The sequence below is a fragment of the Athene noctua genome, chromosome 8 (assembly GCF_965140245.1).
Source record: "Athene noctua chromosome 8, bAthNoc1.hap1.1, whole genome shotgun sequence".
Lineage (NCBI taxonomy): Eukaryota > Metazoa > Chordata > Aves > Strigiformes > Strigidae > Athene > Athene noctua.
In genome coordinates, this window is record NC_134044.1 from 28,552,490 (window position 1) to 28,685,764 (window position 133,275).

General features: G+C 46.6%; 2 protein-coding genes and 1 long non-coding RNA gene across 10 annotated transcripts; 1 reads left to right on the forward strand and 2 right to left on the reverse strand.

Annotated features, from left to right (window-relative positions):
• Positions 1-306: 306 nt before the first annotated feature.
• CCNL1 (cyclin L1) lies at positions 307-13,974 on the forward strand. Of its 3 annotated transcripts, none has more exons than XM_074911676.1 (11): positions 322-1,404; positions 1,624-1,698; positions 1,940-2,049; positions 8,233-8,353; positions 8,753-8,817; positions 10,149-10,248; positions 10,387-10,491; positions 10,771-10,912; positions 12,481-12,592; positions 12,749-12,835; positions 13,159-13,974. In XM_074911676.1, exons 1-11 carry the CDS (start codon positions 1,135-1,137, stop codon positions 13,505-13,507), a joined length of 1,536 nt encoding a protein of 511 aa, XP_074767777.1. In that variant the 5' UTR covers positions 322-1,134; the 3' UTR covers positions 13,508-13,974. The 3 variants fall into 3 exon arrangements, with proteins under 3 accessions (XP_074767778.1, XP_074767777.1, XP_074767776.1); XM_074911675.1 differs by having other exon boundaries at positions 336-1,404; positions 12,743-12,841; XM_074911677.1 differs by lacking the exons at positions 10,149-10,248; positions 10,387-10,491; positions 10,771-10,912; ... (1 more) ...; positions 12,749-12,835; positions 13,159-13,974 and adding an exon at positions 9,041-10,044 and having other exon boundaries at positions 307-1,404.
• A 4,957-nt stretch (positions 13,975-18,931) lies between these two features.
• Positions 18,932-23,004, reverse strand: LOC141963180 (uncharacterized). 3 transcript variants are annotated; one of them, XR_012634059.1, is made up of 5 exons: positions 22,709-23,004; positions 22,305-22,461; positions 20,427-20,585; positions 20,004-20,305; positions 18,932-19,592 (listed from the first exon to the last, which is right to left on the reverse strand). It is a non-coding gene; the product is annotated as an uncharacterized LOC141963180 (long non-coding RNA). The 3 variants fall into 3 exon arrangements; XR_012634058.1 differs by having other exon boundaries at positions 18,932-19,541; positions 22,709-23,002; XR_012634057.1 differs by having other exon boundaries at positions 18,932-20,305; positions 22,709-22,999.
• Positions 23,005-37,955: 14,951 nt separating this feature from the next.
• LEKR1 (leucine, glutamate and lysine rich 1) lies at positions 37,956-98,695 on the reverse strand. Of its 4 annotated transcripts, none has more exons than XM_074911989.1 (13): positions 98,514-98,695; positions 87,477-87,691; positions 75,214-75,333; positions 74,398-74,573; positions 70,587-70,772; positions 53,852-53,933; positions 51,993-52,070; positions 51,528-51,731; positions 49,635-49,698; positions 44,019-44,171; positions 42,712-43,011; positions 39,631-40,108; positions 37,956-39,534 (listed from the first exon to the last, which is right to left on the reverse strand). In XM_074911989.1, the coding sequence occupies exons 1-12, from the start codon at positions 98,559-98,561 to the stop codon at positions 39,701-39,703; spliced, it is 2,034 nt and encodes a 677-aa protein (XP_074768090.1). In that variant the 5' UTR covers positions 98,562-98,695; the 3' UTR covers positions 37,956-39,534; positions 39,631-39,700. The 4 variants fall into 4 exon arrangements, with proteins under 4 accessions (XP_074768090.1, XP_074768089.1, XP_074768093.1 ...); XM_074911988.1 differs by having other exon boundaries at positions 37,957-39,534; positions 49,635-49,728; positions 98,514-98,693; XM_074911992.1 differs by lacking the exons at positions 87,477-87,691; positions 98,514-98,695 and adding an exon at positions 83,255-83,321 and having other exon boundaries at positions 37,958-39,534; positions 49,635-49,728.
• Positions 98,696-133,275: the final 34,580 nt, after the last annotated feature.

Sequence of the window (133,275 nt, forward strand, 5' to 3'; positions counted from 1 at the left end):
AAAAAGAACAATTTTCTAGCAAGTAAAACTCCACAGTCAGTCAGTGTAGGTCATGGCCCAAGTAGCCCCTGACTGCGTGTCACGAGGGGTCACGCAGCAGCTAAATGAGGGAAAAGCCTCCAGAATTGGCTCCGCAAGGTTTTACCTTGTTCGGTGGGATGCGAATACCCTCGTGTGACACGGGACAAACGTGGGGGGCAGATGGGGAGGGTGGTGGGTGGCTGCTCAGTGCAGGGCTGTTCCGCAACACTCAGCATGAATTTAGGAACAGTGACTTAAACGGCAGTAGCTGCTTTAATTATTTTTTTAAAAAAATTTCTTAATAAATGAAGCGGAAGGTTAACTTTCTGCTGTGTTATGCTTCCGGTCTGGAACTACTCAACCCCACCTTCTGTCACTATTGCACCACAGCCATCCTGTTTGTTTTCTTACTCAATTTTATGGATTTTTTTTTTTTTCCTCAAAAAAAAGGCCAAAAGCCCTACGGCAGCTCCTGGCTGAGCTTGCACCCATGGCACGCACCAGTTAACCTACACAGTCTTTAAATCACAGTTTCAAGTAGTTTAAGCAGTTTCCTTTTCTTGTGAAGCGTACAGTGCAGTTCTTTGCCACTGTTTAAACCCTTATGCAGTGGAAAATTCTGTTAAAAAAAAAACCCAAAACACCAAAAAACACGAATAACGTCGGCTGCCCCCTCCGGCCGCAGCACAGGCAGAACCGGGGCGGTGCGGCGGCGCCGTTTCTTCCCCACCGGAGGAACGCGGGCCCACGCGTGTCCTCATTTCCCTCCTCCCCTCCCAAAGCGGCATCTGCGGGACTGGGGACGGTTCACCGGAGGCGGCTCCCGGGGGAGGGTCCCCACCCGGGGACAACGGGGCAGCGTCCCGCCGAGGCCCCCAGCGATGGCGACGCTTCGCGGGTTAACGGAGAAGGGCCGTGTGGCGCTCCCGGGCCGGGGCCGCCAGCACCGACCGGGGCCTCCCGGGGCCTCCCGGTGCCGCGGGCGGGGGGCGGCGCCGGCGGACTTTTTTTTCCCGGCGTGCCGCGCGCAGGCGCCGCTGTGTGCTGCGTCACAGCGCCGGGCCGCGCTAGTCTGTGCGTGGCCGGCTGCGGGTGCGGACGCGCTCCGCCATCATGGCCTCCGCCGCCGCGGCTCCCCCCGCCGCCACCGCCGCCGCCGTTACCGTTGCCGCCCCGCCGGCTCCCGCCGCTCCGGGCATCCTTATCGGTGACCGGCTGTACTCGGAGGTGTCGTTGACCATCGACCACTCGCTGATCCCCGAGGAGCGCCTCTCGCCCACTCCCTCCATGCAGGACGGCCTGGACCTGCAGTGCGAGACCGACTTGCGCATCCTGGGCTGCGAGCTCATCCAGGCGGCCGGTATTCTCCTCCGCTTGCCGCAGGTGGGTGCGAGCCCCGGCGCCTCACCGGGAGGGAGGGAGGGAGGGAAGGGCGGGCGCCGCCATTGTGGCGCGGCGGGAAGGGCGTGTGAGGCGGGGGGGGGGGGGGGAGGCGGCGGCGGCGCCAGCTGGTGCCTGACACAAAATGGCGGCGGCGGTTGGGCCCGGTGAGTGACTCCCGCTCCTTCTTTCCTCCTCCTTGTCCCCTCTTTGCGTTCCTAGGTGGCGATGGCGACGGGGCAGGTGCTGTTTCATCGGTTCTTCTATTCGAAGTCCTTCGTCAAGCACAGCTTCGAGGTGAGCGCGGCGCGGGCCGGCCGGGGGGAGGACGTTGACTGGGAGGAGGCGGCTGTAGCCGCTGTTGCGGCGACTGGTGAATTTGGCCAGCCACATGCCAAACAGTCGGTGCTCTTCGAGTTTTTAGACAACGGGGTTTTGTTTTCTGGGGGTTTTTTTGTTTTTTTTTTTTATCGGGTTTTTTTAATAAATTGTGTAATTCTAGTTTACGTTTTCTCATGGAATCGGGGCTTCCTTTCAGATTGTTGCTATGGCCTGCATCAATCTCGCATCCAAAATTGAAGAGGCGCCTCGTCGTATAAGGGACGTGATCAACGTGTTTCATCATTTGCGTCAGTTAAGAGCAAAAAGGTAAGAGTAGCTTCGTTACGAACATAAGCATCTGTTGTCACTAATGTGCACTGCAGTTTTCAATTCACAGTATTTTTCCAGGCTAAGTTCAACGACCTAAAATTGAGAAGGGAGTGCTCATTGGCTGCTGTGTAGGCAGTACAGTTCAATGCTGACTTCTTCTACTGGTACTTTTGTTTACTGGGTAGACCCGTTTTCGTTACTTAAATAGCTACGAGTCATGAGTATTGGTTCTAGTTTTAGGTCCACGGTTGTAGTTTTAGGTCTATTGCTGATAGTTTTTTGATGTTTTGTAGTTCTTGAAAGGTAGTTTTAGGCACGAGTAGCCAATTAGCGGGTTGCTGTATTTTCTCCAGTCTTTTAACCGTGTTTGGCAGTCTTAACGCTTTCTTCTCGTTAGTATGTAGCTGCCCAAATGTGGTTGTGGTGCCGGTAAAGTATCAGTTAACAAAAGATGGAAGCTGAACTTCTCCCAGTGATGATAGTATTACCTTTTAGAAAGTATCTGAAAAAAAGTACGGTTTGGCCTACAGCGTTTGCAGCTTTAATGACACTGCTTCAACAAGGAATGTGTAATTGAGTCTTGGAAGCTGAAGGCATCTTTAATTGGAAAAAGTGAGACTTGTGTTTTTCACGGTACCGTGTGCTTGTGTTGGTGAAGCTGGAGCGTAAGCTTACCTGATCTGTGTGCAGATCTGGATCGTTGTCCGCTGAGTTGTAGAGCTGCTCTCAGTTGTGAGTGCCTAATACTGCTTTTTTTGTGTGTAAAGCGATGTATGTTTTTGTGTAAAGCAAAGTAATTCGATGTATCGGAAGGAACGAGGAATGTTTGAAGGGAAGAAGTTTTCTCAGTTGCTGTTAAACGCAAAATTTCTTTGAATCTGTCATGCAGCAGCATTACAGTCTGTGAGACTGGAGACATCAGCTGTGATGAACTAGCTTTACTTGTAGTGGCTGACTGCTTAAAGTGTAAGGTGATCCATAGTTACAGAAGGATTTTGTTTTCAGCTAGATTCTTAAATTCACACTTTGATTTCTCTGTATCACCAGGTTACAACAGGAATTTAAACTTTAGTGTTGTATAACCCTCTCTGAGCAGTAAGAGTAGAAACCCCTTAGGGAAACTGGCTGTTTCTTGGTGTCTTTTATGCTTCTGATGAATCTGAAGCTTCTGCTTTTACTGCCCTGTGCTCGTGTTTTCCTAGGTAGCTTTAGATAAAAGAAGAACGATTTGGTGTTACACTTTGGAACTTAGCTTTGTTCTTCTTAAGTTGTTATCCCAGATGGCCTGAGACAGTTTTGTGAAGTTATGCCGAATGTGAATTTGGTGGTATTGTTTCTTACCACAGTTTTGATAAGGGAGTCTGGTTATTGGATTTATTGAAGCTGTTTCAGTGATTCGTAATGTTTTGGCCTTGATCCAGGCAGTGAAGGTTAATTAATCATATGCAATGCTTTTCTTTGCAACGAGAATATAAATTAGTTGTTTCTTTATGCTGTGCGAAGGATCAGAGAAACTGAACTTAACCTGTGAACTTAAATCTTTCCAGCTAGCCTGTTCCAAATCAGAATGTCACTTTGTGCATGTTACATGGTGTCTAAAATGCATCATGTCGAGAGAAATCGTGCACTTCTACCCATTATTTTCTGGAGAAATGGGTATTGTTGCTCTGAGATTCTGAGTGAATCTGCATGAAATTAATCTTTAAAAAATGCTGAAGTCTGACATTCAGACTTGCTTTTTTTTTTTTTTAAACAAGCAGGATGTAAACATTTTTCTGTACTTTTTACAAGATTACAATTAAATAATCTGTACACGTTATTAACTTCAACTCTTTTTTCCCTTGCAACCGACTATACAGCGACCAGCTACATTTACCAAAGCCTGGGTGATGTGGAGTGGTACATAAAGATGAAGCTGTCGTCATGGCAACAGTGAGTGAAGTATCGAAAATCCCCAAGGAGAAGCCAGTGCTCTGAGAATAGGTCACTGGAATCGGGGGACTAACAGGTTGGCCGCTGGTGAACCATTTGGAAGAACTCCTGTATCTTGTTATAAGCTTTTTTCTTTGCTGTCCAGGTTTTTAGAATACTAGCTTAATCTTTTTTTTTCCTTTTTTACCTGAAGCTAACACTTAGGTTGTAGTTAGTTTCTCACACACAACCCAGAACTGAAGCAATCAGTTAGGCTGCTGTACTTTTCTTTTCACCTCTAGCCTAGCATTTCTGTTAACTGAAGCTCTTAACCTGCACATGAAGTTTGAGTAGCTTGAGTAGGCTTGCTTGCTTTCTTAAAGAGTTTTGGGTTCTTAGTTCCACTTTCTGGCTCTGTATATTTGCAGTTTGAATTCATAGTACAACATGCCTTTACAAGGATACGGAAGTCTTGAATTTGTAAAGCTGTTTATATAAATTACTATGTAAGCAGTCCCTTCTATGTACCTGTTTGCAGAATTGGGAATTGCATTGGAATTTTCTTTTTGTAAGACCTGTAGTCAACTGCTAGGTGGTATTTCTAATACTGAGAAGTAAGAAAAAGCTTAAAAAGTGTTTTGGACAAGCGTATTTTCTTTTGGATCTTTCACGAGCATATGTCATGTGGTACTGCATGTAAAAATGTTTGTGTGCATGGAGAAAAGCTCGTATTATGAAAATACTGCTTTTTAAGAAACTGTGTGCCGAAACATCTGTGTTCTGAGCAAAGTGCAACTATTGTTTAACATGTAGAATGTAGTTTGAAGTTGATTTTATTTATCTTAAATGTGCTTGAAAGCTGCAAAAAGTCCTTATGAGCCTGGACCCAAATGTGACTCCTGTCCTGGTGTAATCTCGGCAACGTCGGTTTGCGCTGCGCAGTCAGCTGTCCCTCGCTTTGCTGCAGCAGCGGGCCCCTGCAGTTGTGTTGGAAGTGGCCTGTATTAACCACACACACTACTTAGTGTTCTTCAGACCGTTCTATAAATCCACAGTGCTTGTATTGACAATGTTGGAGACAAATAGAGAACTCACACTGGCACGAGAGATCTGAAACGAGAGGCTGATGTTACGCTCTACTTGTCAGAAGTACTTTTGCATTACGACCAAAACTACACGCAGAGCGCTTTTCCTCCAAAGTATTAGACATTCCAAAGACATGAGATTTTAATATTTCATCAAATGAAGCTGTAGCTGTGTCAAGAACTTAGGTTTCATTTGTCAGAGGGACTTTAAAAAAAGGATATCTGCAATTTATTTATCGTTACAAACACATTACAATGTGGCTGTGCAACCTAAATCCCAAAGAAGTTTTACAACTCGGTGTTGGATTGTTTTACCAGAATGGGCACTGTGCTCTCTGTTCTTTAAGTCTTGCCTGGAGCTCTAGTGCTGATTTGTAAGAACAGATTCAAAGTAAGAATTTGTAATTCTACTTGGCTATATAGGGCTTGAAGCTTATTTTTTTTATATATGAGCTTATAAATTATTTTTCTCTGGTTTGGCATTTGTGATCTAAAACAATTATTTCTTGGACTGAGAACTAAATGCAGCAAATGCAGTAGCAGAGTTCTTAGTAGGAAAGCTAAGAAGTTTTCCAGAGAGAAATGTCTGAAGTTTCCAACTTCTAAATAATTATGCATACCAACACTTGAGAGTTTATGGCAAAAGTACCAAACAGGTAAATTTTAATCCAGTGGGGAACCTGCCTTTTGCCAGTAATAAGGCGTAGTAAAGTCTGCTGTGGATTTTTATTTTGCATAAGTGGATAAAAGGCCGCATTTATCCTTCTGTTTCTGGAAACACTGTCTGGATAAACTGATATTTTTCATGGCTTCCTTTGATCTGTAGATTTCTAGAACTTGTGTGTCATAATTGACCAGAGTAACGTGGGACAACAGAGTAAAGCACGCTCTCGAGTGCCTTAATTTTGAGTTTCCTATCGCTTTGATGTTGAACATTGTACAACCAAAGTGTGAACTGTTTGTGCTGATCCTATGGCCCCTGTAGAAGGACAGTGAAAACTTAAAATCCAACAAGGCTCAGTCTTTCCTGTTGCACTTTGAGCTACCTTATTGTGTTTTCATAATACTGACTTTCTTACATAGCTTTCAGAGAGTTCAGAGACATGCAGAAGATGGTCATCCTGCGGCAGGTTGTTGGATGATCCCATGCAGTCATGCTGTTGATTGTGTTTTTTTAGACTGGAAGTCATAGCTGCCCCATTTCATCCAAGATTTGTCACCTCTGAAGTGTTCTGCTAACAAGATAAGCTGAGCCTGGACACCTAAGCTTGCTCTGAATGATGCCTTGCAGATCCTGTTAATGCCAGTGATCTCTAGATAAAATTGTGTAAAGCAGTATTGGGGGAAATGTTATTATAAACCCCAGTATAGTTAGTTGAAATTAATTGGGAGTGAGTCAGTTTCACTGATTTGGAGGATTTCAGCTTGATTCTTCCAGTTTCCCACTCCAAAGCATTGTGTTCAGGCAGCCTTTGCGGTGCTGGAGTGTTCAGATAAAATTGTAGCCTTTCTACTGAAGTAGTAGCCTTAAAGAAGCTCTTTAAGTTTTTATTTTCCAGTTTTATGGGAAGAAAAAAACCCCAACATATTCTGACTTTCTGACTGGTTATATTTAGAGTAGCTGAAATCACAAACTATAAGCTTTCTGTGACAAGAGTAACACTTAAATGGAGAAGTTACTGCTGAGTAACACGGAAAGCATTGTGGTTTTTTAAGAGACAGCTGTAGTAGGGCTTGTACGTAGGTCTGTCCTGGCACCAAGGAGGTGGAGTAGCTCATGCCAGACCTCCAGGGAGCTGCTTCTCAGCCCCTTGGGAGGAGCAGGGGGAGCTCAGGTGCATGGTACAACATGCTTTTATTTGGGAAGCGAGTTGCTTGTAGCCTCTGGCCAACCGTAGTAACCATCCTTCCGGTGACTGCAGGAGTCTTGGCATAAATTGTGGATTACTGGAGTTAGGAAGCTCTTAAACCGGCCTTGTACTTAAATGGCCCCATTCTTTCTGGGGGGAACCTAGGTTTTTTGAGTGTTTTTTCTACTCTGTGACCTATCAGGGAAGGAGAACTGTGATCCACTTGTGGAACATTCACAGAACCAAAAAAGACAAGTTAGCAGTGAAATACTTAATCTGCTAAAACAGAAGCTGTATTTTGAATCCACTTTGCATTACTTTTTCTTCTTCTGAATGTAACGTAAAATAAATTTGTCACTAGTGCTTGGGGCTACTAGGTTTATCATGCGAACACAGTGTGACTTATTGGAGTGTAACCAGTTGCAAAAACTTCCTTCTGTGTTGGAAAGCGTGGATTATGTCGAGCATATTACAAACAGGGAAAAAGCTGGTCTGTCTTTAGGAGGAAGTGGATTAAAATATAAACAGTGGAATGTTGAAAGGTCAAGTCTAAGCACGGAAAAAGAAAATAATACAAAATGGAGCATGACGCTTGTGCATAAAGCATATGGCAAGTTATTTTAGATAAAACGCTTTGGAGTTCAGGTGTTGGATTTGGAAGGAATTAGGACTTAGAGCTAGGCTTGGGACTTTGTGAAATGAGCTCTTGGTTTGCAAATAGAAGTGACATAATACCCACTGATTAGTGAGTGCAGCGTTCAGAATCATCGGCAGATCTTGTCATCATTTCGGAGGTGAAGTTCTTTGCTTTAGTGGACTTCTGATATATCACAATAGCAGGGCTGTCTTTTGTTCTCTGAGGATCTGAAAAATCTTGTCTTCCAGTGCATAGGACACTGCAGTTCATGAAGCACAAGCTTGCTTCTTTAATACCTATAAAAAACCCTGTTCTAGCTTACTTCTGCTTTGAAGTGCTACTTAGCAAAGGTAGTTGTATCGCACTCCTTCTCCCACCTCTGTCCTGAGATGTAAAGTTTCTTTGAAACTCTGAAGTTGACTTGCATTCCAGCAGCTGGGCCAGCGTAGTTTGCATACACAGTAGCAAAAGGGTGATTCTTTTTTTTTTTCTCCTTAGCCATCTAATCTGTAGCTGGTCGAAAGCAGAAACTAAACTAGTTTATCTAAACTTGGACAGCACAAGATTAATGCTTAAACTTGCTTGCAGGAGTTGAAAACCGGTTTCTGTTGCCATTAGTTGGTTGGAAGGGAAAACAGAGATGCAGCTATTTTTGGATATGCAAAACAGTTTTGATTTTATTTCTTGCAAACTATAGGACTCCAAGCCCCCTGATACTTGATCAGAACTACATAAACACCAAAAATCAAGTAATCAAAGCAGAAAGAAGGGTACTGAAGGAGTTGGGATTTTGTGTTCATGTCAAGCATCCACATAAGGTGAGTTATCAAAAATAATGTAGCTGTAAATATTAATCTACCTTGATATCGTCACTGTGAGCTGTGGAACGAGACACGCAGGTGTTAAATGACCTGATTGCTTTATTCCTGAGTAGTTATCGTGAATGCTTTTGCCAGAGTGCTTGGGCAAATAGTCACATTGACTTCAGTAGAAACTGCTTCCTTGGGAATTGTTAAAGGTGACTGGTTTTGAAAATCATAGAAAAGTAGTAAAATAAAGAATTGTCTGGATGTGACTGACGTGAGCTTGCAGTGTGTGCTTAGAAAAGGAGGAGAGCGTATTGTTTTGGAACTGTGTGGCTGCTGTACATAGTTACTTCCTTACTTTGCTTTATGTTAGAACTGAGTCTCCTTTTTTTTTTTTTTCTCCTTCCTCAGATCATTGTTATGTATTTACAAGTCTTAGAATGTGAACGTAATCAAACCCTGGTACAGACAGCCTGGTAAGTTGTTATTTTCCATTCTTTTCCTAGCCAGGAAAATAGTAGCAGAAATAACAAGCCTGATGATCCATATGCAAAGCAATGAGATGTAAGTTATTACACAAACATATACTTCTAAAATACTTTAGTGCTTGTTTCTGCTTACTATTTTCATGGCTTGATTCCAGTGTAGTAATGGAGAACTCAATTTAACTTTGTTCTTTTTTCTACTCTTTAATTAAAGGGTAGTCCATGATGGTAAGTCATAGAGCTCTGCCCTCTGCACCTCAGCCCATGACCTGGGGATGGCCTGTTTGGCTGCCCTTCTCTCCAGCCAACCCAGTGCAAGCTCTCATCCGAGATTCACTGAAGTGGTCCATATCCATCGGGCAGCATCTTCTAGTTCTGTCTGGGTGTCAAAAAGGATTTGTATATTTGCTTTTAGAAGTAACTGTTAAAATGTTTCTAAATGTGTTTGTTGCCTAGCTACTGTATACTGTAGTGTATTTAAAGGAGACTTGGGGTAGACTTTCTGCCAACATTTCTTTAGTTGATTTAGCATTTGGCTGAACTTAAAAAAAAGACAATTACCGTGCATGCAGCATGTTCACTTAGAAGCCATATTGGGCATGGTTTTCTGTAGAGTCCATACTTACTTGACTGCTGTTCATTTCTTTCCTCGCTGTAGCTCAGTAACTTAGAAATCGATGGAGGTCTCTGCTGATTAAATGTCTCTCTTGGCATGTGTTGCTTGGCAGTGCCACTCTGGTGGAAGAACAGTAGCTTAGTGGAGTGGGAGACCCATTACTAACTTGCAGGTCTTTTTCCAACGCTCTGTGAGCAAATGGGATGCTTTTCTCTCTGGATGAAGTTAATGTGACTCAAGGCACACGTAGGATTTAAATGCAATGTTTTATGAACGGTAGAGGTTGCGTCTAGCCTCTGGAAAATGGTAGGTTAAAAATATACCGTGCTTTCATGCTTGCATTTGAGTTTTAAGCGTATTGATTTTTAACTGCGAGAACGTTGGTGTTTAAAGCAAACAGCTGGACAGATGAAAAGTGCTTGTTAGATTAACTCAATGGACACTTCACAGGATAAACTTAACGTGCCTACCTGGGAGGTAGCCGCTACGTACTATTACTTGCATTGGGGTTTCAAAACGATGGCAACGGTGCAAACTTTGTTACAGAAGTAACAAATGTAAACATCAAATACGATAATTCGAAAGAAAACAAGTGTTTAATAACAGAAAAAATAATAAAGTCAATTGAGTCTCCAGTGTTGTTATCCTCTAAACAAAAAGATGTAAACGGAAGACCCAACCTTCCTAAATTCTTTTTTTTTTTTAGGAATTACATGAATGACAGCCTTCGAACAAACGTGTTTGTTCGCTTTCAGCCAGAGACTATAGCCTGTGCTTGCATTTATCTCGCTGCTAGAGCTCTGCAGGTGAGTACTCACCCATCTTCGGTTAGCGTTGCCTTTTACTGCTAGTAATCCAGTTTCAAGAAAACTTAACAAAAATATTTAAAACAAACACCTGGTGTGTAATCTCTCTCATTAAGCTTTTGGTGGTTTTATTTTCAGATTCCACTACCTACCCGTCCTCACTGGTTCTTGCTCTTTGGCACCACGGAAGAGGAGATTCAGGAGATCTGCTTAACGACTCTGAAGCTCTATACCAGGAAGAAGGTAACTTGGAGATGTTTGTTCTTCCTGGTCAATGCTCAGCACGGCTTGAGCTATCTCAGTGTTGTCTTTAAGTGTGTTTGGGAACCCCTGCATACAAATCTGCAAACTGGAGAGGCTCTGCTTGTGTGGCTGCTCCTCTGAGGGGAGTGTGGGAACCACTTATGGAACTTAGTTATGTTACAGGACAGAGGATTAAAAGATAATTGAGTATTTTTCAGAAATGAGATGAAAATACAAATTGCGTTAGTTTGACTTCTTACCGCATTGTTATTTTAACAGCCCAATTACGAATTCCTGGATAAAGAAGTAGAAAAGAGGAAAATGGCACTACAGGAAGCTAAACTGAAGGCAAAAGGTTTAAATCCAGATGGAACTCCAGCACTCTCAACACTGGGTGGCTTTTCTCCTGCATCCAAACCATGTAAGTCTTTTGTTTTCTGAACAGAAAGTTGCATAATACTATTTGGTAAGTCTTCTAAATCTGTGTCCCAGGGCGTTAAAAAAAAAAAAAGAGTAAGTTTTCTTTTCGAACTGTTAAGACAATTTAGGCTTTTTCACAGAACTAAGAAGCAAGATAATTTTTTTTAAAAAAACCCACAAATTTTAAAACCAGTTTCAATACCTTGAAATAGCAGATTAGAGGGAAAGGAGGTAGTTTACTCTATACTCCCACAGATGGAAGAGTATTTTAGTAATATTAATATATAATAATAAGGTAATTATGTTATGAAAATGTGTAGACCTGGGAGTTTGCTGTGCATTACTGGGTTGTGGAGAGACTCTGGGTTTAATCTGTTGGGGGATGTCCCAGCAGTCTTCATGGTTCCTTTTGTAGCAGCTGTCACTGACAGTTGCTTTCTCTGCTTTTTTTTTATTATTTTTTTTTTTTTTGTTCAAATGCACTTGTCCACTGTTGAAGTGCTGTGAAGGAAGACAGCTTGTGGCCAGGAAATGGAGACAGGAAGGTCGCAGTGCTGTCTTGGCGTTGGTGACTAAATTGTAATGTGCATCTCGAACCCGCCAAGAAATCTGTCTGAATTCTAACGATACAAAGAACAGTTTTGTCTCCGTGCTTTTACCTCTTAATGCTGCTATTGATCTGTGAACTACCAACAAAATGTAAAGGCTGTCGTGAGCGTTGCTCCAGGGATGGTGGGTCAAGAAGGTAGCACAGGCCCTTGTTTTACATGACCTCCTCAGCAACTTAAGAACGTACTCTGCAAAAGCAATATTTGGAGCAGTTACTTCTCGTTAGGAACACTACAGCTGAGTTCCCAGAGGCCTTTGAGTGTAAATTTCTCACTAAGCAATGACAGTTTTTTCTTTCTTCAGTGAAGTGGGAGCCTCAGATAGAAGAGTTTGAGTGAAAGCAGGGCCTCTGGTGAGATTTTGGAAGAATTCTTAAAAGCTGACAAACAGGGAAAGCTTCTGTGAGAATTCTGCCTGTCTGTAGTTTTACACAAAACCTCTGAACCCTGCGGAGCGAGGAAGGTGAGGGCCTAATGCAGCTCCTTCCTCTCAGCAGGGCAGCTGGAAGGGGAATCCATCGCCAGGCTGAATCAGCTGACAGGTTGACTTCTAAATTAAATAATTTTTCGTTACACTTGTACCACTGATATAAAAACGAAATCTATAATTTTGCTGTTCAGTCTTAATTCTTACAGTATTGAAAATGGACTGTCACGGTAACAGTCCATGCATTTGGGGGCCAGAAGGGCACCTTTTATTTTGTAAAATGAGAGCTCAGAGGAGCCTGGCTGCATGGCTTGAGGGGCACGGCATTGTCCCCCCATGATGGCATTTGCCTTTAAACTACAGTGTGTCTCCCCGGAGTGAACCCTAAAGGGAAAGGTGGCAGGAAATAGTAGCTGTTGAGTTCATACCTACATTTTGGGCAAATGCTGAGAGAGGTGTGTGAAGGGTTCAGTGTGTTTATTACAAAGTTCTAGGAATAAAATACCTAATTTTGAATTTGAATTTAATTCCTAGCTTCCCCCAGAGAAGTAAAAACTGAAGAGAAGAGTCCAGTGTCTCTGAATACCAAAACCATTAAAAAAGAGCCAGAAGAGAGGCAGCAAGCTTCAAAGAGCCCTTACAATGGGTGGGTAAAAACCTCTTCCTGGTAAGAGAAGACTTCTGTAAAAACAGTTTCTTCAGCTGAAGTAGTGAACTACTACTGCGCTACTTTGTGGAAGTAGCCAGTACCTTGGAAATATAACCCTAATTTTTTTTTTTTTTCTCCCCCACAAAGCATGAGAAAAGAAAGCAAGAGAAGTAGGAGCAGCAGAAGTGCGAGTCGATCGAGGTCACGGACAAAGTCGCGGTCTCGATCTCACACTCCCCGGCGGCAGTAAGTGGTGGATTTTTGTTGGGGGTGAGGAAGGGGGCAGGGCTTTTGGGGCAGGTTGATGCTTTTTTTTTTTTTTTGTCAAAACTGACCTTGTGGGATATTGCAGCAGGAACCATTCTGAACGGCACTGGGTTGTGGGTTGGGCTGCTTGTTTCCAGAGGAGCTGATCTCAGAGGTGTGTTCTGGGGCGCTCACTCTCATGCATCAGGCAAAAACAGTCTCTTGATTCCTTGCAGTAACTTGCAAGTTCCTAGGAATTGCTTTATTTTTTTAATTCTGTGTGGAAGATGGGTGTTAATTTACCATTTCTCTGTAAGCTACAACAACAGGCGGAGCCTGTCTGGGACGTACAGCTCCCGCTCGAGGAGCCGGTCCCGCAGCCACAGCGGCAGCCCCCGCCGGCACCACAACCACGGCTCGCCCCACCTCAAGGCCAAGCACAGCCGGGAGGAGCTGAAGGGCGCCAACAGACACGGCCACAAACGGAAAAAATCCCGTTCGCGTTCGCAGAGCAAATCCAGGGAGCACTCTGACGCCGCCAAGAAGCACAGGCACGAGCGGGGGCACCACAGGGACAGGAGGGAGCGGTCCCGCTCCTTCGAGAGATCCCACAAAGGCAAACACCACGGCAGCGGCCGCTCGGGGCACGGCAGGCACCGACGCTGAGCCTGCCCCCGCTCCCCGCTCCACTTCAGCCTGTACATAACCCAGTCAGTGGACTCTTGATTGGAGAACAAAGAAACCGGTTTAGGATTTGGATTAATTTAAACCCAATATCTAATTTTTCTAAAAGGTGTAGAGGACTTTTTTTTTTTTTTTCTTTTGGGGGAAGAAACTGTTACCAACTTTTGCACATAATACCTTAGCAGTATCACATGGGCGGAAAGCAGTGATCAGGTGAAATTGTATGTATTAGAGTTGTGTATTGTTTATGGATATGAGAACTGGAGAATGGATTTCTGTAAAAAGGCAAAATGTACCTTATTTTTATACAAGTCAATTGCAGACACTTATATTTAAGTATAGTTATTTGTTTAAACAATGGTGGATACTTTCTTACACTGGTTTTAGTCTGCATGTGTTGAAAGATTTTTACAAGAAATAAAATATAAAGCTTTTTTTTTTTTACTGCCTGTTGGACGTCATATATATTGAAACTAAACTGAATTTTCTTGATTGCCTCCCTTTGACTGTTGCATGTGGATTTGGGATATCAACGTGTGTCTGCAGAGGAAAGGCCTGGAAAGCTTTGGAAGTTTGTCCTGCCTCAGACCTGGGTAAAGGCATGGGGACACCTCTGGAGTTTGGGGGGAGGAGGAGGCGGCGGCTGTGAAAGAGCTTCGTCAGCCCTGGACTTGGCTGTTCCTGTCCCAGCTGTCCCAGTACGTTGGGGATTTCTCTCCTGTTTCCTGCAGGAGCTGGTGAGTCACTGTCAGCAGCTGTTGTGCCGCACAAAACAGTGGTTTGCTGGAAGCTCCCCCCTGTTTTGGGCTGATTCCTTGGTGGTTGAACTGCTAGAGCCTGGCCCAGCAGAATTGGGGGTAAAGGGGAGATGAAAGTGGCCAGGAGGAATCTGATTTAATTCTCCTGTTGCTGCACAGGTAGCAACAAAGCCATAAATCTCAAGGTGTGTGCTGTCTGCCCGAGCTTGAGAGGTTCACCCCAGTCCCTTGGGTACAAACGCCTTTTCTTGCCCAGAAAAGGCCTTTTCTCACCCAGAAAGCTGCTTGTGATTTGTAAGTGCCCTGTGCTACTGCAGTGCTGAGGGCTGGGCTCTGGCCAAACCTGCAGACCTCGAAAGGGAAAGAAAAGGGTTGTGGCTGAGTAAAAACTTCACTGGAACTGATAACTTTCTTGTAAGCAGCCACCCGGCGTCCTGCCAGGCCGGCCTGCCTCGGTTCTCTAGAAATAGGAAAAGCGAATATAGGGGGTTTTGAGGGAAAAGATAAATATCTTTCTCTGTTTCTTGGTTACCTCTGCGTGTATTTCTGATCTGCAGTAACTATTTCATGGGTTTGCCATTAGAAAAAACCTAGTTGCTATGGAATTTAAAGTAGCTTTTTTTTTCCCCTAGATACAAGTATTTAGATAGTCCAGGGCAGTAATTTAAAAACTGGAGAAGTGGCACAATCGCCTCCATCTCCCTCAAGCATCAGAGTCTGTGCAGGAGCCTCCGTGTTGCGGCGCAGGCGCCGCTTGCCTGGCGGGGCCGAGGAGCAGAAGTTCCCCCCCGCGGCGAGCTGGGCCATCTGCCGCCGCTGAGCGGCGAGAGCCACCATCTGCCGCAGCTCCCGCCAGCCAGCAACCTCGGGGTTTGGTCTTCAGGGGGCAAAAAAAGATGTCTTGAGCCAGCTTTAGGGCTGGTGGCCTTCGCGTGGTGACGGGCTGTGAAATAAAGGGGTTTGGCTACTGAAATAGAAGCGGCAGGTCTGTCTCGTTGCTGTAAAGGAAGAGATGTGCTGAGGAGGACATGGGGGGAGTTGGTGGTTTCGCTCCTCGGGGGGGCAGGTGGAGCTGCCTGGGCACAGGGTGATGGGCCTCAACGCTGGTAGCCCCCGCAGTGCCCCCTGACCCCCAGGATTTGTCGAGGAGAAAGCTGCTGCGCGAGCCACGGCTTCGATACTTCGGTGGGTGATGGCTGGGAGCAGCCCGGGGCCACGCGGGAGCTCCCCCTCCTTCGCCCACCCTGGGAATCCCTCGGGCTCCGTGAGACCGGGACGAAGTGGGAGATTTTGAAACCGGGAGCGGGTTTGGCGTCCGGGCCCGGCTCTGCTGCCTCACCCTCAGCCCGGTGACCACCAGCCACAGCTTAGTTTGGTGCTGCTTGTTTTTACAACTCGATCTCGTGTTTCTCCCAAGACTGTGAAGTGTCCTTAAGTGTTCGTTAAGCTCTAAATCACAAGAATCATTTGAGATTGCCATGTGACACTCTTCAAACATTCACCCTCCAGACTGGAAACACTTTTATAGTAAAAACAGGCTGGGATCCCCCCCAGCAGCGCTATTTCTAACCGAACCCCCCTTGCTGGGGGGCCTGCGGTGGCTTTCCCAGCTCGGGCTGGGCAGCGCCCATTTCCCTCTGCCCCCTCTCTTCACACCTGATCTACAGCGCTTGTTCCAGCACTGAGGGAAGTACCAGGATGCCAGAGAAACCCCTGGTGGAGCGTGCAGATGAAGCGCAAAGATATTTTGGTGTTTCCATCTTCCCAATGTTCTCAGCGAGGGCACGAAAAAAAAAAAAATCACTCTAACAGCAATTGGCTGTGGAAGCCTTGAGCCCCCCGATCTGATCTGCGACCCGAAGGGAAAGGAGAGCCTGTGCTGGTAAATAAATGGGGGTGTTCAGAGCTTGGCAGGTAGGGGCTGGGGAATGGTGACACCTGCCAGTGTCTGGGACCAAGCGTGGGCCCGGCAGTGCCTGCCCATGCTGTGACGGGGACAGTTTCTTGGGAATCTGGACACTTCCAGCGTTGCCTGGTGCTGCAGCCCCTGTCAGGAACACTGGGATGGCAGTAAGGTGCTGCCACTGCCCCTTGAGACCTGAGGCCTCTTGAGAGACCCACAGGAGCTGGTGGGAAATGTTCTAGCTGACTGGTTCTCGGGCACAGGGCTCTGGATGGGTTGGTCTCACCCTCAGAATTGCTTTTCCTTAGAAAAAGGAATTTGTTAACAATTTTTGACTTCGTTTTTCAACACAATCAAGTGAGTAAATTCAAACTGCTGGGACTGTCCTTCACTTTCAGCTTTGCTACAGATGTTGGAAGGATGCACGTGGACTGAAAGCCTTGGATGGTGTGGGAAGGAAAAAAGCAGTGAACAATCTAAGAATATTCTTGATGGAACTTGGCCCAAGAAGTACTCCTGAGGGTTTTAGCCGCCCCAAAAAGCACAGGTTAGCGGCAGCGGGTGCAGCAGAGCGTGCCTTGTGCCCTGCTGTGAATGACAGTTCCTTTTCCTGGGAAATCCTTCCCTGGTCACTGCTCCTGCCAGAAAACATTCATGGAATCCATCATTTCACATCAGCCCCATCTGCGAGCCGCTGAGTCCATGGCTCTCTGGTCTCCGTGTGCTCCTTGTTGCTCTCCTCCCTCCTCCAAAGCACAAGCTCGTTGCTTGTAAGTAGTTTGGGGTGGGAAAGGGGTCTGGTACGGCCACCCCCTGCCCTGTGCTCCCCTCTCTCGGGGCGGAGGGGCACCCCCGCAGCGCTCGGGTGTTGATGCAGTGCTGGGGATTACACCCCGCTTAGGAAAAAAACCACTTGTGTAAAGGAAACAGCTTTCCATTCCCATCTCCTGCCTGGCCACAGCCCAGCGGGGCATTTTAAAAAAAAAAAAAAAGTTAAAATTAGTACAGCTGGCCTGAAAAAAAAATGTCTTTATATTCCAGTGGAAGGAAAAAAAATGGCTAAAATTACTAGTTTTGTACCAGGACAGAGAATCCCTCTTCACAGGTTTGCTGGTGAGGCCCCGTGGCTGACGCACACACCCCGCATGGGTACTCTGGCTTGCCCCAGTTGCCCCCAGCTGGGCCCCCCCGGGACGCTGCGCACCCATCGGCTCCCAGGGCCGCTGCCGGCGGCTCCCGCTGCCGTTCTGGGTTTCCTTCTGTAGGTGGAAGTATTGCAAAGCAGACCCGAGCATCCCCCTGTGCACGCCCTGCACCCACGGACACGCGGGCCCCAGCGCTCCAGCACGGACCAGAAGCAAAGGGGGGGGACAACGGGGGGTGTGTGAGTTGTGATGACTTGTAACTCCCCAAAACAGGGTCTGAAACCGGCCTGCGAGAAAAAAAAACAGCCTGAGAGAGAGAAGGGATGGGGGGAGGAATGGCTCAAACACTCGTGAGTAACGGAATTATGGGGTGAATAATGGGGAGTCTGGAGCTGGTGAAGTCACCCGGACAGCACAGGATGGGCTGGAGCAGGGGGGGGCCCTGTGGAGACAGGACAGTTTAGTTTCCAGGGCCCTCTGTCTGGTGAACAACCTCTGCTTCTATTTCTCTGAGATGCATATTAAGGTTGACACCCCTGAATATGCAAATGAAAATTAACAAGATCATCCTAAGCGTGTCACCCCTCCCCAGCTGTGGGATATGGCTGGGTGCGGGTCGACCCAGGGGATGGACCCAAGGAAAGTGGGTGTAAGCTGAGGGGGCAGAGGGGTGAAATGCGAAAGAAAAAAGATGTGAAGGAATGAAGACGGATGAATCCCCGGTGAACTCAGACAGGACCAAGGCAGGAATCCAGACTGGTGATCTCTATTTTTCTATTCTCTCTCTTTTCCCCCTTTTCCCTCACCACCCTTAAGTTACACAAGACATTCTATAGCACTTGCCAATTATCCTGTATCCAGTTAATACATCGTGGGAAACCAGTAACAGTCTGTGCGTGGACTCTCAGACTTGTCTCACCCTTGTCCACCCCGTTGGGGATTTACAAATCTAAGCCACTCGTCTCCCTCGTCTGAGCGGGACGTGACCCCGGGGTGGCTGAGCCCGGCGGGCGCTGGGGGCAGAGCAGCCCCATCCGTGGGGGTCAAACGCCCAGAGGAGTACCAGCCCGCCCTCTGCAGTGCCCGGAGGAAGCAGGGGTTGCTCCAGGACGCTTCTAATCACCTCCAACCCTTCGCTTCAAAACCCACGTAGCCCAGAGCGCAGCAGGGCACGTGCTGCTCCCCACAAAACGCTGCCTGGGACACCCCAAACCCCAGCTCTGACCTCGTGCTGCTCAGAGGGTGGGAACCAGTGAAGGTTTGTGCTGGAAACGCCGACAGCCGAGTGGTAAAGGGGGGGGGAGCAAGGGGTGGGCAATGTGGGCTCCCCCCGGCGCTGATACCCGTGTGACCTCCCTGCCAGGGGAGCAGGCTGGATGCAGCCACAAGCCACGCTGCCCTCTGAGTGCCAGATGAGAGCAGAGTTTAATTTATGTTTGCCACTATGCGATGGCCGCCTGTGTGTATTCAGAGAGTACCTGGCCTTCACCTGCTGCACGTGCAGAGCACAGGTCACCTCGGCCACCACCGATGACGTCTGATGGGACTTAGAGGCGTGCCATGATCGGGGCAGGCATTCCCCGAGGGAAAGGATTTCAGGTTGACTTTACCAAATCCCACCTTTATTTTTCGTTCTTCTAGCAAGAAGGGGGCTGAGACTCATCACCCAGCTCCCACCGCTCGGAGCCCCCCCAGAACCCCTCGCCCCTGGACGGGGCTGCCCGAGGGGGCTGTGTGTGGCTGAGCGCACCACGCTCCTGTTTCACGCTAATCAATATGTCATCAAGTTTCAATTTGAAATCACACTGCAAACAGCGCTCAGGCATCCTCCAAAATCGCATCACGAGCGCAGGCACATACGCAGCGATCCCCGAGGCTGATGGAGTCGCTGCAGTCAGAATTAATTACTGTACAAACACAGAGCGAGCGATACAATGAGAGGCTGTGTGTGAGATCTCATTAATGTATTAGTACAGAATATCGGAGGAAAAACACTGACTCTTGAAGCCAAGACACGTCCCATCGCTGCGCTCGGCTGGCCCGTGCTGTGCCGTGGGGCTCAAGGGTTTGTGCACACAACTCCTGCTCACCCCAGCCAAAATTTTGCCCCCTGGGATGTCCAGGTGAGACCGAGGGTCTGGGGCGGGGGGACAAGGACGGTGCGCTGATGGCAGCGGAGCGTGGCGAGTGACGGCAGAGCCCAACATCGCCTTGATGTTAAAAAAAAAAAAAAAAGGATATGTATGGTGTTTGCTGAGTACCTGTGAAAGCAAAATACATCTGCAGGAGTGTGGCTAATTGGTGAGTGAGGCAAGTGGGGTGAACGTGTCAGTGTGCAACCTGCGAGGGCTCTGCCTGCGCTAAGGACCGTGGCACTTCAGCTGTGCCTGGCTTGAAGCCTACCTCCTTTTAATTTGGTAGGGAAAAAAAAATCATATACAACTGCAATCTGAGCCTTTTTCCCCCGAGGTCAGAACTGTTCATTTTGCCAACTAAGTGCTGTGGCTTGGAGGGAGCCAAATAACCCAAGTGCACGTGCCGAGAGGGAGGTGAGGGTACGGCACAGCAGCGTTGTGGGGGTGCTGACCTGCTCATCCTTCCTCAAACAGCAGCGTGAAACGGCTCCGAAGCGCCGTCAGCGAGCAGCGATCAAAGAAATTATATTTACTCACCAACTACTGCACAGCCGCTGTGTAAATATCATAAGGGATTGACCAAGGTGGAATTATTGGACTGATACCGCTGTTCCCTTCTGAGAGCAGTGATAGCCAAGTGAAGAACAGTCATGTAAAGAATAATGAAGTTCTCCTGTCTCCTGCGCGTTTCCGTGGTCTTACAGACCCTGTGGTTAAGGGGTTTCTGTGCTGCAGCAAACATCCGCGTGAGCGGAACGGAGGGTTTGTTTGCCAAACCAGAGAGTTGATCCCGTTGAGGTGGTGCAGATCCTGGGCAGCCCAGTGGCACGTGCCCTGTGCTGATAAGGGATCAGGAGAGGAAATCAGCAGCAAAACGATCTTAAGCCAAGGGAATTTACTGAAGGGCTTGCACAGAGCCAGTGCAGCCCTTCAGAGAGGGGGTGCAGCTTTCTGCAGTACCTGCGTGACTGAGGCTCCTCAGGCGTGCACTGACTTAACCAGGAGTCGGGTGCTCAAACGCCTTCTGCAGCCAGCCTTAGGTCCCACTTTAAGTGATTTAGAGGCTGGGAAGCTGAAGTTTTGTTCAAAGCCCATAGACTTTTGTATGCCACAATACCTCTGAGAAAAAAAAAAACCAACACCCCAAACCTTAAACCTCTTACACTAATTGGCGACGTTTCCAAATTTACCTCCTGCTTGGCCCGACAGCACACGTCAGGCTGGTGACAGATAACTAAAGGAGAACAAACTGGAGGGGAAATGACCAGCTTTATCACAAGTGTCCCCTTCAAGAGAAAAAAATACATGTTCTCTGGGTGAAGAGCATCTCCCTGCCTCCCTCCACTTCCCCGCCGGGGGCCCTGAGCCCTGGGTGAGCCCAGCCCCAAGCAAACACTCTCGGTATTTCAAGTTTTCATCCTCAATGATTTTATAAACGAGTCGGACACTAAAGGATTACAGCACAGTAGTTTGCCATCAAGGAAACCGCAAGCAACAAACAAAGATGTTATCTCTAACATATGGTTCTTATTTGCGGGGATATGTCTGGTGACATTAATTGACACAATGTGGCTCAGGGCTGTTTTTTGTTTTATAACTTCTCGTGGGTTCCCCTAGCAACAGCAAAGCCAACAACACGGATACCAGAGCTGGAAACACAAAGGCAGGACCCAGCACCCTTCCCCTCCGCCCCACACACGTCCTCAGTCACCAAGTGCAAGCGCTGGCCGCAGACACGGGCAGGCTTTGACCTTGCAACTGCGTTCTGTGGCACTCCTTAGGCCAGTGAGCCCTGTGAGGAAACGTCTCCCCATCCACCCCCTTCAACCCCCGCCCGGTATGTGAGAGCTTTTCAGGAGCTGCGCTGGGGGATTCCTGGGGTAACAGCCCCTGACATCCAGACAACTGCCTCTTTTAACCCCTGCCTACGGGATGCTGCGCATCCTGCAATCACAGACTGGTCTGGGTGGGAAGGGACCTCAAAGCCCACCCAGTGCCACCCCCTGCCCCGGGCAGGGCCACCTTCCACCAGCCCAGGTTGCCCAAAGCCCCGTCCAACCTGGCCTTGAACCCTTCCAGGGAGGGGGCAGCCACAGCTGCTCTGGGCAGCCTGTGCCAGGGCCTCACCCCCTCACAGGGGAGAATTTCTGCCTTAGATCTCATCTAAATCTCCCTCTGTCAGTTTAAAACTGTTCCCCCTTGTCCTATCCCTCCCCCTGATGACGAGTCCCTCTCCCCTTTCCCGCAGCCCCTTTCAGCCCTGGGGGGCCGCTCTAAGGTCTCCCCGGAGCCTTCTCTTCTCCAGCTGAACCCCCCAACTCTCCCAGCCTGTCCTCACAGGGGGGCTCCAGCCCCCCCAGCATCTCCGTGGCCTCCTCTGGCCCCGCTCCAGCAGGTCTGTGTCTAAGGAGTGATCAGCTGTAGCCTTAAAATGAGCACAAATACATCCCAGAGCAGAGGTTGGAGAACTAATTAAATCAGTCATATTTGGAGAAATGCCCGAAGCACTTCAGTATCTGAAGAGAAAGTGGAAGCCACGACGACCTGGGCAGACCTTTGGGCTTGGCTGGCTGCAGTCAGGGCTTCTTAATCCACATTTAGATACTGAAATAAAGCGGCCTGATTTTCAGAGAAGCGGAGCAGCTGTAACTTCTGGTCATTTCACCGAGCTCTGTAGAGAATCTATTTCTGAAAACCAGTTAACTTCCATGTAGACACCTAAACAGGAATCTGGGACCCTGGCTCGGGGAGTGAGACTCCAACAGTTTTGGTTCATGTGTTGCCAATGAAGGGAGGGTTACTAATAACTGCTCTGATACTAAGAGAATAATTTCTCACCTGAATCCCCACCCTGGCTCTGCTGCAAGCAGAGATGGGCACAAGGGGTTTGGGATGTCCTCGATAAGGAGATTGGCCCAGAAGAGGACAGGGTGACACAGCGACGGGGTGAGTAGGGCCAGAGTGCTTGTACACAAAATTCTCAGCGTAGAAAAATCTGAAAGAGAAACAACTGTTAATATGGTACAAGAAAAGCAAATGATATGAGCAACTCCACTGCAAGGAACGGAAAGCAAAGGTAAAGGGTGAGGAAGCATCTTCTGGGCTTCCTCACCCAAGGGCAGCCCAGGCTCAGCCAACAGCGAGACGCTCGTCTTGGTGGGACGGGAGAGGGGAGGCATCAAACCCAGCATGGACACAAGGTGGGTTTCCAGCTTTTTAACTGGAAAATTTTATTTTCTCACCCTCCAACTTGAGTTGTCTGAAATGAAACGGTGTGGAGCAAACCAATTTGGAGAGTCTTCTAAGGAGAGATGATGTCTCCAGGAGCATTCTCCTTTCGCGAGTCCCCAAGGGACCTACTCGACAAACACACTGCTTTCCTCAGATCAGATGCTTTCATGTTGCTTCTTGCCTCGTCCTCACCTTTGTTTCTGGGGAAATAATGTGGACTTCCAGCCTTTATATTGGAATGTTTTCATCTTGTAAGGGTAAAACCAGGTTGCAGACTCCGAGCAGCTCCTGAGCTCAAAGGTTTATGAGTTTGTCAGGCTAATGCGGGGAGGTGGAAAAGCACCAGCGCTGCGCCAGCCAGCGAGCCGTGTGACCTGCGAGGGCTGTCACAACAGCTTCACGGCACCTTCTCCAGCTTCATTACATTTTTCTCATACTTTCCTCACCACGTTGCACCAGGAGGCTGGCAAGCGCCGCCAAGATACTCAACTGACCTTCAGACTCTCCTTCCACATGTAGAGATTTGTTAGACAAAAAAGATAAAATCCGGTGGAAAGAGGAAAACAAACTCCCCCATTTTAACTGGGGGATGCTGCTTTCCTAGGCCTGACTTATCTTATTAAACTCACATTCGTCCAGCCCTGGGACTGAAAAACTCGTAGACAATTGATGAAAATTGCAGCAAATGAGCTCCCTTTGCACGATGTCCTGGAGGCGGCCGAGCCGAAGCGATGGCAGATGAATAAAGAGCAGGATGGCCTTTCGATGGCAGAGTCCCTCGCCTGGGAAAGCCTCGTCATTCCCGGGCTCAGCCCCTGGAAGTGACCGGAGATAAAGAGCACACGCAGAGGGAGACCAGGCGGGTAAGCCAGCCTCGGTTTTACTGAGTAAAAAAATACATGGCATAAAAGAGCATTCAGGCCACTGAACAAGGACTTGAGTGTACGTCTGGGGGCACGTTTGAACATTCTATTGCAGGAGAATGGGGTGAAAATGAAAATTACCTAAGGTCACACTAAATCCTAAAGGTTTGCAAAGTGACCTGATGTCAGACTCCCTTTTTATGCGGATTAATAGGCGATTTAGTCACACAGATTGGCCTAAGATGGGGTTTGGAAGGTGTAAGGTAGGGACTGTGCAACAGGAATGGTGTGACACTGTGTTAACAACGTGACTGAAGTCTTCTCTATGTCCAAGTTGTCTACTGGGGGGAAGGGAGAGGGTGTGAGCAAGGAGACGTGGTGGTTGTTCACTGCACCTTGTTGAATTATACTTTTTCTGACTACCACAAGGCCAGAAATGAGTTTTCACCCCTAGGAGCGTTACTTTAAGTGAAGGCCCCAAACCAGACGCTGAGGCTGTGCAGAGCTCAGGACAGGGCTGTGGGTGAGAAGCACCAGCCCACGCTCTGGGTGTCCTGCTCCCGCTCTCCGCGTTACGGTGGTGACGAGGTGTAAGGCCCAGGAACTGTTTTCCCTGGGTCAGGCTAAGAGGGATCACTGGGGACTTTTGCCTTTCGGGATCTGTGCTGTAGTCTGGTTTCTCCTGCACATCTCCTTACCTCAACCTCTTCTGGTTTTGCTCTCCCCCATTACTTACAGAGCTGTTTTTTCAGTCATAGAATCCCAGAATCATTCAGGTGGGAAAAGCCCCTCGGGGTCATCGAGTCCAACCCTCAGCCCGACTCTACAAAGTTCTCCCCTACCCCACATCCCCCACAGCTCATCCCAACGGCCCTGAAACCCCCCCAGGGATGGGGACTGCCCCTCCCTGGGCAGCCTGTTCCACTCTCGGACCACTCTTGCTGTGAAATTTTTTTTTTTTTCATACAGATTTGTGTCTTATTGGTGATCTCCCTATGGATCCTTCAATGTCTAGCAAAAGGTGACCCATTTTGGGTCACGTTCCTATTTACACCAAAGCCTCTTCACCTAATTCCTATTTACACCTAAGTAATTTCTGTAGATTTAATGTTTATGACACAAAACACGAATCGTGCTGTGCTCGTGGTGAGAGGATGTTCCGCAGACCTTCTGCAGGGCCCTACCCCCCCGCAGAGTCGCTACCTCCATCCCCACACCCGAGGCACCGCGGGTGCACCCACACATCATCCCCCCACACCAAGCCCTGCCAGCAAAGGGCTGGTTCCTCGTAAGGTGGATGCACAGCAGGTTTGTAACATCCTCGCCCAAAGATAGCCAGAGGAAAGTATTTCTCTGAATTTCTATGAATACTACGAATTCATAGAAAACCCTGGTCTTCAGAAGCAACTTTTTACCCTTTTGTTTTACAGCACAGGAATTAAAAATCAAACGCTTCCTGTGTGTGATTACAGCAGAAGAATTACCACCTCATTCTAGCTCCGGTAACTGCTTCCATTACCCTCAAAGGAGGTACTGTTGCTATTTTTAAAAGGAATCTACAAAAACCCCAAACCAAAAAAGACATCAGCAAATATAAGGAAGTTGGCAGCTGCTGGGCTCAGAGAGCACTGAGGCCATTCTGCTACTTGGTTACACCCACAGCACCCGTAAATCACTCTCCACATCTGACCTCTTTCTGGACACTTTTCAGCTGTTGCTGATGATTTTTTTTTTTTTTTTCTTTTTTTTGGGGGGTTCTTCTTCCAAAACACACATGTGGTTCTTTGTTCAGTACGTTACGATAATTCAAATGACCACTCGGTCCTGGTAAAACAAAAGTTGCAGCTAGCACAAAGCTTCCCCTGCCCAGGAAACAGCTGGGTAAATGGATGCTGAGACGGATTTCCATAAAAGCCGATGATTCATGAAAGCTGGTGCTCAGCAAGCGGGGTCAGCTGCGGGTTCCTGAGGAGCCGCTTCTGCCGCAGACAGACCCCACCGCCCCGTCTGTTGTTACCCTAATGCCCACCCTCAGCATCCTCTGTGATTTTAGCAGAATAGCAGGAATTTACAAAATACAGCGTTGGGGGATACGTTTCTTCTACATTTTCTGCTGCCAATTAAGTGCTTCTCAGCTGACTTGGACACGGGAGAAAAGTGACCTCGTAAGACAAGAGAGGGCAACCCTTGTGTTGCTGATGCTTTTGGCTGGTTTATTTCTCAAGGACCTTACACTGACAGGGACGTTTGGACAGGGCAAAGAGCATGACCCACAAACCAACCCCATCAGCCAAGCAAACCTGCCGCACTTCCAGGGGCTCCTAAGGCTCCTCTCTGAGCGCCTCCGCGACCACCAGATTTCCTCACCCCCAGGTTCAAAGCAGGTACTTGCCAGCTGGGCGTTACTTCTTGTAGTAAAGTGGTGGTAGGCTGAAATAAATCACTTCCCGTGTCACATAAATTGGGAGATGGAAAATACCATTTAGGTCATATGGTTTATCAGCTCCTGCCAGTGCAGGGCTGCTCCCAACAGTACATTTTCCATCGGGTTTTTTTTCTGTCCACTTTGAATGACTCAAGCACAGGGGCCTCACTCCCCCCGCCCCAGAGATCTTCCCTGGCTGACACAACTCCACATGAGGACATTTTCCTCTGTATTGCACTGAAACTTTCCTTTGCTAAATGTCATCCCATCGCTCCCATCGTGGACCACCCTGAATTGTTCCAACGTTTCGGTTCCACCCTTTCACTGAGGTTTACCACCCTCAGTTTTTATTCTGTGCCTCTCACCGCGGTGTCTGAGCGCTCTGATCTGCAGCTCCATCCCGCCGTAGGTAGAAGGAGGCACTGTGGTGCCTGGTGCTCGGAGAGGTGGCCACAAACCCTCTTCAGACTATGCCACGTGCAGACAAACCCAGACAGCCTCTAAATTAAGGAAAAAAAAAAAAAAAAAAAGCAACCAGCCTAATTTGGCTGTTCTAGAAGAGTTCAAACACTTGATACCCACCTATGTTTAGCAAAAAGAAAATCAGTAGCCCACACTGCTATACGTGACGAGGAAACCGGGGTTTCATCCCACATAGAGGTCTGGTGGCACTCGTGGGACATATTTTCTGGTTGTATGTAAATTAAGTGATGATGTCACCACATCGAACCTACTTCCAGCTACACACCCTGATTAACCTCAGATATGTGGGCTTCTGTTGAAAATCTTTGTAAAACAAAGGTGTGGGTCGGGATGCTGCAAAAAACCAGTGGATGCTCATGTAGCATCTGGATGCACGGCCCTGAATGAACAATCAGCTTTTAGACCAAAAAAAAAAAAAAAAAAACCCAACCCAAACCAGAACCTTGGCTTCAAATTATTTCTTCTGGCATGACATCATGCTCTTTTCACCGCAACGGAGCACTCAGAAATGTGCTCACGGGAAGGCTGATCCAAAGCGCGCTGCGGTTACGGGGTTGAGCAGGGTCCCAGTGAGGCTGCGAAAGTGCTGAGAGCAGAGCAGATAGTTTGTGCCTTGGAGAAACAACCCGCAGCTGTTCGTTAGCGTCTGCGTGATGGGCTGAGAGGCGTTACAGCTCTCGGCTGTGCAACTGCTGCAGCACAGACAGGCCAGCAGACGCTGCTACAAAAGCCCCATCACACCCTCTGAACACCTTCCTACCGCCTCCTAAAAATTAATCAGAATAATTCTTCTGCAGCCTGCTTTTAAAAAAAAAAAAAGGAAAAAAAAGGAAATAATTATCCGTGATTTTTTGGGGCAAGAAACACCATTGGTATTTTTCTGTAAAGCTGTGACTTCTTGGTGACAGTCAGGGAAAAGCTGCATTGGGGCAGGCGGTGTGGGGCTGAGCGCAGCCTGAAGAAGCCAGAAACACCCCCCAGCCTCCCACACCTGATAAATTCAGTTGTTTTCCACCATCCCTCATCAAACAACCCCACAGAATGCCGTGACTCCAGTGTGCACCCCCCGTCCCCTGGAGCTGCATGGGGAGGGCTACCAGATGCTCTGGCCACGAGTCACGTCGTCCTGAACGTAGGTTGAAACGGCAACTTTGGTTCAGTAACTCCGGGCCCGTCCCAGCGGGCAGCTGTGGGCTGCGGAGGGGTCTGAGCTGCATCCAACCCCCCAGAACCCTACAGGTGACCCTACATGTGTGTGTGTGTGAGCGTGTGTGTGAGCGTGTCCACGCAGGAGCTGACAAACCTGCAGGGAAGATGGGTCACGGGAGGGAGGGGGTGGTGACTCACGGCAGGGAGAGGAGGAGAAGGAAATAACTCTGTGGCGAAGGGTGGAGAGGTGACCTGTTTGCACTAATCCTCTACGAGCCTGCTGTCCGTCCCACGCTGGAAGGAAAAGTTTGAATGAAACAATTTGAGCAAAAGACACGGGTTTCCCAATGTCACTGTTCCACATCGCAGATCCTCTTATCTCAGTCCAGGTGAACCCGTGACCAACTGACCTGCCACGGCCATTTAACCTCTTAGGATTTGTGTTCCTCAGCTGACACCAGAGATGCCCACATACAAAATATTTACCCGTAGCCATGGCGGCGGTAAGCAACGCAGCTACAACAACTTCTCAGTGTCAGCTGGTGGAGCCTCCACCCTCCCTCACGCTGACCCCGGGGCTGGGACAAGGGAATTGCGGCTCATGGCGTGACAGGAGCGCTCAGACCTTCCCAATTCCCAGCAAAGCCTGACACGGGATGGCAAAGCGAGACGCGGTGCTCTGCAGCACGGCTGCTTCCCCGCCGGGGGCACGCAGTGCGTGATGGGCATCCAGAGCCCAGCAGTTCGTGGCACCAGCCAAGATGTTAGACAACTCAGGACAAGGCCCCTCTTTCTGTGACACTCACCTTTTCCAGAGCTTTGTTTCGGGGTCTCTTCAGTGCACAGCAGTTGTTGTTGCATTCAGTCCTTCATTCCCAATCTGCAAGTTTACTTTTCTTTAAAAAAATCCCCAAAACTAAAAACCAAAACAAGTTGGCGGCTGTGTTGCCGCAGGCTACCCAGGCACGAAACCGTGACTGTGATCACGCCAACCACAGACAGACTTGGCAAGGATTTCCCTCCTGACCCAGTGATGGCCAGGGGATGATGCTGACCCCCCAAAATCCGCATCAAGACTCCAGCTCGCACCCATGGAGGGAGGCAGATGCCGGGGTGTCGGGGGCTGGGCTGCCTTGGCCTGGACAAAGTCAGCCTGGAGCGGCCTGGGGCCACCACGGGTCTGCTCCTGGTACGGAGCCTCGCTGGGCTTTCACACCGGCAACGGCTGCTTAAAACCTGAATAAATACTGAACCCCCTGCCACGACTGCAGAGGGGCACAATGCGTGCAGCCAGGCTTTCCTTCCCCTGCACACCTGCCAAACCAAACTCAACCTAGCTGGGTTTTGTTTCACTATTTTTTTTTTTTTTTAAATTTGTGTATATAACACGGTGTTAGCATAAGACAAAAAAGAAAGGAGATTTCAGCCCCTTCTCTCCAAGAGCGTGTAGGCCTGGCCCCGCCCTTCACCGGCAGCAACCTGGGATGCCCAGGGCTGGGGCACTTGCACTGAACATGAACGTTGATGTGATGCTGTGGCACGTAGGGATCAGTAATTCCCCAGGAGGGGCCCCAGTCAAGCAGAGCCAAGCTGGGTATCACAGCGGGCCGGTCCAGCCACCCGGCTGGCGCTGCCAAATCATCAGAGTCTCCCCACTGACATCCGAGTCCAGGCAGGTCTGGCACTGGCATCTTCCATGTTACATACATTTCCCACTGAAACAAGCCGTTGCTGTATTTTGTAAAGAGCTGACAGCTTTTACAGTCAAGATATTTCTAGAGTGCCCGTGATGGAGAGAGGCAGTTCTTGGCGTGTTTCTGTTTAGTTATAAAAAGCCTATGCAAGGTCCTGCTTTCTGCAGTGGGAACCAAAAGTGGTAGAGGCAATTTCTTTGATTATATTCCCAGACCTTTTCCAGCAATTCTCTACCCTAATGGCTCCAACTCTTCTTATCTTTCCCATAAAGGACTTTATTATTTCCTAGATTTACCATGAACAAACAAGGCCAGGGCTGCTGGAAGAGGGAAAAGGGGCCACCGTGTTCCCATGGCTCTGTTTTCTCCTGTGCCCCCCAGGCACAGCTTTCAGAGAGGAGGTGGCCTGGGTCAGCTTATGAAGGAGAAGGACAAATTAAGCCATTTCTGGGTGCAAAAATGCAGAAGCGAGACTCTGCAGTTTCAGTGCACACTGCGTGACTGTGCACGCAACAGATATGGCAGGTACAGGACAGACACGCAGTTTTTAAAAAACAGGCTTAGAGAAATAATATTTTGCACATGAAATTCATTGCTAAAGACAATAATTAGATAATAATTAACTAATGCTACATGCATCAGCTGGAAATGGCTGCCAAGCAAGCTGCCTAAAGTCACCAGACTGCCAGGGACAAGGTCAAATACTACAGCAAACCACCACAGTAAACTGAAGAACACAACCATCAGGTTACCCTTCCGCTCTATTGTAGAAAAATCACTTTTTACAGACACTTGCATTTACACAGAGGCAGTGAAGGTCCGGGTAAGTGATGTGTTTTCCCTCTTCTGAGACTTACAGAGGATTAATTTCAGAGCAGTCTGCTGATGACTACTCGGGGATGCTCGGCTGCAGTGAGCAGGGCTGAGCCCCTTAGAGAAAAGCCTTCAAGGTACCAGCTGCTGAGCTGGTGGAGCGTGGTGGGCTCGTCCCTGTGTCGTGTGAGTCCCTGCAGTGGGCTGGTGCTAATTCTCAGCCAGGCAGCCCGTCAGCAACCAGCCCAGCCTCCCGCGGGCACAGGGTGTCAAAAATGAAACCTGGAATAAAGCAGCTTCCATGGGCATTCCTGCTGAGCAAGGTCACCCCGAGCTCTTGGCTGCTTCTGCTCTTCAGACTCCTAAAATCATTGGGCTGTGTTGAGAAAATACATTTATAATGGAGACGTCACTTCTTGTCAGGTCCCCCTGCAGGTGTGGCCTCTTGAGCTGTCATTCTGCAAGTCAAAGCTTCGTGTGGCTCGAGGAGACCTACCTCTGACTCCCAATGATATTTAAGACCCGTCCTGTCCAAGCTGGTGGCTAAATTCAAAGTTCCCTTTGAAACCCACAACTGCTCAGAGCACACTTGGGCTTTTCACCACGTCTAACTTTGAACTCACCAGGGATGCTGACGTGGCAGCCTGGCTGAGGCTGAGCAACAGCGAGTACAAATACCAGGACTAAGGGCTCATTTATCCCCATTTCTGGTTTGGTTTGGTTTTTATGGGTATGAAGAAGAGCTGGACCCCGAGTTGTCTCCATGTTTGTGTTTGTGCCTGGAGCAAACTGCTCCACAACAGACCATGAAGGCACCTCTTGCCAGGTAGGCCTGCCATGCTTTCTGACCTAGCCGCATAATTATCTTCTTTTGTACAACTTGTTTGCATCATTAAAGACCTTTTACACACCGCTGACTGCAGCTGGCTTGCTTTGGGTGCACGACAATCAACCTCTTATTTATACCAAATTGTTCTTTAGCTCAATGAATCCAGAAGCTTTGAAGCATTCCTGGCAGCAGCCAGCGTAAGCCACAGCATCAGCACCAGAGCCCGAAGCGGGCTCCATCCCCCCTGCCAAACGCGGGGGTTTAGCACCGAGTCACCCAAGATATCGTGTTCCTGCCCCAGGAGCGGTGAGAATTTCCACAGATAAGAAAACGAAAAGTGAAACTTCCCAGGGCTGCTGAAGCGAAATCCTGCATGTCAACTTTCGGTTTGAATTCCAACTCCTTTTGTATTTTTACTATAATTAAGTCACTAACTGAACTCTGTGTTTTTTCCAAATGGAATAAAATATAAATTTAAAATAAAAAAAAACCCCATTCGTAGCATCAGAACAGGATAATCTATCAACTTGAAAAACATTAAACGTCTTTTTGGAAATAGAAGGCTCCCCAAAACCATTTCCTGTAGATTTGTGGGTTTGAAGAACCAGCAAAACCAGGTTTTATAGTTAAAACAGCTCTGTGTCATCACTTGTGTGTTCCTGACATTTAGAAATCAATTGGTTTTTAGGAGATATAAAAATCTCAGTGGCTTTCAGAGCAGCCAGCATCGCTCCACACGCGCAGGTAACAGCAGAGTAAGACATAGGAGGCACCCGCAGTGTGATCCGGGACTGCTCTTTTATCCTCTGGCATGTTGGGTTATGACTCACACAAAAAGATTAACAGTTTGTTCTGATTTTTGAAGAGGCTGGTGCAGCGCTCAGACCCAAGACAGTGACATTTTCTGGTGCAATTAGAAAAGCTGCACGACCGAGAACAGTTCCTGCATTAGCACATCCATTCCGGTCCTAATTTCATTTAGCGTGTGACGGTGAATAGAGGATAGATAAAACCCCGAGTAGACTGACTACCTGTTTACTCAGGACCTCTGGGCATGGGGGTGCGCTGACATTTCACAAGCAGACAAACGGTTGCGTGGGGGTGACAAGGACCTGCTTTCGCCTCTCTCCATGTGCCGTATTTCAGAGCTGCCCTGCGCACAGACCAGCCCTGCATTTCCAAATGTCACTCGCTGTGGCCTGCAGCACAACGAGCAAGGTGAATCCACAGCCGTTCCCTGGTGCAACGGGCCAGCAGAGTAAAAAAAACCTACAATTCATGGCCCACACAGAAGCGGGGGGCATGTACAAACCCGCAGTAAAAGGGCAAAGCACAATGGCAATGTGCGCGGTGCAATCCACATCCTAATAACCCCCAAGCCTGACAATGACATAATTTTTCTAGCTGGCCACTTGTTTCTGTGCCACGCTGGGTTTACCACGTTTGTACGGCGTGATGCACCCACAGCCCGTGGCCGGGGCGTGGGGGTGGGCAGGGCTCGTCCCACCACAGCACGATGCTCCCTCCAAGCTCCTCTCTGCTTCTCACAGACACCTGAGCCTTTGCTCCAGCTCGGCCTCCACTCCCCGCTTTGATTCTTCAACCCCTCGTTGGCCAAGCCCCGAGGAGTTTGTTTCTCCAGAGCAAACCCTCACGTCCCTGCCAAGCACTGCGAGGTCTCAAAGGCAGGACAGGCTCCGCCGCCACGGAGCCCGGCAGCCCTGAGTCGCCTCTGGGGCACTGCAATTCACCTTGAGAAGCTCTTGAAAGCATTCTCCAGAGAGACATGGAACTGCTTTTCTAGCAAACAAACTGCTGAAGCCTACTTCAGCAGAGGGCCAGAGCACACAAGGAGGGCGCCCTGTCTCACGAAGGGTATGGGGATACGTGTTGTAGACACTTAATGCTTTTTTTAAAGGCAGAATTTTTTAAAAGTTCTAAATACTCTTCTGTGGAATGGCTGGAAATCAACGCTCTTCCACGGGAAACAATATTTAACTATCCACTTAAACGTTTAAATATCCATTTAAAATATTTAAATGTCCATTTAAACCAGCATAAAACAACTCGTAGGAGGCTGGGGTGCTCACCACCTCCCAGTTAAGACCAGGGTAACACTGGCTTTTGCCAGGGAAGTGCTGGTGGAACTGCACGTGCTCCCTCTGCGCGGTTGTAACGCCGCGGGATCCGCCCCGACGGAACAGGAGGTTTTGCTCTTACCTTGGTAGGCTGCTCAGTGCTCGTCCTTTGGCTTGCTGGGAAGGAATACAGTCACCTCCTGGCACTGACCTTAATTCACCAGCCCTTCAAGGCTCCAGATGGAAAACTGCAAGGAGGGAACGTTTGCTGGGCGGCTGTTTCAGAGGCAGAGGGTATCTCTGGAGAGACAAGCACAAATAATCTGCGGGAACTGGCCATGCTTGCTCGGAAGATTTTTTTTTTTTTTTCATTATCTGGGAACAGTTCACAGTGCAATGCCAGATGCTCATATTTTCCATCACACAAATTATATTTCCGGTGTTAAAATCTCTTCGACATTAATCTTTTGCAGTACCCTTTTTATTATCCTTTCAAAATTAATTTTGTACTATGCTTTGAGGACGAAAATAACCCCCACATAAGTGCTAAGCATATTGGGTCGTATTGTTTCACACCATTACATTTACATGTGGAGTTTATTCTTTCTTCAGTAGAATACACTTAACCACCTATAACAATTAAAGATGAAATCGAGCATCAAATTTTCATTATGTAAATACGTCCGTACTTTACATAACTAAAAATAAAGATGTGTGGGCTTTGTCTGAGAAAGGACATTTCCCCGATTTCATTCTTCTGCTCTTTCTTTTGTATTAAAAATGTACAGTGCTGCTGCAGCATACTGCAGGCCTTAAAGGGAACTAGTTATAAAACACCGGGAGCTCAATCAAGAATTTAAAGCAAAGAATATCTCGCAGCACAACTGGGTTTTTTTTAAATCAAAAGAAAGTCTATCTTTTTTTTTTTTTTTTTTTTTTTCTGATTAATACATTTTAATGATCTATGGCATTGGGTCTGGCTCCAGTTTCTATTTTCATATACTTTTAACGCTGCTAAAATATTAAGATGCTTTTTTTTTTCTGAAGTCTGATTTCTTCTTTTGTGGAAAAACTCCATATGCAAGCCACAGGCTGGGATCCCAGATCATACACACCAACTCAGTTAAAGATCTATTTATCATTTTTAATATATGAGGCACATCACTGCTTTATTTTGTAATATCCTATTAGGAATAGAAGTTTGATACATATGGCAAGCACTTATATCTATGATACATATGGCGAGCACTTTGACACATATGGCAAGCCATCATTTAATCTGCTGTCAAAGGAGCAGCAAGACAGCTCCACGTCACCAGACGTGGTTTCTGTACTATTATCTGTGGAGAACACAGAAATTTGGGGCAACTTTAAGTGGAAAAGTGCTGCCCCATAATGAGGCATAGACCAACTGCTTTAAATTTGATTGCTGGGACAGGGAGTGACCTGGGACAGGGAGTGTGTCTGGGGAGAGCCCGGGCTCCTCTGCCTGAGCTTAACCACGGGCTGGATCCAACCATCTCTTGTCCAACAGCCACCGATCTGCATTTGTGACACACCCTGAAATAACATGCCTGGCTCCTATACATACCGCGGGCTCTGGTGCTCATCGACACGTGGGTTAGGCTTGGCCTTCCCAAGCCAGCCCATGGCATTTAATGCTGAGTGCTACTCAAGAGCTCACCTCCCTGATCTGCCGCAGGTCCTGATCTCCCAAGAGTCCCGCAGACACGTAGGTACTGGATTGGTCTTTCCTGCTACTTTCTGCTCCTTTCTGAGTGAACCAGCATGTTCCTGCCGAGATGAAGCCAAGACACAGCTCTGAGCACGGCTTGTGCCCGGGACTGTCCCCAGAAGAGGTCCTGCCCTGCTGTCCTGCAGGATGTCCCTGGTCAAAGCCTTCCCCTTCTAGACAACCTCGATGTGTCCGTCTGGTTTCACCTCCTGGGGTGCAGGTCTGCAGCAGGGCGAGGACAGTCCCTGCAGTGCCGTTATCTGAAAGCTGCTCCCTCCAACTGCAAGGGCAGCCAAGCACCGCTGCGGGTACACGTGGCTTGTGTAGGGCCTTCAAGCCAGAAGCTCCATCTTCAGCTTATCCCATCTGGGGGTTCTGCAGGGCCACGGGCAGAGGAAAGGCCTGGCCTGAGGCTGCAGAGCCCTCCCCGGTGAACACGGAATGGCTGTCTGAGACAGCAGCTTAAAAGGAGCGTTCAGGAAGCACGTGCAGAAGTTCGAGGCATCTCCAAGGGATTCTGCTGTTGCTTTGTATGCCAGAAACGCTGTGATGGCTCCACCTGCCCCGTCCCACCTTGGCTTTGGGCAGAGCCCTGTACCTCCCCTCCCATCACACGCAGATACAGGTGCTGTCCCCATCGATAACGATGGTTTTGCACTCAAAAGAGACAGTTGCCCAAACCACAAATGATGTTTGATGCTTCCACAAAGCCTTCTCTGAAGCATCACACCAACATTATTGACTCTTATTTTCATGCCCAGAGGAACCAGGCTTGGCCTGGTGGGCTGGCTGGAGGGGGCCAGCACAGACCACGAGGCCCAGCTCAGCCTCACCAGGGCCTGGCAGGGACCGACCCGGCCACAGGCTCCTATCCCCATCCCCAAACCCACAAGTGTGAGATCAATCCCCTCGCAGCTTCTGCTTCCTCCGGATATTGCTGTGCTCAGCTATTGCGTGTAGACTCTCTCCGGTTAATAGTAAGACACTAAATAGTTGAAACTTCTCTGGAAGTGAAGGCTACTGGATAAAAATACAGGGGTAAATTTGGTAATAGCACAGTATGTCAGTGCATCGGATGCAAACTGGCAGCCTGCTAGGGGGATTAATACTTTATGGAAAGATTTAGGACTGTACAAGCTACTATTCTCGACCGGGCAACAATATCAGCTCTGTCAGGAAAGAAACAGAAGCCTTTGCATTAGGCAAGAACAAGACAACCCGTTGCCATGGGACGTTTTCTTGTAACCTTGAGCAGTGAAAGGATGGCTTCCTGCCTGCAGCCAGCGGGGCGGGAGCCCACAGAGGCAGATTTGTTTCAAGCTTGGAGATTTTTTTAGTATTCCCTTGTGCCATGAGTCCTAGAGTGCAAGGACCAGCATACGAAAAACCCATTCACAAACGGCGCTGCTTCTGCGGGACGGAGTGCCTCCAGGAAATTTTATTTCTTGAAAACGGGGTGATATGATTAGGTGTCTACATTCTCCACAGTAGTTTCTGCTGGTGCGTTTCATCCCATTACGAGCAATACTTTGTAAACATTCCTTGACTATGTGAAATTAATTGAATTGTTCTTTTAAAAGCTGGTAAAAAAGGTTTCCTGACATTTATATATTTTGCTTATTGCTTAGCAGCAGGAGTTCTGGGTTTCTGTGAGGGCGGGGAAATAAGGGAAATACTTGTTCTCGACTTGGTTTGGATCCATGATTTATACACTCCCTCATGCTAGAAACGTTATTTCCATGACTGCTCTCATTATTTTACGTGCTGTTCCTCTCTTTACAATTTATGACCACACAGTCATTCTTTACTACCGCTGCTGCTACAGGACATAAACACCGAAGCAGCAGACAAGAGCCCAGATTTTAAATCTGACCCGTTTGCACAGCCCCAGCAGCACAGAGCTGGGGCTACTCTATGACAGAAGGGATGAGTTAAAGCAGGGGAAGCTGCTTTGCAGAGCTCTGCTCCGGCTTTGCTGTAGGCACAGAGACGTTACTGCGCATGGGGATCTCCAGCCAGCAGAGCAGTCTGCAGGTGAACGTCCCACCTTTCCTTCCATACAAATATTCTGGTATTAAACTCCAGATTACATCAGCTGCCACAGGGCTCACCGTGACACCTGTTCCATTGCTATACAAGCACGTAAAAATAGGTAATAGCATTTACTGGATTTACATGATCTAAAAATTTCTCCCAAGGCTGTAAAATACAACCGGAGTTCATCTAAAAATTTTATGAAAAATCCACATAAAGCTAAGGAGCTCATAACTTTAAGAACTGCCTCAGTGAGAATCTTATAACTTTGGCACAGGAAGGCTGTGGGTGGACAGGGGAATAACAATCTTCAAGCTCAAAGAAGTCAGGATCTTTTCTAAACAAAAAAAATCGGCATTGGCATCACCACTGACCATCCGGCCGTCCTCCAACCAGGCTTCTGGGAGTGCTTCCCATCCCTCCTTTATGCATTTGTGAAACTGCTGAAAAATTAATTTCCCGAGGTTTGCGTTTCAGTGGAATTGCTATCACACCTTTGGCATTTCCAATTTTTAACATCCTTAATTAAAATACAAATATCCGAGCAGTCAGCAGGTCCCGTAGATGGTTCCCACCATTTCCCGGGTATCTTGGTTGTGCCACTTGCTGATTCATTAGTCAATTGATAAGTGAGCTTAATTGCTTTTTAGTAAACTGGACAAGCCTCCGCTGAGTGTAGGGAGGATGTGGCCCACCAGCACGTCCTTGGGTTGGAAGCTACAGCCGGGCTCTTCTGCTCCAGGGAGGACAAGCCGCCCTCACTCACAGCAGCCATCAGGCCTCCGGGTAAGCTAACGCTGAGGAAAGCTGAAAGGTGAATTGTCAGGCTCAGACCTCCACCAAGGTGAGTCTATACCCTCCTGGGGACAGAATTTGTGTTTGATTCTGCACCATCAGCCCGGTTTTGGTAAGAGTTTCTTTGAGGTCAGTGTATAAAGGGGTTGGTTCAGGCCCGTTCCAGGTGACTGCAGGGTACCTGCACCATCTCTCTGCAGCAGCAGCTACCCGAGTATCTTTTATAGTGCTGGGGTTTTGTTGCTTTTGGAATTTGTGAATAGAGGATTTTTGAGCTTTTGGATAAACTCTGCTACCACTGAAATCAGTTACTGATGGTTTCAGTGGGAACTGAAGCTAAGACAGTGTGTTTTCAAATCTAGCCTGAGGCTAAAATCTACAACAATCGATTCTTCCACTGATTTTATTGAATAAAATGCATTCCCTGGCATGCCCTTGGATTCAACAAAGCCTTTTGCCATTGGATTCAACAAAGCTTTTTGCTACTGGGTTCAACAAAGCTTTTCTAGTCGTCTCCAGCATTGAAGACACGGCCCACTGCTGTCATTTTGTCACATATAGGACTATCTCATCACTCAGAAATAACGAGAAGGTCCAGGTTCATGGTGGGATTATAAATGTATTTGGGTTTACAAGTGCCCTGTGAAGAAGCAACTCCATGACCCCCGAGTGAAGCGCAAGCCCAGTCCCAAAGAGAAGCTGGTATCTTGAGTCATGCAGCTGCCCGTGTGCATGCTCTGAGAGTCTCCAAGATGTTCCCCTCTAACTTACCTCCCATGAAGCTTCCGTCAGAGCTGGGGGTCTCAGAAGATCACAGAATCACAGAGTCATTCAGGATGGAAAAGCCCCTTGGGATCATCGAGTCCAACCATCAGCCCGAATCTACAAAGTTCTCCCTTACACCACATCCCCCACAGCTCATCTAAACGACCCTAAGATGAACAGCAGGCTGCCAGGAGAGGGGCACTGGGGGCACCAGCAGGTCTGGACCCAGGAGCTCAGGCCCAGCCCTATGTCCAAGCTGGGTCTACGCGGTAGGCCTACCTCTGCCCAAGGGACATGCTAGGCTGAGCTGGGCCTGCCTCACCACCTCTCCTTGTCTTGATGACAGAGCCTGTTACTGTCACCAAAGTGGCCCTATTTGGAGTTATCTGACCCAAAAACTTGAGTATCTGGTGACTCAGTCAGTAAAATGTGGGCATGTGCCCATGTTGCCCATCCTGTTCCACTTAGCCCACTCCATGCTCTGCCCTGAAACTGCCCCCACAGCAGAGTTGTGTTGGAAGAGCAGCTATTTCTGCATCATCTGCACACTAACAAAGACAACCGAGACTCATCTGGGCTTTTCATGCTCCAAAACAAACCTCAGCTCCACGTATCAAGCATTAATATAAAAATATTGACCCTCCCATGTGACAATTTTACAGAGAACTCCAGCACGACTACTTTGAAGCTAAAAATTATGCTTAACATAGTGACACTTTTCTGATGAAATTCAGGAGGCAACCAATCTTTTGGACAACTCCTTGTTCATTAGCACAGCTTGAAGTCTTGCACACAGAGGAAGCTACGTCCCTGCCAACGGCCACTCCACTGAGCGCATGGATTTGCCACATTTTCATGCTGAGTGATGTATACTCCAGAACTAGAGAGTCTCACTGACCTAAGCATAAGTATTTGCAAATATGACACTAATCATTTAAATACCGGCAAAAATCTGATTCTAACTGATCACATTTTTACACCAGAAATGAACAATTAAGTTACACGGGAGAACACACAAAAAGGGACAATTCCAACAAAGTGGTTAGGGAAAACAGCATTTGGATTGGCAATTATTTTAATTACAGGTATCGAAGATGTGTTCCTCTTGGAGACAATATTTTTTCTTTTTCCCTTTTCTCATCTTGAAATGTAGATAGTGTTTAATTACATTGATCTGTAATGGACAAAGAAACGTTACTGCACCAAAAATACATAAAACTTAATAACTTAAGTTGTAGAAACGCATGAAGCGCATTGGCTAAGATCTAACCTGAGGGGTCCACAAGTAAATGGTCACTGGATGCGCTGGAACGGCCTCCCCCGTGCTGCGTGTGCAGCTGTCAGAGCTGACTCAGCTGCCTCCGTATAACGGCAGCGATCCTGCTCCTGGGCTCGTTGAGCGAGGCCGCCCTCCCTCGGGAGGGGTGCGCTGGGCTCAGGGCGGGCAAGCCCCCGCCGCCGTTGCGCTTCCCGGAGGTGGGTGCCTTAGCAGCCCTCGAAACGCCAAACTGTCCAGAGAGATTGATTTCCTTCCCAGCGCCGGGGCTCGTGCGGCTTTTCTGCCCGTAATCAGCAAGCAGGGCAGCGGAGGAGGTTAGGCTGCCCTGAGTCAGGGAACACGGTGATAAGGGGAAGTTTCCGCTGAGCTTTTTTAGTTCCAGTACTTGTTCCCTGGCTTGAGTCAAAGCTGCAGTCAGCTCATAGCGTTCCTCACACTCTCTGCGCACCGTTTCCTGGAGAAGAGTGTTCTGCAAACAGAAAACAAACACTGGCTTTACAAAATGCCATTAGTCAAAATCTGCGCCTGCTCGGCTCCTCGGGCTTAAGGTGGCTGGAGGGTACTGAAGCACACAAACCCTACACATCAGCATTTACACACCCTCCATTCCCCCAGCAGCAGGGGAAAACACGAGGTCAGTGACCAGAAGTTACTTCTGATCACCTGCCTGTCCACCCTCCCACTAGGGGGAACTGGGAACGCTGCTCCCAGAAAGGAGAAAGCAAGGGGCAGAGGCTGGGCATTACTGCGCCGCTTCGTTACGACACGATGTTCAAAAAGTTCTCCTCCTCTGTCGTTTATAGAGGTGTGCACTGATTTCTTGTGATGGCATTCATTAGGGATTGTTCTTTCCCATATAATTGGGATAAATGGTTTTCAGTCTAGAGGTTTTCACAGACTTTGCACTGTCATTCCTGATACCTAAATGGTGACTGGTACTGGGCCTGGAGCAGACAGCTGAACTTGTTTGGAATTACAGAAGTCCCAAAGTTGGTATATTATGCAGAACTTGTGATGCTAATTTTCCCGATTTCCAGCTGAAACAAAAAGTAAATAAAACACAAGGGGGGGACGACACTAAATTGATTCACAGAAGTCAGAACTACTGGAAGTACTAACACAAGCAGAAAATATCCACTTCTGTTGTTCTTCTAAGCAAGCAATTGTTGCTGACACCGGGAGGTCTGTGGGAAGGGAAGGGAAGCAAACACCAAGGCTGTCTCCAACACAGAGAGCGATGACCAAGTCAAAGGGAGAACAGCCTCAGTCATGCACAGCCTCACTGCCCGGACATAAACTTTTCTCTGTAAACCTCCTCCGTGCTAAGAGCATGAGCTGTGTGCCGGGTCAGGTCACGCACTTGAAGCGAGGATGGACATTTGTACTTGAAATTCTCTGTGATTATGACAGTGGGTGTATACAGGGAGGAAAGCATGTAGGAAAGATGATCTCAATAGCATTTTTTTGACATTTTGAAGAGCAAATACTGGTGTCGGTAAAGTCAGAGCACAGAAGTGTATTCCCACTACAGCGGAAGGTGGTAAGCTCTGTTTAGCCAAGAGGTTACTCAAACCGTCACATTTTTGCAAGTGTGTTCCCGTCAAAACTGGAAAAATGATGGAGAAATTAAAAGTCCTTTGCTGACCAATTTTTTTTAGATTTTAAGCTTTTAGTCAAAGCATGTGTAGCGGACGTAGAGTGGAAACACAGAAGTTCTGCTCAGGCTGTCTAAGCTCTGTGCCAACTGCAAGCGAAGGGGCTGTTGGAGAAGAAACATAACCACGTGCAGAAGCAGAAGTGGGCGAGATGCAAACATCCAAACCAACTTATCCTCTGAATATCTAACTCCGCAGAGAGCTTAATGAAAGAAAGTTAGAGGTTACTTTTCCTGCCACTCAGATGGCCACTGAGAGTCCATGAAATGATTTTGGAAGCGTTACCTGCAAATCTGAGGAAGTTTACCTTAAAACCAGTTTCAATTTTCAACCGCTCTTATCTCCCCATTTCCTAATATAATTACATTAGAGGAGGAACTCTGCTTCAGAATGGGGAAAACTCAGACCATGAGCAGAGCGGGTGGAACCTCAGGCTTGAGGACAACAGTGAGTTCCTTCCCCTGCTGAAGAGCTGCACCGATACTCGAAGAGGGGGTGGTGTGTCCTTCCAAGAGCCTTTTCCAAAGGTACAGGACAGAAGGACTGCCAGCATCGTCTGAATTTCGCTAACACAGTGTTTCTGAACCTCCTTCAAGCAAGAAATAAATATCAACCCAAACTCTAATTAATTCTGAAGAGTTTTATTTTCACTGTTTACCATTTTTTTTTCTGCCACTTAATTGTTTTGGACACTCCAGTCTAATCTTATCTACAGTCCCTCACTTCACTGTTTTCACACCTAAAGCAGTACAGCTCTCTCCTCCCTTCCCATTTTATCCCAAACATTCAGCAAAATGCTTGTCGTAAGAATACGCATCAGTCAAATTTCTCTTCACATTTGATTAATTATTATGCATTCCTGCGTTACAGAGAGTGGATGTACTGGTGGGAGGTGGGATGTGTCCCCGTTAGGATGCACACACATACTCCCACGAGTAAAAGATGCAACCTCTGCCCCAGAAGCCATGCAGTCCAGGACTGCACCCACTCTCGTTCCTATCACAGTACAAAGGGGTTTCTTACAAATTATTTCCAAAATAAGTAAGACTACTGGGAGGATTGCTGCTATCTGGTTCTAAGAATGAGAAATGCTCATGTCTTCTACCCTAGAAACACGAAGAGTGCTTTATTCTTTACTCACATTTACATAGCCTTACACGAGACACAAATGTCTTGCAGGACTTGGAAAAAAATTTATTTTTTAAAAATAAAACACTAGTTTAAGTGCTCGTTCAATTAAAAATATCACATGTTTTGTGAGATACTGTAGTTATGAAATTATGATGGACTTGTTTTGTAAATCTTTTCAGTGAGTTTTAAACATATCAGGGTCTGAAATATAGATGCTTTGAATGAATTTAGAAATCACATGTCTCTAAGTAAAAACAGCAAGGCATTTCCTCTGTCATGTTCCTACCTCCTCTTGAACTTGACTCAAATTGTGAATCAGCTGTGTCCTCTCCTGGGTTAATTTTTCCAGTTCATCTGACTTGTGCTTAATTTCTTTCCTCATATTATCCAGAAATGATTCATTATTGCTCTTTTCCATCGTCAGCTGAAATTCAAGTTCAGTAATTAGTCTTTTAAGGCTTTGAATTTCTTTTTCCTTATCTTCATCTTTCTCTGCAAGTTTGATCTGGGCATCTTGTAGCTTCTTTTCAAGAATTTCTGTCTCCATCCTTAAGCTATTGGTGGCACTGGATATTAATCCTGGTATCTGCATTAGATTAGACAAAAATTGCATTAATCTAGATTCAGTGGATATCGTTAGATGCGTAGAATTAAGTATCAGACAAATGTTGACTTCAGGAAAGAAAAGTAAACATGCATGTCCTCAGAGACAAAAAAAAATTGCTTTGAATTTACATAATGCCCTCCAAGGATATCAGCGAGCTGTAAATTAATCAAAACTAATTCAGAACAGAGAGATTAATTAGTATGTCCAAGACCAAACAGAGAAACAGAGATAAAAAATACTTCAAACCAGTATTTCTTCAGGGTTTTAAAATCATAGTCAAATATTTGTAAAGTAAACTAAGCCAAATTGTTATTGTCAGCTCTTTAAAACACTGTGTAATGTAACGAATTTTAAATAACAAAATAATTTCATCAGATTTTTTTTATTTTTCCTGAATTCTCAAGAAATGCATCAAATCTTTTGAAAACTAAGGTTATAGGTACAATTTTCAATTTCTATGGAAAACGTCAAAAATGGTAGATCTGGGTAGCTGGGAGTAGCCAACTGCACGTGATGCAGACACCAGTACAGCCACGAACGCCGTTAACTGGCTACTGGCCCTTATCCCATTGGTACTGAATTAATTTGGGAAGGGAGAAAACAACAAGGATGGTTTTGTGACAAAAGAGACTGAAACAGTCTGTGACTGTCTCAGTCTGAAACGGTCCAAAGCTTTTAAAAATGATGATGTCAATTTAGAAATAATTAACAACTACAGTCTATGGACGTAGAAGAACACTTAGAAGAGAAAATGTGAGAGGAGAACTTCCACACCATTTAACTGGGACTAGAATAGTTACTTTTTAGCCTGTTCCATCAATTAAAAAAAAAAAAAAAAGAAATGTCGTATACTAAGACTGGGAAAAAAATATTGTATCATTTAGATACAGGACTACACATAAAGAAGGTTTTTTTCCTTCGTGCACCATTTTTCAACAGTTTACAGTACCTACTCCCACATAACCGTTCTCCGCAGTGTTACACACCTTCTTCTGGAGCTCTTCGTGATCTCGCTGATATTTTGTGATTAGTTCTTGCTGTTTTTGTCTCTCAATGTCTAGTTCCACTCTCGCTTCTTCCTTGACTTTAAGAATTGCTTCTTTGTGTCGTGCTTCCCCTTTCGCCAGATCAATCTCCATCTAGGGAACAAGTGTGTTTTAACGCTATGTAGCAACTCATCTGAAAATATTTTTCACATTCCACAGCGCCGTAAATGAAGTGATGTGAAATTTGGCAGGCTGAGATTCCGGGCGCTGAACAAACACACCCCAACAACTGCAACCGTTGGAGCCCGGCGAGCGAAAGCTCCCGCTGGCACGGACGGCTCCTGCTCCGCAGCCGCCAGCCCCGGGGAAGTGTCTCACAAGCCCTGTGGTGTCTCAAGCCACGCTAAGATGCCTGATTTAGGGAGTTGAACTTCACACTAAATCACTGAGAAAACACTAAATTACAAAATCCGTAGCTGGTTCTTAAAATAGATTGTTTTGCTGGAAGCATTTGCTCTGGAGGTAAAACTCGGCTCGTTATTATTTTCAAATGCAGCAAAATGATAGGCTTTGGCTGGAGAGGGTCCAGAGAAGGGCCACAAGGATGATCAAAGGCCTGGGCAGCCGCGTGAGGAACGGCTGAGAGAACGGGGTTTGCTCGGCCTCGAGAGGAGAAGGCTGAGGGGAGACCTTCTCGCCACGTGCCACTGTTTGAAGGGTGGCTGCAGAGGAGATGGACAGTCCCTTTGTGCAAGGGGTCACGGGGGAAGACGAGGGGTGACGGGTACAAGTCTCCTGGGGAGACTCCCATGGGACACAAGAGGAAAATTTTTGATGCTGAAAACAATCAACCACTGGAATAATCTCCCCAGGGCGGTGGTGGGCTCCCACGCACCGGACACTTTTAAGATTCAGCTGGACAGGGGCTGGGCCAGCTTGGCTAGACCCGGCTGTTGCTGGCCCCATCGCTGAGTCAAGGTTCCAGGGAGCAGCGAGGCTCCACGGCTCAGCAGCTCCAGCTCGTTTTAGGGTCCGGACAAGCCAGCACTGCTGGTGTGTGTGTGGGACAGGCTCTGGGCAAAAAGAGCCGAGAAACAAAAGGGAGAATTTCAAATGCTGGGTAAAATATCCCGGTCCTTCAGACATCTCACATAATTAACGTTATAAATTCAAAATGGAAAATTCAGCCATCATTTCCTGAAGATAAAAGCCTGGATTCTGGAGGAAACACTGAAGGCTGTATTTTGAAAAATAGTTTTCCTCAACCAGTATGCTAATATTACATTTCTGCAGGCTGAATTCTAATGGACTTAATTGTAGCATGCTGAAAGAATATGAAAGGCACATTAAACATGCACGACGCTAGCCTAATTACTTAAAATTATTAAAAGCAGAAAAGCCCAGAATGATCTTAAATACAATTATCTAATTTCACATACTAATTATGAGCAAAAGTACAACAAATCTCGCTAACTGTTTTGAGGGAAAAGATAAACTGGAAATATTTGCATTATTTTTTCAACCAAAATATACCCAATTCTAGGCATGGAATAGGCACAAATCCCCCACTAAGGTTTAAGCTTAAAACTGATCTGTTTGGAAGATCCTCAAAGCAGACTAATATTATTGTTATCATTATTATTATAGATGCATCTTCTACATTATTAGATACGGGAGTTAGGATTCAAAGCAGAGAAAAACAAATGTATTAACTCTACATATTATTATAAAAGCAGATCATATGGTGGAGGCTACTTGATTACAAAGACTAAAAAAAATAAAGGCGGTATAAAAAAAAAAAAAAAGAGCTCATTTTGAAGATTATACAAGCATTCTTCACATTTAACACTTGAAGCTAATAAAGCTGATAACCAGAACAGGAAATAAAATGGCAGTTGATCTTCAAAGCAAGCGTAATGGCTACTAATTGCTTTAAAACCACTTACATGCCCCTCATTAATTATTATTAAAAAAATCCATATAACAAATGCTTACATCAATCTTAACATCTTTTGTAGAAGAGATTTTTTTTTGTTGTTCCATTAAAACAATTTAGGGTTTATCTGTATTTTAAATAGAAAACTACAACACTTTATACTTATGCAATGGCACACTGACCCAAGAAAAAGATAACTTTGTCACTTTGTCACATTTCTGATTCTTTTGTCTGATGAGAACATTTTTAGAGCACTTGCTGTTCACTGCATTTTAATGGCTGTGATACCAAAGCTGTAATTGCTCTCTCTTCCTAGTAGCAGTCTTTATTTTGTTTTAATGTCAGGTTGAACAATATGTTGTGATTATGCAGACAGTGTGACCTCATTCTAAAATTATATCCTGCGACGGAAAGCTTAAGAAGTTTTAAAAGAAATGTAACTGATCTTAATTGCTAGTAGTCCAAAAGTTTTCCTGTGACTAAATAACGCTTTCAGACACTTATCAGGTAGTGAGCCAAAAAAGAAAAAGACAGTAATTTTAGTCACCAATTATGTAAGGCTTAAGTCAGAGAAGTCAAGACTTATTGTTCAACAGTATTTTCAATTTTTCCTTCACAGATTTTAAATTTTTTTTAGAATGTCTTATATTCCATTTGGGGGTTTTTTTGGTGCTCATGGGAAAAAGTTGCAGATTAAAACAAAGTTTACACACTTACAGCTGTTTATGGTAGACAGCTTTCCAAATCCCACTGGGAGACGCTGGTAGCTGGACTCTCCAATCCCAGTTAGAGTCTCCAGCTCAGAACTTCACAGTGGCTGGAAAGTCACTCCACTTTTCCGGGAGGAAAAGGACCTGGGGGGGTGATTTCCAGCCGGCTGGACAGGAGCCAGCAGTGTGCCCAGGGGGCCAAGGAGGGAAATGGCATCCTGGCTTGTGTCAGCACTGGCGTGGCCAGCAGGGACAGGGAAGGGATCTGAGCCCTGGGCTCGGCACTGGGGAGGCCACCCCTCGGGGAGTGGGTTCAGTTTTGGGCCCCTCACCCCAAAAAGGCCATTGAATGACTCGAGCGTGGCCAGAGAAGGGCAACGGAGCTGGGGCAGGGTCTGGAGCACAGGTCTGCTGGGGAGCGGCTGGGGGAACTGGGGGGGTTCAGTCTGGAGAAGAGGAGGCTGAGGGGAGACCTCCTGGCCCTCTGCAACTCCCTGCCAGGAGGGGGCAGAGAGGGGGGATGAGTCTCTGGAGCCAAGGCCCCAGCGCCAGGCCCCGAGGGAATGGCCTCGAGCTGCACCAGGAGAGGTTTAGATTGGATATTAAGAAACATTTTTTCACCAAAACGGTTGCCAAGCACTGGAACAGGCTGCCCAGGGGAGTGGCGGAGGCACCAACCCTGGAGGAGTTTAAAAGACGTGCAGACATGGCACATGGGGACGTGGGTTAGTGCTGGACTTGGCAGTGCTAGGTTAACAGTTGGACTCAATGATCTTAAAGCTCTTTCCCAACCGAAACGATTCTGTGACCCAAAACCCCAAGAAAAAGCAATCTGTCCTGCAGAGCAGAGCCAGAGCTCCTGACTCCCGAGATCACCGTTCCGCAGGGAAGCTCCTCAAAGGCCGGTAGACATGAGGAGTGACAGCATTGCCACATTCCAACCAGCTCTGCAATTAGCTAAGAAACCTATCCAATTAGCACACAGAGCGAGCATATACATATCTATTTTTTACATCAACTGAAAATATTTTTCCACAGAAGACCCCAAAACCAAGCACATACTAGAAGCCAACTAACAGATTACAGCCTGACTTTGTAGAGTGTAATAATGCCAATTAACGATGTGAGTAGTAGTTCCTTCTAACAGGAAAGCACTCCTAAAGGGGGGTTTATGCTTGTGGAACAGACCTGTGCAACGTGTCCAGCACCGGCACGGCCGCGGCGAGGGGCGCGGGGTGCAGCTAGGTGTGCTGCCCTGTCTCCGAGCTCTTTTCATAATACTGCATCCTCCGTTCACGGACCAGGACTAGACCTCCTCTCTCTTTCCCACTCCCTGTTCCCCAGCCAAGCCAGTTAGCCCCTGAATTCAGGGTGTGCTCTTGGCTGTGTTTTAACCATCCTTCTCATCTGTAGCCTTTACTTGATTTCTTCTTTCCTTCACTCCATTCAATAAAGGAAAAATGGGCATGTACAAAGGAGTATGCTTGTATCCTTCTCCCTCCCATCTTCCTCTTCCTCCTCACCGTGAAAGGAATCACCATCCAATTACCAAAAGAGCCCAGGTGGGAAGGTGTATGAAAGTGGCTTTGCAGGCTTTTATAAGAGTCAATGAATAAAGTAACAAAGGATGGGCCATTTCACGGAGAAGCCAAGTCATAGGAGCGTATTTTCTAATGAAATACAGAGGTATTTTCACAGTAAATTTCACTGAAGTTTTTATTTTCATACTGCTCTGATTTGAACGGAAAGCAAGTAAAAAAAAAAAAAAAAACAGCAGAGTCATTAGCAGGAGCCTATTTGGCAGAGATGCGACTGCCTGAAGGGAAGGATTGATGCAAGAGGTCAGCAGAAAGCGCAGCAGCCCTTCACACCCCAGAGGCTCGTTCCAGCTCTGGGACTGTCACCGCGACAGACTCCCTTAGCTCTTTTTTACTGTCAGGCCCCCCCAGCTCAAGCGAACGGAGGAGCTCCGTGCCTGCTTTCTGCTGCCACGTCTCCCTTCCCCATTCCTCAGTCTAATCCTAACCTGCCCGCCGTGCCCCTTAGCCCCCCGACTGGCTCATGGGGGGGTGTCATTCTCCTCTCTGTACACGGGGGGCTTGTCCCAACACCAGTGGGAACTATGGGTTCGTATCAAAACAACAAATGCCACGTTCACAGAGGACTTGGAAAGGGTGGAACTGTCACATTACCTCTTCACCACGCCACAACAGCTTGTTCAGCTCTGCTTTGGTTTGCAAACCCCTGCCTCCTATGGAAAAGGACAGCTTTGCTCATCTGCTTATTATTTATTTTATAGATTTGTTTTCACAAATCACAATCTTCCGTTCCAGTTAACCTGTGAGCAGGAAGGCTCTGTGTTCTCTCCATCTCGCCAACAATGCCCAACCTTGTTTTTACTGGGAAATTACCTCAATATTAAATATATGCTTTCCTAAGCTCTGTCAGATGCATCAGGAGACAAAGCCAGGCGCTGATGCTCTTCCCCATGCAGAATTGTGGGTCAGGGTTCATAACCCAGACTGTTGCCCGGAGAACAGGGTGGGCTCTGTACATTCACCTCCTTGGAGCTTGTGTAGGACCATGGCCCAGCCCGTTAGACTGGGCTTTTCCTGCTCCTCACAGCCTGGCTTCCAGGGGACTGCACTCCTAACACAGGCACTTGGCAAATACCCTGAAACCTGGGAAGTCTGGATCAGACCTGAACATCTGCCAAGTCTGCAAACACTCATTTATATACATTTAGCACACCTTTTGTGGCCAGTTCCAACCTATGTAGAGAGATCACTCATTAGAACCTCTTGCACAAAGACTACTACTGACATGTTTACGCTCGAGGAGATGGTTATCTGGCTTACTGTGCTCATTCGTGACAGCTGACTCCAACAGAAGAAAACAACAAAAACAAAAACAAAAAAAAAAAAAAAAGAGAAGAAATCAAAAGGGTGCCAACTGCACATCCAGTATTACCTTCTCCCTCCAGTTATCTTCATTCCGCATCTTCTGTCTTAATGTTTCCTGCAGCTGCTCTGTTCTGTTCTGATGAGAAATCAGCATTAACTCCCTAGAAACCACAAAAACTCGTATGTAAATATGTGCTCTGCCCAGATTGGTGGTATGCCATTTTCTTGCAATTAAGTCCTTTGTGGCAAAGGCTCTTCTCTTCCTCTCAGTTTAGTATTCCGTGCAGTAAGCCCAACCATCCTGCCTGAGGCCCAGCAGTAATCACTACCTAACATTTGCATAATGCTATCACATGCTTTACGAATTTTATGTTTTAAAGAAAATACTATAGCTGATCTTTCTTACACACACACACACACGTATTTAAGCCTCAAATATTTTTAAATATTTCTCAGGTCAAATTTTGAAGAACGCTGAAAAACTGAAGAACGTTGAAAACATTAAATACGACAGAGAAATTGCATTTGATGAGCTCTGAATATTACTATCATTAATTTAAAGACCGTAATAGGTTTTGAATTAAAACCACTGAGTGCTTTCTCTTGTTAGAGTTACTGTTTGTTATGTGAGGCTTATGGAGCAAAAGCCCTAAAGAGTTTAAATTCTTGTAACTTAGACTATTAGCAATGTACCAACTGGAACAAGTCCTGTATCTGGGGTTTAAGTAGAAGGGAAATATTCTTAAATTAACATGTAATATCTTTTCATGCAGGTACTAAAGCACGAGGAATATTCAAAGCCTTTAAATATGAAAACAGCTTAATGTCTCTTGGTGCACATCGCTGAGAAAATGCTTATCTTCTCCAAAAGGCACTTTTCTGAACACGTTTTCTATTGTACACAAATCAAACAAATCATGTACCACCATCTCTTAATTAGGGGACAGCACTTCCTATTTGCCAACAAAAGACAAGCTAATTTATCAGTAACTGAAAATTTACAAGTAGGACACTTTTAAATGGTAAAAACAAGCCCGTGGTTGTTAGGAATAAAACTGGATATGTAGTATTACAGTCAAAGCAATTTAAAAAATGTGGATTTAGGTCGGTAAGTGCACAAGTCTGAAACAAAGGCACTCAAACTAGACACCATTCCAGGCAAGACAATCCCCACAAGCTCAGTGCTTTATTTTCCACACATGAAAAGTAATTACAGGGAAAATGGCAGCTTCACTGATACCCGAGACCTTTCAAAATAAAGATTAGACTGGCGGGAAGTTGTCCACACCCTTCACCAAATCCTAGAGTACATCCAACAAAGTGGCATACTGCAATATTTGCAGCATTGTTATGGTCTGCAAGTTGTTAATAACATAAATTACAGGAATTTAAGCTCTATAGGCCTCACATAACAAATAGCAGCTAGAACACCTGCAGTAAATGGGTGTTTTCATTACACTTGAGCTGAAGTCCTGCACTGCAAAGCAGAGCTTTTTGGCTTTTTGTTTGTTTGTGGTTTTATTTGGAAGGGTTTTTTTTTCTTTTTCGTTCAGGTTTTAATAATAAAGGTAATAATTTAAAAAATCCAAAATATCAGGCTATTTTCTCAGGGCTGCCAAGGCTTTCAGAGTTCTGCCCTGCAAGCAGGAGGTGAGAGCGAGCCGGCAGCGGCAGGGCAGGGCTGTGCTGAGCGCCCAGGCACGGCAGCCACTTCGGAACACTGAGCTGGGACCACCAGGTCTCTCCCAGTCTGCCCAGTGCCACAGGCAGTTCTGGTGCCTCTCCTCCCACATCTCACCAGCACAAACCACCTCTGGTGCTCGGCAGAATCTATCTGCCCTTTCAGTAACAGTGAGGATCTGGCAGAAGAGGAATGTTTTATTTTCAGATTTGCAGAACAACAACCTAGGCTGAACGTACAGTCACGGGAGATCACCCGTGGTGACTCAGCTCCCATTACCTTTCTTGTTTCAACATCACCACCTCTTCCTCTGTTTGTCTAAGAAGAGCTTTAAGTGCTTCCAGCTCACTTTCTGATCGACCAGTTCTTCTTTTTAGATCTTCTTCTTTCCTTTCTTTCTCAGCCACTTCTTCCTGTAAATGTTTGCACACTTGTTGGCAAATCAGAAGAGATTCCTCTTTTTCCTTGAGCTCTTTTGTAAGTCTACAAATTAAATAAAAAAGTATCAGCATCAGTTACTATATTCTCATTTACAGACAAAATTAAATAGACAGAAATAATTTGTACCTGGAAAATAAAGTATTAGACAACCCCCCATATATTCCTTACGAAGGTAAACCTAGCGACTTGAGCACAAAAATAGAAAAAATGGTTGCATAAAAGCTGCATTAAGATCATAAAATTTTTGCTCTCACTGCTCAGAAATTCATACATTATGTTATGAAACATAATTTCAGCATTTACCTTGACTCAGAAATTCCATTTTCATATTTCATTTTTTTCAGTTCATTTTGACAGACATCAAGTTCTGTTGATTTCACCCTGAGAAAACATTAAAAAAAAATATGTGCACTGTCCAAAGAAACGATAGTCTTTACTCATGCAGTAACCCGAACACCATTTATTGATGTATTCTCTAACTTGCATTTTCTATTTCAGTTAAAAGGCAGAGAACAAAAAGTTCTTCCAGTTCTAGCTAACATTTGTAAGTAGCTGGAAGTTACGCTTCCAATGTAATCTCAGCCTAACCTAGGGTCACAAGATTAACGTTGCAAACAGGAAAGTGAGATCTTGCAACACGGATGAAAGTTTCAAGATGTGAATAAAAATGAACAAATAACAATTTAGGAGGTAAGAGGGCTGGAAACTTTGCAGGTTTCTTGTCATTATGTCATCACTTCACCAATTAATAACCATGGTTAAGCGTCATATTTACATTTAAACAGAGTATGTTATTTTATTAAATTGTACCCACATTACATTGAAATTTTAATATTACATTTGGAAACCCTTTACTGTTTAACTGTGTTCAAGAAATCTGTTTTTCATACTCAATACTTGTTATTATCATTAAAATACTTTGTTGCTAAGCATTCCAAATATTTGCAACTTCATTATGATCAGACCCTCTGAATATAGGAACCGGCACCAGAAAGTACACATCATAAAAGAACACAGCCTTGTCTAAACTTCAGGGAAGGACACAAAAAGACTGATGATAGCCCGTCTCTAGATTGGCTGTTATAGTTCATTACTCGTGAGCTTAATATGTGAAACAGCAATTTTTGTTTTCAGTAGTGAATTATAAAGTGTTATAATGGCAGTACTAGTTCATTACTCGTGAGCTCAATATTTGAAACAGTAATTTTTATTTTCAGTAGTGAATTATAAAGTGACTTATAAAATGCTGCCGTTTCTGAATTATTTTCTACTCTGCATGCAAGCAAGGAGGATTTTAAATGCAGGGAGGCACTCAGATCCCAAACCCCGCAGCTTTCAGAGGTGATGACACGGGTCCCACTGTCTGGGGACCCTTCAACAAACGGAATTGCGTGGCCATTCAAACATTAACCCGGGAGAACAGCGTGCAAGAGCACGCTGACATCTGAGCAGAGGGGCATCTTTTTTCTTATTCCCTCTCGTTTCTGCTCCCCCTTTCACCTGTGGGCTGCAGCAGCGGCGTCTGAAAGCACCGGGGCTGGGGGGCTGGAGACGGAGCATTCCGAGCGCTCGCTTTTCAGTCATCGTGCTTCAGTCAGCTCGGACAGGGGGTTGATGACATTCTATTTCTGCTCTATTAATTGAGGCTTTCCGTACGCTTACTTGAAGGCATAAGCACAACGCAGTAAAATTACAAACCGCACGAGCATACTGGTGCGTGGAGAAAAGTCACAGCAAGTTGGCATTGGGGGGGGGTGTGAATAAAAAAAAGAAATCACAATCGCTGATTAAATACTAAAGTTTCTTATTTGTTTTACTGCACCCTTCTCTCCATCCTAAACCTACAGCGTGACATACTACTTTCCATATATGTTTTTAGTCCAGGAGTTATGCGGATTTCACAAAATGTATCCTACACTGTGTGTTAAATCAAATGTGGGACTGAGCTGACTTAACCCTTCTCTTTGCTGTATCATTAAACTCAGCTGGAGGAAGAAAGCCTGGCTTGCACAGGTACAGACTGTTTAATAGGAAGATAAAAGATTTTCTCTGTTGGTCATAACCTTCTCAAATCATCACGACAAGCAGCAAGCTCTGACGAAAAGTGGCCTGTTTTAGCTCTCTGCGCAGCGGCAAAGCAACGAAGCCAACAGAAATCTTACATTAACAGCTTTTTGTAGTGGTCCATCTCGGCTGTTACTTTCTGCAGCTTCAGTCCAATTGTCTCTACTTGATTTGTTAAATCTGGAAACAAAAACATGGGTTTCACGTCTGTATTTACACTAAAAATCACTTTTACACATATTGTGGTTTATTTGCATCGCAGCCATGTAGCTCCTCACTCCCACCTCAAACGGGCAGAGCAGTCCATCACAGCACTGCCTCTGAACGAGGCAAAGCAGCCATCTCTGGAAAGCATGGGTCTACGATCTGTAAGACTTGAATTGATTTCTCACTGCTTACAAACCGTATAAGCCGGTTGTTTATATTTTCTTAAGAATAACAAATTACTTTGACTGAAAAGGTGGGAATGCTGTTGCACTGCTGCCCACTTCAGAACAGCCTTCCAATTTCTGTTCATACACTAACAGAGATTGGCTTTATAGTAAGAAACTGGTTTGGGGGGGTTTTTAGGGTTTTTTAATCCCAGTAGGAAACATCAAATTCAACCAAACGTAAACACGAACTGCTTTAAATCATACAGTTTGTACATAATGCTGAGAGCCAAAGCATGCAGGGAGGCAGACCTGGAAATAATCTGCTAACGGTGCCTCATACAAAACACTGACCCTGACGTAAAGGTTCTCTGTAGTTTGTCTTAGACTCTCTCAGCCAAATGTTATCTTTCCGAACACATCACCTATCAGTTTCAGTCAGCCACTGCCTTTTTTCCGGGATATGTCCCAGTTCTTTTCATCTGTACAATCAGTTTAATTATCTTTTTTTTTTTTCTTTTTTTTTTTATCCTCCACTTGGAAAAAAGACTTCCAAAGAAAATACCGAGCAAAGATAAAAGAAGTGTTAAATATCACTCCTTCTGCGCAGTCTCACGTAAATGAAAACGTGACACATCCCAGCAGACAATGTGACACTTGGGATTTATGATCTTCGTGCCCTCCGAGCGAGGCTTGCTCCCAGCAGGGCTCTGCAGGACAGACGCCCTCCGTCTGTCCTCCTGGCACAGCACCCAAGCATTTTGTTGCACGCAGGTTACAAGCACGTGATGTGCAAAACCACAGGCTGGTCAGGACAGAACAAATGTTCTCACCAGCTTGTTTGCTTGCAGGTGGAAACTCATTTTAAAAGCTGACTTGAAATCCCTTAGTGACACGTAACAGACCGTTTGGGCTCAGTGAAGACAATAACAAATAAGTCAGACTGGGCAACTTTCTTAAACAGTTTATATATCAAAGAAATCTCATCTAGTTTTGTGTTGCATAATATGATCATTTTGTTTAAAAAAATCCTAAGTATAGTCATAACTTCAAGACCTGAAGCCCTATAAAGTGACATAACAGCACGTACCTTAATCTGATTCTCATCTTAATGAACACAGCTAAATGTGCTCATAAACACGGAGAGCTGGCTTTCAAGAAAACATAAGAATGACCCAGAATGAAAGCTGCCTCTACAAAAAAGGCAGCACCATAAGCTACACAGAAAAAACCCATACAATAGAGCACTGCAGCAAATACAGAAGTGGAAGAAAACCCAAGGTTTCCCCTCAAAATGCAACAGCGGTTGGCAGCAAACAGAGCAGGCAAATGTACACAAAAATTCACTCTCCCTTGAAAACGGGATGTAAATTTGCTCCAATTGCTTTACCCCGAAAGGGTCTGGGATTTTTAGTCCCTATTTAAGAGCTTTGCCTATCACTGGGTGACTGATTGTCCTCAAAAAATAATTCAGAATCAGGAAAGCCAACTATTAAATAAAAATCTGTCCTTAATCACTGGCCGGACAAAGCCAGGAGCTTACCTTTATTTTTGCCGATTTTATGAATGTGCCAGTACTTCTGCATTAACCAGCCCAACACCACAAACCCCCAGATTCTTCTCACTGATGCTCCCGAAGAAGTGAACCCACAAATGACACTCAGATAATTTCTTGGGAGACTTAAAAAAGGACACTTAGAGAACAAAACCTCCTGTAGCAGCAGCACAGTGGTATCATCTCTAAAATAATTTTACTATTCTGCAACTGTACTTTTTCATAAAGTGCTGATAGTGGGGGTGGAGGAAAAGGGAGCCACAGTAACGCCTGGGCTCGGACTAGGAAAGCCGGAGGTTGCCCAGGAGCCCTTCTGTATCTAACACACCCGTGGCTCATGTCCCGAGCACCTGAGGGTGCAGCACGGGAAGAAAGAAGAGAGCAGTCCTTGTACTGCTGCGCTGAAATATTTAAAAAATACAGAATATCTTATGTTCTTCTTCAAATAAAATAAATTTTTGTGAAAAAGATTTTAGTTCAAAGCTGTAGAATTACACGAAGCTGGGGAATCTGCGACCAGCACTCTCATTTTTTCATCGAGTGTGATCACAAGAGATTCACAAGCATTTCTACACTTGACATTATTTGCATAACATCTATAAAAAAAGTGAATACCCATGTGTGCTTTCCATTCCCCAGAGCTTTTCACCAAGAAATGGTGTAGAAAGAGATGAGAATTATAAAATATAAACATTTTGAAACTTACTGATAAACTTGTTTAAAGAAATTGATACAACAGTATTGAAACTAAAAAAAACCCTTAACATTACAAAACCCCTAGAATTCACATTCACAGCTGAAGGTTCGTTTTGATGCAATGACAATTTAACTAGTGTCAAATAAACTTTCACATTTGAACAGAGTGAATGTTTGTTGACTTTAACAGATACATTATTCATCACAGATATTCACAAAACACCTTGCACAGTGTCATACAGGAGGTAAAAGCTGCTCTAGAAATTAGGGCTTCTTAGATCTAAATTATTTAGGTTATTGGCTTTCCAATAATTTCTGGCACGTGTTGTTCAAGTGAGTTATTTGAGGGGGTTTGGAGGGGTAAATGACGACGCACGTTTCCGGGTGACTCACTGCCTGCCCATCTCCTTGGCATTCCTCACAAAACTGTCAAAAGGACCTTTTGGAATCCGACAGACGTGGGAGGTCTCCTGCACTCAACGCCAAGCACACAGCACTTCTAGGAGTTATTAGTAATTTCCAGGTTTCTGTCAAACTACATAAAACTCTGAAATTATTTTCCCTGTTTCATGAAATATATGAACGAGAGGTTATTTGCACTAGAATTTCAACAGGTAATTTTTTTTCCTCTTTGAAGATATGAATAAATGAATGCAAAAACTATACAAATGTAGCTAGATCGGTGTAAACTAATGCTCCAGTATATTCCAGAAATTTTTGTCTTTCACAGAATACCATCATGCTATACTTTAATTTTTCAAGAGGTCAGAAGTCTTAGGGCAAGAGGGAATGGCCTCAAGCTGCCCAGGGCAGGGTCAGGCTGGCTCTGAGGAAGGATTTCTGTGCAGAAGGGGCTGTTGGGCGTTGGAATGGGCTGCCCAGGGCAGGGGGGAGTCCCCGGGACCCCTGGAGGGGTTGAAGAGTTGGGCTGAGCCAGCGCTGAGGGATCTGGGGGAGTTGGGAACGGTCAGGGGGAGGGTCATGGTTGGGCTGGAGGAGCTGCGAGGGCTTTTCCAACCCAGATGATTCTGTGATAGTCCACAAAACTTCAAACTAAGATGAACTATAAATACACAGGCACACTGCTGACATTCTGGACCTTCTGGAAATTGTGTGTATTAAAGGAGAAGGAGATTATAAGCACAGATAATAATTCACTCTATTTACTACTGATTATTAACTATCTGTATTCAGTTAGAGAGTATTTATCATTTACATCAGACTTTCAGCAAATTGAAGAATCAAAGGGAGCAATTACCTACAGTTTCTACCTGACACATCATATGTTGGCATTTAGACCAAAGAAGTCTCAGAAATCCATAGGGACTGACCCTCTTCATCACAGAGGAAGAAGATACTTCGAGTTTTGCAGCAAAGGGCTGTTTTTCCCATGACAATATTGAAAAGAAACGGAAAGTGAAAAGGTCTGGCAACAGCGAAATCAAGCCTCACGCATAAATCAAGCTGCGGTCTGGCAAAAGTTAAGTTAAACTTCCTTCGCACCCTGTTCCAAGAGGCATTTCTTACCTCTGCAGCCCAGTGCCTGCCCCATTTTCCCAGCAGTGAAGCGTAGGCTCTGTACAGAGACAGGAGGGCAAGGATCTGTGCGGCTCCACTTGCACAGCATCCAGGCAGCTGGGGGGAGCCGGGGGCTCTCAGGATTTCTCTGTGACACTGTTGAAACCCCTGGTCTGGGCACCGGCCACCATGGAATACGTTCCCACCGTAAACCACAGTGCAGGCATAGCTGAGCTAGGAGAAGCTTGAGGTGAAGGGGAAGGCCAGCTCTAAGGCCTCCAACTCTCCATGGCGGCACTGCTGTTCTGATGTACCAAATGCTGACTACACCGGGAATAATATTTACTAAATAACTGGTAGCCTGCATTTGCCCCTATTTGTCCCTGCCCTTCCTGTGACACCAGTCCGCAGGGGCTTTGGTTTGATGGTGCTCCTCAAACTGATGGAAGGTGGTAGGAAGCTCTTCCATGTCAACCGTGCCTGAAGTTTAATGGTAGTGCGTGACCACAATAAACGGTAAGAGCAGCTTATCTGTGTGTCAAAACCACTGGGAACCAGTGGTTTGAATCTTTCAGTACCCTCCCACTGTTTGTTTTGTGCCTGGAAAGCCAACCACATTCTCCCTCCGTTCCCTGGGAAAGAGCCACTGAGCATCCATGCTTTGGACAGAACCCACAGAAATAAATCACTGACAACCTACGACTATTTAAAAACCATGTTTATGTGACAGTGTTCTTGCCAAAACTTCCTCTCAGCTGTTTCAAAGACGTCTCTGACAAACACCCATTGTAATCAAAACCATGCAGTCACTCTGTTATCTGAGTCCCGTTATCTGTGTCAAAAAACTGCACAACAGACACCGGACCAAGCCGTGACGTTCGCTGCTCAGAGCTGGCACCTTCGCCTTCTCCACGGACGGGAAGTCATGGCCAAGTCCACGGAGGACAGATTAGACCACCTGCAGTTTCTTTCGTTTACTTTACTAAAGAATGCTCAGTTGAACAAACTAATGTATTGTTCTGTACATTTTTCCAAGGCTAAATATTCCAACTTTAATTTCCTGTCATTCATCCCGACACCGCCTTATGAAGTAAACGGCTCTGGATGCCTACAGAAAGAGGAGGAACTCTGGCTGCACACCCCAAGCAGATGTTAGACAGAGCATGTGAGAACAACCTAACATCCACAACAGCAAGTTCTACTGCAGTGTGACTGCTTTGTTAAAACAGAGTAAGACCAAATTGCTGCAGATCCACAACACAAAGAGGAGAGCCCTTTGCCTTTCCTCTCCTGGGGATGGCTATTACAGAGCAGCTTTTCACAAACATCCCTTTTCAACATTAAAAAAAAAAATATTACAGAAGATGTCTGGCAATTGTTAATAACTGTGGTCTTTTTTCTTCTTCCTAGATGTGGGAGTACGGACACAAGTTCTGGAATAAAGGAAAAGGAGAGGGATAATGCTTATTCTGGTTCTAGTATTTTGGGTGGTCTCTTTCAGCTCTGTTTCTTCTTTTACTCGATTTGTTTTGAGCAGTTTTCATAATGACTGAGCATTCGACAGGAGTTTTTCATGAGGGGGGTAGATGGATTCAATTATACAGCTGGTTTCTGCAAGCCTTCTCTAAAGAGTTCCCACCACCATCAACAGGAGCTGGTGAGCAGAAAGTCTGAGGGACGAGACCCACACCCACACAGAGACTAAGTAATACAGATTTCAATCAAGTTTAAAAAAGACAGTAAAAATGAGGAAACTAATACAGAAAATGGTAATATGGATGGAAACATGTTAAAACCTTGCAGAAGAAAGAAAAACATATTCAAAAGGTGATGTAAAAATGTTCTCCATTAATGAAAATAAAGCTTATTGAAAAATACACAAAACCAACAAAAAGCATTCACATGCTGCAAGACTGATACTCATTTTAAAGCTCTAAGAAGAGCCACGTTTTAAAGCATCTTCAGTCCAAATCCATCTCAGTGTCACTCACGTTTAATTTTACTTATCTTTGTGATTTGCAGTGGATCTTACCACAGTCATAAACAGCCAACAGTGACCTTTCCAACAGCACGTGTGATCGGCCCTGCCCTCCAACGGGGCCAAAATGTGGGTAAGTGCCTCCCTTACACCACTGTGCCTCAGCAGGATCATATTCTCCACACAGTGAGACTGTCGTGAGAAGGACAGAGACCAAGGGGGCACAGCACAGAACAGGCACAAAGAAAAGACGTGAAGAACCAAAGAAAAAGAACCAAAGTCGGTGACTGTTTCCTCTCATTCGGGTGAACTCCCGGAGATGCAGCCCATAGTGTCTGCAAAGCGCCGAGCACGGAGCCTGCCCAGAAATGGGTTTCAGGAATTCAGCCACCCAGTTTGCATCCTCTCCAGCTGCCCGGCCAACGGCACGGTGCTGAATGAAAGCTCCAGTTCCTGCTTTGTAAATAGCAATAACTGGTAAAATTTTCAGTGGGGAAAGAGAAAAAAGGCACTGTGAACTATATTCACATTGGGTAAGCAGCCACTCTGGAAGCCATCAGCTTTGCAGCTAATTCACAACAGATTCACAATGATATCAGTTCAGAAGCACGCGGGATAGAACGCTGTAATTTTCTAATTTTCCTGCAAAACCTACCAAAAAAATCCAAGATACTTTCTGAAAATTTTGGTCACATCTAAATAAAAGCTCAGCAGTTTATGTAAGAAAAGGAAGACTCTCTGCCAGCACTTCAGACTTTCTGGAGAGGTTCATATGCAGAGCTCAAATGGGTGCAGACCCCGTCACCACTGGAGACCCCTCTGCCTCCGCAGCACAAACTCCACAGCACTGCTCTGTTTAGGTCGATGCCAGTCATGGTGTGAATCTGTTCAGTATCACTAAGTCTCTGGTCTAAAATGACTGTGCCTACCTAAGAATAAACACGTGCCTACCAAGTTCATCTGCCTCCAGTTTCTCACTACCTGCCTGGGGACTGCAAACACGTGGATTTGCTGCTTCTAACCACATCACGAGCCTACAGCAGGTAGAAAACTGCACAGGGAGAAAGCAGTTTCATTTTCCCTTTATTTAAGCATGGTTTGGGGAACAACTGGGGGATAGTTTGGTTTAAACAAGACAAGCTTTGACTCATGATACTGGTTGCTGATGAGAAAGAGCCCCTGGGGCAGTCCCAGTCCTGCTCTCACCGAGAAACAGAAAGGCTGCGTAGGCTGCACGTGCTGCCCCCAGTCCTGCTGGCCAGGAATACCCCGTCTGAGTGCAAGTGTGCCAGCAGTAGGCAATTACTTGCAGAATAATCACAGAATTTTTTTTGTTTGTTTGTTTGGTTTTTTTGAATCAAGCTGTAGGAAATTCTCATCATGATTCAGCCGTGTAGGGATTCACAGAGAGCGTGCTGGAAGGGACCCTCTGGGGGCTGCACAGCTCGACCCTCTGCCCAGAGCAGCACAAAACCAGACTGGGGTTTGCTGTGGTTTTATTCAGTTGAGTCTCACAGACCCCCAAGGCTGGAGACTCCCCAGCCCTCTGAGCAGCCTCTTCCCACACGCCACCACCCTCTGCTGAAAAACCTTTTCCCAAGGTCCAGCTCGAAGCTCCGGAGCTGTGGCCTTATTACCACCTGTCCCTTCCCGGGGGGGGGTTGGATCCACCACCTTCCCCTCTCCCCTCCAGGCACTCCCAGGCTGCTGCCGGCTCCCTCTCGGCCAGTTGGGACCAGCCTGGCTCTCACCAGGATACGGTTTCCTTTGTCCAATTAATCTCATTTTAGGAACAATGTTTTTTAGAGACTTGGTCCACATGTACATGAACACTCCCTGTATTACCTCAGATCAAGATATTATTTTCATGCTGGAGGACTGAAGGAAACTTCCCTGAGGCTGGTGGGTGTGAGAAGCATCCTCCCTTCAGGAAATAGTGGGCAGCAGTTTGGCTCTTTGGGGCACGGAAGGGACTGCCTGGGACAGAAACTCAAACACAGGAGCCACGATACTGCCGTAAAGGAACCGAGGGAGAGGGGGAGCAGGGGAAATGTAGCCCAGTAACATTACAGGGACAGGCAGAAAGAAGCAGGGGTCAGGAAAATACTTGAAGCCCAAACCTGGAGGACAGTCAGGAGACTGAAATCAAGAGAGCACACAGATCCCACAGATCCAAGACAAACTGGAACCCAGCTCCTGTTGCTAAATTTCTCTGGTATTCTGAGAAACTGGTGGTTGTAGGTATTATTTAAAAACTATTAAATACTTACTCCTTGTAGGGAGCAATCTACAAGGCCCTGAACACTGGCTGATGAACTGTGTCAAAATGGGTAAAAATACTGAATTTTTCTTAGAACATCAAACCAAATTCAGATGTATGCTTAACAGAGATATTTTTAAGTACATTTATTTTAAAAGCATAGTAGAAAAGCTGTGAGAAATATGAAATACATACATGAAAAATTACTGTGTCAGAGTAGGAATAATTTGCCTCACTCTACGTTTCTAAGGAGACCAAAGAAGTGAAGTAAATACTCAAAGTCCTTGCATGCACTGAACAGAACTATTTATTTTTATTTATAATATTTCATGCACTATGTTCTCTAAGATAATTTATTTTTTGTGTACACAAGAAATTACTACTTTTTATTTGTGACTCACAAGCACAAGCCAGTCTGGAAGGAGCCCAGGGATGGACTCCAGCCCTAGAGATTTACATCCTTTCTGGAGACCTGGCCAGTGCCACCAGGAAGTCTCTAAATCACAAAAAGCTGCCAGGAACTGGGAGGATGTGCCAGAAAAAGGAGTGCCTGTTTCTTATCTCCCCCAGCATATGTTGGTGACCGCTGCCAGGACTGGGCTTTCTGGACCTCTGGTCTGAACTTGTATGTCAGTTCTTTCATGTTCGTATATAAAACAAGCATAGAGAAAGCAAGGGAAGGGACCAGATTCTAAATCATTTTGAGTGGTGCAAATCTAGAACAAGCCAGCAACTGCATATGCCATGCAAACATGATCCAAGACCTTATGAAGTGCTTAATTCAACACCACTACCTCAGCAAAGCCGGCTCCCCTCTCTCCCCCTGCTCCCCGACGTGGTGCCAGCACCTCCGCAGTGGGGGGACTGTCTACACGGTTCTCGCTCAGCCATGGCCAGGGTTCACGCTCCGGCATCAAAGGAGTCACTCCTTAAGCCCAAATTTTCTACGTACCTTCTTGCCTTTTTGACCCCAAGCTAACCGGGATATGTCAGAATTCCTCCTACAGACCCGCTTCTCTTGTATATTAAAATTGATTTGAAATACTGTCACTTACCTACTGGCTGGAAAAACTGGAGGTGAGAAAAATGGAGCTTCTGACCTTAATTTTTCCTGGAAACCAATTCCCACCCCTCCCTCCGGTGTTTAGGCCAAGCAGATGAAACAAAATATAGTAAATATATTTCCTTTAACATGGATTCCTGCTTTTCCTCAAGAAGCCAAGTGAGGCCCTTCTGTAACTAAACCACACAGCATTACCCCAACACCTAGTTGAAGGGAACTAGGACTCTGTTCTCCCCATCCTATTCATCTGTTTCCTTTTCCACTCTAAGAGCCTGCTGAAAAGCACTAATGAGCCATTGCTTCGTCTAACCCATTTGTCACATTCTGTTCAAACACCAACACTGCACTCCCCAGCTCTCACCCTTCAAATTCTTAGTACCGCAGCTGGAATTAATAATAATAATAATAAAAAAAAAATATATTTCAACGGTACTTGTAGTATGAATAGCGGGTATTTGAACTGCAGCCTACCTAAAACTACAGGAAACTATTCTCTCTTTGGATTTTCAAAGCGCTTCAAAGCGGTCTTTAAAGTGTCATTAAAGACACTTCATGGAGATGAAAATACTGCTCCTTCTTTCCATGAAGTGCTAACATTCCCCACTCCAACTACCCAGCTACTCCTACAGCTGCCTGCATTTTTCAATCATCTCTCATTAGTCTTATTATGTCAGCAGACCACTGCTAAGTTTATATTTAGTAACTTAAGTAGCCTATGAAGCAGTAGCATCAAAAGATTTAAAAGACAGATTTCGTGTGCACAGCCAGCAATTTAAACCCATACAGAGGTAAACCTGTAACTATAAACGAGCTAAAGAAAAACTGCAAAGACTTGGTGGGGAAAAATTATTCTATATCCGTGATTAAGTGGAGGAAAGGATTTGGCTGGTAATAAAAATGAAAGCACAGCTATCAGCTCCTTTTAGGAGCACGTGCTATCGCAGCTCTTCTGCTGCTCCTGACCCTAAGAATACAGACAAAGACACTATCACAAGGCGTTATTGATTTTTTTTCTTTTTGCGAGTCTATTTGATTAGACAATTATTCACCAGACCCTACCCTGCGATGAGCATTTTTCAAGACCTGTCATCTCTAGCTAACCCGATGATGCATCGTGAGTCTGAAAAGCGGTATGAAACCAGCAATCAAATTCACTTCTTTGGCAAAATGTAACCCACAGGGATAATTTTTGGAAAGTCATGAGAAGCACAAGAACAAAGAAACAACAGTAGAAACTAAAGCTTAGTTTCATCTCTTGCAAAGGACTGCTATCATATGGACTATTCAATAATTTACAACTCTGTGAGAAATGCACAAAACAAGAATCTTCAAAATCTTGGTTGCAGAGAGGAAAATCCTTTCAACACATGTAAGTCACAAATCCTGATAGGCTTTTTTTTTTCTAGAGCACTGAATTATTTCAGTACCAAAGAGGGATATTAGCTTCAAAGTAGTTTGTGTGGAGGAAAAAAAAAAAAAAAAAAAAAAAAAAAAAAAAAAGGCAAACGAACAAAAAAACAACCCCCCCCAAACCATGGAAACACTAAATCTGGCTGATTTCCTACACAACGACTTTATACGGTGTAAATCCACTAATTGGAATTGATTTTCACTAAGATCAAGTGAGGTGATAAAAAAAAGTGTTGTTTGTTCCCACAAATTTATTTTAAAACAATGGCAAACTTAAAATATTTGATGTTTCATTTTTAAAAAATCATGTTTTGTATTTCAAAGAGAACATTCTTACCACAGTGCGTCAGGCAGCTTTACTGACTCGATCCAGCAACGACTTCATACAGTCAGCCCTTCACATGCTGATGGATCTGTGTTTTACTGATCCATTCACAAAGGGTAGAAGAAAAATGCCTGAGCTCACGGTCCTTCTGCCTTGCAATTTCCTGGACATCCATATCAAACATTTTACTGCTTATTAATAACCGATTTATTATGAAGTAACTGCTACATTTTTTCATTCATAAAAATCAATTTTAAAATGCCTCACATAAAACATCAACCTGCTTAGCTGATATTTTAGCTGTTAAATGATTACACAGTCCTGATATTCTGTAGGAATTCCATATACGATGTTTTATTTGTGTTTTCTCCACAAAATGTCTGCTATTTAAAGTTTTTATTCTATGTCCTTTAAAAAAAAACCCAAACAACTGACCTGCAAAATAAGTAAATAGTGAGTCAAACAGCACAGAGTGATGAGCAGCGGTCACAGTGACCCTTCTGCTCAAGTATTGCACTGCTGAGATGCCTGAGAATCCACACAGTTACACTAAGCACTGAGATAACTTTCAGTGAACCCATTACATACGCCTTTTTTTTTTTTTTGTTAATTCCTTTTCTCTGGAAACATAGTTAAAAAGGGCAAGTGAGCAGAAGAGGTAACGCGGCAGTGCGCTTCACAGACTTTCTGAGGGAAGGAGCAGCTCTGTAGAGCACTGTAAATATTCAAATCTCTTCCTAAACATGAATAAGGAGCTTCCAAAGTATTCCTTTGAAGTGGACAGGAAAAAAAAATAAGACAAAAACATAGATGGTAGCTCTTGGCTAGGTCCCCTATCAAAAAATTAATAAAGATGTAAGCACGGATAAAACTTTTTCAGAATATTCTAATGTTTTAGGCTTCTTTCAAGAGCCATGCCTTCACTTTCAGTTATGTCACAAAGTGAAAAATTATAATTTAGTTCAATAAATCCCAAGTTTCTACTCTTGTCGAAACCAGAACTCTGCAGTTGCTCCTATTAACACTGAATTCCAAGAGCAGCATAACTGGCAAGAGCTGAATCACAAACGTCCTCCCCAAATTAACTCGGAGAAGATTCTGGATGAAAGGAGTAATTTTGGAGAGAGCTCAGGGACAGTTAATGGTAAGTTTACATTCTGTCCTTAGGACATGATACTCACCACCTGGGCTGCTGATTAATATGTCTTTACTTTGCAATTTCCTATAGAGGTCAACAAGCTTACGGGATGACATGCAAGACTTTGTTAATACTCTCTGGAAGAAAAGTCAGTGAGTGCTCGTCACTCCTGGAGGTGCCCAGAGGCAGGATAGAAGAAATAAAGGTGAAGGAGGTGAGCCCACAAACTCCAGCACGGGGTACCAGTTACGGCCCCAAACACCCAGTCAGAGGGGGATTCAATCCCATCACCCCAGAAACTACAGTGTACAGCTTCTTAACCCCTAAATATGGAACAGAAAACACAAAAACGTAGAAATAAAATCCACCAGTAGTGCCGATATAGGTATAAATCCACTGGATTTATGGGAACAGAGTAAAATTTTCATCAGAAGCAGGTAAAGGGGAGACTTTCATCAACTTTTGGTACAAACTGGGGATGGCACAGAGGTGAAAGTGAGCTGTGGTGGGTGCGAGACTGAGATGCCAGGACAGCACGGGGAGGGGACAGTTTGCATCTCACTGCTACTGTCACCTTTGATCTGTTCCAGTGAAACACTAAACACCACGGAAAGCACGCTCTGTACGCTCCCTCCCTCGATTCACCACCGGCAACAGGAAAACAGAAACTAAAACTGAAGCATCTTGAGAAGCACAGGGGAGCTGTTGCTCAGCTGAGGACACCCAACGCAACAAACCATTGTTAATCTTAAGAGTCATCTGGAACCAGGCCAGAGGGGAAAAAGAAAAAGCTCTTTTGTTTTTCCTCCTGTACCTGCTGGGTTTAACCACACAGCATTTTGCAGTCATTTTCTCCCTGCACAGCGTGAGGCCTGGAGAAGGCTGCACTCCCCTGCCTGCAGGAGCTGAAGGACGCCGACTCCAGCCACGCGTTCATTAGCTTTCTCTTCCCAGCCACCACACAGCACAATTATCTTACCCAAATCAAGTTACTTCTTTTAGCGCATCGCTCCAGTTCCCTTCTGTAAACGCTATTCCAGAACAAAGCTATTAAAATAAAGTTACAGATTGTGAGCATCTTTCTCTGGTTGTCTAACATAAAAACAAGGCAATTCTCCGTGGAGTTAAAGGTGGGCAAAACTGAAAAAGAAAGTGTATTTTCACAATGCACGGGAATAAACTATAAAGTCGTCGTTCACAGGAACCTCTGAAGTAAAGAGCTTTACAAAACCGAAAAAGGAACTCCAAGGATAGTTCTCACATCGGTGTAAATGCACCCATACAAATATCTTATGCAATGATACTAAACCACATATTTCAAAGCTTAAAAGATTGTCTTACTAGGCTCAAGGCCCTCTTAGATCAAGACGAGACATGTAAGGAAGATAGATCATCCTATAATTGCTCTTCTAGAGTTTCTGCTCCTTCCTTTGAACCGCGCCGTGTTTTCCAGCGGTGAGGACAGGATACTGAATTAAATGGACTTTAGACTTTCTACAACAACAGCGAGTGCCAACATTCCAGGTCCCAAGAATGCCTGTGAGCTTCCGCTGAATCCACAGACAGCTTCACATGCCCACATCCAGCCACCTCACTGGAAAAATTTAACTCAATAATGTGCAAAATTATCTGAGCTATATTGACCATGGCACCTTATAAAAAAGATAAAATCTACAGTTCCAGAAACTCTACGAGGGACTGTTCCTAAGGAACTACAACACCTGCACACCAGCACCGACAACTTAACTTGTGTCACCCGTGAGTTTTTTATTTCGTATTAAAAAACCCGAAAACTTTTCAAACACAAATGAAATGTCAAAGTATACTTGAGAAGAAACTAATTTTGCACTGAGATTATTTTATTTTGACTAATTTTTCCACCTAAAAAAAGTGCACGTCAAATTTAATTATATTTTCCTCAAGGCAGGCAGGCGGTAGACCCATTCTGAAAACCGCAGCAGCTCAGATTTCTAGAGAAAGGTAAATAATAAATGATCTAACTGCTTATGGCTTATCACTACTTGTGTCTATTTATACAAAGATAGATAACCCTAAAAAGAAAGTGGAAATAAGTTTTCTGGTTATATTGCATACAGAAGACAGACAATTATTAGGGCAAAACGAGCATTTTATGTCCATTGCTGCTTAAAAAAATACAACAGCGTGCCCAAAGCATCGCACCACATAAGCACATAAGAAACACATCCCAAAACGCTGGTGCATGGATTCTGAACAGAGTGATCTGTGACAGCCATCGGGGATGTGTAAATCACTGCAATTATCGGCCCTCGCAGCAGAATATCCACATTTCTGTACAAATGAACTCTCAGACAGCTCCTTTGCGTGGCACAAGGCCACACTAAAGACCAAACAAACTTTCTTTCCGTAAGTGCTACTCTACTGGCAGAGAAGGGAAACCTTAATCAACCTCAATAAATCACTGTTGTGGGTTTTATCGCAGGATCTGCGGCGCTGAGGCTGGTTTTGAGCCAGTCACCTTGGCTATGTTCTCTCGAGCGATACTATCCACTTGAGCGATTTCTAGCACAGGAAGAGCCTCCCGGCTCAGTCTCTAAGGTTACTTCAGCATAAGTAAAGGCAAAGTAAACGTTAAAGAAACAAAACACACAGAATATTCTAGAGGATATAATTCCCAGATTTGGGACTGGGGCATTTTAACAGCCCAACCCGACAGTTATTCGTGTACACAGATTATATGGATAAAACGTGAATCGCAAGGGAGGAGAAACACACTTGCCTTTTCAAAAGCAATGAATGCATTTTTAGCATCTTTTCCAAATAAATTTCAAGTATAACATGAAGAGTCATGGGCAACCCTATGCTTTTGGGACAAGCAACATGATTTAATCAGTGCAAAGCTAATTCTTTCAGTTTCATCTTTTCTAGCAACGTTATCTTGTGCTTATTTGGGATTTTTTTATTATTATTTTTTTTACCCAGACACTTTCCCATATCAAATACATATTATGCACATATGTAATGTACATATAATATTGAGATTGTTGATTTCTTTCCAGAAAAATAAACACAGAAAATACCATTTATGTACTACCAGCATTTATCTCATGTCTCCTAAAAAATCCCTCCTAGTGATTATATACAAGCCAAACAAAAAGGTTCAAATTTTCACACTGCTCAGCAGTGTGTTCAAAATTGGCTTGAAAAAGGAAATTTAAATAGAACTGGTGCGTTTCTTTCCATCTACTCAGGTCTTCAGAATGAGGTACCGTGGCTAATGACTGCCAGCTTAACACTTTTATGGCAACCCTTTCCCCAACTCTTACCTGCCAGAGTTTACTCAGAACAAAGGACTAAGTAACAAGAGGTAGCTACTGAAAAATGTCATGGGCAAGTTTTTGAGATACTGGAATGTTTAGCAGCCCCCCAAGAAGAAAAAAGATGGAGTGGATGCTGCGAATAATCCACAGAACTGTGCCAGAGCAAAACTTAACTGATTTTGCATTCATTTACAGTTAGTATTTTTAATAAATACCACAAAAAGGAAGGCATATTAAGTCTATTTCTTATATGGACACTGTCTGGAAAATGATGTAGGCTTATCTGCTCATTTCTACCGTTCAAACACATCCCTGCTGGAACTTTCCTACCAGTACTGTTACACAGTGACAAAAATAAAGTGTTCTCAGCAACACGGGTTGATGATAACTCATTGGATGGTATCTGCAGCCTTCTATGCAGTTTCACATTTGATATTATCTCTGGTATTGAAGGATCAGTGAAATTCCTTCATCATGACTAGCACCGAGACCTGCTGCTTTCAGTTGGACGCTACACACTGTGCATAAGGCAGCGTGGCAATCGCTGTGCCAGTTCTGATGACTCAAAGCTGTGCCCAAAACAGCACAACCTCTATATGTTTTCAAGGTCTTAAAATGTCTCTGAGCCAGCACTATGAATGCAATACTGCTTTAAAGAGAAAAGAGATTCAAGAGATACTAATTTAAATAATCTTTTTGTAATGAGTTATTGTCTCAACAGAGCTCACAAGATATTCTAATTTCAAGTGCTATCACTGCTCTTACAGTTTTCAAGAGGACTCTCTAGATTCTTGAGACACACTATCAAAAGCAAATCATCAGACAGTCTCAAGTTTAATGAATCTATGAGTAAAGAGACTGGCTTACCCTGACTCACTTTTCAGTTCTGTTGCTGATAGCCAAAAACTCTTTCTGGTCTCCCTGATGTTTTACGTAAGATTGACAAGTAACAGCATAATTGTATTACCACCATCTTCATTGTTTTCCTCCCTCCCTTCATTTTCCGCCCTACTCAGCTGACTCATGTTCCCAGCAGGGTAAGAGACTCCTCAGACTGACATTCTCTCTTTCTGACTGCACAACATCCACATTATATTAGGGCCCGAGTGGGGCCATTGAGTGCTTCCACAGTGACAGCCACAACTTCGGTGCTTTTAAAAAAAGATTTTCTGCATTTCATTTTACTTAGAAGTTTGCTTGAAATGCCAAAATTCTCTTACCTAATGTTTCCTTTTGTAGTTCACGGCACCTACTTTGTAGCTCATTCCCTTGCTGAAGTGAAGTTTGAAGCTGTTGAGTTTTCAGCTCAACCGTGTCGGCCACCAAGGTCAGATGTTTTAGCTTTTCTTGGAGGCATTCATTCTCTCTCTGGGATTTTGCTAATCTTTGGTTTAATTTGGGTATTTCTGAGGAGGAAAAAAAAAATAAAATACAGACTGTTGTTAAATTTACCTTCTTCACTAAAAAGTACTACCACTGATTTATGACCTCAAGACCTCGGCATTCGGTATCCCCAGTCTGGGTATGGATCGGTGTAAGCCACGTACAACAGCAGCACTTCTGCTGCGAATGTAGAGAGCCAGAAGTGTTTTATCTCTTTATAGGGGTAATTTGTGCTTAGCTAAACACATATTATTGACAAATAACACAAATGTTACTCTAAACAATAATACATATTTCCTCTAAGATCTCAAAATCAAATTACAATTCATGTATATATTCCAAATGAAATAACAATAGGTGACAGAGATAGTTCAGTCTAAGACTTTTATCTTACAAAGATACACAAACCATTGCTGACACAAAAACCCAACTGCAGACTCATTTTGAAATTAATCTGAGAAGCTATCAAGGGGGTTAGCCTCTGCTAAAGCTCAATTTGAAACTTTGGGTTCAGACGATGTTTGGTATGTGTCTTACATTTTATTTTCTCACTCCTTAGATGATTACTGCTGTTTAAGTAATCACAAAGTGCATCTTTGTTCTATAAAAGACAGGCTATCACTATCTTTCATCAGCCCTTCGACACGCAAGAGCAGCAGACCCAAGGAAGTTTCCCAGGTAGTTTTTACTGCAAGGTGAATAAGTAAATCATGGCTGGGGTATAGTGGCTCTCCTACATTTTCATATTTTCCCCCAAGTTCAGTTATCCTTGATGCATTTGAACTTTCCAAAAGTAGCTCCAATTCTTTTCTATGCCTCCTCCAACCTAAATGTTCAGTTGTCCAAAGAACTTATATCACTTTTATTTACATTAATAATGACGATGTTCAAGCTAGGTGAAGCTTAATTCTATTGTCAAGTCAGCTATCACATATGTTTTATACGCTACCTACATGAAAATTTCACGTTCCTTCTGTGGTGCAATTACTTTCATTATCTACAATCTTTCCCAAGCACTCCACACTTAAATCAATTTATTGTTAGACTAAATGATGTAAATACCAAAAGATATTAAGTTCTAAACTTCTTTTTACTTGCCAGTAATTAACCATGGCTAAATAATGTACATATAACAAGGGCTTTTATAAGCTGTTTTCAAACTAACCAAGCAAACTGGTCTAGGCATAAAGAGTAGCACCTCATTTAACGTTTTTCTTCTCAGAATCTGAATGGAAAACAAGTTCTGAAAAGGTTGTCGCAAAAACAGTGAGGTAAAATAAACAAAAAAATTACTAAATGTTAATACGTTGCCATATGTTAATAATGAACAACTCATAAAACAGGACATAAAAGCTTTTAAATGGCACTCATGGGCCAAAGGAAAAAAAAAAAAATACATGCGTGGCTAAATTGTTTTGATTCTGAAAGCTGGATTTAAGGATGTATATAACATTCACGGTGTGGCACTATTCTCAGTGGGGTAGGCTGAATGTAGCTGGGGATCCACAGCACGTATAATGGGCTGTATAATCATTAAAAGAACCTGACAGGCTGCACGTACAGATATTCTATGTATGTGCAGTATTGCAACAAATAAAACAAGGAATACTCCAGAAAAGAGGCCTTAAAATGTTATGAATGTCTTTGAACCTGAAGATGTCTGCAGAAACGCCTGTTCATATTCCCTTTATTAGCTAGAAGTGGGCAGAAAATGAGCACAGGAAGGGAGGAATCCTTAGGGACAGGCAATCCTTTCTGTGCTCAGTCTAATTAGGAGATGAAGTCGTAAATCAAAACGCGCGATATTGACACTGACATTTAAATTAATTGTTCTGACAAAAACCCATCGCTAAAGAGTGATTCTCTGGTCGCGCTGGTGTTCAGCGGGCAGGAGCCCTCGCTCCTGGGCTCCCCGCTGCCCGCCTCAGGCCAGCCCCAGCCCTCCGTGCAGACCCAGCCTGCTCACTCCTGCGGCACAGCTGCTCCACTTATGCCCTCCCAGTCTGAACAAAGCAATCATTGAAAACATTAAAAATTACTTCTGGTTTCACAGGAAGCATAGGCTACTGGGGAGCTGTTATTTAAAATGATGCTACGTACTTCCTGAGATACTCCACACAAGCAGGTTTCACTCAAGCTCTGAATTTGCACGGGAGTTCACAGGGTTTCACCACTGAATGATCTGGGAGATGCACATCGCCCACCACGCTTTTATATTCCTTCTCACGGGACAGAAAGCTCTGGTGATGTCAGCTCACCCTACTTCTTTGCAACCTCACAACCCTGATCAAACTAACCTCCAGAACAAGTAGCAGGTATCAACTCACACACAAAGAGCACACTGAACAACACGGAAGGAGTACGTATGTGAAAATTATGTCCAAAAGGCCATTAAAGTTGCAAAAGTCAGCACAGGGCCTGCTTGGATGCTCTGGATGTTACAGTCTCTAATTACAGGCCTGCACACATTTTTCAGCAAAACTAATCTTTCAACTGAGGCAGAGCAAAAACGGTATTCAAGGATAAATGTGAGCTTCCCAGTCTGACCGCCAGCCCAAGGGCTGGGCACGACCTTCCCGAACAAGCCGTTGGTTGTGACTGGCTCCCAGCTACTCTTCTCTTCCTGAAGGCTGCCCTTGTTTGAGCAGGAAGCAGGCTGTGGGCCAAGTGAATTATTCTCAGCCCACGGGCTGCTCCATGTCCCTTTCAATCCCAAAGACCCCTCTGATAAAGACAGCTGTATTGGGGTATTACTTGTTCTTACTCTGAAACGGAAGGAGGGAGTAGATGCTACACGCTGGGTGCAGGTTTGCTCATATATTCAAGGCAACCCCTCACAGAATCCCAGAATCATCTTGGTTGGAAAAGCCCTTGCAGATCCTCCAGCCCAACCATGACCCCCCCCCGACCGTTCCCAACTCCCCCAGATCCCTCAGCGCTGGCTCAGCCCGACTCTCCAACCCCCCCAGGGATCCCGGGGACTCCCCCCTGCCCTGGGCAGCCCATTCCAACGCCCAACAGCCCCTTCTGCACAGAAATCCTTCCTCAGAGCCAGCCTGACCCTGCCCTGGGCAGCTTGAGGCCATTCCCTCGGGGCCTGGCGCTTGTTATGGCTCACAAATTCAAGGCACCCGATGTGGAGACCAGTAGGCTGGGCAAGGGAGGAGGTGCAGCCTGGCCTGGTGATGGGGAGGCAGCACCGTGGGACCCCCAAGCAGCTCCTCGACAGGACAGTACACAACGGCCATACCATGTCGTGGGTGTACCTGGGCACGCGCAGGAAACTGGCAATAGGAGACACAAGGCAAATTAAAGTATCTCCAAGTCTTGGGGTTGCAATCATATCCCCGTACTCACAGTATGTTATTTGTGTCTCAGATCACAGTAAGTATTTATATTACTTCCACCTCAGTCTGACTTGGCTAACGCAGCACTTGGTCTGGCACACTAACCCAAGGGGAACTGCTCCGACTTCAACCCCCTTCACAGGGTGCCACAGGAGTGGACAGATTCTTCTGATCTTTGGATCTGGACAAGTTAATGCCAGAATTAAAAATCATCTAACTCATTTTAGCTTCTAATTTACTGTGTTAGACTCAATGCCAAAAAATATTTTATCTCGCCCAAAGTTACTGCAAAATGATTTACCTGTCAAAGCTTCTTTGCTAACGGTTTTTATTTGTAGAAAAATTTCCTCTTTCACGGCAGCCCAGTTCTCCAGGTTACTGGAGATGACTTCTTTAATACTGTCTAGTTCACTTCTAATAAAAGGAAACAGCGAGACAGCTTTGTTCAAAGTTGAGCAATGGTGTTCCAATGTATTTCTGCAAGACAGAAAAACACCACCAGATGTGTTTTTTTAAAATTATGAAATACTATTAGTAAACCTAGGAACTAAAGTAAACTAGACAATGCTTCTCAGTTATATGACAATATACTGCATAGGTTACAATAATTTAGTGTATGAAGTATGCTGTATACTCAATATATTTGTACGTTTCTCCCTTCTAATTTAGAACTTATATATATATATAAATGAAGAAAACTATACGGGCAATTGTACCATCACTTTTTAATGAGAAATCAGAGTAATCGTGTTTAAAGGACTAAATGTCTAAGCTTATGTTGACTCTTTATAAACAACATGTGTAAGAAACACTGTATTTCCAATGCATTACAAGTGATGTACGCTTGCTTTTAAGCGTTAATTAATGTTTTTAAATTTGTGAAGAACTTAGACTGTTGCTAATAACAGCAGCAATCAGCAGTGATATTTTCCGGTTACATTTGCTAACACTACAGCATCTCACTGTATTCTGGAAAAGCAAGGAGCGCTAGGATGGTTACAACCACTCTTCTCACTCACAGTATTCTCCGTGCCTGTGCCTGCACCTCCACCAAATCCCCCCGACCGACGGCACGTGCTCACAGGAGGCACAGCAGCGTTGCTTTTTGGGTTCTTACCTGAGCACTTGAGATTGCTTATAGGCAGCTTCCTTTTCCTCTTGAAAATACTGCAAATCTTCTTTCACATTTTTTAATTCATCTTGACTGGTTTTGAGTTCCATTGTTAGGTTTTTTATTCTATAGTGCAAATAAAATAATCAGAAAGTATTATTTGCGCTACTAACCAGCCTCGAACTTTTGTTTCGGCTTTAAATTAAAAACATGCTGAAAGTCATTTCAAAGGTGATAATCACGTATTTCAGACTGAGGTATCAGATCTCCAAATGGAGAAAATTTAATCCTTCTACGAACCACTTGAGCAATGCTTTCAAAATAATACTCATAATACACATTTCCACATTATTTTACAAATGTATGCCCAGTATCAGCTCGTGCCACACTATATATAATTATCTTAAGAATTATTCACAGATGCAACACAGAACCCATTCATCCTCCAAAAAAAAAAAAAAAAATCTATGCCACTATGAAAATCTCAGTTTGAAGTTCAACGTGAGTACCCAGCTTAGGGGCTGCAATACTTAAAAGGTAGCACCTTGTCCCAGCAGAGTGACACAGGGTACCACGATGAGCCACATAGGTTCTACACACAACTGCCAGGATGTGCAGGGAGGGGTGACAAAGCTCAGCTGAAGGGGAAATTCTCTAACGTCAACCAAGAGCAAATACTAAATATCTGCTTACTGGTACCATAATTTTTTTCCATTTAGATTGTTTATCTATGTCTTAATGTCAGACATTTGCCAATGACAAACCCCAATTAGTCACTTGTTTCCCTTCACCCTCAGTTTCACTCAGGATCATGAAACTGTACTTCTGCATTGCTGAATTAATTAATGGTGCTCAGCAAATAATAATAATAATAAAATACACATGTAAAATACATTCGTGTTCATTATTTTTACACCAGCTGGAATTTAGGCCACTGATGCTTGACAATGGCATTTTAAAGAGCCCAAGAGAAACTTTTCACAAAAAGTGTTTCCACCAGCTGTTACTTCTATGTACTCAGGCAATGACATTAGCATCAAAATGAACAAAAATGTCAAGTTAGTAAGACTATTTTCCTACATTTTTTTTTTAAGGAAGACTTAAGGAGAGAGCAGGAGGTTCAGGACGAGAGCTAGGTTTCCATGTTTCCAGTTGGACCCACAACACACCAGAGGAAACACGCGTTTTCTGCACTTCTCCCCTTCTTTTCAGCATAAACCCCACCCAGCAGATTTTGGGCCCCGAACACGACCACAAGACGGAGCGAGAAGGGTGTGATTTGGTGGCTCTACCTGACACACCCTGGCAGGGTGTCGGGCTCCTGTCTGAGCCCAGCTCTCCCCCCTCCCTCTCCCAAGGCTCGGGCCGCCTGCAGCAATCATCTTACGGAGGAGGAGCGAAGGAGACGTGGGCACAACACCCACTAAAAGTATTTGCCTTGAAGAAACTGGAAGGTTTTTTCATGCTTCCTCTGTCTTCCAGGGTGCTTCATCACAACAGCACATAATGGATTTTTAAATTACGGTGCGGGTGAAAACTTTCAGCATTTTATTTCAAATCCAACACCAAAATAGATCCTAAACCTGGGATTGGGAAAGAAAATCTTACTGATATCAGGACGCACAAATACCTTGTGTACCCGCACTACTATTAAGAGTGCAAATTAACATTTGTCACATCTGTGCTTCAGTTATGCTTATTCAAGTGAGATTATGACATGGCAGAAGTAGAATATCTGTGCTGGGGGAAAAGCGATCAGACACAGATGATACGTGCTCATGGTTATGTACAAGAACTTTCAACTTGAGATGTGTAATAAGTATAAAGGGGGAGGAAAAAAAAAAAAATAATATTTAACTGTTGCAGACTCATGGCTTGTTTCACAGCCTTAACCAGCCCCTGCATTGGGCACCCAGCCAGGAGAAGGGGTTTCGCTCTGTCCCCCGAGTGCCTCCCACCAGAAAAAGGGGGAACAAAACCTCATCAGATGTGACTGATCCAACAGGGGCTTCCCCCATTTTAATTGCTCCCGGTTTTGTACGTCTATTCTGACAAAAACTACCAGCCCCGTGATAGGACACGGGAGAACCGACCAGTGTTTCATTTACTCCCATCACCTGCTCCCAGGTGAGGAGGAGGAGGGTGGCCCCGGGAAGGACGGGGAGCTCTCCATCACGGCCCAGATGTGCACAGCTGCACACACACTGGTCTCCCACCACGACCCACCTTCGAGCTGGGCTCGAAGCCACGGCACAGGCAGCGCCCGGCTCGGAGGGGCGGACAGCTGACCTACAAGTTCTTCTTCGCTTCCACAATCTACATTTTGAACTTTTTGATTATCGCAGCGGTTCTGACGCGTTTATTTTTCAAGCACAGCTATCATAGTGTAAATAAATAAATTTTAATCACTGCTCTTTCAACAACTTGGGACTTACTCCCACAATTGTAATGAAATTAATGGAACCGTACGAGAGTAACAGTTGATTCCAACTCTCTTCCTTGTTACACGCACAGAAAGAATACCACACAGCACATCACTACTAGTTCTCAGTACTTCTTTCTTTTCTATTAGCTATAGATAACCATTCTAATATATTCTTCCATCTCCAGAAGTACAACTACCACGATGTGCAACTGTTAAAAACCAGTCCCTTTGTAAGCTTTCAACACTTAGTGTTCACCTACTGCAAGCAGAGTAAATGATCTGTTTGTCTACTGGTGACTCACTGTCACGAGTAAATAAATAATATTTGAATCAACAATTACTTTACAAAATCAAAAGATGGCAAAAGCATTGCATGAGCCCTTGCTTCAATTTTAAAAATTAAAAGAAAAAGAGAATGATTTATAGTAAAAAAAAAGTATAGAAAAATTAAGCCATAATATTAATGTGCATTAGTAGCTGTTATCAAATTGATTATCTATAACATATTTGCAACAAAATGCAGATTAAAAATACTAGTCCTGATAAAGCAACTTGGATCTGTAGAGCTCCACCAAAACCCAAACTGAACATCAGGTTGTTAAAAAACAAGTTGTTTGGGATCAACTGTGATCACTGGGAAAAAAAGATTAAAAAAAATGGAAGAAATTTCTGGCATTGCCTTGTTAGGAAAATTTACCCGTACCTACCCATAAATTTCCTGGAGGCGGAGGGCAGGAGGAGAGAGAATGAAATCTGTTTGATTGCATTTGGGAGCAGAACCAGATTGGTGTCACTGACTAATGAGGAAATAGCCATCCCCTTAACAGTTACATCAATTCAAATCTATTTTTGTAGATGATATATTCTGTTAACTATACCTTGAGGAAAAAAAAAAAAAAAAGTGGTGATTTATCACTGACCAACAACAAATCAAAACTTTGGGATCCATGGAAAACTGGATGCTCATTTTCTATTCTTACTCATTCCAGAAAGGGCAGTATTTGGAGACCTTTTGGTTTAAAAAAGAAACTTGCAAGTAAGTACAGACACATTTTTCTTCCTCTTTCCATTCCAGAGATCTGATATAATGAGGTTAGCACAGGACTGCGGCCTCAGAGAGCAAAGGGACATTATCAGTATGTTCTGGTCATTGGCACACAAAAGAGCAGGTGGAGAAGGCAAGACAGTTGCTCTCTGTCTACCATCACCACCATAAGGAGGAAGAAAAATAAACATGTTATTTAGCACAAAGGAAAAAGTTCAATGGATCATTAAATGCTGGCATTACAAGAGAATCGTGAGAACATACTGATCTCATCCTCTGTCCTATGGTTCACATGAACTGTGAAAATTAACATCCACTCTTTGCAGCCAGCATACTTTCTCAGTGAATACAGGAGGAAGCCTGCCCAGAGTGGGAGTTGAATTATAACATGTCAGCCACCAGTGCTGACAACAAAAAGAATAGCATGAGAAAATAAAGAAGTAGTTGCAAGGGATTCTTGCCAGCAAACAAATACACTCATTGTCCTAAAAGTAATGACAAGAGCAATTACCACGTTTGTTCGAACTGAAGACGTCGCGTTTCACCGAAGTGAAGCTCAGGAGGACGCAGACGACGCGGGGCGCAGCCTCCCCACGAGTCCCGGGAGGGACCCGCTGAAGCCTCAACAACCCCTGGTTGCCCGAAGTCAGCAGGGACTGTATGCATAGAGGAGGCTGGAAAAAAAAAAGTTTCACCGCCGTGTTGTCAGCCCCGTGAAACCCTCAGACCTGCTCAGAGCCGGCAGCGGCTCGTTTTCATTTGAAGATGTTGCGGTCCTGCCAGCAGACGAGTCAGGGTGCACCCCTGCGAGGCAGCTGAGTGTTCATTCATAAATGTGGCATAGAACACATCTAAAATCTCACGGTAAAACCCACTGCACATCACATCATCCACAAACTCTTCAGAATTGTCTTTTTTTATATTCTGTTCAGCACAGGCTATCCAAGACAAAACTATTGAACAGTTTTCACGTGCCACTACAGAATCATTCCCCTCCTGACTGCAGGTTCGCACACGGCCCAATGTGACAGCAAATGAAAATTATCTCTGACAACCAATCAAGAGGCTCTTTGTGAAGGTCTCTATCAAGTCTCACACAGGCTGACAGTCATTTCAAATCTTGCATTAATTGTTATCCATCTTTATTATCTCAGCAGAAATAAGATGTATTATGAAGACAGCCTGGAAAATTTTTGCTCCCGCAAAGGTAAATCTCTGGAATAGCTCTGAAAAACAATGATAGAAAGATGACTGCCTTGTCACACGCACATCAAAATTTCTCTCTGAAGAAACCCAAGATTTAATTTCCCAGAGCTACCAATCCAGCTACCAATTTCATCTACAGTAATTACAGTTTACACAATCTCAGTCACAGCAGTCACACTCAGCACTGTCAGAGCAGGGTGACTCAGGAATAGCTTCTTACAAGTCAGTGGAATTACGCAGATTTGGTTAAAAAAATGAGATTACAGTTACGAGTAATTTGATAATTGCATAAAAAAATAAATGGTGCCAATGCAAACTTATAGGTGACTTTTTACTTATACTACAAATTTGCGCCAGCAAATTCAACTACAAGTTTCCCCAAAGTGGATGTTCAAAATATACTTCCTGAGTAAAAATTTTCTTAGTTTCTAGACTTTGCAGGTACAGTAGAGACCACAGGTTTATAGGAAGTAAGACAATACACTGTGTTTTCCTAACATAATACAAATATATTTCATTGTATGTGTTTGGAGTTTTTTTCAAACTAGACAAGTGTCTTGCTGATGAAGCCAGCTCCGTTACATACATTATTACATCTTTGGATGCAAACGGAAACTAAGTTTTTCCTCTGAATTTTAAAACAGTCACAAGTAAACCCATTTTTATATTATTTCTTTCTTGCCAAACATGAAACCTTTTCCACATCTTCCCTCTGATGAGAGGCTCCCTGACCTCCAAATCCACAGAGCCCAGTGATCTAGAGAAGCCAGTGACCCTCATCCATCCCATACTCACCTCTTCCCTTTACTAGAGAATCCTTCAGAACCCAGCCGTGGTCAAAAGAGCTTACCCCAGATTTTTCTCTGGGTAGCCACCTTCCCATTTCGTAATCTTAAAAGCAGAGTGCAGGAGGTAGCCAAAACCAGAAAAGAAAATAGGTGTCACAGTATTCAAGGATCAGCCTGAGTTTACCCTCTGGTCCCGTCCAAGTTTCATTGCTACGTGGCCACAGAGAACTCCAGAAGGTGACACCTCGTCCTCTATGCACATGCACACAACGTAGTAACCTTCTGCAGAAAATAACCACAAAGCTTTCAAATTTCACTTTGAAATAAAGCAGAACCCCTGTGAATTACGAAACTGCTTAAGGCTTTGCAGTTACGCCCAGAATAATTTTACAACTACGGGTGAAGCTTCCAAACCTCCCGTGAAATTATAAAGTGGAGGTAAACAGAGGCATAAAAAATTATTTTATTCAAAACTTCTTCATGAGTCTTTCTTGATTCTAACCAGCGGTCATAAAACGGATAGCAACTCACCCTACCCAAGCAATTCAAAGTTTTAACTTGAGCTTAGAGCATGGACAAATAAATGATCCCCCATTAGAGGAAAGGAAAAAAACCCAAACATGCATCACACCATCTTCTCATATGCGATGTGCGATACAGGGTATTAAAGACAAATTCAGTTCTCTGACAGTTTATGAATACCATCACCAGGTTAAAGAAAAGCTCAGATCCTATTTTACTGCAATCTCTCGCATGCAGCTGTGCTGTTCACAAGGAGTTCAGTGACACGCTGACCTGCCAACCCCTTCTCAAGGAAATGGGTAACTCTGGCCTTTGCCATCGTGCCGAGGCTGTGCAGCCCCTCGGGCTTGAGGGGGTAAGAGGAACCAGTCCCTGCAACTGCAGACGCTTGTGAGCACTGACACTGGAAAACCTCGCGGTCTGTAGCGTATAAAGTTCATACAATAAGCAGGGAAAGAGCTGAAAATACATGCCTAATGTAAAAACCTGCACTGAGGGAGATGAACAACTCTTCCTTCCCTGGGAAAAGTCAGCCATTCCCGGAGCACCCCTAGACCGATGGGAATCTTCGCTGGAGCTGTGTTGGTAAACACCTCTCAAAGCCGTTTTTGCAGTGCGTGGCACTGTTCTCAGATGCCCCAAACTGCTGTAACTTTTGAAATGGAACTTCAATTTCTAATTTTACCTATTAAATATGAAAATATTTTAAATGAAATATACATGAAAAGTGTGCACAGAAGCAAAAATGCAGGTTTCACGTTGCCTTTTGCACTTTCCACTGACTGCCGTTTCAGCCTCTTCCAGACAAGGAATTTTCTTTCACCAGAAGAAAGTTCACTTTGTCAGGAATTTGGGAGAAGGTTAAGCATTACTGCAGAGTTTTACACCTCACGAATCACTCTTCTGAAATATCTCTGCGAACTAATGTGGTCTTTCTTTATTGATTGGCAATTTATCATGTTAATAGAAAAAAACCTCGTCAAAACTAGAACTACCCCAATTTTAACACATCCAGAGCAGGAGTGAGCTGTCGCTTGCCAGAGGCAAGAAGCACGTATCCTGCTGGGAAGACACCAGCTTTAACAAAGTTTACCTAAGGATCTAACAGCGAGAGATTATTTCCCCACATCACTGTGCTGATTGGCTTTCTAAGACTGTGCAAGATTTGTCAGTGTTTTGGGGTTTTTTTTAAGTATAAAAGCAAAGCTCATTGCTGCACAGAGGGTGAACGCAGGACCTGGGTCCCACAAATCCTGTTAGGCCTTTTGCTGGCTCTCTACACACGCCTGAGCCATACCCAAGGCATCATGATGACGCCATCAGAGCAAAATATACAGATCAGTTTGCAACTATTAAAAAAAAAAAATGTATTAAACCACTTTGGCATTCCGTAAAATTCTTCTTTTTCCTGATTGATAAGTACACACTGAAATTATCACGTAGCTAATTAGAGAAGCACATACTGTTGGGTTATTTACAAAACAGCTTAAATAAAAAAAATTGAAGGCACTCTTTCTTTGTAAACTTCATACCCTCTCTTCAGAAAACTCCCCCACACGCGGCACTTCCAAGCACAAACCAGCTCTTGGGCGCTTCTAAACACTGCAACTCCAGTTACCTAAAAGTGGGATTCAACGCATAAAAAGCCAGAAAAATCCCAGCATTTACGTGCTCTATATCCTCCCTACAATGAGAAACCACTGGGTTATTTCCTTCTGCTGGGAAACGACGTGTGTGAAACGCAGGGGCTCCCTGACTGCCCGCCCATCCGATACCTCCTGGCAGCCCGCTGTATTACTTGTCTCTTCCAAGCACCCGCGGGATGAGGAACAGTCATTTACCACTTGTGTTTCTTCTTCTGTGCTAGATGCCACACCAGTGTCACTCTGTAAACACGTTACGGCGTTGCAGTGGTTAGAATGCTCTGTTCATTAGTCATGCTTTCTAAAACGGTTCAAATATGTGCAAACTCCCAAGTTACCCACATATGACGGTACAGAATAAGAATAATCAGCTGCGTGCCCTCAACCACATTCAGAAAATGAGAGGTCAGCTCTTTACCTCTTTATTTCATCCAGATCTGGCTCTCAGCGATTTTTTACACCAACTCAACTCCAACAGAAACAGGCATATAAAAAAAAAAAAACAAAAAAACACTCCATTAAAGTGACCTTTTTGCCTTGTGTTCTTTCCCTTCAAAACCTATTTTTAAAGTGGTGACACAGTTCTTAAAGCACGTACCACTCCCCATTTCCAGTCTCCTAGGACAAGAAACCACATGTCATTTCTACCAAACTGCTGTGTAGGTTGGTAGCAAAGCACAGAGCAGTGTCCTCTTATCACTGCCCAGTCACTTCAGTGTTTTACAAGTTTAGACTCTACCAAGCCAGGCAGTTGCTTTCCTAAGCAATCATGTTGCAAAAAGGAAGGTTTATTTTAGGCAAATTCAACAATCATGTATTTTCCATGGTATTAAATTTTGCCATTGTGGTGGGAACTAACAAACTCAAGAAAACACACATCAAAAAAGCACAAATATGGAAAAACAAAGTTTCCACAAGTTAAAATGTTAGATTTACATTATCTTTAAAATTTTATTATTTATGGATAATACTTTCAACATCTACATGCATGACTCAGGAGCATTAAGTCTTATGGTAGTAACCAACAAGTAACTCCTCCTGCTAAATTTGTAAGAAGGTTTTCAGGAATCTATTTACAAGGGATCTTAACACATGACTCGCTAAGTGATACTTATACACCTCTTCACATGTCTGAACATCATAAAAAAATGTTTTGCTCCTTGTCACGCTCATGATATTCTGCACTACTATACCTTAAAAAAAAGCATTTTTAGTATTTAAATCTATTTCACATTTCTTAGGTTGGTTGTTGAGAGAATTATCAAAATTCACACCACAAACACGGTGTACCCCTCACGCAGTGTCGCAAATGTCAAAGAAAACCTGTTTATAAATGCCAGAGGAAACCTGTTGGTAAACTCAGCTCGAGGGACTCCGGGAGCCTGGGGAGGTCCCACGCAGAGACATGGCTAAATCCAGCCATACCTCTCTCTCCAGTGAATTAGAGAGGGAAGCCCCCAATGGAAGTGCCTGTTACTAATATATTTCAGTAGGTAGCAGACTAAAAATGGTTAGTCAAAGGCCACACCAGCCTTTCAGCTTAACTACGCATGAATCACTGCTCTGCGGACAGCAGGCAGGGCACGACGCAGGAGCAGCTGCAGAGCCTGCCTCTGATGGGCACGTGTGTTGACTGGCATCACTATTGCAAGCTAGCCACAGCCCTTCAGGAATAGCTCTCACGCACGTGCTCTGGAATTAAAGTGGTTTTGACACGGAATAAGACTTGAATAGGTAAATCGAATCAGTGTAGTTAACTGCACGACGGTTAGTTCCCCTTCTTCTGACAAAATCCCAAAGGGTAGCTAACCAGTTTCTGCAAAAGTTCAGGTCCCCAGGTGGTTTTCAAGGTTAACCACAGATACAAACAACAGCAATACTTTAACCCAAAAGGAATATAAAAATGAAAACAGTCTGCAAGTAACAAGAAAGATTAAATCTCTTGGTCTACCAGATTTAAAAAAAAAAAAAAAAAAAAAAAAAAAGGGCCTATTTAACCCATAAACATTTGGGAGGAAGGATTTGTCAGCCTTGCAAGGACCAGCAGATAGTATGTTGAATAGTTAGTTTATGCCAACAGCACAAGGTAACAAAAGAGGCCCAGGATAGTAAAGAGGAGATAAGGACTATTTAGACAAGTTACTTAACAAGGCACAATAGTTGATTTATGGCCTGAATGAAAGCCCACTGAAAGTATTCCATTGGATTTCAGCAGGTTTTAAATCAAGTCAAGCCTTAGGGGAAAAAAATGCAGAGATAAAAATTTTTATTAACTGTTCCAGCTTTACTACAAAAAGTCAGCTAAATGAAAATTTTAAGTTCACCTCTGGCAAATGATCCTCCACAAGAAGAATGTACTGTCACTGCACTTGGTAACACACTGAACACTGCCACTGTCACCGCCACCCAGAGCCGTTAACGGAACAAGGAGCAAACGCCCTCTTCAAAAATACAATGTCAAACCAAAGAAAACACTGAATATCGGGGGGGATAGAGGATGTTCAGTTCAAATAGAAAAAATACTGCAAGAAACAATGAGCGATCCACAAGATACATGCGTTTCGTTCAACTTTGTGTGACCTTCTGTTTCAAAATTAATCTTTTATTAGTAATATCACCAAACATGAGTCTAAATCCATTAATAGTAATGTTAAATTCTTAACAGCATTTGAGCAATTCAGCAAAAAAAAAGTAAATGGATTTGAGTGCTTCACCTATAGACAAGCTGCAGTTGTTTCTTCTGTAGCATTTGCAAAGCATTCCTGTCCAGTCTCTTGAGAACACCTTAATATTCCAAATGCCCCATGTTATCAGTTCTAGATCACTTGCTGCTAGGGATGAGTCAGTCATGCAAGAAACATCCTGACTGGGGGTCTTCAGAATCAAAATGACTGGTCTGATAATTAAAACGATAGTCTTATTCTTACAAAAAGCTTCTGACAGTTTCATTCAGATGAGCGAGAAGTTTCTGATGCCCTTGGTTGTACCACGTTATTCTATCAGTAGGCAACCTCAGCAACTGCATTTTTATAAAGTATCTTTTATAAGTCAACTATAAATATCAACGTTTATAGTCCTGCTGTACACGATCAGTGAAATAAAACAATAGAGTCCAAAAAAAAAAGGGTAGAAAATTAGGATACAGAAAACCAGCACATAGTATCCATGTTAAACCTGACTAGGAAGAGTAGAAGACCAAGGAAAACGGGAGGGCAGTTCTTCAGAGCTTCAGGTCTGGAAGAGGCCAAAACACTTGTATTTCTTTCACAGAACGGTGCAGAAAATATACAGTTTCTTACTATGAAATTTGTTATATTGTCATGGTGTTGTAAAACAGCACAAAAGCAACAGAAGGTTAATTAGGAACCAGAAATCCTCCAATAAAATAAGACCAAAAAAAAAAAAATCACTCATACTGCTAATTATATCATAAAAGGTTCATATTGACTACAATAATTTCCCCCTCAGCCCAAATTCTTTACACATTATAAATAACCACTGAGGATGGACCAGTGGAAGCAAACAAGCCTGACGTTCATGGTTGAGAACCTGATGGCCCTCTAATTATGGTGGCACAAGACCTCCTGGAGGGGGACACCAGCCCCGCAGGCCCTGCAGCTCCTGGGCTGCCTCCTAACGCCACTTGGAGCACGCGAAGCAGCCAGTATTTTAACCCTGGTTTGGGTGTAGCCACCTTTGCACCCCTTACTGCAAACCCAAAGGACAGGAAAAATACTAGAAATGATGAACGAAGGAAGGGCAGAGGGGAAAAAGTCTTTGAAACTTTCATTTTATGTTTTGTTTTCTCACGTCTACCCCAAAATGCATATTTGGTGCCCCAATCTGAAGGCTTAGGAACTGAAAACGTGCTCCAGGCCCATCAAAAGGACAAATATTTTCAAAGTATGACTTTCTGTTCTAAGTTTAAAGTTATCATGATGTGATAAAGTAGAGCACAGAAAAACCTGTAAGTATGAGCTGAAAGAGAACAACTTAAAGGCTCGAATCATTGTGCCCTAAAAATATAAATGTGGCTCTGAAGTCTACTCTTAACTACTGGAGTTCTTAAAGAGCCCAGAACTCCCCCTTCAACCGGAACCTTCACAAACCTGCCAGCAAGCATCTGCAGGCTCCTGTTTCTGAGGATCAGCGCCACAAGCAGTCCCCAAGATTTTCATAATTTAATATTCTGTATCATCCCTTCAGAGAGTGAGTGAACTGTAAGCTTACCAGCATTCTTGCCCTGAGAATTCTTTACCATGTTACTGTGAGATCATAAGTAAAAATTTCAGAACTGTGAAACTCTCAATACCGTGAAATTTAATTAAAAATACTAAAATTTTATTACAAAATAAGATGAAATATTTGATCGTTTCCCTTTGGGAGTGTGTGCAGGAGAAATACCTCCAAAACGCCTTCTGGCCTTTTTCACTTTAAATATATTGACTGTTTCTAAACTATTAAGGAATTTAAATCTTGCTCCCAGAGAGTATGATGAAAGATGATTTAAATCAAGTATTACACTACATATGTTAAACCTAATAAAAGACAAATCTTACTTGCATTTTAAACTTCTTTGGAATTAAATTACATAATACACATACACAAGAATAACATCAGACTAGATAATATGCTCTGACCTTTCTGTTTTTGATTCACTGTCAGCTCGATAGTGCTCAAGGTCTTGGTAAAGAGACTGCAATTCTGCTTGAAGTCCTTTTTCCCGTTCTATACTTCCTTCATAAAATTTAATCTCTTTCTCCATTGCTTTCACTTTTTCTTCCATCACCTTAAATTCATGAAGTATCAAATAGCTGATTCCACAGTATTTACACACTGTCTCATCCCGGGACATCTAGAAAAAGATAAAATTGTAAAAGTGTTTGTAAGAAAGGAGTCAAAAAAACCCACCAGAATGACACTAAATAATAATAATAACAATAATAATAATAATAATAATAATAATAATAATAATAATAATAATAATAATAATAATCTGAGTATTTTATACTGCTCTGGAGCATTTATGATCAGATGATGTTATTGCTTTAACAAATAATAAAGACAAAATTCTACATTAGCAAAATGAAATCAAGCTATAGCAGTACTTTCGCTTCCTGGAAACTTCACAAGATACATCAACTACACCATTTACTATGTGAGAACTCCCACTGGCATTCTCAACTGAAGTACATCTGAATTATGTCTGATGTATTAATTTAAAATAAAATGCTGCGTTTTACAAAGTTACCTCCTTAATGAATTTGTGATCACCCGAGCCAGAAAAACGTTATTTACGGTGTTTTTTTTGACAACTCCTATCCAACTGAAGGAGGCAAGATGAAAAGTGGAAAGTGAATAGAATGATGTAACCCAGCAATCTTTACAAAAATAATTCAGATGACTAAAGGGACTAATTATTATGATGTAGCATCCATGGAACTTGAGCGTGGTGGAAAACGTAACCCGTTTACTATGTATGATGTATTCACCACTGATTAAAAAAAATACAGAGTACATAATACATATCTAATTGAAAGACCATTTCTTAAATTGAGAAACGTACTTTTGTAATTGATCAAATTATTAAGCTTATAGTAAGCAAGTCTTCATAAATATGAACAGGTAGATGTGCTCTGACTTTGATATGTACTTATTACTCAGTCTGTTATTCCTGTGTCTTTTAATCGTTTTCACTTCCAGAAAAAAAATGCTCCGTTTACAAGTGATGCCAAACTGGACCTGCCCAAGAAATGGATATGGAGTAAGTAAATCAGCCAGACACACCCGAGGAGGTCTGACACTTCAGAGGGGATGTGTAAGCATCTGCTCATCAGCACAGCCCCCTGCACACGACAGGTCTTACCCCGTGCTTGGATCACGAGCGGAGACGTTTAGAACTCAGACTAGGTCAGAGGACACTCACAGTACAGCTAAAGAGACAACCTCTGAGCAACAAATAGAAAAGGGATTGGTAAGCTTGCAGACATGAAAGATAAATGATGGGTGGCAGCTGGCAGAGCGCGTGTTTGGGTACGGAGAGCTTAAAACACGCTTCAACCCCTCCTGCAACTATCAACTGCTATAAGGATTTTAACACAATGACATGCGAAAATCAGAAAGCTGGAAAACTGCAGTTTAAGTCAAAGAATATAAGAATCCCTCGTTTTACAGAAAAACATTTTGAGATGGAATAAACTGAAAGAAATCATACTTCGATGAAAAAAACCAGCTTTCAAAAATCATAAACCAAAGACTCATCCCACGATTCAATAAACTTTAGCACTTTAAAGCTTGGCCTGGTAATTCCAGGGCATCCTGAAATACCATTTTTATCAAGCTATATTTATTTTCCAATCTCTTAGTTTTGCCCCAGTTTAAAATACCCCTAGTTACAGTTGCTCTGAATGAGCTGAAAATGCAAGTTTATTTTTCCTGGCAGCTGCAAACTGTGCTTGGAAATATGAAACTGTTATTCAGGATAACTACCATAAAGTTCCAAAGCACTAAAATTACTATATTGAAAAAGGACAAAATGAGCTGTTATAAGGAGCACAGGAGGGGGGCTCTTATCCCCAAAAGAACACTGTGCTCGCTTGCAGCACCACCACTGCTGTCTTTCAAATAAACAGAAATTTCACTTGGTACAAGGATTAAAAACAAAATAAACAATTGGGGTCCTGAACTGAAAATGTTTTATGCAAGTACTAAAACTTTTTCGTTTTCAAATTCAATTTTATTACTGAACTTAAAAATAAATGAAGTCATAGAACAATAAATATTCTCCATCTGGACTTAGCGGGAAACAGGTCCCGTTCACATCCATTCCTCAGGTGAAGTAAAAACTTGTGAGGACTTCAGAGCAGGTTGGATTTTTAAAGTATTTGTGGCATATTAAAAAAAATAAATAAATGACAGGAAAGTCCTAAGGCTTTATATTACTGCAGTAAGGAAAGAAAGTTCTGTCTTTTAATCAGAACCTTGGCTTCTGTACATGCACAACTATCCTGCAATACACCGTACACAGCCTGAATTAGTTTTAAAATCTCTATCTGTAGTATGAGTAGCAGCTTCCTAACACCAGTAATGAACTTGGCGTGGGTTGAGTGATGCTCAACAGGCAAGCCAGCCCAAACTAAATCTGACGCTGCAGTAGATTAACACCAATAAGCAAGCTAACTGATTTAAACCCAGCACATGTATATGCCAATATGCTTAGAAACTTAACAGGACCCAGCTGAAGGTGAATAGCTCCAAAGAGCAAAGCCTGGTCTGGGCAGAGCAAGGGGCGCACTAATCTGAACTCTCATCCTAAAGCCAAGATTCCCCTCTCATGCCCACAGAGGTCAAATCACAAGCAGGACTTTTGCTTTTTTTCCTCTTCTCCCCTCTCTTCTGCATTGCAACAACACCGAGTCCTCCTCATTGATACTTAAAATATCTCCTGAAATTCCTGAGCTGTTTGGACATTTTTCAGAAGTTGCTGAAGCTTCACACAGACAGGTACGGAGAAATGCTGCCAAGCTGTAGATGCTGATTCCATTCAGCCAAAATAATGACAAATCTTAGGGCTACACCAACTTAAAGGTCAGAACCAGAAAGCATTTTATAGCTTTGAAGACTACAAACAGAATGGGTTTGAGTTTTGCAGTTTCCACGAGATACAACATTACTTTGCCTATGTGTGTATTTCTCTGCTGACACCCTTCAATAATTTGTGAACAAGCATGTTTGGTCATTTATAACCAATTCTGACACAGAGGGCAGAAATATTTAAGTGTCTAAAGGTTTTAGACAAGCAGGCAGGCAAGAAAGGCTTCCTAAGTTCCCTCCTGAAGAAAACTCTGCAGTGTGAGCACAGTCCCTATCAGATAATCCACACAGGAGAAAGTTTTATAAATGGTCTGTCCAGGAGAAAAGATTCCAGTAGACCTTGTATCTTAGACACCAAAGTTGATCAACCATTACACAAAAGTCTGTAGGAAACAAATTTTCATCAGTCCTTATGCTTATAAAGCTCCCTTTTCTGGAATAATAATATCACTGAGTATTCCATACACAATTATTTATGTTTTCAGATTCCATATTTCACTATTTACATTTGATCAAAAGATTGTTGTCATCTTTTCAAATGAAAAGCAGAAAGAAAGAAAAGCAGGAGAAGAGCAGAGTTTGGAAGGAATAGAAAAGGAAACTATCAGAGCTCTAACTAGAAAGGGGACTGTGCATGTCCTTAACAGTGAGAATAAGCAGTGAATAGAAAAAAAAAAAAATCAATTAGGAATTAAAAACCAAACAGAAGGAAATTTCAGTATTGTGTTTTTGTCAGCCTGGACAGGGAAACTCAAAGCAAACAGGACTTGTAGCAGAGGGATACTAAAAAAAACCTCTGCTATATGAGTTAGCACAATGGTACTGCATGCACAGTAACAACATAAAAAGAAAAATAAACTGAGAACAGAGTGCTTGAACTAGGAAGCTATTTGCTCCTTAAGATTTTGAGCTACAGTTCTGATACACATTACCCCAGATGCTATAAGGGACGAGAGCCATGTCCAGAACAAACCGTATCACAAGGTAGCTCTGATATTCCAGCAGCTGTTCCGCTACAGCATCTGTGGGAGTAGTTCTAACTCAGAGCTGCATTCGGTTTTGGAAGAACTAATATTATTCCATGGTTACACAGATTTCTTTAGCTACCAAGGGCAAGCGGAGAACTGAGCCAAGATGGATAGTCACTCAAATTACATCTGTCTGACTCAGTACCGTAAGCATCTGTAGAGCAGAAGTTATAAGGAAAAAAAAAAAATGGCTTTGGTGGTCTGGGCCATTTTTAGCCTTTTGAATGACAAGACAGGAATTTATATCATTTCAACTTCACCAAATAGCTACAGGAAGCATCAGCTTGTGCACTTCTCCGCCGGTATTTCAGATTCCACCCACAAAAACTACCACGATAAAAAGATAAATTCTTGTTAAAAGAAAAACAATCTACTTTCTCACTTAGCAGTGCCTTGGTATTACAACATCCAGCATATGGATTGCTTATGCTAGAAACAGTCTGTTACAAGCAGCTAATAAATAGCCATGACACTTAAAAACCAGAACTCAAGTCCTCAACTAATGAGATTTAAAAAAAAAAAAAAAAAAAGCAGCCTTGAATATGTTTCTGTGCATCACTGAAATAAAAACATAGAGCCACGAGCACAGATGTACTCCTTGTACGTTAATTTTACAGCGCAGGGGAGGGAGAGCCTAAGGGAACTGCGGCACTCACCATCCTCCTTGCATCACCCGGTGCTGCTCAGGCACATAACGCAGTAGTAGCGGCTCTGCCTCCCTCCCCGGGCGGTCTGTCAGGACTGAGACCGCTTTAGCAAGGACTGGCCAAATAACAAAAGACCCTGTATTTGTCTAAATGACACTTGTATACAACTCACAAAAAAAACCAGCATCATGCTGCAGCTGGGTGCTCTTAAATTATTTCTGTATATTGATTGTTTTATTCTACCTTTACTTGATTCTACCTTATTATTTGAATCTACTTTCTTTTTGGTTTACTCCTCCTCTCCCATACTACTTTCATTTCTCTCATGCTGTTTGTCCCTCTCCTGACAAACCAGCCGATCTCTATTACAGAAAAAGAAATCGTTACTCAAACCACACAATTGATTTTCCAGGAAGAAAGCAGAGCCTTCTGCTGTATATGCAAAACTGAAGAGTTATTTGATTGAAATTGATCTTCTTTTTTTATTCAAAGAAAGATTTTAAAGATCCTCAGGAGAAACATCACTTCTTTTTTTTAAAAGTTTATTGAGTCAAGTTTTCAGTCAGCGTCTACTCAGAAAGTAATAGAGATTGTAATGCTAAGCCATGCTGCATACATAATTATTTGCTCCACTTCCATAAAATAGCAGTCGCAACATAAAAATCACAGTACTTGCTTTGAATACATATGAATAGTGTAGAAATATGCTTGTAGTAAAAACAGAATGTCCTGCTCTCAAAAGCTTCATTCAAAACATGCCCTGAAATAATCAGTTTGTCACGACAGGAAATAATACTCGGATTTCAGGTAGCTTTAATTTTTTCCTGCCTGTGAATAAAGCAGACTAATGAATCATAAAAGACTGTGTTGCACTGCTCGTAACTGCACACACTCACACAAGCCCTGCAAATATCTAACACATGTCCAACAGGCCGTGCAGACCTTACTGGTACTCGTAAGTCTTTGGGGATGTGTTAGGGCACACTCCAGCTCTCAGCACAACGCAGAGCTGAGAACTGAACTGCAGGACACTGCCACAGAAACGCCATGCCTGCACAGACAAAAGGTAATTTAGCCCGTTGTTAACCATACCTCTGCCTGACGATACGGACTTCTTGCATCTGTAGTTACAACGGTTGGGAAGCCCCTCCTAGCTACAACCCAACTGCTTGTGATGCCAGGGATGCTGCAATCCCTCCAACTCCTAGCAGCGTGCTTGGCCACCAGTTGTAGAAAGGGTACAGAAAAGCCTGAATATAGTGAACACAGCCCCAACCTTATGAGAAAAGCTGGAATACAGTGAATGCAGCCCTAGTCTTACAAGTATAGCAAGAGATCAAAATCCTCTGCTGCCCGAGGTGACCACCAGTGACTCCAGAATTCTCCCACTAGGAATGGAAGGTCATTATCCAAGTTCAGAAGATCTGCTGTCACAAATGCTCTGGTACCACAGTACACAGTGGTAACAAAACAGGCTGCCTTTGCTATCTGGGAACCTGTTTTCCCAAATCAACTACGGGTCCATGGCTACCTGGTTCACTGTTGAGAGCTTTCCATCACTTTAGGCTATAGCACGTGGGCTTATACCAAAAATAAGTAGATATTTCCTAACATTTCCCAAGCATATTACAGCCACTCAGAACGTTCACATAGCTGGAGTTCATCAACCCAACGAAATCTAGAAGCTAAAAATTCTGTAGCCAAATACTGAAAATCTCAGTGAGCAAATCACAAACATCACCTTAAGAAGCATTCGTGAGGTATATGACAACAGGACTCTGAAAAAACCTCCTGCCATTCTGCTACTGACGTGCTCATCTGGATGGCATGAATGGAAATGCTGCTTCTAAATCCGTACTGAAACTCTAAGTGCCAAATACATAGCTATGTCGTTCACTTCTACAAAGCTAAACTCGGCGGGCAGGACAGATTCTTCAGCTAATTAATGCAACTGGAACTTTGTAAGAACCTATTAAAAAAAAATAACCCCAGGTTCAAAAACAGCAAGAAAAAGTAAGGATAACATAATGTGCTCAATCTATAGCACACATGGGAAATCTAATAAGTAACCATTCGCTACTAGTAACGTACGTGATGTTTTGTGGATAGTTAAGATACCACGGAACGTTCTGTACTGATGTATAACACAGCTTCAAAGTTCCTGCTCCGCTTGCTTTCTTAAACTCCTAGGGTGAGCGAACTACCAACCTGTAAGGCTATCTTGTCTTCAATTAATTTCACGATTTATATTAAGCAAAGGTTATTTGTTTGCCAAATAAATTATAAAATTAAATAGAACTGTTTGTTTGGTACTTTGAAAAGACAGGGTGTCATTTTACTGTCTTATGCAGGTGGCTGCTGCTTTGTTTCCTGGCCTCAGTAAGATCTTCAGGGCAAAAGTGCATCTTCCCACCCGTTTACGTTAAATGGGCAACAATGCTGAAAGAAGCAGAACTCTAATAAAGTTCACAAGCATATAAAAGACGAGTCTACTACTAGCAAGAGACAACTAACAAGGTGCAATATAACTTTCTTTTCTCTCGAGGAAAAAAAAACTAAAGCAAAGCACCCATTCCAAAAAGAACTCAAAGAACAAAAAGAGAACTCCCCCAAAATACACAACCATAACATTGAGTAAAGGAAACATTAAGTTCTTTTTTACCATTCGGTGGTCTATAATACCTTCAGACTGAGCTTGATGGCATAAAACTTAAAGACATGTACATACATGAAAAAGTAGGGATTACCAGCCAGCGATTTCTGCAAAGTTCCTTCTACAGCCCTGTGACAGTACACTTACAAGAAAACGTAGGGTTGCACTGAGGCAAACCAACCAGCTTACTCACTGAGCTAAAACACCGGCTATCTGACACACCAAACCTGCAATCATCACGTCCCAGCAGCGTACGAGTGTCCCTAAGGCTGAGAATCAGAGAATACCCTCCCTAAAAACGGTCGCAGATGGCTCGGACTTGTCATGGACTGACTTGGTTGTTTCCCTCCCTGGAAGTTACCAACTCTCCGGTGTCTGCTGCCAGACCAGCAGCAGCTGTTCTCCACGTTTGCCACCACCACCGCTCCATGTGGCATAGCTTCCTTGGAAACTTCCAGGGAAAAACAACTCTTCCTGACTTGCAACACTGACAGACGTGCTCAGTGAGGGAATCAAAGTGCTAAAAGGCAAAGTCACAACTCTGGGGCTTTCAAAATTTCTTTAGAAACAAACCATGATTTAGATCTTTACTAATAATTAGTTCCTATGCAGCTATAAATAAAAAAAAAAAAATACTATAAGCTTTCATAACGGACACGTGGATGTTTATTTATCTGTTGATTTATTTTCTTTTCATTTAGCACTCATCTTGCAATGCATACCATGTGAAAGAGGTATGAGAGCAGTAGAAGGGAAGCGAGCAGGAGGGGGAGAGAAAAGAGGGCCATGTGAAATTCCTACCTGACTCTCTAAGGCAAAACTGATCAGAACATGATGGACTAAAGTCCCTTCAACATCTATCATTTCACTAACAAAACACCAAGAAATCTCTTCCCCTCTAGATTAAAACTTCTTTTAAAATTTAATAAACATAACGGGCAACATCTACTGGACCCAGTCTGCAAACACTCAATTTATATCAACTTCTGCCATGACATCCATGGCTCTACTCTAACGGGTCTGTCTCTGTGGCAGGCTTGGGCAGAACAGTCTGCAGAGTAGGCTCTTCCAGGCGGACACAAGATGCTCCCCTCCCTTCTCCCTCTCAGTACTACCTCGAGAATAGTGTCATTTTGGAGGCAGCTATGTCACTGCTCCAAGTATTGATAAACACCTTGTGAAGCTCCTCCATCTGCTAAGAGCACAAGGAGAGGAACGCTGAGAGCTGGGGTCTATGTCCTTTCTCTTGAGACAGCTGCTTGATCCCTTGTCAGCACTACAGCCCACCCTCCAGCAGGGCAAGGCAGAACGGCACCTAGCAGGGAATATTCTTCAGCCTGCAGCTGAAATCACAACGCTTACCACACTCCCTCCAGACACATGCTCCTTTGGCGAGCAAACCGCATGTTGGGAGCATGTGCTCAGTTTGGCAGAGTGATCTACAGCTGGCACAAGTTCTGCATATGTTGGGAGCAATCTAAAAGAAAAGACTCCAAAAGAGATGCTATAAAATCCAAGAAGCAGGGAATGTGAAGGGAATAACAACTTGTGTACATCAAAGGTAGAAAATACAAGGACAGGAAATTGTGAGAATGACTTGTGATCAAGCTCTGTATCTTGTAACTGTACAGCGCCTACAATGCAAGGCAGCTGAGACGAGGAGCAGCAAAGGATATGTCAAACCCTGACACTGAACCGATCCCACAATCTCGGGCTGTCGTTGCTGTAGAGCTCACACATCTCACACTGGGGTTGTCACCTCAGTGGTAGGATGGGACAGCAACGTGAGCCTGTTCGGGTACATATCTGAAGTACTGATGTGCCTTCTGCATATAAATCTTTTTGTTAAAGGCACACCACAAAACTGCAGATCTCAGGAGTTTGCCTGCCCACTTACTCCAAAGCAACGGTTTGCCTTGCTTGTCCCCCCCACTGTGCCACTGCAGGAATTCCACAACTCCCCTGGGTGAGCTGCTCCAGAGCTCAGCCCCCCCTGCATCTGGAGTTTCATCACGTCATCCAAAGCAAGTCCAGAAAGGGGAGGGTAAGATTCAATTTTCAGCTGGAGATGAAGGACAACCAACATCTTCCTACACATGTGAATACAGGTACTGGGCCCTCAAGTATTTTTCAGAATAAGGAAACCCAGTTCTATTAACGCTTCCTAGAAGAACAAAATTTTTAATCTCTTCGCTATTTTTGCATTTTTCCAGATTCCCATCAACCACGTTATTTTTCTTAAGGTCTGCAGCTCAGAACTGATGCCTTAACAGCTCTGAGCAGAGGAATAAAGGCCCTTTTCATGTGCAATTCCTATACTAACACATTTAATACTCGCTTTCTTTGCAACGTCACTTTGTTAGTATTATTCTGCTTATGACCTGATTACAGACCTCAGTGTTAGGTTTGAAAAGGAAGCCTTATCCGTTACTGTGTATTTTGTATTGATGTATTGGACTTTCTCTTTTTAAATACGCCTTATTCTTACTAAGAATATAAAGCTTAATGCTGTTCCCAGAGTGATCACAACCCCTCCCAGACTGGCATCAGTGTATTCCTTCTTGTAATCTAAAATCCTAGCTCAATGAAAAACAGCACCCATCAACACTCCTACTGAAAGAAGTAACGTCACCCCCTTTGTGTTCCCAGTTTGTGCCTGCACTCACACCTGCTCCCTCCTCGTTCGAGCATATGCATAGCACATGGATCAGGAACAACATCGGGAACTGATCCAAGTGAAAGGCAGCTCAAGTGCCACCAAACTACAGCCTTAAGTCATTAATGGAAACACTGAGCAGTACTAGATCCAGAACAATTCCCTCATGTACTTCATCCAACAATCTGGCACAACTGTTTTGCTGAGAAACTTGCATGCATTTTTGCTAACCACCTTTTCCTGTTGATGCTTGAGAAATAATTTCTAAATAAACAACGGTATCTGGTATCTTCCCTGCTACGAAAACAGCTGGTAATGAGCCTGCACATTTCCCAGGCCCTTCCCCACCCCTTCTTTAAGGGCAAGTATTCCTTTTCCCTTCCTTTGGCTATTTTACCCATCCTTGAATTCTCAGAAATCATCACTGATGGCTCAGAAATTGTCTCAACAACTTCCTGGACTATTCCAGGGAGAATTTCTCCAGGCTGTGCTAGCCTAAGCACATAAAACTTTTAAATTACTTGTTGATTATTAGACGCATACCAAAAACTGAGGACAGCGGGGTGTTTCACTGCCAAAGACTTCATAATGATACAAAAAGTGACTCGTGTTCCACTTGTGCGCATCACCAAAGAGCCTCCCCAAAAGTTAACCCATATAAACAGCACCATTGTTACTTTGGTAATAATTTGTCTCCCGAACAAAACAACAGCCTCACACACCAAGAGAAGATACAAGAACAGATGAAGGCGAATGTTCCGTTCCTATTTGTATTGACACTGCTTAGGAACAATTACACATTATGCTCTGCAGTCGTTCCAAATTTACAGCAACAAAACATGCTGTCTGGGGGAAAATTTGAAAGTCACCTGGCAGTGATAACACCATTACTAAACGTGCTCCTCTACAGTGTTCCTATAGCATTAGTGTGTAATTACACTTCATATATAGTGACAAAACTTAGAACAGACCCAATCTAACACCACGACCGATGTGTACCAGATAATCTACCAGTGTTTAAAGGTCAGTGAAATACCCCTAAATTAGTGCCGCTTCTGGTCTCTAAACGGTTTGGTTTGTGTACGTCCACCGTTTCATACCTTTCGAATCTCCTCGGGCAGCGGGTGAACGGGGACGTGCCGCTCCATGGCCTCCTAGAAACGCTGCGCCGGGCTCAGGAAACCTGCCAGAGGTGACAGGGAGGGTCAGAACCTGCCCTCGGCAACGGGGCCACGCGGCCCAGGCCAGCGCCGAGAGGCCTCCCCGCGCCCGCGCCGCCTGCTCGGGGACAGGCCGTGGCTGCCGGCACCAGCGGAGCCCGGGGAGCGCTGGCGGCGCGCAGGCCGCGGCGGAGAGCGAGGGAAAACGGGAGGGGGGGGGGGGGGGCAACGGGCCGCGGCGGCGCGGAGCTTCCCCCCCCCCGAACCGGGGCCACCCCCCCCCCCACCCCGGGAGGCCCGGAGCGCGGGACAGGCGGAAGGCAGCGGCCTGAGGGACGGCACCCGGGGCCGCCATTTTCTTACCGTGGCTTCTTCCGTAACCACGGCAACGGCGCCCCGCCCCGCGCATGCGCGTCACGTGGCCGCGGCCCTCGCTGAGCCGCGGGGCGGGGGGGGGCGCTGAGGGCCTGGGGTCCCTCCCGGCCCGGCCCGGTTTGAAATTCATAATTCGGCAAGGGAGGAGCAGCGCTGGCAGGGCCGGAGCTGGCTGGGGAGCGGGAGGGCGCCGGCGGGAGCGCCGGCCCGGTTCCGCGTCGGTTTGGGTCGAGCTGTCGCCCCCAAAGCGACCCTCGCGCCCCGGGAGCTCCGTGTCCGCAGCAAGGCGTGTGCTCAACCTCCACATGAACCGGCTTTGCGCCGCCAGCTCCCAATGAAACCCACTTGAGCTCACAGCGAAGCAATAAAAATAAATAAATCGGGAAAACATGTGAGAATCGGGAGTTTCCAGCGCAGCCCCGTTTCAAGGGGATTAACTTCGCATTCTCTCCTTTGCTCCTTTTCATCGCTGGCTATTTTACGTGCGGCCCCTTCAACGCGGGCCAAAAAAAAGAGTTGCTGTTGAGACTCGGCTTTATCGTGTCCCATCAGCTGTGCCGTCTGCTTTGTCCCCTTGGTGCCCAGCGAGGGAGCCAACAGCCGGGGTCTCTCCCCACCTGAACCGGTGACCTGCTGATGCTACGGATGAGGGGCCATGGGTGCAGCAGGGCTGCTTGGCTCCCAAAGCTGATTTCCAGCTTGCCCAAAGCAACTCCTACATGCCCAAAGCAATTCCAGCCTGCCCAAAGCAATTTCTACATGCCCAAAGAACTTCCTGCATACCCGAAGCAATTCCTGTATGCCCAAAGCATTCCCTACAAGCCTTATACCAAAAGATTCACCCCTCAAAAAATTAATTTAGGGACAGCCACTAAAAACTGGAAAGAGGCCATGGTGAAAAACGAGGCGACCTTCCACTGGCCTTGCTAACCTGATTTAATTTATGCATGACTCGCTGGTAGCTGCAAAGGTTCTGTCTCTGGGGCAGCTCTGCGTAGGGCAAAGCATCAGTAATGTTTTTTCAGAGCAGTGCCGAGCAGCTGAATAGGGAATAGGGGGGGTTTGGGGGGGGGGGGTAAGCTGCGTGTGGGCAAGGGGGGGTCTTGCAATTGAAGAAGATAGCAAATTTTATGGGAGTAAAAAAAGGAAAATTGCTTAAGTAGGAGCTGTTGCAATGATACGGGGTTGCAAAGCCCGCTGCCCTCCCTCACCCCCCCGGCTCTGCAGCGCGGTCCCACGGGTGGCTGCCCCCCCCGCCCGCCCCAGCCCTCGCGTGTGTTGCCGGCGTGACCCGCTCCACGTTGCGTGCCGACCTCCGTGTTGCGCTGCAGCGTTAATCCCCGGTTTGGCAGCAACCGGAGCCGCATGCCCCAGCTTCCCCCCCCCTCCCCGCCACCTCCTTTAACCTCTTCGTGGTCGTGATCCGCCGCGCAGCTGGGGATGAAGGGGAAGGGGGTGCAGGTGGGGTGTCTCGCGTGGAAAGCTGGGGGGGGGGGGGTGTGGGAATGTCACCCAAGCCATCGCCCCGCCGCGCAAAACAAACATTAACTCGCCCATCGCATGCGCTTAAAGGTCAGAATGAAGAGCTTGGGGTTTAAAAATAACTAGGATCTAAAGTACCGGGGTTCCCAGCGCGCTGCACGCACCCCCGGGCCGCGCCCGCGGGCTGGCAGCGGGGCTCACCCCGGCGGGGGGGGCATTGCGTGTGAAGGGCGGCTCGCCCCCCGCGGAGGTATTTAATTAAGAGCGGTATTAGCAGCGAGAGGGGGACGGCAGCGCCTTTGATCGGCGCGGAGAGCGGGGCGGGCGCCCGGCCGCGCCTTGCCGGCATATGTTCCCCTGCGTGATGGCGGCGGGGGGGCGGCGGGCCGGGCGCCCGGCGCCTCTCACGCGATGGCGGCGCTGCCGTGCCGGGGAAGGGTGGCGTGCGGCGCGGCCCCGAGCCCAGCGCCCAGCACCGCGGCCGGCGGGGAAGGCGCCGGGGCAGGCGGGGACGGCGCCGGCACGCAGCGGCCCGCGGCGCAGCGAGGGCGGGGAGCGGCCCTGCGCCATTGCCGCCCCGGGCCGCGCCCGCCGCGGGACACCGCGCTGAGGGCGGGAGGCGGCCCGGAGGGGCTGAGGAGGGAGACCCTGGCCTGCGGCTGCCTGTCCTTGAGGCGGCTTTTTCTTTGCTTTTATTCAGTTATGTAAAAAAAAACCAAAAACGTGGAAGTTGGAAATAAATCTTTAAGGTCCCTTCCAACCCAAAGCACTCTGTGAGGGAGGGAAGCCTGTCCGAGGGGGCCTGTCCTTGGGGTGTTGCAGGGAGACTGGCCCGAGGGGAGCCCGGCTTTGAGGCGACTTTTTTTGTTGTTGTTTTACGCGAGTATGTGAAAAACATGGAGGTTGGAACTAAATCTTTAAGGTCCTTTCCAACCCAAAGCATTCTGTGACTGAGGGAAGGCTGTCCTTGGTGGGCCTGTCCTTGAGGGGACTTTATTTTAATCCAAGCATGTAAAAAAACCATGGGGGTTGTTGGAATTAAACCTTTAAGGTCCCACCCCAAACCATTCTGCGATTTCTGTGACTGAGGGAGCCTGACTTGGGGAGACTCGTTTTATGCAAACATGGGAGTTGGAACTGGATGATCTTGAAGGTTCCTCCCAACCCAAACCCGTCTGTGATGCTGAGACTGAGGAGATCCTGCCCATGTGGGGCTGAGACGAGCCAGTCCTTGAGGGGACTTTTTTTTAATGCAAGCATGTAAAAACATGGGGCTTGGAACTAGATGATCTTGAAGGTCCCTTCCAACCCAAACCATTCTGTGATGCTGTGACTGAGGAGAAGCCTGTCCTGGGGATGCTGAGGAGATCCTGCCCTTGGGAGGGCTGAGCAGAGCCTGGCTTGGGGGCACTTTGTTCACATGCTTCACAAACCCAAAAAACCACAAGGGTTGGAATTAGATGATCCTTAAGGCCCCTTCCAGCCCAAACCACTCTATGACTCTGTGGCTGAGGGGATCCCGCCCTTGGGGGGTTGAGGGGGGGACAGTCCTGTGGGGCGAGAAGAGCCTGTGCTGGGGTGAGGAGATCCTGGCAGGGGCCATGCTGCTGCCAGCCCTGACGGCCCTGGGCTGGAGGCCCTGGGGGAAGCCCAGGCGGGAGATGCTGCTCCCACCCCACTCCGCTCTGAAGAGACTATTTCCCCCCTGCAGGAAGACACCCCGCCCCCCCCAAATCCCCACACCATCGTGCCCCTGCACCCCGCTCTGCACTTGAGGGGTGGCTGGAGGCTCCGTCGGGCTGACAGGGGGGTGTGTGCCTCCGTGGCATGGCGGCAGGCGGGCGTGCGTGCCAGCCCGCGAGACCGACACTGCTTCCAGATAAGGTTCCAGGCGGCGTGAGCAGCTCCAAGGACAAACGAACAGGCAAGAAATGAGTGCGTGACACGCAGCAGTCATAAGCCAGCTATTTCCATTGTTTTCCGGCAGGCTTTGTACCTTCTCAAACACACGTGGAAAGCCTCCTGCTGCTCAGAAATCCCAACCCGGAGGAGCAAAGTCCGTGCCAGTGGGCAGCTAGGGAAAAAGGCTAATAAACACGAACACCCTCTTCGCACAAAGCAGGACCGGCTGGGGTGTGGGTGAGGGTGAATAGGTGTGCCGGCGCCTGCAGCATTTCCTGGGTAAAAAAGAAATCCTACTTCTGTACGGGCCCTCTAGTTTTAGGCTGTCCTTTCATTTGTTCAATACAAAGACCAGTGCAGGGAAGCGGTTTTGCAGCGTTGTCTGTAAACAACTCCTCTGGGAAGCTGCTGGCAGAAGCTGCTGGCAGTTCCAGTTGTTTTGCTCAGGCAGAGCCGAGCTCAAGCGCTTATCGCTCAGCCCTGCGGTGCCGTAGGTACGCGGGGGCTTTGCGGAGGAGCAGGAGGGGTCCCTGTGCTGGGACCCGCGGCAGAGGCTGACACGAGGAGGAGAGATGGCAGGAGACGTGCAGAGGGAGGGGTCAAGGGAAGGACAGGGCTCTCACTGCGTATGGCAGCGAGGTTATTTCTGGTGCTGCGTGCACATCGTGTTAGTTCCTGTTTTCAAGCTATATCACTTGCTAGATGTGTTTGGTTTGCTCTGCTCACCTCCCCCCCCCCTCCCCTTTGCAAATGTCACAGAGACGAGGCTGTGGGGGGGGAACAGCCTCTGTGGAGGGATGTTTGGAGAAGGAACCTGAATATGAGGGCTGCCTGGGAGTCAAGGTCAGGCAGGTCGTTCTGGGACAGCAGTCGGATAGGAATGCTCCCAAGCAGCATGGAAATGATAAAATCAGGAAAAGCGTAAAGGAGAAGGGTACTGGTGGTTTGTGCAGAAGGGCAGAGGTGAGGCGATGGTACCGCACGCTGACGGCGGCGTGAGGCTGGCCCAAAGAGCAGAGTGAAACAGGAGCTTGCTAATGACAGTGGGGCATGCGAGGCAGGAATTGGATCACCAGGGAGGAGATCCCAGTCCTCCTGTTGTGACATTGCCAAATCAAAGTCAAGCTCTTGGCCGCAGGAGCACATGAGGTGAATCAGAGAAGGAATCTGTGTGATTAAGCGGCAGCTGAGTGCCAGAAGTGAAGAGCTGTCAAGGATAGTATCAGGAGTGTGTGTGTCTGTAGAGAACAGTGGGTTTATTTGCCGCGACAGAAAAGGATTTGAAAGGGAATACAAGAAGCTCATACTGAGTCTGAGTTGGCAGCAATAGAACTTGGGAAGGGTGCCAGGAAAAGCGTCACAGATACAAGGCTGAAGTGAGAAAGGACTAGAGAGCACAGGGGCAGCTTCAGCAGTCGAGCGGTCAAGAACAGGCACAAAGGGCAAGAGGGCACGGACAGGCTGCTATCAGGATGTGATTTGGGGAGGAAATGACCAAGCAAAAGCCCAAACCCCTGGGAAATCGGTGCAGAAGGGTTCAAGGTTTTTTCTTTAAGGCGTTCAAGGGTCTGGGCTCAGTGTATCTGAAAGATCACCTAAGGCTCTGGGACGATGATGATGGTGGCACTTCTGATGGCTCCCTGGGCAGGACACAACTTTTACCGTAAGGGTGAGGTTCAGCTGTGCAGGACTCAGCAGTTTCCCAGGGGCCTGCTAGGAAACTCCCACGGGAACTCAGAAATGCCATAAATCTTTCCCCTTCCCCCCATCCACGAGCAGAGCGATCTGCTTTTTCCTAATTTAAACACACAATCTGCAGGGAGGAAAACGTTTATACTGCTGGCTTCAAAAAAAACCCAAACCTGAAAACCCTGCCAAAACAGAAACTGCGCACAGAGCCCTCCCCGTTGAAAGAGGGTGAGAATGGATGAAACAAGACAGATGTTACAGCCTTAGTGAGCTACTGGAAGGAATAGCAGGCGATGATGAAGGAACTATGGAGTCACTGTGAAACAGGAAAAGATAAAGAGGAAAAACAAATGAAGGAAGCCTGGATGTTTGGAGGACAGAGCACACCAAGGAGAGTGGTGAGGCTGACTTGAGCCTAGGAGGCAGGATCAGTCGGGATACACCAGTCTGAGATCCAGCGTGCGAAAATGATGTGTCGGTCTCCCAGCCTACAGCGAAGGGAATGGGGTTATCCATAGCAATGAGGAATATTGAGGTTTGCAAGCCCTGAAATTGTATTGTGATATCTATTGTTGAAACACTCGTGGAGCTTTTGTTGGGCGCCACTGCACCTCCTGATGCTGTGGGCACCCTTTCAAAACGCTAAATAGCAGCATATAGTACTCTGCAGTGGATCAGGCTACTCCTTCTCCACCTAATTACCTCATGATTTGCGACTGAGGTGCAATGTCCTGGCTCATCCCGATAGGAAAACGCAAATGTTGCATTTCCATGCCGTGGCCTGACAATTTAAATTTATCTCCCACAAAGAGATAACACCACGGGTGTGTTGATTGCATGCTGTTGCTACAACCTTGCAGCCATACGCTTGGTGTGTGGAAGTCAGATGAAAATAGGATAGAGTAAGGTTTTTCTTGCTCTGCTTTAGAACCTGTTTCCCCTTATGCTCATGAGTTAAACCCATTGACTTCAAATGGGGCAAGGTCAAGGCCCCGTACAAAATGGGGGCCTGTAATATTTGCTGCCTAAAATACAGGTAACAGTTACGGAAGTGCAAAAACGGCTATTTCTGGGATCTAAAGATAGATACTGGTGTAGATGATGCCAAGTGAGTTTGACATGATTCCGCTCCCTTACTGTTAGGACCAACTGCGCTGCCATCAGCGCAGGCACTGAGCAGGAGAGCTCAGCAGTCAGGGCCCGTGGCCACCTGAGGTAACCGCCTCGCGTTGCTGCTCTGATGTTAGCTAAGCTGGCAGCTCCGAGAGCTCGTGTAGTTAAATGAATTGTGGCAGGCATCGCCATCATCATGCAGGCTGGTTTGTGAGAAGCCTGGAATAGAAATCGGTAGAGGTTACAAGGTGGTTGCTTCAGGTTTCCTGTAGCACAGGAGAAGAGCGTGATGACCTGCCCAGCACCACAATTGATTGCATTAATCTAGTGCTCATTCCTGGGAATTATCTGTCAGCAAGTCACGAGTTACATAAGCTCCTTGATACTTGTAATTACCCTAAATGGTTTAAGAAAAGGAATTTTAGACAAAATACTTTCTTTAAAAGCTCTAGGTTTCTTTGCCACTTATCCTGAAAAAAGCTATTGTAGAATTTGGCACGGTGGTCAGCAGAAGGCCCAGAATTGTTGAGGTGTTTGAGCGCGAGCGGAGGCTGCAGCACGGTGTCAGAGGTACACGAGGTGCTCGCAGTTCCCGGTGCCAGGCAGGCTGGGGCTGCAGCCCTTCAGCAGCCACGTGCCCTTTGCTGGGCTCCAGCGGCGGTTCAGCCCGTGGTGTGCCCGTAGTTCTGCTGGCTGATCTCCACACTGCTTCCCCCCGAGGTGAGGTTAATGTCCCGCTGTTTACCAGAGCTCGGGGTAAGGTTTAGCTGCCTAGCAGCTTGTCTCAGGAGGAGGGGAAGGTCAGCAGTCCAGAGGCAGAGATGTGTCATGATGTGCAGAGCAAAGGGCTGCGGAGGGCTGAATCCGGCTTGTCTTACTCACCAGCAGCACTGGCCTAGTCAGGAGAGTCGGGAACTTGACTCGTGAGAGGAAAGGGATGATTGTGAAATTGGACAGCGTTTCCCTGTCACTGCGGAGTCACTAAGGGAACAGGCATGTTTTCTTCCTGTTGACATAACGTTTCAGCAGTAGCTTTGCACCCACCTCTGGTGAGCTGCAGCCACAATTCTGAAGCCACGTTGATGTGCCATGGCAATAAAACCTGCCAGAGCTTTTTTATGCTCTGGAATAAAGAGGCTCCCCAGCAGGCACGGGCCTGGCTGCTGTGTCGCAGGGGGCTGAGAGGAGCCGGAGCCGTGGCCTCCTCTTTGCTGAAAGCCCGCTGAGGCTGTGGCCGTTGAGCTACGAGCGAGGGCAGGCTGGAAGGTTGCCCAGATATGTCATGGCGGTGAAATATCTCCCCGGGGAATCTGGAACAGCAAGGTACAACCTACATTTCATCAGTACACGTGTGAGACTGAGCCTGGCTGGGAAGTCAGGCTTGAACTGAGGTTCCACCGGAGCGACTAAGAGGGGGCTGCCACACTTTCTGGGTCCATCCTAAAGTGTGGTAGCTTCTGGCTGAAAACCACAGGTGTTCCCATTTCATTCAGGACTATACACGCCCACATCACACCACACAGGGGACATCTGCAATGCATAATTCACCATTTAGTCACAATACCGTGAATAAAAAAGTGAATTTATTCCCAGCAGCTGTGGCAAGTGCTTTAGTGATCCTCCATTTCAGTGCAGAAACAATTTCATTGCAAAAGAGTTTTCATTTCATGTTGTGATGGTGAAAAGTGGCAGAGTCCCCAGCTGCACCAGTAAGAGCAGCAGGCTCCAAGCATGGGACTGTCACAGGGGATTAGTCATGTCCTTAGCCACAGGAAAGCCGCGGAGAAGAACAAACCTTGCATCCTGCAGTTTACAGGCTCCTTTCACAATGTTTTTCTTCCCTACAGAATACAAAATTACACAAAAACGTAAGCTTCCTGACCTTTACCTGACAGCCTTTCTTTCCCCATGTGAGAGAAAAGGCTGTGGTTTTGTTCCCCAAGGTGTGCAGAAAGCCCTCTCGAGCCAAACCAACTGAATTTGGCAAACAGGCCGCTTCCCACTTCCCTCGGCAGGGTTCGAGGAGCCCGGCAGCCCGGGATCAGCTCGCCAGGACAGAACATCCCCCACCGTCCTTGCCCTCTTCCTTCTCGCTGTTCCTCTGCGGGAGGGCACCACGCTCAACAGCAGAAGCCCCTTTCTAGATTCCAGGTGAGATCAGAGCCAGACTCTGCCATTTTAGGAGTTCTGCAGTGTTTTACTTGCTGGGCTGGGATTAGCGCCTGCAGAATAAAAGCTCTCCCGTGCTGCTGTTTGCTCTTTGTGCAATGTCCCTCTGAGTACACTTTACAGTATCTTAGCTGATACTGTAGTAGATACTCAACGTAGTATCTTGAAGTACAGCAACAGCACAAACGAGGATTGTCACTGGGGTTACAAGTCACATTCCCCACCCCAAGATTAAAGGCACATTAAATATTTATATAGCTGTCACACCTAGAGGCCCCAGCAGGATTAAGGTCCACAGTACTTGGTGCTTTAAAAATTTACGATAAGAGCCGGTCCCTGCCCCAAAAGAATGCAGCCCCAGCTCAGGCTTACCCTGAGGTACTGGGGTGGTTGTTTGCTGGCCCTGCCGTGCCTATTTCGTAAACCTTCTGCTTGCAGAAAGACCAGTTGAGTTATTTATCAGTGGTACTGAAGGGTGGAGGCTTTGTTTTAACGCTGCATTCTGGCTCCCGTTTGTTTTACAGATGAGGACCCTCCACTAAAATTCTGTAAGGTTCCTGAAGCGGGCAGGATGGGAAGAAAACCAAAGCAGCCAGTGCAGGGGATGCTTTCTGCATCGAGAAGTACCTCTCCTCATGGAACAACCCTTTCCCCGTCACAGGAAGAGGATTTTGGGTAGGTCAAAGCATGATCCTTGACCATGGGAAGCCTACATTCAATTTCTATTCCTCAGCTGTCCCAGGCAAATGACTCTGCTTCTTTCTCGTGCCACTCCTTCACTATCAAATACTCTGCTTCGCCCGGGCGTGTTGCAGAGCCAAGGAGGCAGGGCTGCCTGGGGCAGGCGGCCTGCGTGTGGCCGTGGGATGGGTGTGCTTGCTCACGGCTGGCCACCATGTTAACCACTGCTTTCAAAATTAGAAGAGGCCTCAGCAGCAGCGGGGCAGGAAGCAGAGCCAGTGGCTGGGAAGTGACTAAGCCCTGGGGTTGGGCTGAGAGTAGCAGGTTCTGGTCAGGGCAACCTGGTATTGCCTGCAGGGGAAATCCTGGCAGTGGGTGACCTTGAAGGGAAACGCAGGGGTGGGTGGGGTTGGGACTCCTCACCGGCCACAGCTCAAAGGGCCGGGGCCAGCTGCGGCGCATCGCTGCCGGCCAAACCGCAGAGGAGTGAACCAGGCACAGTACCTGCTGCAGTGCCCGCGCTGGCGCCTTCCTTTCCACTCCTGCTTCCCACGACCTGCGCCCGTGCACACTCCTGTGCTGCAGCACAGCGCAGCGAGGAGCGCTGGGGCATTTCTGCCAGCGTCCTCGCTGGGACTTCATTAGCCTCCAGGGACCTGCCTGGGAGATGAATTTAGGTCTCTCATCATCTGTTCACAGGCTGCCGCCTCAGGCTCTGTGCGGTGCCGGTGGGACACAAAGCGCCTGGCTGGATTTGCCAGTGTGTTCTGACAGGTTACCCCGAGATCCCAGCACCCCCAGAGCGGCACTTGCTGGGTGACCTGTGAGCTCTCCCCACCCCCAGCACAGAGCAGAGGGCTGCTCTGAACTTTGTCCCTCTGAGCAGGGAGTTCATCCCGCCCAGATAAACTGCAGCCCTTTTGACCCCCGTTCCAGGAACGGGCTGTCCCAGTCCTTGCTGGTCCACATCTGCACGAGCTGTATTTTCGTGAGGCGGTCGGAGGGAACTGTGCCAGAGAGCTGGTAGGACACAGCAGGAACCTTTCCCGGGCTGAAGGAGAGCTGTGCAGAGCGATGCTGCTGCTCTGCATTCCCCACGCGGCGTCTGCTCCCTGCTAACCATGAATGGCAAAGTGCCTGGAGCTGCCATTTTGTTTATTTTAAGGATGGCAATGACTAACACTTAGGTATCGCCTTTCAGAACTCTTTAAAAATAGAAGTTTAAAAATTGCTTCACGTAATCCTTACCACATAATACCTTCCTGGCTGAGAGGAAGAGAACAGCCACAGTAGCAACAGGACATAAGTGTTTTGGAAATCAGCTCCCATCCAGAGAGAAGCACAATTACAAGTTATTTAACAAGAGGCTTTTTCCTTCACAGACTGCGCAAAAAGTGGGTCAAAAGAGTGATTCCTGTTTCACAGCAAAACAGAGGTGGGTTGCTCAGACAGTGGCAGAGCTGGAAGAGGATCCGGATCCTTCAGTTGATCTCAGCCAGCTTGATTACAACTTCCTTGCCTTGTAATAAATGTGTGATCAGTAAAAGATAGTTCTGTCAGGGTATTAAAGGCAATTAGACATACAGGATTCATCGCTTAATGTTTTCAAACATTTAAAGCTCCCTGTAGAACAACTACCTTCTGCCAGTTCTTCTTTATAGGGATGAGAAAATTGTCCCTTCCCCGATTTCTTGCAAACCAGCGTTTCCCAGCTGTGTGTATCATCAGTGAATCAAATAAAGACAAATCTGGTCTCTCATTTCCAGTTAAGCCTGTCATGTTATATGGTGCTACATAATATGTCAAGAAACCGACGCAGCTGATCTGGTGTGTCATTGCAGCAAAAGGAAATTAAAACAAATACAGATTTATGAAAGAACGCCCATTTTTGGCACCAGGCAAGGATTTCCTGGCTGACTGCTAATATGAAAGTGCAGATCGTCTATTTTATGTTCGCAAAGGGAAATCCCAGCAATTCATGCCACAGCATTAAAACACAGGATTCTAAAAATAGCATTAAAGAGCCAGACTGGAAACAACAATAAAAACAAAAAAGAAAACTTTGTCATATTGTTTGCTTGCTTTTGTGAAAGTAAGAAGGCTAAATTCAACCCGAAGAGCTGATTTCAAAATGACAGGGCCTGAAAGGCGAGATGAGACTATCCAAACGGCCAGGTGGCTCGTGGGACGGCTGCAGGAGCCCCTGCTCCCTGCGTGGCGTGGCTCCTGCTGCAGCCCCCTCCCTGGCAAGTGGTGAGGTAGATGAGGCCGCTCTGCGCTGACTCGGGAAGTGAGGACAGGCAGGGAGGACTGACGCGCCACGGGTGGTCTGAGAATGAAGACGACACCCCCAGGTCCCTCCTTCACTGGGTTTTCTTACGGATCCCCCTATCTTCCCGCTCGGAGTTTCTCCCAAAGCTCTAACTCTCCCCTTCCTCTCTACCTGTAAGGAACTTGTCCTTGAGGCATCAAACATTCATCGACACAGAAAACCTCAAGGACAAGCTGTGGCCTTTGGATTAGTCTAAGGAATGTCCCCCAAGGAAGCGGGAGGGTATGGAAGGATGCACCCCCCACGCCCTTGCAGTTGCGTTGACAAACTCTGAGATAAACCTCAAAGGGGGGAAACAGGATTGAGTGAAACCAGGTGTTTCCCCTCAAGCACAAGTACCCTAAGCCCGATACTTTGTGGCTCTATTATGCAAGCCAGACACCAGGCTTGCCTTGCTAATGACTTCACACCTTCACCACTGAAGTGGTAACAAGAACTGGTAAGAGGTGAGCATTTCTGGGGTGATGAGAAGATCTCTGGGAACAGAGGAAAAACCAAAGCTGGGCAACCACCAGGGGCTCAGCTGGAGCCCATGCTCCACCTTTTTCCTCATCTCTCATAGAAAAGAGTTTGTGGAATCCCTGCCCCTCCTCATCCAGTATGCTAATCAGCTGATAAGGTGAACTTAAAAGGCAACAAAAACTTTGCTGTGTGTGCACCCCCCACCCAGGACTACCCGACCTGAGACAACGCTGGATCCAGGGGTGCTGATCTGGATTGCTTTGACTCTCTTTCCCTCCTTTCTTTTTCTTTCCTTTCTTTTCTTCTTTATAGATTTATAAGAGACCACATTGCTTATTATCCTTTTCCAAGTTTAAATTGTTCTCTACTGCAAGTAAAACATTTTAACCGATCGTTTGGTGTCGTTTCACCTTAATTTAACCCAAGGGGATCACAGAACCGTTGCGATTCTCTGGTCTTCCAGTCCAGGTCACAGAATCACAGAATCAACTAGGTTGGAAAGGACCTTGAAGATCACCTAGTCCAACCGTTACCCCAGTATATTCGGAGGCTTCACTGTCTCCCCCGATTTTGAGTATCCCTGTGCTCAGCCCTTACCCTTTGCCTGCACCAGCTGACACACTAATTAGAGCTTTTACCAAGCTAAATTAGCAACTGCAGATGAGGATGCAAATAAGCCCCAACCAGGGCATGGCGCAATTCAAGGTAACTGGGTTTCAAAAGCAAATTAGTGAAATGGATGCAGTTCCCCCCAGAGCCAGTGTTTAGTCTGTGCATTGTTTGGAGGAAGCACAATGAATTGGGTCTTGTCTGGTGATGAGCCTAAGCCAGAGAGACCTGTCTGGTGCAGAGCAGAGATGCAGGGGGAGATAAGCTCAGAGTGAGCAGTCAGGAGTAAAATCATGGCAAACCAGAGATACGTCATCCAGGCTGCGTGGCTCTCAGGATTCAGCTTGTTATTTATGGGCCTCATTGGAGGACATGTAAATCATCCCACAGAAACATCATAAAGGACAAATCATCAATTTCAGAATGAAAAAATACTCCACGGAGGAGCAGAAAAGCAGAGAAATACTTTTGAAATGACTGCAGGGAAGGAAAGAGAGGATCTAGACAGTCCTGAGACTTTCCAGGCCTTAAAGAATTCCCCACAAATGCCACCTTCCTTTCATTTTAAAAACAACGAGTTGAATTTAGCAGGGCTGAGTACTGCCTCAGGTACCCCAGCGATTGCCTTCTGTCAGCGGGCGTTCTGCGAGGGGACGGCAGGAGGGCGTCACGTCACGTGCTGGAGAACAGCAACAGGAGGCAGAGCGTGTGGTGGGATTCCGGCTGGATGAAACGATTGCTACTGCACAGGGACATTTTTCTGTTTAAATTTTACAGTTGTTTAAGATTTTCAAAAGGAGGGTGGTGTCCCAACCTCCATGTGCTTTATAATGGTATCATCATTCCTTTCTGACTGTCTTCATTTTTCCCATGAGGCTGGTAATTAATCCTCATTGATACGCGTTGAATTCACGTATTTTGCTGTTTGACTGGCAAATACGTAGTGATTATTCCAGTACAACCCAGTCCCCTCACTCTTAGGGTGCAGGGTGTGTATGGTAAGACAGGGATGTGAAACCGCTTCGGTGCTGAACCTGCCTTCCTCTGCAATTACATTCCCTCAAACCCACAGGGGGAAGAAGAAACAGGGAAGAATCTTTCCTTGCTGAGGGCCCTTCAAATACCACTGGGAGACCACACATGAAAACACATCTAATCTTATCCCACCACAACGTGGGAAAAATCAGGCATCCCTAGGCCAGAGAAATGATGTCAGGGGCTGCAGGTTTCTCATAGTTGTCTTAAACACACAGTGTCATTAAAAATACCAGCTCAGTTTGCTGGAGGATGAAGGAGGGTTGGGCCTCAGCGTTGTCCCAGGAGATGAGCAATCCCTGTAGCACTGTTGTCCCAAGAATATCTTCTGGGTGTTCTCCTATGCGTGACTCCCTTTGCAAACGTGTCTTCTCTGACAGGTTGAGAAAGCAAAGTTTATGAGAATTTCTAGTGGTTTTCCCTTGGAAACAGAGTTTCTCAGGGAATTACGCTGTCTGAGTGGAAGAGGTCAGGAGCATGCAGTGGGATATTTATACAGCTGGCTGATCAAATTGCCTTTGTATAGTTTTTCCAGAGGTCTAGTTACACATGGACCTACCAATTCATTCTCAAACTTGACTCGTTAAAATTCATTAAGTAAGCACTTTGGTATGGCAAGACCCAGGATCGCTTTTCCATATTTTTTAGCATTTTTGCTAATCCATAAAATTTAGCAACTCGGAATGAAAGCCACAGTAAGAAAGAGCTAATGAGGTCCTCGTGTAAGGGTCTGTTCTCCGCTGGCCGTGTATATACAACTCCCATTAATGTTAATTGTCCTTACACAGGCACTGCAAAAGGAAAATGTACCCTAGAAGACAGAAAAATCTACTTATTTGTCCAGACAGGTAATAATCCCCTGTTCCACAGTTGGGGTTGGTGACAGCCTGATTTAGTACAATAACTATAGCTATTTTTGCTTTACCTCCCCCTCAAAAGCCACGAGATACACTGCAAGTAGAAAGATCACCAAATATATTTAGTCACGTTATTTATGCTACAACAGCGCACGATTTAATACAAAAAGAAAAATAAACCCCAAACCCACTACAAGCACCTTGTATCAGGGGAGCACTTAGCGTCTGCTTAACTTGCAGCATATATTTGAACTGTAAAGAAGTTTTAAATACATTTCGGACTCGGACCTACACGACTGATGAAATAAAAAAAAATCTGAGCCGATGTTGCAAGACATTGGAGGGTGTCGAGAAACTTGCAGGCTTGGCACCCATCGGTTTGCGTGCGGGCCAAGAGGGCCAGCTACAGCCAGGCTGCTCCGGGCAAGAGCAGAGAGCGAGCGATGTCAGGAGCTATCAGAAGGGCTCATCGCAGACGTGCTGTCCCCCCCCGCTGCCCCCGTAGCCGTGTGCCATCCGTTGACGCTACCCAGCTCATCCCCCTGCCATGCTCACGCATCCATCGAGCGCTCGTCCCTCCGCTCCGGCTGCCCTCAGCTGGGCTCGGGGCATCTTAGGGTGAAGATCATCGTACTGGCTTGCACACTCCCTTCCACTGCGGGCTCTGGCTGTTACTATAATACAACTCTTTTCACAGAATCCCAGAATCATCCAGGTTAGAAAAGCCCTCGCAGCTCCTCCAGCCCAGCCATGACCCTCCCCCTGACCGTTCCCAACTGCCCCAGATCCCTCAGCGCTGGCTCAGCCCGACTCTTCAACCCCTCCAGGGATCCCGGGGACTCCCCCCTGCCCTGGGCAGCCCATTCCAACGCCCAACAGCCCCTTCTGCACAGAAATCCTTCCTCAGAGCCAGCCTGACCCTGCCCTGGGCAGCTTGAGGCCATTCCCTCGGGGCCTGGCGCTGGCTCCTTGGCTCCAGAGACTCATCCCCCCTCTCTGCACCCTCCTGGCAGGGAGTTGTACAGGGCGATGAGGTCTCCCATCAGCCTCACTGTTACTCCTTCCCAAGACAGCCTTGGTACTCTTTCCTGTCCTTCCTCCTCAAGAACTGCTGCCTTGCTCTACAATAGTCCCTGGACCGCAAACGCGACTGCAGCGATGTTGTGTGTGGCTGTAGGACTGAACAGCAGCTGAGACCTTACTGCTGGGTGAACACGGAGCCCTCACACACCCCTGCAGCCTCCCTTTCCCTTTCTCAAAAGGGCCAGAGCTCAGGAAAATACTGATTTTCCTCTTACTTCAGCGTGGAGGAGATGTAACCAGTGCCTCCAGACTTGGCCAGAGCAGCTTCAGCGCTGCTCGGAGGCAACCGGAGCTCAACCGAGCTGTAGGCTGAAATTTGTTCCTGTAACTATTCAAATAAAGCACTTCCATAACCAGAATCAATAACTGCAGTTTGCAAAGTAACAGAGAAAGTCTGTCTTGAATAAGTGTCACGAGAAGGAAAGTGAAAACACAGCCTGAGAAGTTTTGTTTCAGGTCACATTAGGAAGCCAGCTTGTGTTAGCTGATGTTTGCTGCGTGGGATGGGGCTGGAAGAGGCAATGTCCTTCTGCTTGGCACCAGAGTGGCACGAGAAATGCCCAGGAAGAGAGGCCACTGCTGCTTTGGTCTGCAAGGGCTGAGGCAGCACAGCATTTCTTTAGAAACCTCCTGTGCAAGCCGCAACATTTAATAGCACGAGATTCAGACGTTACCTGTCGAACAGTAAATGGGGCAGCCGTAACCCCACACCCCGGCGTGAAGGTGGACTCGGCCCACGCTGTGACCTCTCCCCGTGAGCAGAGCACAGGGACGGGCCCTCCCGAGCCCTGCGGGAGGCACCAGCTCTGTCCCCCCCGCAGCTGCCTGCTGAAGCTGTGTGTGCTCAAGCAGACCTGTCCTCGCAACACAAATGCAAAATTTGAGCCATTAAAAACCACTTACATGAAATCCACAGCAAAATTTCATTCTTGGGTAAGGCACATTTAAAATCAGTTTTGTTCGGGTGGGGTTTTTTTGTTATTATTGAACCTACCCAGCAAAGAGAGGCAATTCGCTACGACTAATGAATCCTCTGTCCTCTAATCCCACCAACTCCTGCTGAAGGGTGTCAGCGGTGGACACGACGCTGAATTACCATGTGTCAGACTCGTAAAGGAAATCGTTAAAATTCACTGTCGTTGAAAAGGTCAAGTGGTTTGGAGGTGTCCTGACAAGCTGAGTGAAGGTTTTCAAGCGCTGGCAGAGGAGCTGCTGGCTGCGCAGCTGCCCGGGGAGCTGTCGTGCAGCCAGCCTCCCTCGCACACATCTTGCTGACCCAGTCAATTGCATCACTCAGTCTCCCGAGGCAGAATCTGCATTTTTCCACATGGGCCCATATGGTACATTAAATCGAATAATGAATTTGTATTTCCGGAGGAGAGGAGCTCTCCAGCAAAGTGATGATTCTGGGAATTTTGGAGGGGGAGAGTGGCCGGGTCTGGGGAAGAAGGTCTATGAGAAGCAGAGGGAAAGACCAAAGGCTGGCAGGAGGATGCCAGGCCCACATGTATACATCTGTGTTCCTGGGTGTTTTCCAGCTGCTTTTGGGAGAATGCTAAACAGGAAATTGATGCCACAGGGCAAATACTCATTCTTCCTGACTTCCCTCCCGAAGCAAGCACGGATTTGCACTGGCTAGACTCGCTTCCTGCACAGCGCCGCGGCTTCCCCCAGCATCGTCCACAGCAGCACGTTCAGTCCGTGGCAGAAATGACTAAAACGTGTGTGAGTGGGGAAAAACAAACAAACAAAAGCCTGCCAGATGTTTGCAACACAGACCTAAGGAACACAGAGCTCACGGGACAAGCTGATGTGAGTGTTGCATTTCCGAGCCAGGCTGGAGAAACTGCCAAGCTTGTAGCTGAAGCAGGACCGTGGCATTCTGACGCTGCATCCATTAGAGTCAGGTGGCTGTACTGCTGCATTTTCCGTATTTGCCTCCTAAAGTTGCCCACCATAGGGAGAGATCGGAGGTGATGAGGATTCCAGTCCTTAGAGGCATCAAGGTCAGAAGTGGCCGCCGTGCTGCCCTGCGCCTCGCTGCGGTCCCCACTCCCTGCCCCTCGGCTGAGAGGCCCGGAGCAACCTCCTGCTGAACTTTGCCCTGCTGTGAGCCTGACCGGCTCTGCGGGGGAGCTCGGCTTTGCTGGCCCTTGCTTGTACCTTATTACTGTTCTCCCCAGGGTTTGCATTCAGCGCTGGTTGTAATCCTGCCCGAGTCTGTTGCCCAGCTTATGCTCTGGCCAGCAGGCAACCTTTCCTGTGAGGAGGAGTTAGCGGGTAAAAACAACCTATTGCAGCATTTGTACATTTAGTCATGCTTGCTTCAGCTGTTACTGCACTTCTGAAGCGTTATCATTTATCGAGAGCTCTTACAGCTTTTGATACAGCCCCTTGTGAGAAGCTTTTAGCAAAGCACGCAGTCTGGAGGGGAGAGATAAAGCCTGGCTGCCAAATAAATGCTGTGTGCATGAGAGAAACACGGAAAGAAAAAGAGAAGCAGCCATGTAGCACCCTGGAAAGAGCAGCCAGCCTAATGACAGCATTTCCTCACGCTTCTGTTAACACTCAACCTAGAAGATGAAGTGAAGAGCAAGGCAGCAAATCCTGTCTGTGCCGCAAGCGATGCGGCAGGAGCGCGGCAGGACGGGAGCAGCGTAGCTCGTTGAGCAACACGCAGCACACGAAGCGCAGGGAAGACACAGGCAAGACCCTGCCTATCAGAAGGAACAATCTGAACGACTCACATGCCAAGCTGTCGTGTTGTAACAACCTCCGCGAGCAGAAATAGAGACATCTGGGAGGGCAGATGAACTCTGCGTGATGGCGAGTGAGCCTGAAGTAAGAGCCGTGGCTCCGGCTCTCGCAGACCCTGGCTGCTGCCAGCAATTAAGTTTATTTGCATTCTGGCCCCAGCAGTGAAGAGGCTTGGGGGCACGTTCCTCCTCCAGGGAGCTCCATTCAACGTACACACAAACCCACTGGATATTAAAGCGGAATTAGCAGCAGGTCCATAACAGCACTAGGATTATAGTAAACCCTTGCCTGGATGCAGCCAGCAACAGTTTTAGTCTTCCTTCAGGACAGATTTTTAGCACCAGCTCAAGAGGAACGTTTGAGCATCTGTTCCTCACAACTAAGGGGGGCAAACAGGGGGACAGGAGCATTAAGGAACCTTTTTGGTGCTTCTGTTTTCAGCTGAAACTGTTGCTAGTTCTTCATTCTCCCTTGGTGTGAGCATCTGCTCAAACACAAACGTGTCCCCACAGCTGCTCTCAGCAGGCAGCAGCTCCCTGCGAGATGCCCCGAGACCCGGGGCGGGGGCAGCCCCCACCACCCGTGTCCTACCCCTGGCCCACACACCTGAGAGGGGTGTGCAGGTGGGTCCAGCCTCTTCTCTGAGGGTGAGCGAAACCAAGAGATGCTCAGAGAAGGGCAGCAAGAGCAGTTAGAGGTTTGGGAGGCTGCATATGCGAAGGGGAAAACAGGCAATTCCCTCCTTTACGCACACATAGAGGCTAAGGAGACCCTAGCACAGCGGCGCTACCTGGTACAGCTTTTATTGATATAAAACCACCGCGAAGGCTGAGGAGAGCTTCCACCGCCTGTGTTTCAGGCCTGGACTCACCCCTTGTTAAAAACAAAAGACACATAAATCACCCGTGAAGCCCATTTCACAACCCCTCCTCAGCCCCAGCTGAGTGCTGGCAGGACAACAGCCTCTTGCAAAGCCCAGCTCTGCTGGGCACGGGGAGGGGACGTGTCCCCCCCAGGAGGAGCTGCCCCCATCCCGTGCCTGCCTGTGCTGTGCCCGGGCAGGAGATAACGGGAACAACTGGTTCCCAGAAGCTCAACCAAGTTACCCCCAGCGCATGAAAGAGCAATATCAACCGCCTGCCTTCAGACGTCTTTTCCTTTCAGTCAGCTCTCTGGGTGCTGATAGAGGACCCCACAGTGCTGCTAATCAACGCCTGCCCCCTGCAGCACTCGCTGTCCCAGCACGCACCTCCTGCACGCTCGAGAAGTTTTACCAAGCTGCACAAATACCACTTGGCGACAGAACAAGAAATCTCCGATCCTTCTAAAGCAGATTTCACAACTCAAGCAGTAAACTGAACCTGCCCCCGCAATAGCTCGTTCACAAGGAAGTCCCGGACGAGAGCGCGGGGCAATGGGAGGAATTTGCCTTCTCCCTCTGGAGCACCTCCAGCGCAGGGGTCAGATGGCGCGGCGAGCGACCGAGGAAGGTTACGTGGAGTTCGCTCCGTGCCTCACTGCGTATTCGGCTGTCTCAGCATTTTAAGGCTTACGCTGAAGATCTGAGGTGATGAAAACCGAGCAGCGACGGGCAGTAGGTGCAGCTGGGCACCATTATGGAGCCATGTTCCCAGTACCGCTGCTCTTCTGACTGTTGCGAGCGTCTTGTCACGGCCAACTGATGCTTGGAACCAGCCAGAAAGCCAGGCAAGGACACGTGGTGTGTCCTCGTGTGTTTAATGCAAAACAATATTCGTCATTTAATGGGTATGTTGCTTGCAATAATTATTCAGTTTTGTGTATTATAATGGCTTCCAGAATGTGGTAAAAAAGTAGACTCCTATAAACACTTCTGCAGCTTTACAGAACGTTTCTAAAATCTGCTTCACACGCTTAATGCTCTGGAAAAAATGTGCAGGAACAAGAGAGAAAGCACCTGAAAGGTTTCCATCAGCGGGAGTCTTCTGACTTCAGCAGATCACAGCTAGAGATTATCTGGAAAAGGCGTCAATTGGTGTGTCAGCATCATCGTTACATCCGAATGAAAATTAAAGCCATTTGGTCTGACTATGCAAATACCGAGTTCATGGGAAATAAACAGGAGTTGGATTCCATAGTGGTATTTAGTGCAGAATTTCCTTATCCAGTCCTTCGTGCAACCTGCCACAACAGGCGTTCTGGAATGGTATTTTCAATAAAAACCTGTCCTGGTGGGCAACACTATGAACTCTTGCATGAAACTTAGTGGTTTAGGATTTTTCTGAAGGAGATCCTGGTTATTGCACATCTGTACATGGTTTGTCTTGGCGTGCGAAACAAAAGTCATCCTCTAAATCTACAGTATTGAAATATCACTGCATTCAAATATCAGGCTTTACTTATTCCATGAAGGGAAGAACATAAAATGCCTTACAAAAACCTAGGCCTGATCCACAACGTTATCACAGCTGCTTAAATTCTTACCTTGCATCCCAGCTGAAACAAAACGACAGAAAGTAGTCCAGCCTATCCCCATACAAAGTAGATCTAGAACTGAAGATCCCAAATTTGGTGAATGCTTTAGATTTTGAGGCTAGATTTGGATTTCCAGGGCTATGTGTCTCCTCTCTGCGCTCCCTGAGAGATACCCTTGCTCTGTTCTGATAAAATTGCTGCTACTGCTTCTTGACAGCTGTGATGGGATCGGTCATATCCAAAGCTGCAGGTAACGAGCACCAAAGAATGATATTGTGCAACAGTCTGGGCAAGAGTTCTTCCCCGTGTTTGTCACAAAGCCTTGTTTCCAGGGGCCTGCTGTACCTCTGGATGAGCACACGAGGTCTGGGAAGGCATACAATTATCCATGCTTATTTTACAGTGACTTTAGCTTTATGAAGTTCTTTTTGGCGGGTGTGAATCCATCTTGCTATCAGCAGTGTCAGTATATCAGATTACCTATTTTCTGGCACAAGACACATACTCTGCTCTCCTATCTAGGTACCACAAGCCTCTTCCTCCAGGCTCCTTTCCTGGAAATTTTACTACACATACAAGTTCATGCAAGCAGACAGCAGCTCCAGACCCGCTGTTTATGGAGGTATTGGTGCTGCTCCCTCTCTCTGAAACACCAGGGTTTGGGGTTTTTGGATGAAGGCAAATAAATACTGTCCAACAGAGAGTAAATTCCTGGTGCTCCTTGGACATCTGTGCAGCCAGACAGCAAGACTGCTCTTTCTAAAGAGAAAAAGGCAAGAATTTCACTGATGGGCAACGAGCAGAGACGGTGCTGAAAAGGGAGGTGGCCTGTACACCAAGGTCTGGCCAGATGGGCAAGTTCTGCATGTTCAGTGAAAGCTCGACTAGATTTTGACCTTGGCAGTACAGGAGCTCCAGGCACCAACCACAAGCCATTAGTTCCTGTCCTGGAGCCTTTTTTGGGGTCACATTAATATCTTCCAAACAGGAATCACCTATGGAGGGGCTGAGGAAGGAGAGTGCCCTTGCACGGGTCCATGAAGAAGTTGCCTCAACAACCAAAAGGAAAATACGGAGTAAATCACAAAACTCGAGCCTAGAAGGGCGTGACAACAGCCAGCTCTAACAAGGGACTATATTCACATATTGCTCTTCCAGATCTAAACACTTGGGCTTGAATTCATCCAAGTACTGAGCACACAGAGAGCCCCAGAGAGCGCAGGACAGTCCACTGATGAGGACACCAGCTTAAAAATAGAGTTTGATCTCCTGTGCTGGCCAAAAATCACACATGCAAGAAGCTGTTTTGGCTCTCCAGACCTCTGTTTTCCATTTTCCTGACCAGATGCACCTTGGATACAGTGAGATTGGAGGGGTTTGTTGGAGGTTGGAGATGTACTGTATTTACCACAGGCAGAAATAACTTCACAGATGCCACAACGAACACACGGGGCACACAAGTCAGAGCAGAAGAGCCCAGAGGCTGGCAAGCAGCTCCCATTAAAAATAATCTTGCAAATGAGAGCGCAGCTACCCTGTGTTGTGCTGTGCCTGCTGGGAGGACCATTAAAGAAGAGGATTTGCTGCTAAAAGTTGGAGGCTGCGTTGTTTTTAAACAGAAAGGGTCACAGGTACCTGTAAGCCTCATCCCAGGCCCGTCTGACCTCTCTGTCAGAGCCAAAACAAGTGTAAATGGGAGAGTCCCCCTCCACAACACTGGGCGCTGGCAGGGATGCTGCATCTTTGCAAAAGCTGGGCACTGGGAAAGGCCTTTCAACATGAAGAACGATCTTTGGGGCAAAAAGAGAAGAGCTGATGATAAAGACATTTGCAGAGCACATGCTGGGGCAGCCCATGTCCCACCCTGCATGCTGGGCTTGCATCAGGGCAGATTTGCTCTCAGCTCCTTTTCCAGCTCTGTCTCTTCCCTCTCTCCAGCCGTTTTTGGCTCAAACAAGGAGGCCCAGCAAAGCCGCACCTCTTGTACCAGGCCACGCAGGCCCTGTGACCTCGGGCTTCTCTGGACACCAGAGAAAAGCTGCAGGTCGGCAGCGACGCCCATCACACTGGGAACAGCCAGCACCCCGCGAACAGCCAGCACCCCGCAAAGCGACGCCTTGCAGATAAAAGCTCCCAGCCCAGCTTCCGTGGGGATGTTTCAGAAGAGAGCTCAGACCCTGCTGAAGCAGCCAGACCCTTTGCACAGGTGTCAAAAAACCTGCTTCTCTTTCCCGGAGACAGAGCCATTCCTCTTGCTCTCCTCACCCTCACCACCGCAGTGCACGTCGGCTCCTCACTCTCTGGCCCGAGTTCACATTTCTTACTTCTCCAGCCATGAGAATCGGTGCTTAAGATTGTTTCTGCACTTTGGAGTGGCTGCCAAGCCTAATCACAGCCCTGTTAAAGATTCGGGGGTAGCCTCGAGGGATCTTGTAAACCTACCAGCGTGTTTTTCAAGATTTTGTGTGGCTGCTCAGCTGCAGCGTTTGGGAGGCTGTAAACTCGCACCTAGCCCAGCCTCAAAACACAGAGCAGCTTTGGAGCAGTCCTCACAGCCGCACTGTGGTATTTTTATCAAAGGCAGTTTAGGTCCTGTTAGCTTTAAATATTGCTTACCAACAACCGCCCAACTAATCCAAAAATCATCTATAAATCACACGTATCACAGCACTCCGTTTTCATCGCAGCTACTCACGTGAGCACGGCAAGCAAAACCCGGCCCCGTCACTGGCCCGTGTTCAAAGCCTCCCCTTTCTTCTGCAAGTGTTCCTTTGAACGCAGAGAGTTGTGCTGCGGAGGGCACTGCAGATCCCCTGGGCCACTCGCTCCAACTCTTTTGATTAAGCTGATTCACAGGCAACTTACTGTAAAAAGTTTGTGCATGGCTGAATTGGTGGCTGGTAGGAGGGGGAGGCACTGTCACAAGTTCTGGGTATTCAGCCATCTGAAATAAATCCAGAACCAATTTTTTTTCAACCAAGACAGTCAGCTTTTTTATTTCCCATAGTTGAGATACTGCAAAAGTTGGGAAATTGTGAAGATGGAGGAGAGAGATGGAAACATGCACAGTCATCTAGCCCAGCATATCTGCCACGAAGCAGAGAGGGAAAAATCCCTGCAGAGAGGATTTGACAAGGTTCTGCAGGAAATCGATGGAGCCTGCCTGCTAGCATTCTGCTTCCCGTGGCTTTCCATGAGGAAACTCAGGAAAAAACTGCATCATTCAAAAGAGAAAAATAAAAGAAAAAGAAAAAAAAAGAACAGCAGGGGAGAAGCGAGGTGCTCGGTGTCCAAGCCCACTATACTTTGGCCACCTGTGTGGGTAGAAGATGCTCGAAGGCCAGTGAGACCCTGCGCTGCCCTGCTTTCTGCCTCACCAAAGGCAGAGGCCTGTCACCGGGTGCGATCTGTCTCAGGAAGGTTTTGTACTCTTCTGTGTCCTGTCACCCTCCTCCGAGCATCTGCTAGCAGGGACAGAAAGCAGCACCAGCTGGAGCCCGGCCACGAGCCGGTGCGGCCACTCGCACGGGGCATCGGGTGCTGAGGGCAGGGGCTGCTTTCAGGGTCCTTTGGATGTGCAAACCCAGATGGGAACAAGACATCTGTGCACAGCGCTGAGGCAGGTTTGGCTGCTCCAACGCCCCTGTGTGAAGAAATGCATTCGAATATTTACCAAAAATTGCAGGTGTGGAAGCTGTAATTTAAAGGGACTGGCAGCAGAACAACTTCATATACATCTATTTCAATCTGAGAACTGTTTTGACAGCTCTTTGGTAATACCCCGTTTGGGTTTTGCTCTGGGATCAGTGTTCAACAGGAGCTATTTATGGAAGGGTAAACAAGGCGCCGGGTGCAATCTGCAGGAGAGCAATTATGGTGCAGAGAGCTTGGCCAGAGCTGGCTGGGACTCCTGTCCTCTGGCAGCGGATTAAATCCGTGTGGGTCTATCGCAAAGCCGATTTGCAGATGGGGTTGGAACGCAGACCTGGATTGCTGGTGGAGGTGAAGGGCTCCCTGGTCACAGCGTGTTTGTGTCCCAGGTGGGAGACGTGGCTGCAGGTCACAGAATCGATTAGGTTGGGAAAGCCCTTGCAGCTCCACCAGCCCAGCCATGACCCCCCCTGACCGTTCCCAACTCCCCCAGATCCCTCAGCGCTGGCTCATCCCGACTCTTCAACCCCCCCAGGGATCCCGGGGACTCCCCCCTGCCCTGGGCAGCCCATTCCAACGCCCAACAGCCCCTTCTGCACAGAAATCCTTCCTCAGAGCCAGCCTGACCCTGCCCTGGGCAGCTTGAGGCCATTCCCTCGGGGCCTGGCGCTGGGGCCTTGGCTCCAGAGACTCATCCCCCCTCTCTGCCCCCTCCTGGCAGGGAGTTGCAGAGGGCCAGGAGGTCTCCCCTCAGCCTCCTCTTCTCCAGACTGAACCCCCCCAGTTCCCCCAGCCGCTCCCCAGCAGACCTGTGCTCCAGACCCTGCCCCAGCTCCGTTGCCCTTCTCTGGCCACGCTCGAGTCATTCAATGGCCTTTTTGGGGTGAGGGGCCCAAAACTGAACCCAGGAATCGAGGGGCGGCCTCCCCAGTGCCGAGCCCAGGGCTCAGATCCCTTCCCTGTCCCAAGGAGGGTCCCCTCCTCACATCCCAAACCAAAGATTCCAACAACAAGCACTCAGGTGAGCAGCCACCCAGCAGCGAGAGTAAAGGCCCAAAAGCAGGGCCCTGGCTACCAAGCACCATCGGGCTTTTGCAGAGCTGTCGGCGGGAGGAGGCAAGCCTCAGAGCGCTGCTTGGCGCCGTTTGTGTGCATTGTGCGAGACCCTGGATAAGGTCAGGACGGAGGGAGGGTGATGGCAGCACCCTCAGTGCATCACCTTGGGCCGTCCCTGGATGCCGGGTCTCACTGGAGGGCAGCGGGTTGGATGCAGAGGCTGCCCAGCGCTCAGGGACACACGCGCGAGCGGCTGAGAGGTGCCATCCTTCCCCGGCTGTGCTCTGCCCGCCCTGGGCTGCAGTGAGGGGGGGAGCAGCAAGAAGGTGAAGCCATGAGGTCTCTAGCAGAGCCCACATGGGCCATACGAGTGGTTTGCACAAGCTTAAAAAAAAAACCAAAAACAAACCAAACACAACCAAAAAAAAAATCCCAACCCGAGTGGCCCCAGTTTATCTAAATGGGGATGTCACTCCTCACTGCTAATCTCCAGTAAAGCTGGTTGTAGTGACCTGTTGATATTTAATTAATAAAGAACGCTTATTAAATTTAAATGCAGTATTAACTGGAAGAACAGCTCTGGGCGAGCACACCCCCCCCCGAAGCACAGCGGCCCGTGGGCCTGAGCCTGCCTCGTCTCCCAGCACCAGCAGAGATCTGGAGACTCTGGGCTCACTGGGAAAGTTCCTGTGCAATCGAGTCGATAATGGCAGCTCTTGAAACCAAAAAAAAAAAACCAACTAAAAACCCCACTCAAACCACCCCAAAAAGGCAAACATCAACTTTTTTTTGTACAAGCACTGCTGAAGGATGTGTGCAATGACCCCGCTGTTGCTCCCAGCCCTGCGGGACCCCGCTCCGGGGCACCAGCTGTGACCAAAGGCCCAGCCCGGGTCGGGGGAAGCCAGAGGAGGGCAGGAGCAATGGGAGGTTGGGGAGCAGGGCCTGGGGGGAACCCCCAGAGCACCCGGTTTGTTTAGGCTGGGCAGATAAGCCGGAGGCAGGGCATGACGGCACTCTCCAAGTATGTAAGAAGCTGCTGCAGAGGGGAGGGTACAAACCAATCGCGACTGCGGCGGGAGGGACGGGTGCTAACAGGTTTACCTTTCAGCAGACAGAAGCTCAGCTCATCATCAGGCTCGGGCATTCAGGAGGCTTCTGCATTTCCCAGCCTGGAAGGATTTCAGAAACATGCTGGACTGACTTTAATCAGGGTGAATTCAGAAGCGAATCCTGCGTCGGGACACGCCCAGAGGCCTTTTTATGATACACGGAGCGTACTCTTACTTCTGAGCAGGGCAGAGTTGTGACCCAGACAGCACGCTGCCAAGTGATGGAGGTGAAAGCTTGGTACCAGCCTGAAGCCATCTTCCAGGTAAGGAAGGAGAGAATAACCATAGTTTAACAGGACTGCCCAAGGCTCCGCTCGACAGGCTCTGGGTATCAGCCCAAACCAGATCCTGAGCAACCCCAACACCGCTGCAAATGTGCACAGTGAAACAGTGCCCGGCCCTTTCCTTTACTCACCTGTAACGTTCTGCTGAGCAGAAGACACCTGTAGTAACACCAACAAAATTATCTGGATTTGTGCAGTGTCAGCAACAGGAACACAGTCAGCGTCCTACTGCTATACGAGGAGGAATAAACATCAGCTCATCCTTAGCAATGAACTTATTTTTGTTCCTTAGCGAGGGTGCTGTTGATTACAGTGAGGTGTTTTTGCAGAACAAAAATACTGACAAATCACCCTATGTCTTTCTAAAAAGTCATTTCCAGTTTCACTCTATGGAAAAATCTTAGCAGGAACCACTCCAGGCTGTGGCTTCACCATTTCCATTTCCTCTTGCAGAAGGCCTGACCTTCCACAAGAAAAAAAAATAAAGAGCAGGAACAGAGATCTCTGCGTATCTCATGTGCAGATTTGCCACTCGCTGGGTTGTGGTTCTGCCCCACCCTGACCCAGCGGCCTTGCCAAAGCAACGAGAAAGACCTCGGCTGCTCAGCAGAGCCTGCACCAGCCAGACGAGATCTCTCCTTTCAGCCCCGTGTCCCCCCCTGCTCCCCGGGCAGCACAACAGGCCCACAGCTCCCGCCCGGGCGGGAGCCACCGGCATGGCTACGGGCTCAGCCCCCGGCAGGACCCAGGGAACTGAGCAGCTCCTTCACCCCGCTGCTTGGGCCAACCTGGGGGACGTTTTCGTGTGGTTTTTGATGCAACTCAGCACGTCCCGCTCGACAGGTGGAGGAGGGCTGATGTTGTGTGCCCAGCGGGTGTTGTAAAGCGGTGGAAGGAATTACTGACTGCTTTTGGAAAAGTTACGGCCTCAACTTTTATACTTCGGTGTTATTTCATAGGATCGGCAAGAGGGAAATGAAGTTAATAAACCAAAACGATGCTTGGTCTGCCTCCCCTTGGCACGGGGGGGCAATGGAAAGCCCATTGGGAGTGCAGCAGCCCAGCATCGGCTACGAGCATCCCGTGGCATCCCATAATATCCTGTGGCATCCCGCATGGAGCCACGCTGCTGGCCAAAGGGTAGCGGGAGCTGGCCCTCCAAAACCAGCCCCAAGGCAAGCGTGCCCCACAAAGGCCTTTGCTTAGGATGAATACTAACGGGGCGGGAGCCCTGAGCACCCTGAACAGCTGCGGCACGGAGGGAGCCTCACCCCAGACTGGTTTTGTTTCTGTTATGATCCTGCTGATATTTTATTTGTCAGGAATTGACCACAGCCAGCCCGCAGGCAAAGGCTTCATTCGAAGCTCAGCCGGCCAGGCCTTGTGCTCAGATCACACCCTCATCACTAGGGAGTTTTTCAGGCTTGTTTTCCAAGTAACAGGAAATCCAGAACTTCTTTGAAACCATAATTTACATTTTTGTTTCAGGAGTAGCCCCAAGAGGAAACAACAGGAGCAATCAGCTCTGAGAACACGAAGCAACACACCGTGGCTCGGGTGCTGGACAGGACGAGATCAGCATAAGTGGCGTTAAGAGAAATAACGAGAAATCGGGTCCGAGCCTTACCCTGGTCACACCCTGTGGCCACCCAACCCCAAGCAAAGGCCATGAGCCGTGGTCCTGTCTCCGGAGGATGCTGCTGTCCAGCTGCCCCCAGCGCAGCCCCGGCAGAGCTGCCTGTCCCCTGCCCACTGTGCATGCGGGCAGGAGCCCCCGGCCACCGCTGCCGGGCCTGGGCAGCTCTCGGCGGTCAGTGGGCTCGTGTGGGCAGCTACACCCTCATCACCACTTCAGGATCGCTTGGCTGCTGAGGACAGGGATGCGGCGGGTGAGACTGATGTGTGAAAAGCACCGAGAAGCCCCAGGAACCGCTCAGTGTTTGAAGCGAAAAGCGGAAGGTGGGAACGTGCAAAACTTCCACCCGGAGTTCGTGGCAGTAATAAACCCATCAGGTGTTAAGCTGTCACCCGCCGCTCTCCTACGGGCTTAGTCACTGTCTCAGGACACTGCTGACCTGAGAGTGCTCAGGAATTGGGCGGGTGCGTGAAACGCAGCCCCGGCCCTGCCTGCAACCCCCCTCAGCTCCATGGGAAGCTTACTGCAGCACGCGGGGGGGGCAGCGTGGTCCCTGGTCCCACTGTCTTTGGCTTTTTGCAAAGGATTTGGTAATGAGAGTGTGGCTTTATCCACATAGAGCAGCTGCCATATAACTTAATTCATTAACTTTTAAATCCAGGCCAAAACACAAGATTTTTCAGAAAGCACCCACCCAAAACTAAACAAAACCCCCAAATGCTTTACAACGTGCCCGCCAAGTCCTGCCCAGCCTTCCCCAACAGCAGCCCTCCCTTCAGGCTGTGACAGCCGGGGGCCACGCCAGAAACCGCCTGCATGAACGGTTCCCGCAGCTGCATCCGCGTTCAGGGGCTGAGGGTGTATTTGCATCCTCCAACACGACACCGAAAGTTAAGTGGAAATTTAAAAAAAAAAATAAATTAAAAATTACCTGCCCTTTTGAGAGCCCTGCCCTCCATCACGCAGCAGCGGGTGCTTACACCCACGGTCCTGCCCAGCGCTCTCTCGTGCTGCCACAGCCAGACCCCCCCGGGAGGGGAAACGGAGCAGGTTCTGCTGTGAAACACCCACCAGAGCGATGAAACACTTGCTAGAGGATGAGAGAAGAGCTGACGGCCTGGCAAGGGTGTTAAGGGCAGCCTGGACCGCTGCACACCACCGTGCTGGTAGCCATCCCCTGCCCAGCACTGGCCCGCAGCGGAGGGGGGTGAGCCCAGGGCATGGGAGCGCGTGTAAAGCAGCTCAGGTGGGGGGCACCCACTCGTGATAAAGCTCCGTAACCACACACCTGGGGGCTGGATTTTTGCGGGTTTTACCTTTGTTTTTTCTGCCCGTTGATGATTCCTTGCCATTGGCACCTGCGTTTCCATTTCCTTACGTTTCCTCTCTCGCTTTCTATTTGTGTTTGTTTCCTACTGGACATCTCCTTGAGTGCTTCTTGTGACCCCTTCCCCTGTTTCTGTTCCTGCTCTTTTCACCCTCTCTTCCTCCTCCTCACAAGAAACCAATTCTCATTTTTCTTAAATCACTTCCTCCTTTCTTGTCGTTCATCTCCTCCCCTGCTTTGCTCCCCACCAGCGCTGGCTCTGCGCTGAGCTCTGTTGGCTCTCCCTTTTTGCATTCATCCACTAAGATATATTCAGCCAGTCAATGCCAAGAGGCTATTTGTGTGCAAATAATCAGAGACAGCACCTTCCCTGCTGCTATCCAGAAGGTCCTGGGCATGTTTTCCCTTCTGACCTGACCTCTCTCTCTTGTAACCCTTCCCCTCATCAGGGATCAGGGTGCAGTTGCAGAAGAGGCCCCATATTTAACAGTGTGCCAGCAGGAGCCCGAAGGGCACGACTGCACCGCAGCCAAGTCTGCTTGGTACCCCGTGTCGGCTTGGGCAGAGGAAAACTGCTTTCAGGTCCACGTGCCCAAGCAGCAGTGGGGGACCCCAGCAGAGGGTCCCTCAAGAAGCCACCATGGTGAAGAGATACAGCCAGGCACAGCCCCTGGGATGCTGCACCGTGGGTAATGGAAGTGAAAATGGTTGGGAACATCCTTGTCAACTGGGATGGACAAAAAAAAAAAAAAAAAAAAAAAAAGAGAAGTTTGCTCTCCAAGTTTGTCCATGACCTAGTTTCCGAGCAGACCAACATGTCCACCCCCCATCTGCGTGGACAGCAGTAGGTCAACTCCACTAACTGCGCCCGTGTCCTGCCCTGAGCCCGTCCCAGGGCGGCTGCAGGTCCAGGCACCGCGGACACGTGGTTGTGTGATGGATTCCTCTGCAAAACACTGCTGGGACAGGACGAATCTGCTTCTTGGTGAGGGTTTGGTAAACAATCCTGTGCTGGTCAGCTGCAGAGGTATGAGGATTGCACAAAGTCTGACAGACAAAAACCTGAGCGTGTATTGATGCATGAGAATGTGTTCCTTGTGAAAGGAAAAAAAAGAAAAGCAGAAGATGATTTATAACGGCCTAATTGTGCTTAAAACAACTTGTACCCAGCTAGTTGGATGAAAGGGAGCCCAAAAGAGACTGAAGAAAGAACAACCCTTAGGTCAACCTGACATTTGTTGTCCAGCCTATGGGAAAATATTCTCATAAAAACAGACTTTGTAGCCATAAGAAGAGAAAAAGTTAAGGGGAGGATGTTTCCGGTTGCCGTGATGTTAACATGACGACGGGACCATGGCTGCCAGCGGCGGCGAAGCCCCAGCAGCAGCCAGAGACGCTCCCTCCTGTAACCCCGTTCCCAACTCCCGCTGCTGTGCGAGAACCTCAGATTTCCACACGAAAAAAATAAAAATTTGAAACCCCAAGTTGTGTGTCTGCTACTAAGGGTTTGGATACCCGGAAGCACGAAGGCTCTTGGTGCATTAAGCTTTGTCGAAGCCTCATGACTCGACGCATGGGCCACGGCGTGAGGCCTCAGGCCTCAGAGCTGCGGCATCAACTTCCCCCCTCCAGCAGAAGGAGACCCTGGGCCACACTGTGACCACCCTGCCACGACACCGACAGCAAAACAGTCTCCTTGGCCTTGTCCCGCTCTGCTTTTCCCAGCAAAGTTGAGAGGAAAGTTGGGTTTTTTCCCCCAGCGGTGAGAAAAGAAAACTCTGAGAGCTGCAGAAATCCTGTGGAAGTCCCTGGGAGAGGCATCCAGCACGAGCTCCCGCAGCCTGCTGCCAAGACGTGTCTCGCTGCGTCGATTTATGGTCTCAGTCATCACTGCTGCCACTTCTAAACCCTCCTGCACCAGGTTTGGAAGTTATATAAACCGATTGCAACACACGGGCACCAGAAGCCAGGGCACGTCATCATGGGGCAACATAATCCTGGATAGAAGGGGTTTTTTACCCCCCAGCAGGGACGTTGCGGGTGGAGGAGCAGGTTGCTCAGGAAGCTGTGCAGCCTCCACCCTTGTGGGTTTTCAAGAACAGGCTCAGCAAAGCCCTGAACTGCCGCGTCTGATCTCGGAGCTGACCCTGCTTTGAGCAGGAGGCTGGTCTAGACACCTCCCGAGGCTCCTTCCCCCTTGAAGGGCACCTCCTGAGGAACCTCCCCACTACGATCGCCCACCGCTACCACGTTGCTTCAGGCCACGTCCCTGAACACCTCCTGCAGAGCTGCCCCAGCGCAGCAACCCTCGAGCACCTGCAAGGAGGGGATGGGGAGCAGCCCCACTCCAAGATTATTATTCTTTGAAGAAATCTAGAAGCTCGCCAGCCCCAAACGTCACTGGTACAAGATTCAGGCCAAAACAGACGCAGAGCTGGGGTCCCTACCAGGGTGTTTTACAGCCCAACCAGGCTGAGTCAGGACAGTGGTTGCTCTTCAGATGTGGCCCAATCTTTCAGTGTCACCCACGTCAGCACCTGAACCGCTGCCTCCAGACCTGGCAGGGTCCCCAGAGACCCGTGGAGGTTAGCGGAGCCCCCCCGCGATGCCCAGGGCACACACACCACGTCTTGCAGCCCATTCTGGTTTCCCGCAGGTCTGGAAACACCGAGCACAGCCCAGAAGGTCGCTCTCACCACACGTCCTCGCCGCCGCCCCCCCACGCCAGCCGCGAGTTGCACTGATCGGCTTTTCATAACGACACGGCTCTGCCCCCAGCATGTGTCATCACCTGCAATTTCAGTAATGACACAGCGAGATCCTTATCACAAATACTCATTTTCCACCTAGTTTTGTCCTCGAATTCTTGACAAGTGACACCACCAAAAGCAGGGCAAGAAAATACTATTATTTATTCCTGGGTGCTGCACATCCACGGACAGGGCCAGCCCCAGCCCCAGGAACCTCCTGCACAGACTCAGGCAAAGGCCAAGTTCAGTAACAACCAGGAAGGGGGGAAGTGGGAGGGGTGGGAAATCTGGTGACAGACATTTAAATAGACCAGCTGCGATGGCCCTGTGAGGGTTTCACTTCGGTTATATTTATGTAGTTCTAATATACACAAACACGCACAGGAGAATTGCAGCAGCCCCCCAGCGCGAGCAGGAGCATTCCCACGGGTTCGGATCAGGCCCATTCCCGCCTGATGTTCCTCTTCCAGGGCAGCTCCAGAGCAGGATTTGATAATAACCAGTTGCTCAGAGGACTCTGCTGAGACGCCCCATGAGCAACTGGTGCTATGGAAGGAGCTGCCACGAGGCACGTAGGAGGCAATTAACAGCCAGCTCGGTGATTAGGGGCACGCTCTGTTCCCGCCACGCTCTGCCCCGATGCCCACACGGCTCCGCAGGCAGCCCCAGGGCAGGTTGGAAGCCAGAAGTGATGCTCCACAAGCCCCGGGAGAGCTACAGATGGACAACAAGAGGGTTATTGATGTCTGCCGTGCATCAGCAGCACGCGGTGACAGCCTCTGCTCGTCCTCCGCTGCCGCGGACCAGCCGCGTCAAACTCCGGCCAGCACATCCCCGCGACCAGCCGGGCTCCCAACAGCAGCAACAACACGAGCTACGGCGCCAGAGTTCCACGGGCACAAAAGGGGAAATCGGGTCCTGTGCACAGGACCACGTCACCACGCGCTGAGGAGCTGCTAATTTGATAAGCCTCTCCTTGTACACTTGGAACAGGTTGGCATGGAAACAACATAAATATTTTCAATACGTTGTCAGCAGAGTGTTGCCGGAGCCCGTTATCACCCGTCCCCGCAGCCATTTCAAGGCGCCCACAACGAAAGTCTAAAAAGGTGAGAAGGTTCAGAAATATCCACCCCGGGAGGGAGCATCAGCGGGCAGCAAGCGCAGGAGCACCCAGCGCCCAGCTGGCAGCGTGGGGGGGACGGCCCCTGTGGGCCAGAACTCTGTTGTGCCATCCAAGGGAAAAAGAGAACCGATTCCCCCGACGACAGCTCGAGAACAGGGGGAAAGCGCCGATGCCCCGCGGGGGCTCTGCAGCTCCCACACTGGTCCCGTTCAGTCTCAAACTGGGGGAACTACTGAGCACAAAAGCCACAAGAACGGCAACCCTTATTCCAAACCTTTGTCTCTTGAGTAAATCCTAAATCTTAGTTCTTAAGTAACTCCAGTGTAAAGACACTTCCAAAACACACGCAGAGCTGCAAACGTAATGGAACCGCCTCGGACATTGGGCTCGTGCTGCCAGAGCAGCTCCCAGCTCCAGTTGCCCCCCCAGGATGCTGCCCCCCGCTCCCAGGGACGGCGAGGACAGGCACCAGCGAGGGTCTGCAGTGCATATAAACAGTTAGAATTGCACTTTTCCACCCCAATTCCACTACAGCCAGACCAAACATGGAGGCGAGCCCCCCGCCCCCTCGCAGCACCAGGACTGCCGAGCGATGGCTTTGGCACCTGCAGGAAAACCCAGTTACCACGGGAAAGAAGGGAAGGCAGATTTAGCAGCTCTGGAAAGGAGACATCCTCGCTTTATGTCATCATCAGCCACAACCAGCCTTACCTTTCCAGAGTTATCTCCTCAGGAGGCAGCGCTACAGCCAGGAGCAGCT

What these genes read in the sequence shown, in the direction of transcription:
- CCNL1 (XM_074911675.1), top strand. Translation starts at nt 1,135, where the DNA reads ATGGCCTCCGCCGCCGCGGCTCCCCCCGCCGCCACCGCCGCCGCCGTT. An exon ending in TCGTCAAGCACAGCTTCGAG is followed by an intron (nt 1,699 to 1,939) that starts GTGAGCGCGGCG and finishes GCTTCCTTTCAG; the next exon opens with ATTGTTGCTATGGCCTGCAT. An exon ending in TCGCTGCTAGAGCTCTGCAG is followed by an intron (nt 10,249 to 10,386) that starts GTGAGTACTCAC and finishes TTTTATTTTCAG; the next exon opens with ATTCCACTACCTACCCGTCC.
- LEKR1 (XM_074911988.1), bottom strand. Translation starts at nt 98,561, where the DNA reads ATGGAGCGGCACGTCCCCGTTCACCCGCTGCCCGAGGAGATTCGAAAG. An exon ending in TAGCAAAGAAGCTTTGACAG is followed by an intron (nt 70,773 to 74,397) that starts GTAAATCATTTT and finishes TTTCCTCCTCAG; the next exon opens with AAATACCCAAATTAAACCAA. An exon ending in TGAGTCAAGTTCAAGAGGAG is followed by an intron (nt 40,109 to 42,711) that starts GTAGGAACATGA and finishes TTCTGTTTGCAG; the next exon opens with AACACTCTTCTCCAGGAAAC.